A 144,179-nucleotide genomic window follows, 5' to 3' on the forward strand; every position below is an offset into this window, starting at 1 on the left:
TGGCTGGTGTTCTAGCTGCAGGTATCTGTCTGGTGCTATGGGTCTGGAGGGAGTGACCACAGCACTGAGGTCAGGACAAGCAGAATCTCTGCCTTCCTACCTTCACTAAGTCTTAAGTGCTGAGCTCAGGACTGGAGAGATGCAGCTATAGGTGCATGCGCTCATGCTGTCTGGAAGTGATAACCAATAAGATTTAAGGGTTGATCCATCCAGGAATCTAGGTCTTCTCCCAGACATTCAGGCAGAGGGTATTTTCCATGCACTTCACTGTCTGAGTGTGCTTGCTGGTTTGTCGGGGACTGGCCCTCCTTCCTCTCCTTCCTATAGTTATCTCCCCAGGTCATCTCGCACCCTGGAGCTACAGCAGGTTAAATCCTGTTTCCCTGGCTTGTGATTGTTCCTCATTTCTATGTTCCAGGGCAGATGACTTTTAATCATAGCTTTGGTCACAGGATGACACCTGACTAGTGTCTGCTGAGTGATATAGTGACAAAATGGGGTTCCTCTCCACAGCTGATCTTTGGTGACAGAATCACTATTTTCCAAAACCAGCAACTGGATTTGAGGCTCACAAGGACTCTGGTGGGTCCATCTAGAGGGATCCCTGATGCTATCTTCTCTAGGGCTGCCTGGCTTACCTCTTGAATGAGGCATCTATTCTCCTCCCTTGTCTTAGTCAGGGTTTCTATTCCTGCACAAAACATCATGACCAAGAAGCAAGTTGGGGAGGAAAGGGTTTGTTCAGTTTACACTTCCATATTGCTGTTCATCCCTAGAGGAAGTCAGAACTAGCACTCAAGCAGGTCAGGAAGTAGGAGCTGATGCAGAGGCCTTGGAGGGATGGTACCTACTGGCTTGCTTCCCCTGGCTTGCTCAGCCTGCTTTCTTATAGAACCCAAGTCTACCAGCTCAGGGATGGCACCATCCACAACAGGCTGCCCCCTCCCCCCATCACTAGTTGAGAAAAAGCCTTACAGATGGATCTCATGGAGGTATTTCCTCAAGGAAGGTTCCTTTCTCTGTGATAACTCCAGCTTGTGTCAAGTTGACACAAAACCAGCCAATACATCCCCTCACCAGAGGGCTTCAAGGCTGAAGCTGAGTTTTCCTTAGAGATTTTCCCCCTGTGTTCTGTCCATCTTTATCCCAGCAACTCCCACTGCTTGTGTTGTTACTTTTGTGAATTTTTAAAGTTCGCACTCACTCTGTCTTTGGCATAAACTATTCTTTCCCATGCAGACTCTTCTTACCTAGCTCATCCAGATGTGATTCCCAGGCTACTCTCTAGCCCAGAAACTGCCACCAAACATCCTTGTCAACTCCTGTCATTTGACTGGGTGTCATGGTAACAGTTGTAATGATAAGATACAGATATGAATTCAAACCTGATGCTTTCAACTTATTAAGCACTTGGACCTCCTCCAATTTTAGTTGCTTCATTTGCAAGCACGTGATCCTGTGTATTAACCTCTGGGGTGGTCCTGAGGAGAGAAACTAGGATGCTACTTCGATGCCAAATTGTCTCATGGAGACAGACTCATCAATAGTAAGCACCATCATGTGCAAGCACATGATGATTAGGAGAAAGATGTGGGGTAAGCAACATCTATGTGGTTTACCACACAGTTTCTCTGTGTTCCTCCCCTAATTCTGTGAAGTGGTTTTGTTTGTTTGTTGGTTGGTTGGTTGGTTGGTTTGTTTGGTTTTTTTTTTTTTCATAGAAGGTCTAGAAAGGCATGGTCCTTCGTCATCACTGTTGCCATGGGGAACACAGTGTCCTGTAAGGAGCTGCCTGGAAACATTCCTTCTGGTTAAACAGATTCCAGGAGCTGGCTTGGAAAGGTCTTCCAACATCTTTTTGTAATGTGATGTTCTCAGTTTCTTCATTCCTAGCCAGAGAAAGAAGTACCCATTCGTTCCCAGGGAGTATGAGAGATGGGGAGATATCAGTTTCCAGAGCCAATTCAGTATGGAAAGGGAGGAAATGAAGTAAGCTGGTCTGGACCAGCCCAGAAGCTGTAGGAGTTTCATAAAATCAGGGGGAAATGGATAAGCCAATTATTCATCTCCACTTTCAACATTCCCACTGGAATCTCTTCACATCTCATATCTGACTCTTGGGGAAATTGGAGAGGGAGGGACTCTGGCACTCTAGCTCTTACAGCAAAGGCTGTTTCTGCCCATGAAGCTTAACACCTGCTACTCTGAAGTTCCGCCATTCCCCATGGGGGACTTTGTATCAAATTTCTCTCAGAAGTTGGCTCGAATAACAGCCACACCTGTTTGTCAAGGACACAGCTCCTCATACCTAGGAATAGCTCCAGCTTCAGTAACATTCACAGCCAATGAGTCCCCAGAGAGGTGGAGTCAGTAATGTACTGGGGACTGAGAATCAGAAAGGTGCTCTTGGAACTCTGGGAAGACTTGACATCACCGAGGGCCTTGGCAAAGGTCCTGGAACAATCCTTGATCATTGTCACCCACATTACTTAATCAATACACCAGGTGGGGCTGGTCTAGGAAGAATGGAGGCTATGAAGAGAAGGCTCACACCACAATATCCATACAAAGCAAAGATAACTCCATTGGTTGTATAACTTCCATAGTTATGGAAGAATCCAGTCTCAAACCCTGGTCTACACAGTGTGCCTGGCTTCAAGGACATTGCTGTTCCCTGAGACTGTGCTAGAGAGATAGCTCCTAGGTGACTTGACTCAATGCCAGTGGTTTGTTGGAGACAGCTTGTATTGGCTAGTTAGAGCAAGTTACTCTACTGACCTGCTCGGCTGACTTTTGAGAATTATCTTTTGGTTACTGGAAATCAGAAATACTTGAAGTCTGCACAGAAATGGACATATGTTCTACATTAAAGCTTTTTATCTCTTAAGAGCTGGTTTGAACATTTATCAATTGTCTAATTATACTTGCTGCAGAAAATTTTGCACAGAGAAATGATGTGCTGTTTTAAGATACTGGGAGAAAAAATAGTTTTTAACTAAAAAATTACTCTGAATTCTTAATGGAACATTATGGGAAGCCAAAGATCTACTTATTTCTAAAATGACTCAAAGAGTTTGAAGTCAGGACCAATTATGGTCAAGTCTTTTCAGAGCAGGCTACTAATTTCCTAGAGGCTCATACTTGTCAAATTATTAATAGAATCATACAAATACCATATTTATGATGCTATATTGCAAAGAAAAAGAAGCTTATGAAGAAATTTTGTATCCCCCCAACTCCAAGAGCAGCACCGTCATCTGAGTTGCACTGAAGAAGCTCTTCATTTATGCTGAGAAGATGGCTGGCCTTTGTAGGCAGAACCCTAGTCCTTTCCTGGCCCCTGTGCCATTCATTCCCTGTGAGTGGAAAGGTACAGGGAGTTTGTCAGGCTGAGGTGAAAATGTAGCTGCAAAGCAGAGAGAATGGTGTGCACACACAATCCAGCCTGAATTCCATCTCCATTATTCGCTCATTATTTTGGTTTCCTGTTAAGCTCTATTGTGGAAGGTCAGTCATCAAAGTCCATCTTCCTAATGTCAGGTATGTGGAGACTGGGTGTGACTAGTAATTACAGCATAGCTTTGTGGCTAGGAAGAGTCAAGGCATTTCCTTTATGTCCTGTGTTTTTCTTGTGTAGGCCTTTAATGCTTCTTATCAGTCCAGAAGTAATAAACCAAAGGGGAATTTTCTTTCAGAAAGTCTGAGAACCAGTTATTGACAGTGTTAAAGTTCAGAAAGAATCATTAGCACTCAATGTGACTGAAACAGTTGTATTTATGGATAGACTCTGTTTGACATGCATTTCTCATTCATCCTTGCAGCAATCTTTTTAACTAAGGAATTCTTTGTTTAATTGTTTTTCATAAAATATATTTTGATCACATCCTCTCCCTTCCATATCCTCTCTACCTTCCTGCCCACACAACTTTATGTTCATTTCCTTTCTCAAAAATCCTCTCCTAAAATACAACAAAAAATGAAATAAAAGGCCCTAAAAACAAGAAACCCAACAAGACAAGACAAGACAAAACAAACAAAAAACCAAACCCCAAACTCAAAACAAAACAAAAACAAACAGACAAAAAAAAAAACAAAAAAAACAAAAAAAACAAAAACCCAAAATGAACTAGTGTACCACCTAAGTCATCCCGAAACTTTTTCTCAAGAATAGTCTCAAAATAAAACAAAAACTAAAAAACCATGGAGTCTATTTTTTATTGGCTCATTACTCCTGGACACAAGGCCTGGCCTAGACTGAGGTCAATTCACCAGAGATGCTCCATTGGAGAAAATAAATTTTTCCTTTTTTAGCAAGTGTCAATTGCAAATAGCTTTTTAGTTAGAGATGGGACTCCCATGTTTACTACTTGTCTTAGTCAGGGTGTCTATTCCTACACAAAACACCATGACCAAGAAGCAAGTTGGGGAGGAAAGGCTTTATTCAGCTTACACGTCCACATTGCTGTTCATCACCAAAGGAAGTCAGGTCTGGAACTCAAACAGGTCAGGAGAAGATGCAGAGGCCATGAAGGGATGTCACGAACTGGCTTGCTTTCTCATAGAACCCAAGACTATCATATCAGCCCAAGGATGATACCACCAAGGGGCCCACCCCCTTTTGATCACTTATTGAGAAAAAGTCTTACAGCTGAATCTCATGGAAGCATTTCCTCAACTGAGGCTCCTTTCTCTGTGATAACTCCAGCTTGTGTCAAGTTGACACAAAACCAGCCAGCACATGCCCCTTCTCAGTGCTGAGATTTTTGTCTGTTTTGAAACTATGCAGTTCTTGTGTGTGCTGTCTCTGTCACAGTCCCTTGAGGTGAGGGGTCTCTTAATAAAGGCACCCTATTTAGGGTGAGTGCCCCAAACTGAGGGTTATTACTCTATGCCTATTGTCCATGTTAGCTCCTACCCACAGCAAGAAAACTTCTTCTGTGAGGGTTAGATGATTGCTCTAATGTACATGTATAGTAATATGCCATTAGGAGTAATTTTATTGCTGTGTTCCTTTAGCAGAATAATAATATTAGTTTTCCCCCTAAGGCCCTATGACCTATCTAGTCTTAGGTTTTTGTGACTTGCTTTCATATATGAACTTCTAGATGTGTCTTTAATTTAGTTTTTAAGTATTTTTATCAAGAATTTTTAATCCATGTTCATAAGGGAAATAGTTTTGCAATTCTCTTTTTTAGTTGAATCTTTATGTGGTTTGAGTATTAGAGTAACTGTGGCCTCATAAAGGAATTGGGCAATATTTCTTCTGTTTCTATTTTTTTTCTTTGACTAATTGAAGAGTATCGGCATTAACTTTTTTGAAAGTCTGGTAGAATTCCATGCTAAAATCATCTAGCCCTGGGCTTTTTTTTTTTTTTTTTTTTTTTTTTTTTTTTTTTTTTGTGTGTGAAAATTCTAATGCTTTCATCTATTTCTTTTTAGGGATTATATATCTATTTAAATTGCTTATCTGACCTTGTTTTACCATTGGTAAATGGTATCTAATAAGAAAATTACCCATTTCTTTTAGACTTTTCCAATTTTGGGGAATATAAGTTTTTTTTTCTTACAACTTTATTTAGAGAGAGAGAGAGAGAGAGAGAGAGAGAGAGAGAGAGAGAGAGAGAGAGAGAGAGAGAGATGGAGAGAGAGAGATTTTTTAAAGTATTTTAGCATGAAACTATATGAATATATTTTTGTCAGTATTTGATTTTTTTAAAGGTTTGATAGTATGCTTGGAATCTTACTAGTTACCATAAGCATACATATAAAACAAAATGTAACATGGTAATAGTCAAAGTTTTCTTGGTGTGTATAGATTAAACATAATAATTTTTAAATACCAAAAATTGCCACAAGGCTATATTCTTATCTCTTTAGTTATTAATGATTTAAGGTCTAGGTGTACCCCACTCTGAGTGGGTGCTATACACTTGTTGTTGTTTTTCTACAAAGGATTGAGGCTTCTACTTTTTGGCCTTTCTTTTCTTGAACTTCATATAGTCTGTAAGTTGTTTCTTGGGTATTCAGAGCTTTTTGGGGCTAGTATACAATTATCAGTGACTGCATATTATATCTGTTCTTTTATGATTGGGTTACCTCACTCAGGATAATATTCTCTAGATGCATCCATTTTCCTAGGAATTTCATAAAGTCGTTGTTTTTGATAGCTGAGTAGTACTCCATTGTGTAAATATACCACAATTTTTGTATCCATTCATCTACTGAAGGACATCTGGATTCTTTTAAACTTCTGGCTATTATAAATAAGGCAGCTATGAACATGGTGGAACATGTGTCTTTATTGTATGTTGGAGCATCTTTCGGGTATATGCCCAGAAGTGGAATAACTGGGTCATCAGGTAGTACTATGTCCAATTTTCTGAGGAATCGCCAGACTGATTTCCAGAGTGGTTGTATCAGCTTAAAACCCCACCAACAGTAGAGGAGTGTCCCTCTTTCTCCATATCCTTGCAGCATCTATTGTCATCTGAATTTTTGATTTTAGCTATTCTGACTGGTGTGAGGTTGAATCTCAGCGTTGTTCTGATTTGCATTTCCCTGATGACTAGGGATGTCGAGCACTTCCTTAGATGCTTCTCAGTCATTCGATATTCCTCAATTGAGAATTCTTTGTTTAGCTCTGTGCCCCATTTTTTTAATTGGATTGTTTGATTCTCTAGAGTCTAACTTCTTGAGTTCTTTGTATATATTGAATGTTAGACCTCTATCAGATGTGATATTGGTGAAGATCTTTTCCCAATCTGTTGGCTGCTGTTTTGTATTCTTAACAGTGACCTTAGCCTTACAGAAACTTTGCAATCTCATTAAGTTCCATTTCTTGATCCGAGGTCTTAGAGCACAAGCCGTTGGTGTTCTGTTTAGGAAAATTTCCCCTGTGCTTATGTGTTCTAAGGTTTTCCCCACTTTCTCTTCTAATAGTTTCAGTGTACCTGATTTAATGTGTAGATCTTTGATCCACTTGCACTTGATCTTTGTACAAGAAGATAACAAAGGGTCTATTTTCATTCTTCTGCATGACAACTGCCAGTTGAGCCAACACCATTTGTTGAAGAGGCTGTCTTTTTTTCATTGAATGTTTTCAGCTTCTTTGTCAAAAATCAAGTGATCATAATTGCAAGAGTTCATTTCTGGATCTTCTATTATGTTCCATTGATCTACCTGCCTATTTCTGTACCAGTACCATGTGTTTTTTAAACACAATTGCCTTGTAATATAACTTGAGGTTAGAGACGGTGATTCTTGCAGATGTTTTCTTGTTGTTGAGAATAGATTTCGATATTCTAGAATTGTTATTCCAGATGTATTTACAAATTGCTCTTTCCAACTTTATGTTGGAAATTTTGTGTTGGAATTTTGATGGGGAATGCATGGAATCTGAAACCAAGTCCCTACGACAGAGTTCCTGCTCCCCTGAACCAATTGGGGGGCCATGCTTTCCATGTGCCAGGCCTAGCCCTTTCTGCGCCCCAGCTACTCGCAGCACAGTCTCACCAGGCCTGCGTCCCTGGATCTCTGCTGTTCCCTGTTGCAAATGGCCTGAGCATTTGGTCTGCACACAAGGGCCTTCTGGGTGGAAACCAAGTCCTTATGGCAGAGTTCCTGCTCCCCTGAACCAATGGGGGGGCACACTTTCCAAAGACCTGGTGAGACTGTGCTTCTTAAGATCTATACACCAAACAAAAGGAAGCTTGACTTCATAAAAAAAACAATACCACAGCTTATATCACATATAACCTTTGTACACTGATCATGTAAGACTTCAGTATCCCACTGTTGCCAATAGATGAGTCATCCAGACAAAAGCCAAACAGAGAAATACTGGAGCTAACTAACATTATAAACCAAATGGACCTAACAGATACTTAAAGAATATTTCACCTAAACACAAAAGAATATACCTTCTTCTCAACATGTCAAGGAACTTCAGCTAAAAAAATGATCATATGTTCAGCCACAAAGCAAGTCTCAGCAGATACCAAAAAATTGAAATAACATTATACATTCTATCTGACTGGATATCAAAAACAGAAACAGGAGAAAGCTTACAAATGTATTAAGACTGAACAACTTACTACTCAACAAAAACAAAAACAAAGAGACAAACAACAAAAAGAAAAACAGGTCAATTGGGGTCCAGAAATTGTCTCACAAATCACACGAACACTGATCTCAGTTTGACAGGGTTAGCTGAGCATATGCCCCAGGACTGTTTGATCACAGCCATGGTACAGATTCAGGAATTAAAACATGACCCACATTAAGATCTTACAATGGTTTTAAGCCCCAAATCTACAAACATCTATGCCAAGTTATTTTACAAGCCAGCATTTGGGTACAGGGGATTTTCTTAGTCACATGTCTTTGTTGTACATTTATCCTTGAATGAATAAAACATTTTCATTGGTTGGGGTATGCAGCTGTGGCCTTTGTCTAACCTTCATGTCCTAACGTGTCTACCAGAATGGAACTTTTCTGACAATCATGTCCTAACTTGCCAACCAGGATATCAGTTACACACATAAATGTTTCTTTCTGCTAAGTAAGACATCAGTTCCCAGGGAGATCTTTGGAACTTAAGCTTTACTTGACTATTACTCAAAATGGAAGTCTTGTTCCAAATAGTTTCGTATATTGGTGCTGATGTCTCTCTTATGTTGAGTCCATTCCAGGGACAGTATAACCATAAAAGCTTATACACAGGTGCAAGGAATGCTGCTGGGTGGTTGGTTTGGGTCCAAGTTTAGTGTGGGTAACTATACAAAACAGTTCTATCATGATCGGTTTCCAAGGGCACAGAACATAAGAGAATACGTAATCAATATTGGCATTAGAAAGTTTGTTAGAACCAGCAGAGACATGAGAAAGTTTCTTTACAATGGTAGGCTAGCCAGGCAACTGTTACCTAGGCCTTAACATTTTACCTAGGCCTTGATATTTTACCTAAGTTCCAACAGGTCAAGATGAAATTAAGAAAAAAATCAATGTCTTTTTAGAATTGAATGACAATAAAAATACAACATACCCAAAATTACAGGACACAGTGCGGGTGGTTCTAAGAGGCAAGTTCATCACTTTTAGTGCCTATATTAAACAAACAAGAGATCTCATACTAGTAACAGAATACCTGAAAGTTCTAGAACAAAAAGGGGGGAAAATCATACCCAAAAAAGAAAGGCTGCAAGAAATAAAAAACTCAAGACTGAAATTAAGAAAATAGAAATAAAACAAAAAAATCAATAAGAAGAATCAATAAAACAAAGAGTTGGTTCTTTGAGAGAAAATCAGTAAGATTGACAAACCTTTAGCAAACCAACTAAAAGGTGGAGAAAGAATATCCAACTGTGATGGTTGGCATATGCTTGGCCCAGGGAGTGGCACTATTGGGATGTGTGGCCTTTTTGGAATAGGTGTGTCACTGTGGAAGTAAGTTTAAGACCCTCATCCTAGCTGCCTGGAAGTCAGTCTTCTATCAGCAACCTTGTGATGAAACCAGAGTCTGCCCAGGAAAGTCAGTGCTTGAAGATCTGCTCCACAGATCCAGAGAGGAACCTGGCACATAGGCCCAGGGAGAGCACACCTGGAGTTCTCAGAGAGCAGAGAGTACTGCGCTATCTGGAAAAGAGTCTGTTTTGGCCTAGAGAAAGAGCCAGGTCCCTGCCAGTAGTACTCAGGACTGGTGGGCAGAGGGCTGAGCTCCCAGAACAGCCTCACAAAAGCTCCCACACCTGAGCCCACAAAGACAGAGCTGAGTCACTGCTGCCAGAACTCACTGCTTGCCCACTAAAAGCTGAACACTCAGCAGCAATTTTCTTCCGAAGCCCATGGGCCCTAAGATCCACAGAAAAGACGGGTGCTAGTCACTGACAACAAGACCATGTATAATCATAGATAACAAGATGGCAAGAGGAAAACGAAAGAACTTAAGCAATGGAAACCAAGACAACCTGGCAACATCAGAACCCAGCTCTCCCAGCACAGCAAGCAGTGGATCACCAAACACTCCAGAAAAAGAAGACTCAGACTTGAAATCATACCTCAAGATGATGATGGAGATCTTCAAGAAGTACCTGAATAATTCCCTTAAACAAGCACAGGAGGACACACATAAACAAATAGAAACTTTTAAAGAGAAAACACAAAAATCACTCAAAGAACTACAGGAAAACACAACCAAAGAGATGAAGGAATTGAAAATGGAAATAGAAACAATAAAGGAAACACAAAAATAGACAACCCTGGAGATGAAAAACCTAAAAAAGAAATCAGGAGTCACAGATGCAAGCATCACCAACAGACTACAAGAGATGGAAGAGAGAATCTCAGGGGCCGAAGACAAAATGGAAAACATAGAAAAACAGTCAGAGAAGATGCAAAAACCAAAATGCTTCTAACCCAAAATGTCCAGGAGATCCAGGACACAATGAAAAGACCAAACCTAAGGATAATAGGAATATAAGAGGACAAAGAATATCAACTAAGAGGTACAGTAAATATCGTCAACAAAATTGTAGAAGAAAACTTCCCTATCCTTAAGAATGAGATGACCACGAGTACAAAAGAAGCCTACAGAAATAGATTGGACCAAAAAAGAAACTCTTCCTAACACATAATAATCAAAACAACAAGTGTTCAAAACAAAGAAAGAATACTAAAAGCAGTAAGGGAAAAAGGACATGTAACTTATAAAGGCAGACTAATCAGAATTACACTGACTATTCAACAGAGACCATGAAAGATAGAAGATCCTGGACAGACATCATATAGACACTAAGAGAAGAGAAATGTCAGCCCAGGTTACTATATCCAGCAAAACTCTTTTTTTCTCCCCCTAAATATTCTCTATTGAATTTTTTATTGAAAAGCTTTATTTTAAGAAACAAAGATTAATGTACATTTTTGCATAGAAGTATACGAATATATTTTAAGGTTGTAATTAACTATTTGTGGGTACATACACATACACATATGTATATATGTAACAATAATATAGGAAAAGAGGGTATTAGTTTCCAGCAAAACTCTTAATCACCATAGATGGAGAGACCAAGATATTCCAGGACAAAACTAAATTTACACAATATCTGAACACAAATCCAGCCCTACAAAGAATAATTGATGGAAAACCCAATACAAGGAGGGAAACTACATCCTGAAAAAAGCAAGAAAATAACTAAGCAAGAAAACCAAAAGAAGGAAGACACACAGATATAATTCTTCCTCTAAAAGCAAAAATAGCAGGAAACAGCAATCACTATTCCTTAACCTCTGTTAACATAAATGGACTCAATTCCCCAATAAAGAGACATAGACTATCAGACTGGATATATAAACAGAATCCAGCATTTTGCTTCATACAGGAAACTCATCTCAGAGACAAAGACTGACACTATCTCAGAGTAAAAGGCTGGGAAAAAACCTTCCAAGCAAACGGCCCCAAGAAGCAAGCTGGAGTGGCTATTCTAATATCGAATACAGTAGATTTTCAAACAAAAGTTATCAAAAAAGATAAAGAAGGATACTTTTTACTAATTACAGGGAAAATTTATCAGGATTAATTCTCAATCTTTAACATATATGCTCCAAATACAAGAGCACCCATATTCATAAAAGAAACACTACTAGAGCTCAAAACATACATTGCTCCACACACAATAATAGTGGAAGGCTTCAACACCCTACTCTCATCAATAGACAAATCATGGAAGCAAAAACTGAACAAGGACACAGTGAAACTAGCAGAGGTTATCAACAATTGGAATTAACAGACATCTACAGAACATTTCATCCTAAAACAAAAGAATACACCTTATTCTCAGCACCTCACAGCACCTTTTCCAAAATTGACAACACAGTCAGTCACAAAAAAAAAAAAAAAAAAAAAAAAAAAACCTTAATAGATTTAAGAAGATAGAGATACTCCCATGCATCCTACTAGATCACCATAGACTAAAGCTGGTCTTTAATAACAACAAAAACAACAAAAAGCCCACATACACATGGAAGCTGAACAATGTTCTACTCAACTATAGCATAGTCAAAGAAGAAATAAAGAAAGAAATTAAGGATTTTCTAGAATTCAATGAAAATAAAAACACAACATACCCAAATCAATCAGATGCAATGAAAGCAGTACTAAGAGGAAAACCCATAGTTCTCAGTGCTTCCAAAAAGAAACTGGAGAGAGCATACACTAACAACTTGAAAGCATAGTTGAAAGCTCTAGAACAAAAAGAAGCAGATACAACTAAGAATAGACGGCAAGAAATAATCAAACTCAGAGCTGAAATTAACCAAATAGAAACAAAAAGAACCGTTCAAAGAATCAACGAAACAAAGAAATGGTTATTTGAGAAAATTAAGAAGATTGATAAACCCTTAGTCAGACTAAATAGAGGGCAAAGAGAGAGAATCCAAATTAACAACATCAGAAAGGAAAGTGAAGACATAACAACTGAAACTGAGGAAATTCAAGAAATCATCAGATCCTACTACAAAAGCCTATACTCAACAAAGCTGGAAAATCTGGAGGAAATGGATGAATTCCTAGACAGATGTCAGATACTAAAGTTAAACCAGGACCAGGTAAACCAGCTAAATAACCCCATAACACCTAAAGAAATAGAAGCAGTCATCAAAAGCCTCCCAACCAAAAAAAGCCCAGGTCCAGATGGGTTCAGTGCAGAATTTTATCAGACATTTATTGTGGACATAACACTAATACTCTCCAAACTATTCCACAAAATAGAGTCAGATGGAGCACTACCAAACTTATTTTTCGAGGCCACAATAACCCTTATTTCTAAACCACACAAGGACCTTACAAGGAAAGAGACCAATCTCACTTATGAACATTGATGCAAAAATATTCAACAATATCCTTGCAAACCAAAAACACATCAAAATGATCATTCACCATGATTAAGTAGGCTTCATCCCTATGATGCAAGGATGGTTTAATATAAGGAAATCCATCAACGTAATCCACCATATAAACAAACTGAAAGAAAAAAACCACGTGGTCATCTCAGTAGATGCTAAGAAAGCATTTGACAAAATTCAACACCCCTTCATGTTAAAAGTCTTAGAAAGAACAGGAATCCAAGGCCCACACCTAAACATAAAGAAAACCAATATACAGCAAACCTTTAGCAAACATCAAACTTAACGATGAGAAACTTGAAGCAATCCCACTAAAATCAGGGACTCGACAAGGCTGCCCACTCTCCCCCTACCTATTCAACATAGTACTGGAAGTCCTGGCTGGAGCAATTAGACAGCAAAAGGAAATCAAAGGGATACAAATTGGAAAGGAAGAAGTAAAAACATCCCTCTTTGAAGATGACATGATAGTGTACTTAAGTGACCCCAAAAATTGCACCAGAGAACTTCTACAGCTGATAAACAAGTTCAGCAAAGTGGCTGGATATAAAATTATCAGTAAATCAATAAAATTAGCAAATCAATAAAAAAATCAGTAAGCTTCCTCTACTCAAAGGACAACATTCCGAGAAAGAAATTAGGGAAAAGATTCCTTTCACAATAGTCACAAACAATATGAAATACCTTGGCGTGACTCTAACTAAACAAGTGAAGTACCTGTATGACAAGAACTTCAAACCTCTGAAGAAGGAAATCGAGAAAGATCTCAGAAAATCGAAAGATTTCCCATGCTCATGGATTTGAAGGATCAACATTGTAAAAATGGCCATCCTACCAAAAGCAATATACAGATTCAATGCAATACCCATCAAAATTCCAACCCAATTCTTCATAGAGTTGGAAAGAGCAATGTGCAATTTCATCTGGAATAACAAAAGACCTAGAATAGCAAAATCCATCCTCAACAACAAGAAAACATCTGTGGGAATCACTATCCCTGACCTCAAGCTATATTACAAGGCAATTGTGTTAAAAACTACATGGTACTGGTACAGAGATTGGCACATGGATCAATGGAATAGAATAGAAGATCCAGAAATGAGCCCTCACATAAATGGTCACTTGATTTTTGACAAAGAAGCTGTAAATATTCAATGGAAAAAGGACAGCCTCTTCAACAAATGGTGTTGGTCTAACTGGCACTCAGCATGCAGAAGAATGAAAATAGACCCTTTCTTATCTTCTTGTAGAAAGCTCAAGTGCAAGTGAATCAAAGATCTCCACAATAAACCAGGTACACTGAAATGATTAAAAGAGAAATTCAGGAAAACCTTAGAACACATAGGCACAGGAGAAAATTTCCTGAACAGAACAGCAATAACTCGTGCTCTAAGGTCAAATATTGACAAATGGGACTTAATGAGATTGCAAAGTTTTGTAAGGCTAAGGACACTGTCAAGAAAACAAAACAGCAGCCAACAGATTGGGAAAAGATCTTTTCCAACCCCATATCTGATAGAGGCCTAATATCCAAGGTATACAAAAAACTCAAGAAGTTAGACACCAGAGAATCAATCAACCTTATTTAAAAAGCTAAACAAAAAGTTCTCAGTTGAGGAATATCGAATGGCTGAGAAGCATCTTTAGTCATGAGGAAAATGCAAATCAAAACAACTGAAAGATTCCACCTCACACCAATCAGAATGACTAAGATCAAAAATTCAGATGACAGCAGATGCTAGCAAGGATATGGAGAAAGAGGAACACTTCTCTACTGTTGGTGGGGTTGTGAGCTGGTACAACTACTCTGGAAATAGTCTGGCAGTTCCTCAGAAAATTGGACATAGTCCTATCTGAAAACCCAGTTATTCCACTTCTGGGCATATACCCCAGAGACGCTCCAACATACAACAAAGACACATGCACCGGAATGTTCATAGCAGCCCTATTTATAATAGCCAGGAGTTGGAAAGAACCCAGATATCCTTCGGTAGATGAATGAATACAAAAATTTTGGTATATTTACACAATGGAGTACTACTCAACTTCTAGAAACAATGACTTTATGAAATTCTTAAGAAAATGGATGCATCTAGGGAATATCATCCTGAGTGAGATAACCCAGTCACAAAAGAACAGACATGATATGCAGTCACTGATAATTGGATACTAACCCCAGAAAGCTCTGAACACCCCAGAAATAACTCACAGACTATATGAAGTTCAAGAAAAACAAAGGCCAGAAAAAAAATCATTATGCTTAATCTTTACACACCAAGAAAACCTTGAGTATTTCCAGGTTACATCTTGTTTGACATGTACTTTATGCTCATTGTAACTAGTAAGATTTTAATGCATACTGTCAAACCTTTATAAAGATCAGTACTGACAAAAATGTATTCATATACTTTTATGCAAAAATGCTTAAAATCTGTACATTTATCTTTGTTTTTTAAAATAAAGTTGTTCAATTTTTAAAAAAGAAAAAATAATGTATTGACAAAGTGTATTCATATACTTTTATTAAAAATGCTTTTAAAATCTGTACATTTATCTCTGTTTTTTAAAATAAAGTTCTTCAATTAAATAAAAAAGAATTGCAATTTCCTCTTGATGAATTGGTTTTTCTTTGATGAGAATGTAGTGTCTTTCCTTTTCTCTTCTGATTAATTTTGGTTTGAATTCTATTTTGTTTTCTTCGGTCTATTTGCTTGGGATATCTTTTTCCATCCTTTTACTTGACACAATATCTATCTGACATAAAATTGTGTTTTTGGATGCAGAAAGAGGATTCCTGCTTTAGCATCCATTCTTTTAGTCTGTGTCTTTGATTAGGGAATTTAGGTGATTGGTGTTGACAGATATCAAAGAGAAGTGTTTGTTTCATTTTGTTTTAATTTTTGTTTTTGAGACAGAGTTTCTCTGTACAGACAGGGTTGTCCTGGAACTCTGTAGATCAGGCTGGCCTCAAACTCAGAGATTCACCTGTTTCTGCCTCTTAAGAGCTTGTATTAAAGGGGTTTAAAGGCGTACTTCACCACCCAGTGTTTGTTGATTCCTGTTATGTTGTTATTTTTGTTGCTTTTGTTATTGGTGGTATGTGTATGTCTTCCCTCTTTAGATTTGCTGGTCTGGAGTTGTTTTTTCCTTGTGTTTTCTTGGGTGTGGTCAACCTCTTTAGGTTGGAATTTTATTTCTGGCACCTTCTGTAAGAATGAATTTGTAGATAAATATGGCCTAAGTTTGGTTTTATTGTGGAACTTTTTATTTTCTCCATCTATTGTAATTGAAATTTTGCTGAAAACAGTAGTATGGACTGGCATCTGTGGTTTCTTTGAGTCTGTAGAACATCTATCCAGGCTCTTGTGGCTTCTAGAGTCTCTACTAAAAAGTGTTTGATTAGGTCTACCTTTGTATGTTATTTGGTCTTTTTCTCTTGCAGTTTTTAATAGTCATCTATGTTCAGTATATTTGGCATTTTGTTTATTTTATACTGAGAAGAATTTCTGTTCTGGTACAATCTATTTGATGTTCTGCATGTTTCTTGCACCTTGATAGACATCTCCTTCTTTAGGTTAGTGTCATTTTCTTTTATGATTTAGTTGAGAATATTTTCGTTGACTTTGAACCAAATTTCTTCACCTTACTCTAATCGTAGTATTCTTAAATTTGTGTGGTCTGAGTCTGATCTGCTGCTGGGCATGGCCTCTTGGAGAAGCGGAATGATGGGAGTTTGCTTATCCCACTCTGCCAGGCTGTAGGGAAATGCTGAGACAATGTTCCTGGGGTAGGGAAGTGCAGTGTGCGATGTGGAAAGAACCAGAGCTGGTTTGGTGGTTCCCTGTCCTGCAATGAGGTCAGAGCCAAGGCTTCTCAAAATCTTGGAATTTAGGTGCCCCGGGGAGCTAAGAACAGAGTCAGAGCTGGGGGCCTGCGGGCTGCCCACAGCATTTAGCCTGGGGTTCAGGAAAGGGTATGTCTGGCTTTTCCCAGTGGTAAGTTGATTTTTTTTTTTTTAGCTTGGCAGAGGCATGCTTGATGGTGGCTGTGGCTGGGAGTGCAGAGAGACCCTTTATAGGAGAATTACGCTGTGGTTCTGTAATCGAACGCCTTCTCTATGGCTCCCCATGGCAGATCTTGGTGAAAGAATCAGTCCATGGTTCTAAACAGTTTATTGGTTGTTCATGGTGGAAAAATGGAGGCATAATGTATCATACCCAATTTTCAGGGTAGACCTGTGATTAAATACCTTTTGCAGGGAGGAATGTCCGGGAAGGGAAGCTTATTGGCTAAGCTCTCTGGGCTTCCGGATACCCAATTAGCACGGAGAACTTGATCTTGAGCCTACATAATCATAGGACACATTTTTTTTTTTTTTTTTTATGTGAGAAGCTTGACACATGTTCCAAGCCAGGAGTCTGGCAGGGAGCTGAGAGTCACCTAAGTCTCAGGTGTGTGCTCACCAAGTCTATGGGTCTCAGCCTGCTCTACCTTAGCAAACTTCCTGGCATGGCTTTACTGTCCAACAGATTTAGTCTTTTCATAGTGTCTGAGATTTCCTGGATGTTTTGTGCCAGGCGTTTTTTAGAACTAACATTTTCTTTCACTAAGGTACCCATTTCTTCCACTGTGACTTCTATGCCCATACTTCTTGTGACTTCTTCTATCTCTTGTGACTACAAGATAAGGATGTTGATGACGTTTGCTGATGAGTTTCCTGTTGGGGTTTCTAAAGTTTTCATTTCCACTTTTACCTCACTTTGTGTTTTCCTTGTTGAATCTATTTTCACTTTCAGGTCTTGAACTGTTTTACTCATTTCCTTCCACTGTTGGTTCGTGTCTTCATTGATTTCTTTAAGGGATTTATTAATTTTCTCTTAAAGATTTTTATCATGTTCATAAAGGCTGTTTTACAGTCTTTGTCTTGTGCTTCAGCTATGTTGCAATACTCAGGGGCTACTGTGGTAGAGTTATGAGGGTCAAGAGAAAACATATCACCCTGGCTATTAATGATTGTATTTTATTATGGTTTCTAGGTATCTGCATTGGGGATGACTGCAATTCTAGATGCTAATATCTGGTCTTGTCTTTGTTAGGTTTGTACATGTTTTGTTCCTTAGATTCTGTTGCCCTCTCTGGTTCCTATAAAGGTGTAGTGACTGTGTATTATCTGGTAGAGAATTCGTCTGGGAACCCACTGGGTGTGGCCACTGGGGGTTCTGGGTAAAATGCTTTTCTAGCTATTGGCAGCTGGTACTTAAGAATGGGGATATGCTAGGGTGGGAATGAAGAGATCCAGAGGCAGGAGGGAAGCAGGGTGTTCTACAGGGATCTGATTAGTCCTCTGTAAATAGGGTCAGAGAGTAAGAATGACCCCAACAAGTAGTCTGCTATAGAGCTGGGGAAGAAATTGAAGGATTGGATGCGGATGAGAAGAGAAAGATCAGAAGCTTGATTTTTCAGCTTCACTTAGATGGCATACTAGTTTCTCTGGCAGGCTTGCCTGGTAGGTTCTCAGGGAATGCTTGCTGGGGTTGAAGGCTGGGATAACAGGAAGGTTGGCAAAGCAGATCTGCATAATCCATTGGTGATGGGGGGCAGAGAGGAGAGCAGGCCACAGCAGACAGCTCTGTAGTCTGCTCCAGAAATAGAAGAGAGACTGCAGAGTCGGATTTAAAGGAGATGAGGATGTGGTGAGATTTGCCATTTGGATACTTGTTTCCACGGCCAGTGTGGCCTGTGGTTTCCTAGAGAATGTGTGCTGGAATTGGGGGGCTGAGATAAAGCAATGGGTTGTAGCTTGGAGGGAAAGATCTGTATGAATCACTGCAGGGTTGGAAAGGAGGCCACATCAGGTGATGATCTGTCACAGGACTGGGAATGAGAGTGGGGCAGTGGATTTGGAGAGGAGGAGGTGATGAAGATTTATAGTTAGCCTACCTGTCTCCCTAGCGGGAGTGGCATCCAAGAGTCTTAGATGTAGTATCACAACGGGTCAGTGGGGAAAGAGTGGGCGGGCGTATAGTCACAAGGCTGGCACCCATATCTAAGTCTGCATCCTGTCTTAACTCACACCCAGGGTGTGAGTGTGACAGCATTAGATATGAACATAGCCTTTTACACACTGAAAGAGATTGAGAACTGGAGTTCTCAGTTTAGACAAATCACAGCATTACAGATTTCAGTGTGCTTAACAGGGTTTTGTTCTGTTTTGATTTCTGCACACTGCCTGATGCTTACCCTTATATTTCTTCCTGGAGAAGTAATTTTTTGTCCTTCAAAGTCCAGTTGAAATTTTACTTCTTTCATAATGCCTTCCCTGAGAGTTTTTAGACTAGATATGAGCCTAGGTAATATTATGTTTTGGTTGTGATCTTAACCTTTGTGGGCTGAGCCATCTCTCTAGCCTAATAGTATGTTTAACAAGCATGAGACCTATTGTGCAGCTGCTTTTCTGCAGGAAGAAAGCTCTTTAGGTCTCCCTGGGTTTCACACACAGTTGGTCTCTTGTGTCTGCTCTCAGATCACAGTTCTGTGTCCTCCCTTGAAACCTTTGACTTCTTTGTTGCTGTCACAGTACACAATTTGTATTGCCTGGAAATTCATCCTCTCTCTCTCTCTCTCTCTCTCTCTCTCTCTCTCTCTCTCTCTCTCTCTCTCTCTCTCACACACACACACACATCTTCGGGGCTTTCCACATACCACATCCTCTATTAGTTAAAAGAGTGTTACCAAAATGGCTACAGTTCTTGGCCTCACCCAGAAACTACACCTTCTGCACGATCACTCCCATCTGGAACATTGTTCTTCCCCTTGAGTCTGAAATGGCCCTAACACTGGTTTTAGCCAAGAGGCTGCAGGCAAAGTTATGCTGGGCCATCAATTCTAAGCCTCAGCACTGGACAGGCTTGCCAGTTTCCAGCCATCCTTTGAAGCTTGCCCAGATGCCAACAGTGCAAACATCCGCCAGGCCACAGAAAAACGAAACAAAACAAACAACTGTAACAACAACAAAAACTCAGCTCTAGCTGATGGAGCCCTTCCTAAGATGAGTGATTCCCATCCAACCCCCATCCGACCTCGCATCTCTGTGAATATGATAGCTAAGTCCCAGATGACAGCTGCTCAGCTGGCCCAGAATTGCAAGCTCAGGAAATTATTACTTTTAGTTAGCAAATGATGGGGTTGTTTGTTAAGCAGCCACAAATATTGATAGACTGGGTTTCAACTTATACGTCATCTCTTGAGCAAAGCCCTTTCTGGCACCCTTTTTATAGGCTTACATCAGATATCCCAGAGGTACTGATAGTTCAGGATTAGAGTTACCAGCATGTATCATCTCTGTTTCACACTAGATTTAATTCTTTCCATTTATTATTGCTATTTAAAAAAAAAAGAACCCACCCAATGTTGTCCTGGACCTAACTCTGTACACCAGGCTGGCCTCAAACTCAGAGATCTGCCTACCTCTCCTTAAAGAAGTGTGCCACCACCTCCTGAATATCAGGACCCTGTTTAGTTGCACGTTCCATAGATTCTCAGACAATGTTGTTGAAGGGAGGGAGGGATGAGGGATGCAGAAGTTGCTGCTTGTAGACTGTGTGCTCACTTTCCTTCTGCTGAACTGACTTGAGGAGTGATGTACTTCCTCTTCTATTTCCTCTCTCAACTCTTTGCTACACTGAAAAGTCAGGAGATTGGACGCTGACTGCACTGTTACTTGTATTTCCTTAACAGTACTGGGTATGGGCGTCCTCGCGTGCTGATGAGTGCTGACTGCACCCTTTGCATGGGGCAACCCTTTCTAGCTCTAACAGTTACTCCTTCCCCTGGTACCCTCAGTGTTCCTTGTCATTTAGTGTTGTTCTCTTACAGACTGAATCTATAGTTTACCTCACCCACTTACCAGCTTCAGAGACTGTAACTCAGGAGAGCGGCTGATAAATATGCCTGCCTATCTACCTCTGCCTTCAGTAATTGAGTTTATTAAGGCAGCTCTTACCCCCTTAAGCATCTCTAATGCCCCCATCCCCATCCCATCCCCTATAAACTGGTTGTTTTCTTTCTCCATTTCTAAGGATTTTCTGGAATAATTCAGTTCTTCACCTAACTAAACTGAAGCAAGATTCTGACAGATAGCTAAGCCTGCTCTTTGATTATCAAAGTGAATTAAGGATGTAGAACTTTGATCCATTAGCTCTGACTCAATTTACTTCCCAAAGCCCCACACTCTTAACCGCTGAGTAAAGATCTCAACCATGACGTAATCTGAGATGAGTCTACTCTTAAGGATTCTGAGGAGAGAAACAGCTGATCCTATCAGAACTAGGTTGGCTGTATATACACTGTGATGCATTGGATGGTGGCCTTATGCCGTTTTATCAGCCTCCCTGAGAAATGCCTGAATTCATCCATGAAAACTTTACCTTTGTATCACAGAAGTAGAATATGATAATTACAAGAAAAAAAATTTAATATGATGAAATGAATGAAAGAATGAAAAGGAAGGAAGGAAGGAAGAAAAAGCTGCTCTCTAAATCTCTCCCTAACAAACATTTTGAGTATTTTGAAATATATTGGGGTAAGTTGTCTCTGCCTCTGTCTTCCTCTTTATATTTTAATTAGTTTTAAAATGCCTACTTCTTTGTTTTAAAGCCATAAGGTAGGATGAAGCTCAGGGTGGGAGCATATATCTTAAAGCAATGTATAGATACAGGGTGGGTATCTTAGAGGTTGTTAAAAAGACATGAATTAGCACACACCGTTAATCCCAGCACTCAGGAGACAAAGGCAGGCAAATCCGAGTTTGAGGTCAGAGTGGGTTTCAGGGCTGCACAGAGAAACCCTGTCTTGAAAAACAGAAACAAACCAATGCAAACCACGATTTGTCACTCCAACCACGAATTATAATTCCAGGCTGAGTCATTCGGAGTCTCTTTCAGCTGTGTCTCTTTAGCCATGGAGACCAACTTTTCTAAATACCGATTGAACTAATTGTCTATGGTTATAAAATTATATTATTTATCTTATGATTATAAAATTATTTAATTTATGATTATACAATTATATAATTGTCTATGATTATAAAAATACTTGGCTAGATATAAGTGAATCAAAAGTCACATGGTCTGAATAAGTCCCAGAGACTTTCTTAGGCAATAAAATCATGACTTTTTTTTTTCCCCCGAATGGATTTTTGTGAGCTACAGGTCTTTTATCTTACTGTTTTTAACTATGTCTTAAAGTTGAGGGTTCATAAAATTTGACATTGCATTAGAGAGATTTTTGATAGCCTTTGAAATGAAGGAATAACTATTAGATTAGAGGCGTTTGGTGAATGGGATGATGTTTACAAATGTGTAACTGAGCTATGCCGAGGAATTGTTGTCATCAGTTGGCAGTGTCTTTGCATTTGGATGGACAAGAGGGTTTACTGTAGTCGCAGATGCATGCCCTTAAACCATAGAGCTTAACTTATAAATGGTTAGTCTTCCTATGAAAAGTGTATACCTAGTCTGGTGAGTCTCTGAGGCTTGTTTCTTTTATCTGAGACCTGGCATCTAGTATGTATGGCAGTTAAGTTTACGGTGGTGTAGAAAGAGAGCAGGTGGAGTCACACCTCCCCTCAAATGCCTCAGTGTCATTGACTCCAGAAGTGACTCATGCAACTGACACCCACACCACACTGACTTGCACCTACTAGAGGGAAAAGCATAACTTTGTTATATGACCGTGAAGAAGTAAAGAACCAGATATAAACGAGTTCATCAAGTTTTCACAGTGACCACAGGCAACTGGGCACATAACTTCTGTTTGCCTCTTGGCTAAGTGAGATGTCCTTAGATCCCTTCTTAGAGCCTCAGAGTCTAAATGTTTGACTTCTTCTTTTACCTTTTAAATTTTATTTATTTTTATTTCTTAAGTCGATTGGTGTTTTGACCACATGTATGTCTGTATGAGGTGTTGGATCCCCCAGAACTGGAGTTACAGACAGTTGTGAGCTGCCATGTGGGTGCTGAGCATTGTACTTTAGTCCTCTGGAAAGGCAGCCAGTGCTCTTTTTTTCTTTAATTGAACAACTTTATTTTATAAAAACAAAGATAAATGTACAGATTTTAAGCATTTTTGCATAAAAGTATATGAATACATTTTTGTCAGTACTTGGTTTTTATAAAGGTTTGATAGTGTGCATTAAGATCTTACTAGTTACAATGAGCATAAAGTACATGTAAAACAAGATGTAACCTGGAAATACTCAAAGTTTTCTTGGTGTGTAAAGATTAAGCATAATGATTTTTCTTTTTTTTTTCCTGGCTTTTGTTTTTCTTGAACTTCATATAGCCTGTGAGTTGTTTCTGGGGTGTTCAGAGCTTTCTGGGGTTAGTACCCAATTATCAGTGACTGCATATCATGTCTGTTCTTTTGTGACTAGGTTATCTCACTCAGGATATTCTCTAGATGCATCCATTTTCTTAAGAATTTCATAAAGTCGTTGTTTCTGATAGCTGAGTAGTACTCCATTGTGTAAATATACCACAAATTTGTATCCATTCATCTACTGAAGGACATCTGGGTTCTTTCCAGCTTCTGGCTATTATAAATAGGGTTGCTATGAACATTGTGGTGTATGTGTCTTTGTTGTATGTTGGAGCTTCTCTGGGGTATATGCCCAGAAGTGGAATAACTGGGTCTTCAGGTAGTACTATGTCCAATTTTCTGAGGAATCACCAGACTGATTTCCAGAGTGGTTGTACCAGTTTACAACCCCACCAAAAGTGGAGAAGTGTTCCTCTTTCTCTGCATCCTCGCCAGCATCTGCTGTCATCTGAATTTTTGATCTTAGCCATTCTGACTGGTGTGAGGTGGAATCTCAGGGTTGTTTTGATTTGCATTTCCCTGATGCCTAATGATGTTGAGCACTTCCTTAGATGCTTCTCAGCCATTTGATATTCCTCAAATGAGAACTTTTTGTTTAGCTCTGTACCCCATATTTTTAATAGAATTGTTTGATTCTCTGCTGTCTAGCTTCTTGAGCTCTTTGTATACCTTGGATATTAGGCCTCCATCTGATATGGGGTTGATAAAGATCTTTTCCCAATCTGTTGGCTGCTGGTTTGTTTTCTTGGCAGTGTCCTTAGCCTTACAGAAACTTTGCAATCTCATTAAGTCCCATTTGTCAATATTTGACCTTAGAGCACGAGTTATTGGTGTTCTGTTCAGGAAATTTTCTCCTGTGCCTATGTGTTCTAAGGTTTTCCCTACTTTCTCATCTAATAATTTCAGTGTACCTGGTTTAATGTGGAGATCTTTGATCCACTTGCACTTGAGCTTTGTACAAGGAGATAAGAAAGGGTCTGTTTTCATTCTTCTGCATGCTGAGTGCCAGTTGGACCAACACCATTTGTTGAAGAGGCTGTTCTTTTTCCATTGAATGTTTACAGCTCCTTTGACAGCAGCCAGTGCTCTTAACCAGTGTGCCATCTCTCCATCTACTTTCCCAATCCCAATTTCTTCTGATAGTGACCTTGGGGGTTAGATTACATTGTATGCATTAGCTCATTGTTATTTGGGATTCTCATATCTATTAATAGCAAAAGGCACATGTTCATTTTGCATAGTGAAATTGAGATCTCACAAGAGAACCAAAAGCACACACACACACACACACACACACACACACACACACACAGAGAGAGAGAGAGAGAGAGAGAGAGAGAGAGAGAGACAGAGACAGAGACAGAGAGAGAGAGAGTGAGAGAGAGAGGGAGGGAGGGAGGGAGAGAGAGAGAGAAGGAGGTAGGGAGGGAGGGAGAGAGAGAGAGGGAGGGAAGGAGGTAGGTAGGTAGGGAGGGAGGGAGGGAGAGAGGGAGGGAGGGAGAGAGGGAGAGAGAGAGAGAGAGAGAGAGAGAGAGAGAGAGAGAGAGAGAGAGAGAGAGAGAGAGAGATGCACACTGGGTGAAGGAGAAAAGGGCTGCACCAACCTTTAGTTTTGCTTTTAGCTTTTGATAGCTTTTTAGACAAAAAGGTATCTATGTAAGAAAAAAATCTCACAGTTAAAATGTTACACAAATGTGGAGTTACAGAAGAATGTCAATACAAAGTAGGGTTTCATTCTATAAGCTCATTATACATTAAAAAAAATCAGTTTCACATGGCCTTGCTTTATCATAGTACTTATCTGTGGTTTGTTCCTTAGACCTGACCTAGAATGAATGCTTTTCCTTCATCACAAATCTGCCCCAAGCTGTTTCTCTTCAAGTGTAATCTATGAACGCTCATTGTACTCCTTAATATGCAGCCTTAACTTTCTATTCTATGAGGAGGGGGCACATTCTATTTTTGGTTCTAATTTTATTATATCTTTCAGGCAAAAGAAGTAAAACATCTCCTTAAGCTTTCTTCCTAAAATTATTTCACTCAAATGAGGAATTCTATAAAGTTATTAATTCATATAAACAACATTAATTCATGAAAATTTGTCTTCATGTTGATCTGCAGAGTATCTGCCTACTATGGTGGGCTATCACCAGGTAGAGAAGGACTCCTGGTGTCCACTCACAGTGAGCCAAATCAATGAGGAGTACAGTAATGACTAACACATCAGCAGCAAGAAGTAATCCTGGGGCAACATCTCTGGGGTCATGCCTCACCAGAGTACACCCATCACAGGCACGAAAGATGGTGGGCCATCTCTAGGGAGCTCACTTGCCCACTGTAGCTCTTCCAGATAAAAAAAAGTAGATAAACTCTACTTTCAAGGGCATTGTTGCTTTAGATGTTATCTCTCCTTTATCACTACCTAAATCCACAACAGATCTGCAGTGACAAAGTCCTTTTGATGAAAGTTCTTTCTAAGAGGTACATATGCACAAGAATATTTCCCTCCATTGCTCCAGATCTTACAGGACCTCTCCTTGGAATGTAAAGGAACAATCACAGCAGGAGAGAATATAAGAAATGGTATGTGGCTCCCAAATAGGAACTGTGATGACTAACTGTGATTGTCGCCTTAATTAGATGAAGAAATTCCTAGAGCATTAGTGAGGATACTTTGGGCATGTCTACAAGAAACTTTCTAAAGAAGATTAACTTAGGAGGGAAGACCCACCCTGCGTAGGTAGCATCATGCCATGGACTGGAGTCCAGACTGAACAAAGGAGAAACAGGAACTGGCTGAACGAGTGCTGGCTTCCACCTCTCTCTCTGCTGCTGCTTTCAGTGGTCCCTCCCACCATGACTTCCCCAGTAAGATCCTGTACTCTCAGACCTGGAGAAATCCCTCAAGCTGCTACTTGTTGGGTGGTCACAGTATCATGAAAGTAGCAAATGCAGACACCGTGAGGCTCCCATTTCCTTCTTGGTGAATCTAATGGGGGACTTTGTGCATGGATGTAGATGGATATGCTCTAAGCAGGGAAGTGAGTGATTCTCACCAGGTGAATTTCATCCTCAGACCTTTTATTGATCAGCACATGGAAGACAATACATTATCTATCAACTTCCATTCAACCTCTCCTTTATTCATTGTGTCTCTTGAAAAAAGTGTTGCTTAAGTCTTGTTGGGGTAGATATTAAAAAGTGGAAACCTTTTATGCCGCGATAGTGCCAGCACCCAGGGGTCCTTCTGGCATTGCAGGGATCTTGGTGCTGCATGACGCCTGTAAGAACTCAGGCATGGTTCACTCCACCGCCCCTGTTGCATCTGTCCCATGTGGATACGACCGTCCCAGCGTGTTGTTTTCACTCACTCTCCTCCACATCTATTAACTTATCAAACAGGTTTATATGTTAAATTCTCAATCCACAAACCCTCTATGCAATATGCTTACAACCAATCGACAAAGATATAAACTGCCCATCTATATGATATGAATTAGACCCATAGAAACCCTTAGAAATAATCATGAAAACCTCATTAAGCTAGAGATGCACTGAGAGAAACATACATGTCGGCTTTCATCTTCTTTCTCTGTGAATCTCCTCCTCCTTTTCTCCTCTTCTGATCCTCCAGCCTCTTTCTCCACCTACCTCTCCACTGTCCAATCACGAGTCACCCACAAAGTCTGGCCTTTTTTTGAGTCTTCCTATCTCTAACTTTATCAAAAGATAAGTTGGTGCTTTTCCCATAAGCCCACAGTCTAAGCAGAAGACGCCAGGTTTCTGAGATTTATGTGGTGGCCAAGAGTTATGTGAAAAGATATTGTTACCCTGTCACTGAAATGATGACAAATGCAGCTGTTGCCTGTTTTTTTTTTTTTTTTTTTTTTCCAATCTGCCTTTATAATCTTGTATGGTAAATATACCACGTTTGTCACTGACAAAATAAAATAAATTCTTATCTGTTGTTTTGGAAAAAGGATAAATCACCAGACAATAATTTCCAAATGCTCTGGAAAGAGTTATATAGATCCCCAGTGCTAACCACAAGAACAGAAATGGTGAGGTTTTACAGTTCCAATTTTACCTCTTCTTACTGGGCAGCTTATCAATGCAAGATAAGGAGATCTTTGGAACTTGGCATAAGACATGGGCTAAGAAAAAACTGTGTTATAGGAGTTTGAATGTACAAAAATCCACCCCTCCTAGACATTTATATAATGTAACAACTGACATCTGGTTATAAAATTAGCAAAGAGCTTTTTGAAAAATGTATTATCTCCATGATGTTTTAACAAGATACATTCCTGTGAGGTCGTTTTCTAGAGAAACCAGTAGTAACCTCCAGGTTCAAGTCCCAGCCTTTCCCACACCCTCAGTGGTTCCACTTGTGATTTTCCTTTGCCTCCCCAACAAGACTGGTTTTTCCATTCTTTGGGCAAAGTTAAAGGCTGCTTAAAGACTACTGGTGTCTTTTGAGGGATACATGGACTTGGTGAATTTTCTAGGGCTTCTCCCATGTCCTAATGCCTTTGGCTTATTGGCACTGTGGTGATCTTTGCTCAGAGACTGGGGCTTTCCAGTGCATGGTAGAGCGCCCCTAGCTGTGACCCCCCCAGACTCGCTGGAAGATGAATATGAGCATATAGCCTTAAAGGAGACACCCAAATTCCCGACTGCAATATCTTCAAGTGTCAGCCCATCTGCTCTGCGTATTTAGAACTAATTTCTTTTATGAAAACTCATGTCAAGCTGCTCAAGACTTTACATTTTAAAGATCATCCTAGAGTACCGGGGTGAAGTGGCTTGGTTGGTAAAACGTCTGCTATGTAAGCACGAGGGTCCACATGGAGTCCCAGCACCTACTTAAAAATTGAGGCATGGGGCTATTTACTTGTGATCCCACATTAGGGTTGCTGAGACAGGTAGTTCCCTGGGACTTGCTAGGCAACCAAGTTAGCCTGATCAGTGAGCTTCATGCCTCAACCCAGTAAGAATCTATGTCTCCAAACTATACCAAGTGGGAAATTTCTGAAGAATAACTTACAAGGCTGATCTCTGCCTCTGCTTGCACACACACACACACACACACACACACACACACACACACACACATGCATACACACTCATTCACACATCTCCCAGTGCACACAGACATACCCACAGCAAACACACACGTACATACAACTTGCTCCAAATGTTCACAGAGACCGTTTGGCATGTAAGCATTTACTGCTGAGATTGCTGACCATTTTCAAAGTGCAGAAGGCCCAGTGCTTGGTTTTATGATGCTGAGCTTGGGCAGAACCTTAGCCTATGATATCAGAGACATCTCCAGGGAGCCTAGGAAGTAAAGCATCTCTCAGGGCTGAGATAACTTTTGGAATCACTGCATTGCTAAAGGTGGAGAGCTGAGGCTGAGCTACAGAACCTTTAACTTAGGGCCAGAGCTGTGGAATGAGGGAACAGCCAAGAAGCTGCTGCCAGATCTGTGTTGGCATGAGACAGACCCGTGAGAGATGTGCCTCAGGCCCTGTGTCTCTCCAGTAGCTCCATCCTGATTCAGAATCTAATGTCAGTACCCTGACAGGCAGGTCCTAAAGCATTTTGGCAGGCTGGGCAAGTGGGGCTCCAGCATCTGCAATTGCAATGGGAATTGAGTGAGGTCCTCTATTTCGTCTGCCAACTATCAGCATATCAAAGAACAAAGCTTGTGTCTTCTCTCTCTGTCCCATCCAGACACCCACCCATCTACTTACCCACCTATCCACCCGTCCACCAGTCCACTCATCTACCCAAACTATGTTATTTTTTGTTTGGCTTCTTCTATTATCTTAAAAAAAATTCTGTTTTAGAATGTATTTCAGCAACAGACAACAACAATATACTAAAATTGGAATGATACAGAGAAGGATGACACACAAAGTCGTGAAGTATTCCGTTCCCCCTCCCCCACCAAGATTTATTTATTATGTGTACAGCATTCTGCCTGCAGGCCAGAAGAGGGCACCAGATCCCATTATAGATGGCTGTGAGCCACCATGTAGTTCCTGGGAATTGAACTCAGGACCTCTGAAGAATAGACAGTGCTCTTAAACTCTGAGCCATTAATTCATCTCAGTGGCAGTTGCCCTCTTGTTAGTATCTCCCTGGGCTGCCTCTCTGCTAGCGGGGAAAGCCGGGAACTCCGCTCACATTCTCGGATGCCACCCCCTGGACACAGCGGTGGCTACTCTCTCACAATTCCCTTGGCATTGAGTCACCACATAAAGGAAAACACCACACAATAAATTCCGATCCAACTGGTATGATCGAATTTGCCCACCTAGATAAGTCAGATCATCCTGTACAATTCCATCCTTTATAAAATAAATATTCATAACAACCTGTATCTACACAGAGATATGCAGAGAGAAACATCTACCCGGGCCTCCAGGTTGCTTCCTCCGCTTCCTCCTCCTCCCTCCTTCCTAGACTTTTCCCCACCTACCCTTTCTTCTCATCCAATGATAGGCTGGACCCGCCTAGCTGCGTAATGACATCACCTTACACGCCTCTGCTCCTGTTCTTTCTCCATTCTCTCTCCTCTTCTACATTTATATGAATCAACTCATTGGCTTTCAGTTTCTGGCAGCCTGGAGTTTTCTTGCTGACTCAGCTTGTTGGTTCTGGTACAGTCACTTTGTGTGTGTGTGTGTTTGTGTGTGTGTGTGTGTGTGTGTGTGTGTATGGTTTGTACAGAACAGGCAGTCAGTATTAGAGGATCTTCTGATTTAAGTTTAACTTCATGGTGAAAATCCCTGCCAAATCTCTTTGCTGAGACCTTTCCAGGTTCTCCTCATTCCTTAGACGTCGAGAAAACTCTTTCATCAATTATTTGACTTCCAGAGTCGATTTATACAGGAAAATAAAACAAACAAACAAACAAAAAGAAAACAGAGTTGATTTCGTTTTCTGAGCCCACCCCCTTTCAATTTTTGCTATCAGCTATTAGAAAGAATTGGTTCCTTATGGTGTTTTCAAAGATAGGGGTTTTATAGGACTGATAGGTTTCTGTAGCTATAGCATAGTGAGGAAAAGCTATGGATTATAATAATTTATTATGTATGACTTATCAGAGGGCTCTGAACAGACTAAGGACAAAGAAGCAGAAATGCTACCCTGACTTGATTAGTACAATTATTATGTTAATTATGAAATGAAAACACTAGCTGCCTTTATGAAATTATAAATTTAGATTTATTTCTTTCATCCCACTGAGCAGTTATTTTTAAAACTAATTACTTAATTATTAATCTTTGATTAATAGGAACTTTTAAAGTTCTTTTGACACACTTCTAATAACCTTAATGACTTTTTTGAATTCTTATATAATAAAATATTATATATTTTGTTCATGCAATTCCTGTTCCTGATCCCAGAGAACAACTATCTCTCCAAGAATATTTGGTTTCTTGAGCAAGAAGTGATGTAAAAGATAATGTGGATATCACCCGAGACAGGTGTTTTCTTAAAGCAATCTAATTTTTAATTATCATATGGGTTAAAGAATAAAAAGCTATGACTGTTAATACAGAGTACATGAACTCAGCACCATGCTTTTTAAGGTTCAGAAGTGATAAACACGAATAATATATTAAGAAAATTTGGAACCTAGACAGATGGCTCAGTTGTTAATACCACTTGCTGCTCTTGTAAAGGGTATTACGACCCTATTAGAAGAACAACGTAGGCTGGCCTGACCACACAGTTCTCCCGAGTCTAGACCACCAACCAAGGAGTGTACCTGCAGGGATCCACGGCTCTAGATACATATGTAGCAGAGAATGGCCTTGCCTGACAGCAATGTAAGGTATACACACACACACACACACACACACACACACACACACACACACACACTAAGGCTTCTTTGACCTCTAGATTTAGTTTGCCCTGATGACCGTCAGAGAACTTTATATCAGGGGGTCTCAAATACTTCTAACAATATGACCCATGCTGTGTCAGGTACATGCCATCTTTCAGGTCTTAAAGACCAAAGAAGACACACAGATCTCTTGTTTGCTACCATGACTTAAGCTGTTTAAGACTTTTAGCCAACAGACACACACACACACACACACACACACACACACACACACACACATTCCTCTTGTTTGCTACCATGACTTAAGCTATTTCCCTCTGCAGTAACAGAACAGCATTAAGATAGTCACCAAATAATCTGCCTGAGGGCATTTACTTGGAACTCTACAGACCGCTGTCCTTTGTAACTCTGCAAAAGGTTAGGTGGCCTTCAATCTGATCCCTGGACCTCAAATTTACTAAGAGAAAAGTCAGGAGGGAAGCCCATTTCTGCTTTACAGTTGCTTAAAGCACAGTCTACAAGAAAAGAGGAAAAATATCTTTTCTTCCCCACAAAAGGGATAAAAGGGTTGTCATAGAAACCACAAAGAGACAGGGGGAAAAAGAAAGAAAGGAAGGACAGAAGAAAGGAAGGAAGGAAGGAAGGAAGGACAGGAAAGAAAAAAAGAAACCAAAAGCCACTCTTAATCACCAGATAATGACTTTTAACTGTTTTGCTGGGCATCCTTGTGTGGGGTCAGTGTCATGTGCTACTGAAAACTTGAGACAACTTACTTCACAGTGATGCTTTCAGTGTCATTGACCCCTCTCAGCACAGTTGTTCTATAATACTCTTTTAAGAGAGTCTCTTGCAACATAGCTCAGACTGGTCTCTAAAGCTTCATGTACACAGTTGGGTCTTACCTCCAATATAAATTTAAGTGTCATATTATTTATGAATCACATTCTTACTTAATTCGGACTGTTCACATTTTACTGCAAGAGCCTGAAAACTATACAGCTAAAATCCCTGCTTTATTCTGAAACAGGAATATGAATAATTCAATGGTTCCCATAGCCCACACCCATGTCCAACAACATTAATTATCTTCCAGATCACAGGATGAATAAATATAGCAGATGAATATTTTTTAGTAATCTGGATTGCAGATCTGCAACAGAACTTGTCACACTGGAAGGGTTGCGTTGAGATTGAAATGACCTTCAGTCTCCAATAGCAGACAGGCTCAGGAGAATGCATGTAAGCTTTCTCTAATCAATGTACTTTAGTCATATCCTGCTGTGGCTGCGGGTATGCTAATGAGAACTTTAATGCTCCCGGACTTGACTATGGAATCTTTCCTCAGCAGATTTGGAAACTACTGAGAAAAACTATTGAGAAATCAGCCCTGGCAGCCTGCAAGGCACAAGGCACAGGGTTCTGTATGGCCATTTGCTCTCCGGGGAGGTGAGGACTTGCTTTGAGTCAGGTAAGAATTACTTTTTTTTTGTTAATGAAAAGACATGGAAAAAGAACCATAGCTCATCTTATTGTCTAAGACTTGGATACAGTCTGAAAGTTGACTCTTTCATAGTTTTGGAAGCCCATTTGTGTCAAATTGTTTATTTGATTCATTGTGGTCTCCTTGAAAACTAGATCTTTTGTGTTGCAAAGATGTGCCAAATAGCTAAGCTTTCTGGAGTCTGACTGACTGAGTGAGCGAAATCACCTAAGTCATTTAAGATATGGTGAAAGACACAGTGCCTCGTGTTATGTTTGCATCCTGAGGATGAACAAGGTGTCTGCCTTCACGTTTGATTTGCAATTTTATTCATCAATGCTAGGAATAAACAGTGGCAGTCAAAAGTCTGATTTCCTGAAAAGGACTGTAAGGTCAGATAAAGTGGTTTAAAAAGAATGGTGATGTATCAGAAGCAATTCCAGAAGATAAAGAGAGTGGGGAAGCATATGAGTAGGGTATTCAAGTACGAGTAAGAGGTTAAATCAAGTGAGTTATTGGTTTGTATAGAGGGTTAGTACTGTAAAACCAACACACATATCACACGCACGCGCGCACACACACACACACACGCACACACACATACATATACTACCCACAATCTCTAGTTCAAAGACAAGCTGTGATCACATCTATATATACAGTCTACATTCTGATGATTTAGGGTTGAGATGGCCAGTTGTTCCTCATCTTGGCTCAGAAGAAGCACCTAGGAATAAAAGCTTTAAGCTGGTCTTGTGTATCATGGACTGAAAGTCCACTGCAGGAAACAGCAGCTAGTGACAGGTGAGTGTCCTTCAGTACCAGAGATTCAGAGGCATGTTTTAGATGTGTTTTCTCATTAGGAGACTGGTGAAGGGAATTGGGGCTGAAGCATAGACCTAATTAGCCTTGCTCTGAGATCTGAGGTTGCCCTACCATTGGTGCTGAGGGTGATGATGGTCACAATAAAGAAGAGGAGGTCATCCCAGTAAAAAGAAAATGTGTTCCCATCTTGATCCAACTCAGAAGTTTCTGCCATTGTTGATTTTTCACCTCTAGTCCAAAGATTGCAAAATCCAGTGCTTACAGGAACCAGGAAGTAATTTAGATGGATTAGGCCCATGACCAGGGATTAGAAGCTAGAGAGTTCCTGGCACACCCAACAGATAGCTGTGCTGCCATAGTTTAGGCACTCCATTTGAGTCAACTTTCTGATTTTATAATTGTAAATTCTACCCTAACCAAGAATCTGATGATGATGTTGTTAATTTTGTCATCTTGGTTAATTCAAAACAGAACTTTGTCTGGACCTTACATATGTATCTGATATCTATTGCCACTTTGAAACTCTTAGGTGAACAGCATCTTAACCTGAAAGGACTTACTTTGAGGCCAAGTCCTGTGATTTCATTTCCGTATGCCTGTGTGAGTTTTCTAAAGCACAGGTTAAGAAAATAGGCTGGGGCTCAGCTGTGAAGAGTTCTTGTTCTTCTGGGTTTAGTTTCTAGCACTGGCAAGGTGGCTCACAGCCATTTTAAATTTCCTTTCTGGGGAATTTGACTTCTGACCTTTTAAAGAAGCAGGCACACATGAGTTACACATACAAACATGAAAGCAAAATACTTACACATATAAAATAAATACATCAGGTCTAAGAATTTTTAATGAGAAATTGACCTGAAAAAAATTCCACCTGGGTTTAATAATTTAACATTGAACCCTGGAGAGGTGTGCAGTTTTGCTGACTTGAAATGTAATGATAAAGACTGTTCTTTGAGCACTTACTTACATCTCAGGGGTCCAAAGAAGTAATAGAGAAGTTAAATGCACAGCATAACATTTTATGGAATTCTATAACGTTGATACTAAAATGATCACTGTATACCTAAGGTAGAGTACCTAAAATTTTGTTATAAGTTCCCAGTAAGGAGAAGGTAAAAGACTTTATAGTTAGCCTTTGAAATTTACTTTTAAAACACCAGGTGATAATTCTTCTTATACTATAGAACAGTGGTTTCAACTTTTCATATAGGTTATAATTAATTTATCACAGGTTTTTAATCCTTGAATACAGTTCCTCATGTTGTAGCAAACCCCCAACCAGAAAAATATTTTTATTGGTACTTTATAACTGTAATTTGATACTGTTATGAATTTTAATATAAATATCTTTGTTTTCCAATGGTCTTAGGAGACCCATGTGAGAGGGTTAGTCCTTTGACCTCAAAGGGCTTAACATCCAAAGGTTGAGAACCACTGTTGTACTGGAATTTTAACTCCTGAAGTCACATTGAGGGGTGATAAATTAGTCTAAAACATTTTGAAGAAAATGATAAATAAGTACTTTTGTGGAACATAGGAGTTGTAAGTTATGTGCCATTTTTCTGATCACCAAAAGAAAGATTTTCACAAATTGCTGGCTTGAGCTACCAATGTCCTCTCCTGTACCAGGTGGTCAGTGAAGGGTCCAACAGAGTTTGAACAGCAATGCAGTGAGTTTCACCTTCATTTGGACAAGAAAAACATTAAAACATTATCATCATCATTATTATTGTCATTTTAAATAAACTTAGCTGGGCCTGGTGGTACACTCCTCTAATTCTGGCATTTAGGAGACAGAGGCAAGCAGATCTCTGTAAGCTTAAGGCCAGCCTGGTCTACATAAAGAGACCCTGTTTCCATTAAGTAAATGAATAGTTTAAGTTATTTTATTTTATGTGTATGAATGCTTTGCATTCATGTATGCCTGTGCACCACTCACTTGCCTAGTGCTCATAAGAATCAGAAGAAGGCATCAGATTCCCTGGGACTGGAGTTATAGATGGTAGTGAGTCTCTCCACTTGGATGCTGATAATCTTGGGTCTTCTGGAAGAGCATTCAATACCCTTTACCATCTTTCCAGACCCTGGACAAGATAATTCTACTCAGTTCATAAGCAAAGAGTAAAACTCTGAACCAGTTAGTTAGTCACTGCAAAGGACAATCAGTGTGTGGTGTATCAGTCACCCTATGGAAGCATCCTCAGTCCAGACCTGTGTATAGATCCATAAATAGTACTATTGCCAAAAACAGAAGCTGTATGGGATAGCCAAGGAATGCCAATAGATTTTACTTCATGTGCGAGTGTTGACTCATAGGAACAGTTGACAAGAGGACCATTGTGCCACAAAAGATTCGGAAACCATACCTAGGCTTTTCAAAACGAATACTTTAATTTATTGGTCTTTTTTCCCTAAGAACTTGGGATATGGAGCCAGACGTAAGTGCCCTGTGTTTGCCATCTGTAGCATAGTCTACTGAAATGGACGAGCTATGGCTGCTTAGTAGTCTTGGGCAGCTTGAAGTGCATTCCTGTTAATCTGTTATTTCTTTTTCTCCTGTGTTTCTCCTTCCATCTCTGTCTTAGGAGAAATGGCAAAGCGAACCTTCTCGTCCTTAGAGGCGTTCCTCATTTTCCTTCTGGTAATAATGACAGTCATCACGGTGGCCCTTCTCACCCTCTTGTTCGTCACCAGTGGGACCATCGAAAACCACAAAGGCAAGCATTTTGGGCTCTTCTGAATGTCACTCCTGCGCCATAGAATGTTTCTAGATTGTAGGGCAGTACCAAGATGAGCAGTGGTGTCTTTCTGATTCAGCTGCCTGCAGACAGCCTGAGATAGCTGACTCCCACTGCACTATGTGTGTTCTCTGCATTGATAGCAGCTTTTATCACAGCCACCTTTGCTCACAAATAGCCAGATAACAGACAGTTTCACATATAGGCTCAGTTTTCTGTTGATGCACTCATAGTTCAAGGTTCTTTCAAGTCTGGAAAGTTTAACTTTCCATACTAAGTCTCCAGTCTTTATCTGCCTGTTGGTTGGCCTGTTCTTCTACTGGGAGCAAAGTTAAAACCAAACCAAATCAGCCGAACAAACCACCCAAAAACAGTAATGCCAAGTTTTCAGACCCAGTCCCTTCAAGGGCCAGCCAATTTCTGTAAGCAAGGTATACCTTATCAGGATATCATATATAAAATCTTATGAAGGTTTCTGAGAGGAGATAGAAACTGTGTCATTTAGATATTGATTTCCTTGTTGCAATGCTAGAGGCAAGTTTAGTTTCTGAATGTGGCCTACAGTGCATTTCTAGTTACTGTTATCATTGGGTTATGGACGGAGCTTCTGCTCCAGAGCAGAGATACATGGCTGTTAAGTGAAAAGAGAAGATAGATAGACAGACAGACAGACAGACAGACAGACAGATAGATAGATAGATAGAGAACACTAGCCTTAGATAAAGTAGCAAATGAGATGGAACTTTCTCCATTTGTAGCCCCTTCATTTTTGCAGTGTGTTCCTTGCCATGTCTTGGTACTGTGAATTCTCTGTAAGTACAGGGGAAGAAGGGTTGTCTGTTTCGGTGGTGGGCAAAGCAGACTCTTGGACTATTATGAATGAGATCATCCTTAGGATGTAGGTTGTCCATTCAACATGGCTCCTCAAATTAGAGAATAAGATGGAGACTCAGGAGATGATCAGAAGCCACTGCATATTCTCATAGCAGCACTACTGCATTTCTGGAGGGTGGGGGATGTAGTGAGGGTTGTGTAATTCAATAAGAATTCTATGCTATTTTCTCATCTAACTTTCACAATTTTTTAAGGAAGTTCTAGTATTGATGCCATTTTACACATTGTAAAACCCAGGGTTACAAAGACTTGTACTCTCTATAAAGCTTGGTCTTAGTCTGTATCACATTTGGCACATGTACCGTGATGTTGGCAGCAATGTAGAAAAAGCAAAAGTCTGCCTTTCTCCCTGTGATATATGATGCTGTGCAGGAGACATCTGTGGGCCCAACTCCTCCTGAGATGCAGCTGCAGGAATATCTGGTTCTGATTCATCACATGTGCTCTGTGAAGTCTTAGTTAAATCACTCTTCGAGTTCAGGTTTTAGGGTTCTTATTTGTAAACATAAGAACTTATATTAGAAGAATTGTGAGGGTCCAAGGCTGGGCCCTAGACACAGTATCAAGCTATGTTTGTCCTCAATGGACCAAAGACATAGTGAAAAGAGACAAAGTCATAGTGGAAAGCAAAAAGATTTACATTCAATACATCCACAGTGCACAGAGGAACAAAGAGGGCCAGTGATCCCCCCATCCCTAACCCAAGTCTACCTGACAGGAGGTTTAGTTTTAAATAGAGGGCAAGCAGTATATGTAGCTGCTTGGTCATACATCTTGCCTGGCCAAATTGAGACCCGTTTACCATCCTGGTCTTAGTTCCAGTCTCCTGTGCTTAGACAAGTGATCAGAACTAGGTGAAATCTCCTCTAGGAGATAAACTCTCATCCCAGCCCTGGCTGGAACCACATTCCCACCCATTTCCTGTTTAAAGCAAGAAATTTCTGGGGGAAATTCCATTTGTTTTAGCAGCTAATAGCCACAGGGTTGGGCACTTAAGGATACCTTCATTATTAAGTGTCTCTTAATAATATATTTATTGCTGCCCAGCTGGTTTATAGTTGGGGTTGTTGATCTCTGTCATTTTAATTCCTAAACTCTGGAATCTCACAAGAGATCACACGTCAATCCCCTTCTCTAAGTACTTCTGACTGCCAAGGCCTGTGGTGCTGTCATCGGGTGCTTTGACTACTCCTGGCTACTACAGGCAAGCAAATGTATACATAAAATATCCAGCTCTAAACAAAGTCCTCTACAGAGGACCTGCTCCAACTCTTTAATGTATACTCAAAAGTTACCACTCAAAACAGTACTGAGAAACATGTTAATCTCTTCTTACTCTAGAAGAGGAAGTCAGAGAGAAGTAGGTTACATAATCTTTTCAACTAATAATTGGTAGAATTAGATTTCAAACCAAGAAGTTTGTGTCTGGTACTTACCCTTTACTTTCTATATAATTTTTCATCTGTTGCTTTCCATATGTGGTTGTATGTTATAAATAAGTATGTGTGTAGATATACACAGTTGGTATGAAATATATGTATATAAACACACACACATATTAGAATAATCAAATCGAGGTAGAATTACATCACTAAGTGTACAGTTATCGAAGCTGCATTAACAACAGGCCTTAACGTGTTGAGGACCAGAGTGGGGAGTGATGGAGATGGACCTCCTGTGGGAGTGATGGAGATGGACCAGCCCTGAAAGGAGTGAACAGAAGACAAGTCCAAGTCAGGGGCTGGGCATGGGAGCTGAGTGGAAGTACCTTGTACGTGCTTTGCTTGGCTAGGATAAAAAAGCAGGGAAGGGGAGGTGGATGAGCCACCAGAGAAATGCTGGTGAGAAGTCGAAGGTGAAAAGTAGTTTTGCAAAGACCTTGCTTATTATTCTAAAACATCACTAGTCCAAGAGCAAGACTGTGTTTTCATTTATGATTTCAAACAGGCTCCCATTTCTCACTTTCTGGTTTATATATAATCCAGTGCATGACACTGGGGGTGGTGGAATGCACCTACAGCCCCAGCATACACAAGACAAAGGCAAGGAGATCTTTGACTTCCAGGGCTGTTTGAACTACATGAGACTCTGTCTTAAGAAATAACGATGGGGGGGGGGAGGCGACCAGGATTGGGGGAGACCAGGAGGGGGATGAAGACTGGACTGTAAAAATTGATTAAAGAATAATAGTAAAAGAAATAAACGAACCAATCCAAACTAAGTAAAAAATGAGAGACAATATGAAAAGTTTTCTTAGGAACTTGAAACCATGTCTTCTACCTGCTATCAGGGAGTGGGTGGGGATAAGGCATTGCTTTTCAAATATCCTGTTCTGTGTTTAGATTCAGGAAATCACTGGTCTTCAACCACCCAGGGCTCCACTACCACTCAGTCCTCTCCAATTACAAAAACTTCAGACTTCCCTCCATTTCAGAACTTCAGTGGCTACTACATTGGTGTTGGGCGAGCTGATTGCACAGGACAAGTGTCAGATATCAATTTGGTAGGTAAATGGCTCAGTTCCTTAAAGAAGACATGAAACAAATTCCTGTTTTATTTGGTATTCTTTATTCCTGATTATTATACAGTTATTGTTTCTTTTTTTTGTTTTGTTGACATTTTTTATGCCCAGTACTAAGACTATTATCCTATTAGGACAACTCATTTTAAAAATTTAATTACAATCAATTTTGACCTTCCCTATTTTATAGACTTGTGGTGAAAAAACAATCTCTGAAGATTTGATACTGTAAATCTCCTGTTTGAAAAATGCAGACAAGTATAGATTATTTTGCTTGTTTATTTTTATTTTTACTTTTTAATATATATATTTTTATACAAAGTTCTGTGATATAAACATTGGCTGACCTGAAACTCAGTATGTAGAAAATGCTGGCCTTGAACTCAAACAGACCTGCCCGTGGTTGCCTCCCTTGGCATTAAAGGCATGTACCATAATGCCAACACAGACAAAGACAGTTAAAGCTGTAAATCTAATGTGGGTCAGCATTATAGACTTCTATGAGTCAGGGGCACCCTACTGACACCATCATGTTGTTAGTGGAAATTCTCACTTACCCCACTGCTTGCCTTGGAATTAAGAGCAAGAAGTTGTTTGGTGGAATTTGTTCCTTTTAAGCAAATACTCGTTATTATACCCAGCTGTTTGTTCTGAAAAGTAAGCCTGAACTATGAATGCTAAATGAACAATCAAGAATGGAAAGACCTGGTTGTAGTTTTAATAGGTGGTGTTTTTTCTTTGTTTTGGATATGGTGAAAGAAGGGTTGTGGAACAGGAGTGCATGATCTTACCTGGCATAGCTATAGAAAGATGAACTGGTAAAAACCCAAGTGACGATAGAGAAAGGAGACACCTTATATAAAACCTTCCTTATATAAAACCTTAGGTGAAAATCATTCCATTACAGATTTTGGAAGTCTCTCAAGGGTGCAACCACCTGCTCTCTCCTCACAGAGAAGGATTGCCAGTTTTATCAGTACTTTTTCTTTCTCTCTTTTTGTGTAAACACCAAATACCAAAGGCTCTATGAAGATTTTGGTTCCTTTACATTTTTGGAAACACAATCTCTCTCTCTCTCTCTCTCTCTCTCTCTCTCTCACACACACACACACAATTTCATTGAGTTGCAGTGTCATGCTAATTTTTAATTTGTGTCCCTGAGCTGTCACTTCTGGTAGGATGGTGCCTGGCTCCTGAAGTTCAGTGTCTTTCTCTCTTTTTAGATGGGCTATGGTAAAACTGGCCAGAATGCCCGGGGTCTCCTCACCAGGTTGTTCAGTCGTGCTTTTATCTTTGCGGATCCAGATGGTTCAAATCGAATGGCATTTGTGAGCGTGGAATTATGCATGATTTCCCAGCGACTCAGGCTGGAGGTGAGTGATACAAGGAGGGGCTGAAAAGAACTCTGGATGCCCTTGACAGGAACTCTGCACCCTTGATTTCTCATCTAATGAGTATCTCCTACCTTCAAAGCAAGGTGTTTTTCAAAGGCACACAATTATGCAGGCAGATGCCCTTGCTACTTTGGTCTTATGTGTTCCTTTTCAAAGCATGTTTTCAGTTATGCTGACAGCTTGTCATTGTTATGAGTGCAAATGCTCTCTGAAGGCTTGCTATGCTTCACTTGTGTTCTCACGTATCCTCACGTAGTCATTCTCGTCAGCTTGCCAGACGTCTCAGAGCGCCAACTGGTCTTCCTCAAGTTCTCACACAGTTGAGATTGCCTGCAAGGAACCAGTTGAGGAGTGAAATCCAGCAGCGAGGTGTAACACCAAGAGCAGCAGTCAGGTGTCAGTTATGCTGGCTTGTGTTCTGTCAGTCTCTCTCTCATTGAATGGTTTGCCACTGTGCTGTGTGGAGCCAGCAGAGGTGACAAAGCCTGAAGACACTGCCTGATGCTGCCACTATTGGAACAGTAGTGGAACTCTCTCCCCTGTGCAGACAGGAAGAGGAAGGAATTAATTATTTTCATCTGTCCTATGCCAGCAGTGAACCCCTTCCCTGGCTCTGCTGTTTTCCCCAGATAAAATAACCAAATCCTAGATCTTCCTTCCAAAATTAAGGCAGCTACGAGTAGAGCTGGGTTGTGAAAAAAACTGCTTTCTTAAAAGAGATTTTTTTTTTAAGCCCCATCCTGTTTACTTGAGACAACGTCTCAGTCTCAAGTAGCCCATGCTGGTCACAAACTCACTGGCATATGCTAGAATAACTTTGAACTTAGAGTCTTTCTACCTCTACATCACGAGTACCAGGCTTACTTGTGACTTATGTAATGCTGAGGGTTGAATGCAGGGGTTTCTGTATTCTGTACAAGTACTCTACTAACTGAGGTACATCCAACTAAGAAAGACTCCATTTTTTATTTTAAGATGGAACATCTCCTCTATTGCTTCCTTTATGGTATCTTGCTAGTGTTTGCAGAGGACACAATTAAAGTCACAGTCCACGTCCTCTGTACAACCACAGTGGAGTCAAGTCTTAGTGGAAAAGACTAGCAGAAGTGTACAGGTTGCCATGAATCACTGGAGTACAGTTCTATACTACTTATCTATTTCCATATAGCATTTTATCCATAATACAGTAACCTAAAACAACAACATTTAGTATCTTACTTGCTCTGTGGAACTGGAATTCAGGACTAGCTTAGCTACATGGTTCTGGTTTGGGTTCTCTTGCAGTTAGGAGGATGGCAGAGAACAGACATGAAGGCTTAACTCAGGCTGCAAGATCCGCGTGCAACATGGTTCACTAATGTGCTTGTTGGCAGGAAGTTTCAGGTCTCCACTCGATTGTCTCCAATTCCTGCAGGGTGGAAGACAGTGGTTTCCTGACTCATTTCTCACAGTTGTACACAATTACCCTGTTCTGTTCATTAAGCAAGTCTATACATACTCCAAATTAGGAAAGTTAAGCTTTAGAATTATGTTTTGTTTTGAGACCAAGTTTTACTATGAAGCTTAAGGCCATTTACTCAGGTAGGATGGGCATCTGTAGTCTTTTAAGACTATCACAGGAAGACAAAGAAATGTAGAAAATGAAAATCAGGAAAGCATTTTCATTGTAGAAATCATACTTCACTGTGTAGAATTCCAAATGGTCAAAGTGGAGAGGGGGGGTGTTTTGGTTAGGTTTTGTCAGTTTGTCACAAGCTTGGGTCATCTAGAAAGAGGGGACCTCAGTTGTGAAAGTGTCTTTATCTGAGTGGTCTGTAAGGCTCTGGGAGAATTTTCTAGACTAATGATTAATGTTGGGGGAGCAGTCTACTATGGGCAGCACCCCTGGGGTACATGGTTCTGGATTATGTAAGAAATCAGGTCAAGCAAGCCATGGGTTGGGGGAAGCAAGTCAGTAATCCGTGCTCCTCTATGGCCTCTGACTCTGTTCTTGCCCTCAGATTCCTGCCTTGAGTCCTTCCTCTAACTTCCCTTCATAATTTAGTACAACTTGAAGCTAAAGTAAACCCTTTCCTCCACAAGTTGCTTTTTGTCATGGTGTTTTATCCCAGCAATAGAAGACCAAAGTAAGGGGCAGAATAAACACAGAGATCTGGAAATGAGGATTATAGACTGCTTTTGGAGGGAATAGAGCAAAGCCAGCAGAACATATGGAGTCATGTATACAGAGATGGGCCTAGATGCTACAATGGTTACAACCACAGAGAACCTAGATGCTAAGTTGATTTCAGTTATGTGGGAAATATGGAATCTTGGACAGTGTTTGAGTGGAGTAGCATAAACACAGTTTTATGGAGGATGTTTAATCAGACCATGATGTTTCATTCAGATTGGAATTATGTACAACTTGGGGGCAAATCACAGATTAATAGATTCATGGTGACTCAATTGGTAAGATTCTGGGTAAGAGGACAGTAGTCACACTAGGTATGTCACACAGAAAACACGTAACATGAAGCTGCAGGTGTTAGAAGCCTAAAAGGGAAGTTTGGGTTTGGGGAGGGGCTGCCAACCTCTTCTTGGCAATTTCCTGTGTGTCACCCGAGTCTGGTCTGAATCCAACGGGGTGACATTGAGACCACAAGATAGTAAGATATGAAGATGATTCAGGAATAAATGGAATAAACACTAGCATTCACAGGAAGCCAGGTACTGCTCAGAGTAACCCATAGGCATTAACAAGCCCTTGAATTCTGTGTCGGAGATGTTTTTATAATGGGACTAGAAAGACAGAGTCCAAGTTACAGAGAATAAAGTAACAGCCAAAGTTGTGTGGTTAGGAATTGTCCAAACTCATCCTGGTGCCATAGGCTTTGCTCCTTACCACTGCACCACACTGCTTTTCTGAGCAATCAAAAATGCTTGGCAGTGGCAGACTCATGTGCAAAGCGGCAGACACTGGAAATGGAGACAGAAGTAAGAAGAAGGTGATGAGTCAGAATCTAGATGCCCTTAGGTCAATAGTGGCCTTAACCAAACCACCTTTTTTTCTGTTTTTACTGCCCCTTCACAAGTCAGTCCAAGGAAAGGGAGAGGAAAAGTGAACACAGCTAAGCACATGCACTATGAAATGGTTTTAGGTCAGATCTCCATCTCTGCTCTAAGACTGATGACACTCCCAACAGGGAAGGAAGATAGGAATAATTGTAAGCTGTAGGGTGGGTCAGAAAAATGCACTGCCTTTTCTTGATCTTTGATCCTGTTCCCAAGAGTGTTGTCAACAGAATGGAGCCGAAAGGGAAGACAAGTGAGCAATAGACAAGAACTGTGGCCACTTTGCTCTGGGTGGACACAAACTTTCTTTCTTGAAAATGGAATACGGTTTTCTATAACAGTCTTTGCAGGCTTGGATATTGAGTTAGTATTTAACTTCCTTTTCTTTAAATCTCTATCAAAGGCTGTGGGTTAAGATACGTGTGAGCTGTTTATTGTTCTAAAATCCAAGGTTCATAGTACTTTTTTAAAGAACTTGCCTAAAGAAAAAGAAAAGATTCAGCATATAGAAATGTACCAAAGTCTAAAATTCTAAGTTACCATTTATTAGGAATGAAATGAATGGGGTTTGGAACATTGAATTTGACCTATTCTTCTCCCACCTCTCTGTCCTAGTGAAGAGCTCTTGAGAACAGTGGCCTTTGACTTTAATTCAGCTTCATGGTACACAGTCATTGATCATCTCTCTTTTTGATGATTTTTCTTCTCAGTAAGAGCTAGGGGAAGGACCAGGAACAGTGGGGACCCAGAGACACAGGCCTGGAGAGAAAGGGTTTTGACTAGCCAGGGGACAAAGAGATCTCTGTCGAGCTGGCGCAGAAAGTGCACCCCTGCCCTGCCTGATCCAGGGACCAGGAACCCAGCATCGGGCCCTCAGCTGGCAGCTTTTGGGTGCAGAACAGGCTCTAGGACCATCCACCACCAGGAACAGCAGAGATCCCGGGACACAGACCGGAAATCACCATAGATGGAGAGATGAAGATATTCCAAGACAAAACTAAATGTACACAATATATGAATACAAGGGAAAGGCGAGAACCAATCACTGACCACAAGATGGCAAGAGGAAAGCAAAAGAAGGTACCCCAGGGAAACCAAGACAACCTGGCAACAGTAGAACCCAGCTCTCCCATTACAACAAACAACGGAATGCCAAACACTCCAGAAAAAGAAGACTCAGACCCTAAATCCTACCTCAAGATGATGATAGAGATCCTTAAACAAGAACGGGAGGAAAAGAATAAAGAATTAGAAGCTTTTAAAGAAGAAACATGAAAAACACTCAAAGAACTCAAAGAACTAGAAGAAAACAGAACCAAAGAGATGAAGGAATGGAAGAAGGAATTTAAAACAGAAATGGACACAATAAAAAAAAAAAAACACCAAAAGAGACAACCATAGAGGTAGAAATCCTAGAAAAGAAATCAGGAGTCACAGATGCAAGCATTTCCAACAGACGACAAGAAATGGAAGAGAGAATCTCAGGGGCCAAAGACAACATTGAAAACATAGACAAAACAGTCAGAGAAGATGCAAAAACCAAAAAGCTCCTAACCCAAAATGTCCAGAAGATCCAGGACACAATGAGAAGACCAAACCTAAGGATAATAGGAATAGAAGAGGGCAAAGAATATCAACTAAGAGGCACAGTGAATATCTTCAACAAAATTGTAGAAGAAAACTTCGCTACCCTTAAGAATGAGATGACCATGAGCATAAAAGAAGCCCACAGAACTCCAAATAGGTTGGACAAGAAAAAAATTCCTCCCAACACATAATAGTCAAAACACCAAGTGACGAAAGCAAAGAAAGAATACTAAAAGCAGTAAGGGAAAAAGGTCAGGTAACATATAAAAGCAGACCAATCAGAATCACACCTGATTTCTCAACGGAGACTATGAAAGCTAGAAGAACCTGGACAGACATCATGCAGACACTAAAAGAGCACAAGTGCCAGTCCAAGCTGCTATACCCAGCAAAACTATCAATCACCATAGATGGAGAGATGAAGATATTCCAAGACAAAACTAAATGTACACAATATATGAACACAAACCCAGCACTACAATGAATTATAGGTGAAAAACCCAAAACAGTGAGGGGAACTACATCCTAGAAAAAACAAAAAAACTCCTAAGCAAAAAAACCAAAAGGAGAAAGACACACAGGAACAATTCAACCTACAAAAGCAATAATAGCAGGAAACAGCAACCACTATTCCTTGATATCTATTAACATAAATGGACTCAACTCCCCACTAACAAGATATAGGCTATCAGACTGGATACATAAACAAAACCCAGCATTTTGCTGCATACAGGAAACTCATCTCAGAGACAAAGACAGATACTATCTCAGAGTAAAAGGTTGGGAAAAAACTTCCAAGCAAATGGCCCCAAGAAGCAAGCTGGAGTGGTTATTCTAATATTGAATAAAGTAAATTTCCAACCAAAAGTTAACAAAAAAGATAAGGAAGGACACTTTTTACACATTACAGGGAAAATCTGTCAGGAGGAACTCTCAATCCTTAACATATATGCTCCAAATACAAAAGCACCCATATTCATAAAAGAAACCCTACTAAAGCTCAAAAATACATTTCACCACACACAATAATAGTAGGAGACTTTAAAACCCCACTCTCACCAATGGACAGATCATGGAAACATAATCTGAACAAGAACACTGTAAAACAAGCAGAGACTATGAACCAACTGGAATTAATAGATATCTACAGAACATATCATCCTAAAACAAAAGAATACACCTTCTTCTCAGCACCTCACGGAATCTTCTCGAAAATTGACCACATAATTGAACACAGAATGAGTCTCAATAGATATAAGAAGATTGAAATACCCCCATGCATCCTTTCAGATCACCATGGTCTAAGGCTGGTCTTTAATAACAACAAAGACAACAAAAAGGCCATATACACATGAAAACTAAATAATGCTCTATTAAAAGATAGCAGGGTCAAAGAAGAAATAAAGAAAGAAATTAAGAATTTTCTAGAATTCAATGAAAATGAAAACACGACATACCCTAAACTGTGGGATGCAATAAAAGTAGTACTGAGAGGAAAACTCATAGCTTGAGTGCTTCCAAAAAGAAACTGGAGAGAGCATACACTAGCAACCTGAAGCACAGTTGAAAGCTCTAGAACTAAAGGAAGCAGATACACCCAAGAGGAGTAGACAGCCAGAAATAATCAAAATTAGGGCAGAAATAGACCAAATAGAAACAAAAAGAACCATTAAAAGAATCAACAAAACCAAGAGCTGGTTCTTTGAGAAAATTAACAAGATTGATAAACCCTTAGGCAGACTAACTAAAGGGCAAAGAGGAAGTATCCAAATTAAAACAATTAGAAAAGAAATTGGAGAAATAACGACTGAAACTAAGGAAATTCAAGAAATCATCAGATCCTACTATAACATCCTATACTCAACAAAGCTGGAAAATCTGGAGAAAATGGATGAATTCCTAGACAGATAACAGATACTAAAGTTAAACCAGGACCAGGTAAACCATCTAAATAATCCCATAACACCTAAAGAAATAGAAGAAGTCATCAAAAGCCTCCCAACCAAAAAAAGCCCAGGTCCAGATGGGTTCAGTGCAGAATTTTATCAGACATTTATTGACGACATAATACCAATAGTCTTCAAATTATTCCACAAGATAGAATCAGATGGAAAACTACCCAACTCATTTTTTGAGGCTACAATAACCCTCTTTCCTAAACCACACAAAGACAAGGAAAGAGAACTTCAGACCAATCTCACTTATGAACATTGATGCAAAAATACTCAACAAAATCCTTGCAAACTGAATCCAAGAACACATCAAAACGATCATTCACCATGATCAAGTACGCTTCATCCCTATGATGCAGGGATGGTTTAATATATGGAAATCCATCAATGTAATCCACCATATAAACAAACTCAAAGAACAAAACCACATGGTCATCTCACTAGATGCTGAGAAAGCATTTGACAAAATTCAACACTCCTTCATGTTAGAAGTCTTAGAAAGAACAGGAATCCAAAGCCCATACGTAAACATAATAAAAGCAATATACAACAAACCAACAGCAAACATCAAACTTAACGGTGGGAAACTTGAAGCAATCCCACTAAAATCAGGAACTCGACAAGGCTGCTCTCTCTCCCCCTACCTATTCAACATTGTACTGGAATTTCTGGCTGGAGCAATTACACAACAAAAGCAAATCAAAGGGATACAAATTGGAAAGGAAGAAGTAAAAACATCCCTCTTTGCAGATGCCATGATAGTGTACTTAAGCAACCCCACAAATTCCACCAGAGAACTCCTACAGCTGGTAAATAAGTTCAGTAAAGTGGCTAGATATAAAATTAACTCAAACAAATCAGTAGCCTTCCTATATTCAAAGGACAAATATGTGGAGAAAGAAATTAGGGAAAAGATACCCTTCACAATAGTCACAAAAACTATGAAATACCTTGGTGTGACTCTAACTAAGCAAGTGAAGGATCTGTATGACAAGAACTTTAAACCTCTAAGAAAGGAAATCGAGGAAAATTTCAGAAAATAGAAAGATCTCCCATGCTCATGGATTGGAAGGATCAACATTTTAAAAATGGCCATCTTACCAAAAACAATCTACAGACTCAATGCAATCCCCATCAAAATTCCAACCCAAATCTTCATTGAGTTGGAAAGAGCAATGTTTAATTTCATCTGGAATAACAAAAGACCTAGAATAGTGAAATCCATCCTCAACAACAAGAAAACATCTGCAGGAATCACTATCCCTGACCTCAAGCTATATTACAAGGCAATTGTGCTGAAAACTGCATGGTACTGGTACAGAAATAGGCACGTGGATCAATGGAATAAAATAAAAGATCCAGAAATGAGCCCTCACATATATGGTCACCTGATTTTTGACAAAGGAGCTATGGACATTCAGTGGAAAAAGGACAGCCTATTCAACAAATGGTGTTGGTCCAACTGGCACTCAGAATGTAGAAGAATGAAAATAGACCCGTTCTTATCTCCTTGTACAATGCTCAAGTGGAAGTGAATCAAAGATCTGCACATTAAACCTGGCACACTGGAACTATTAGAAGAGAATGTAGGGAAAACCTTAAAACACATAGGTACAGGAGAAAATTTCCCGAACAAAACTCCAGTGGCCTGTGCTCTAAGGTCAAAGATTAACAAATGGGACTTAATGAGATTGCAAAGTTTTTGTAAGGCTAAGGACACTGTCAAGAAAACAAAACAGCAGCCAGTAGAGTGGGAAATGATCTTTACCATCTCCACATCAGATAGAGGCCTAATATCCAAGGTATACAAAGAACTCAAAAAACTAGACACCAGAGAATCAAACAACCCTATTAAAAAATGGGGTACAGAGCTAAACAAAAAGTTCTCAATTGAAGAATATCGAATGGCTGAGAATCATCTAAGGAAGTGCTGGACATCCTTAGCCATCACGGAAATGCAAATCAAAACAACCCTGAGATTCCACCCACACCAGTCAGATTGGCCAAGATCCAAAACTCAGATAACAGCAGATGCTGGTGAGGATGTGGAGAAAGGGGAACACTTCTCCACTGTTGGTGGGCTTGTAAACTGATACAGCTACTCTGGAAATCAGTCTGGCGGTTTCTCAGAAAATTGGACATAATACTTACTACCTGAAGTTCCAGCTATTCCACTTCTGGGCATATACCAAGATATAACCAAGAGACTCTCCAAGATATAACAAAGATGCATGCACCACAATGTTCATAGCAGCTCTATTTATAATAGCCAGAAGCTGGAAAGAACCCAGATGTCCTTCAGTAGATGAATGGATACAAATATTGTGGTACATTTACACAATGGAATACTACTCAGCTATCAGAAACAATGACTTAACAATATTCTAAAGAAAATGGTTGCATCTAGAGAATATTATCCTGAGTGAGATAACCCAGTCACAAAAGAACAGACATAATATGCAGTCACTGATAATGGGATACTAATCCCAGAAAGCTCTGAACACCCCAGAAACAACTCACAGACTGTGTGAAGCTCAAGAAAAAAAAAAAAAAAAAAACAAAACAAGAAAAGAAAAAACCATTATGCTCAATCCTTACACACCAAGAAAACTTTGACTAATTCTGGGTTCCATCCTGTTTTACATGTACTTTATTGTCATTGTAACTAGTAAGACCTTAATGCACACTATCAAACCTTTGGGGAAAAAACCAAATACCATGCACTGACAAAAATGTATTCTTATACTTTTATGCAAAAATGCTTAAAATTTGTTCATTTATCATTGTTTTTTAAGTAAAGTTGTTCAAAAAAAAAAAAGCACTATGGGAAGGATGAGGACTTGGGACTAGAATTAAATACAACAAAAGAGACACAGGGTCTTTCTGGGATGGAATTGGGAGCTGATTGGTCAGAGAGATGCTAGTTATAAATTGTCATTGTTTTCCCACAGCATCACTTATGTGAATATGACATACTAGTTAGGCTTCTATAGAGGAACAGATAAGATAAAGAAGAGAAAAACATGTATGTTATTAAATCATCTTCCGTTGAAATAGCATCCTACAGTTTGTCTCACAGCCAAGATACTGAGAACCTGGTGATCGCTTTGTCCTTTAGCCTGGGGACCTCAGCATCGGGAGTGGTCAGACCCACAGTAGCTATCTCAAGCTAGAGAGACAAAGAACTTGGTAGTTTCTCTGTGTCTAAGCAGTCCCTATCTGTCACTGAGGTCCTGTTGTGTTCTGGAAGTGCCGCTAGTCCTTAGTCAGTCATGGAAGCTTGGAGACCCTGGTTGTGGCAGCAACAGAGGAATCTGCAGCGGCTGCAGCAGGATAAGTTAATGCAGCGGTGAGAGTAAAAGGTGAAAATACTTCCTTGTCTGGCTGCTATTGAAAGGTTCTTCTCACATTTGTTGTGGGTCTTCCCACTGCATAAATTAAGGCAGTTAAGACAATTCCTCAGTTAAGGCTCCCTCCTCCCCCTTTAATTTATTCTATTATTTTATTTTATGTGAATGAGTGTTTGCCTACGGTTTTGTATATGTACCATTTTTGCACCACAATACCTGCAGAGGTCCAAGAAAGCATAAGCTCTCCTTGAACTGGAGTTATACATAGGTTTGAGCAGCCATGTGGGTGCTGGGAACTGAACCAGGGTCCTCTGCAAGAGCAGTCGGTGCTCTTAGCCACTGAGCCATCTAATTACTACCAGGTAATTCTAATTTGTAACAAAGTGACATTAAAAATAGCCATCACAGGTGGCGACCCCAGGGGCATAGATAGGGTTAGTAAGGTGAAATACTTTATACAGTCTTCTGCTTTGCTTTACTGACCACAAAATTGGAGCAAGGCTGATAGAGTTCATCAGTTAAAGAAGAGAGCGAATTGATATCGCTTCATGTTAAATACATATCACAGTAGCCGTTATACCGCTGGTGGGCTGAAGCTGGGCTGCACCATTTCATGAGAGGTACTGCTAGTCATTGCTTTGTGATGGACACTTTTGGGAATAATTTTAATGATATGCCACATAGAAGCAACAGTAGCAGCAAATGAATCTTAACTAGCTACTCAGTATTTTCTTGATGTGTTATGTGTATATGTGTATATTTACACATACATATGTGTGTTCATTGATTCCCTGATGTAGTGAATATTTACTAAAGTTTCTTTATCTTTTGCTGAACAATGAAGTGAAAAATCTTAGCTGCTCAAAGCAGTACTGATCTGGTAGATTAAGGTAGTTTTTGTCTTGTTTTGTTTTTTGTTTTTTTAAGTCCTGAATGGCATGTCTCCCTACTCATATGCCTAGCATATTAGGGCTGACGGGATTTTTTTTTTTTCCTATAAAAGTCCTCTGCTGGATTCCTGGGGTGGCCTCACACACAGTAGGTGGTTTATTACAGACCAACAAAAGACACAGTATGTATCAGAGAACAGAAGAGTCTTTATCTGGCAAAGCAAGGCTTTGCTGTTTGTTCACCATGTCTGGGATGCTCTTCCACAGACATTAGGAGCAGCTTCTCCATTTTCATATAAACATCTCCAAACACAGCCCCTCTTCAGGAAGACCTCTTTTCACTATGTCCACCATCATTTCCTACACCCTGCCATGTTTTCCTGCGTAGAATTTCACTGCTAAGTTATATAACAGTACATAATTATTTTTGTCTTTCTCTTTCATTATAATCAAAACACCGTGGAGGGTCAGACCTACCAGATTTCTATCTGTACAAAAAGAGGAGATTTCAAAAGAAGAATTCATAGAGTTCTGGTTGGAGAGACTTGGGCCTAGAGTTTGACCTCTACTGGTCTTTAGTGGAAAAAAAAAATCAAGTCTTGTGTGTGAGTGTTATCAGTTGAAAAATGGGGTTAATAGTAGCTACTCTGGGGGTTATGAATATTTTAAATACCACAAGTACACAGAATACCTAGCCATTGCTGTGCTAGCACATAGCAAGGCCCTACAGGATGATGGCGCCCGCGTCCTTATTATTCCATTTGTTACCACGAGCAGCTTGGAAGGAGGGGCCGCTGACTGGGAAATAGGTGGGTGGCACCGACCAGTGCCTTGAGTTCTTCAGTAGCCCCCTTCTTGTGGAGATGCGGTAGGATCCTTTTTGGTTCTATGTTTTGTTTTCTTCTAAGGTCCTGAAGAGACTACAGAGTAAATATGGCTCTCTGTATCGAAGGGACAACGTTATCTTGAGTGCCATTCACACACACTCTGGCCCAGCAGGATTTTTACAGTACACACTCTTTGTGCTTGCCAGCGAGGGCTTCAGCAACCGGACCTTTCAGTACATAGTCTCTGGGATCGTGAAGGTAGGTGAAGGTAGCAGCTGTGGTTTACTGTTCTTCTGGATGCTTCGGTTTCACCCGCCCACCCTTCTTCCTCTTTCCCAATGTCACCAGAGGCCCGTCTGTCTCTTTTCAGCTCAGACACAAGTCGCCAGGAAATGCTGGTGGGTGCGAAGGTTTGGGATGCTACAATGTCCTCTCTCAGAAGGGACTCAGCTGTGGCAGGGCTTTTATAGGGAGGGAAAGGAGGTGCTGTTGGGGCAAGGAGCAGTATGCAAGAAGGTCATGTGCTAAGCTAGGGCTTTGTCAACCGGACTGTGAACCTCTAGTTTTTTTCCTTGTGGCTAGAGGACCTGCATCAGATTTGTCACCTCCAGTAGTTAGTTACAAATACACGACTTTTCTGCAAGTTAAACAGCATAGTAATTTTTGTGATTTGGGTTAGTACACATGTGACAAAGGCTGCCCTTTCTTTCTAACATGTGTATACTGTGCTTAGCAATGTGTTAAAGGTTTCTGAAATAAATGCTATAGGTTATAAGGAATATTAATTATAAAGGAACTCAGTAGGTCAGGAAATATACACTGCTCACATAAGTAAGAGTCTAGTGTACTATCTTAAAAACTTTTGTTGTAGAATGTGTAAGTTAATATGTACTAAGCTGTGATAATAATGTCCCCTTCCCTGTGCCTCTCAGTTAAAAATGTTTGAAAACAAAGAGGATGATGGGGTTGATGGGAAGGTTGGCTACTTGCATGGCATTTGAAAATAAATTTTATCCCACAGTGGTAGGAATCAAGTGTCCTATTTGGGCCACCTAAAATGTCAAATTGTTCTTGACCCAGCAGTCCACAGAGCTGAAGACACGGGACTCTTTCAAGTGTGGTTAATAAGCATGAAACATCCTTAACCAAAGCACTTCAACTATGAAGGCCATTTCCATTTACCTCCGGAATGAGGCTGGTCCTGTGATTCTCCAGCTGTTATCAGTCAGGGCACATTAGAAACAATGTAGACAGGGGCCTCTTCAGTTTCAGTTTGTGTTGCTCACAGTCTCCACAAAGATGCATAAGCTTACAACTCTTTTTATTTTCATTTTTTACCTTCAGAGCATTGATATAGCACACACAAATCTTAAGCCTGGCAAAATCCTTATCAACAAAGGAAATGTTGCTAACGTGCAGATCAACCGAAGCCCCTCCTCTTACCTTCAGAACCCGCAGTCAGAGAGAGCAAGGTAAGCGGGTCCTGAAGACAGCGCCACTGTATCTTTATGCACCAGTCGCAGAAGTCTAAGGTCAGACTTGGTAAGTTGTTGGGTGTAATGGAGTCCCTTGCCAGAAAGCCACTAAAGGAAACAACCTTAACATGTTTATCTCAGGCAGGAAGACACCAGAAATGAATGTAGACACAGAAATCAATTCTTTTTACCGTCTCTGCACACTGTTGTCTGTGGGAAACCATGTGGAGGCCGAACGACTGTAGGTGCTGCTGAGATCTTCTGTTTTCTACTGTGTAGCTTTTCAGGATTTCTCATCTCAGTATGCTGGCTCTCAGTTTCTCTCTCTATGAAGTGGAGATGTTAACAGCGAAGCAGCCCTCGGATGAGCAGTGCTTACTTCATCTCCTTATCTGTCGTCTGGAATCATTTACCTGAGTTGAGCAAGGGAAGATGAGAGAGATTCTGGGAGAAAGAGCCAGATATAACAACAATCATAATTAAACAAAACAGCCAGTGGGCACAAGAGCTTTGTATTTAAAGCAATGAGCCAGGCTTGCGAATGATAAGAGCACATACGTGGGTTTTGTGGCAGCCAACAGGAAACTTAGAGTTTACTGCCTGACAGCTTACATTTGCATAGTTTTCAAAGCTACTTAGTTTTGGGAGTCAGTATCTGATTTCCCTTGAAAAGCAGAGTTCTGACGCCTCAGTCTTGACCAACTGTGGATTACATTCTCCGAGTCCTTCTGAAGAGATTCTATTGAAAGCTCAGATGAGTGGACATTTCAAATGCAAATGCTGTTTGTAAGAGACCCATCCATGTTCTACAGTGACACACACACACACACACACACACACACACACACACGCACACACACACACGCACACACACACACGCACACACACACACATGCATTTTAGCATCAGTTAGTTGATCTAGTGCCCTGGTCGCTGAGCATAATTGTAGCCTTAGGACTGTGGAATTGGCTGCAGTGTAGGGTTTCTTTTCACTACAGTGTTCACTAAGAGGCATCAACATTTGTTTAGTTTTAGTGTGTGTGGTTGTGTGTGTGTGCACATGTGTGCATGTATGTTTGAGAGCACTCATGTCCTAGCACATATGAGGCAGTCAGAGGGCAACTTCTGGGAGCTGGCTCTCACCTTTCACTTCATGTGAGTTCTGGAGATGAAATTCAGGTCGTGGAGCTTTGCCTAGCTAGTGCCATTGTCCTCTGAGCCATCTCACCCACCCCTGGTATATTAGATATTGTTTGTAGTAGATTCGGGTCAGTCTCTAATACAAGCTGACTGAGTTTCTTCATTTTGCTGACAGGTATTCTTCAAACACAGACAAGGAGATGGTGGTCTTGAAACTGGTGGATTTGAATGGAGAAGACTTGGGCCTTATCAGGTATTTCATTCCTTTTCTTTTCTACTGTCCCTCCTTCCCTCCCTCCCTCCCTCCCTTCCTTCCTTCCCCTATATTAGTGTCTTTTCATAATTCTAGGAAGAGCAAAAAGAGACTAGATGAGTAACATCAAGTGTGGAGAATTAGTTGTATGGTTAGACGTCTAGCCGTGGCATCAGACACAGCTGGATCCCACCCCAAGACATTGGACAAGGATCTTAGCCTCTAAGGGTTGAGCAGTTCACATGTAAATGAATACAAGGAGTGCTCAGTGGAGGGATTTTAGAGGTAATCTCAGGCAATGTACATCTGTCACATAATTTAAAGACCCTGTAAAGTTTGGTTTCATGGTGCTAGAGACAGAGCCCAGAGTCTTATGCATGCTAGACAGCGCCCTGCCCCTAAGTTGCATCACCAGCCTTTAAGGTTTGAGACAGGATCTTATTATATAGTTCAGGCTGGCTTGAACTTTCTGTGTAGCCCAGATTGACCATGAATTAGCTATGGTCTTGTTTCTCTTCCTCCCTGGTGCTTCTGTGTGTTACCAGAGCTAGCAAGACAGTAAATGTTATTGCTTGTCACTTTATCAAGATTTAGTATGTGAACTTCTCCAATGTGTTTCCTAAGGATAATATTTAATGCAGAAAAATGCCTCACCCAAGGATGGAGAAAAGGCAAAACTGCACCTTTGTACAGACTTTGACACAAGTATCTGATAGGGACATCTCAGAGGAAGGTACAAAGCTGGTTTTCTTCAAAGAGAAGGCATTTGTCTTTATATGCCATTTTGCTCACTGCAATTGAACTAACCTAGGAACCGTGTGGGTGGCTAACATTGGTCTAGACACCTTAACCTTTGGCCTTAAAAGTGATGCAAAATACCCTCAGAAGGTTTCTGGGAATGTTTGGTGCTACATTCAAATGTCCTGGGTTCTCTCTGGGCTTTCATCTTTTCAACTATGTGACTGTAGGGGTCAATTATGGGACTGTTTTATCCTATGCATTCTATGGGATGAAGTGAGTCCTTCAGTAGGCACAGTGGTAGACAAACTAGACAAATAACCATAAAACAAATGAGATGATCAACAGAACTGTTATGTTCATTAAGAAATGATGAATGAATTCATGAATTGTGCTAATACTGTAAGGCATTAGGAAATATAAGTACCAACTTATTTCAAGGCCATTGAGGTGGACTTGGAAGAAGTCAGGCTTTCTCAAGGGGGCTAGAGCACAACAGTATAAACTATTATTAGGAGAGGATGAACACAAGAACATACACCTTTGATTAGTTTTACAGAGTAACCCACAGTTGGTGGGCAAGGGAGCTTGCCCTTACTCTTTCTCTAGCAGAAGGCTGAATGATTGAAGCCATTTGCACTCATTTTGAGTCATTTGACAATGGCATCAGGTAATTAAAACACTCAGACTTGGGGCCAAGATGTTCTGTGCTACTTGCCTATCTCTGTATTGCAGATCTGGAAGTCTCAGGGTCAACTGTCAAGATTATTAGCAGAGCTTCTCCATGTGCTATGCCTGATACCCTGCAGTAACTCGTCATTGTGTTGGTCACTCCTAACATGCTCTCCTTGAGGCAACTGTCCCGGCCTCTTGCCACATATAATAATTGCTTTTTTTTGAATACATTAAAATGATCCAAAAGATGAAGTAAGCCTGAGACATGAAACTGGAGAGATGTTTCAGACATCAGGAACCCTTGCTGTTCTTCCAGAGGTCCTAAATTCTGTTCCCAGCACACATGTCAGGTGGCTTGTCACCCTGTGTACTGCATGCAGCTTCAACTATTGGGAATCTGGTACCTTCTTCTCCCTCTTCTGGCTTATGCAGAACCTCACCTGTACCTGGCATATGCACACATAAACATACATAGACACATTAAAAACAAAACATCTGGGCTGCTAAGTAACTTAGCCGTCACCTGCTGGTCTCTGATATCATGCAGAATCCCAAAGTGGGAGAAGTTTGGAAAAAAGAAAAAAGAAAAATTGACTAGTGTGGTCTTCAGCAGGGGAACAGGTATGGAGTGATTTACTCTGCCCAAACATTCCTTCCTAGCTTTTTCAGTCAGTGAGTTTGTACTAGACAGCTATAATGAGAAAGGAATGGGTTAGCCTTTTGCCTTAAAAACAGGAACCAGATATTTTAGAACTTAATGCCTATGTTTGGATTCTTTGAGTAAGTCCCTTGGTGTCACTCTTGGAAACCCAGTCCCCAATTGTGGACATCCTGACTTCTCTCTGCACAGTGAGGATTCTTACTCCTTTACCATGTCTGTGGATTATATACATTGTGGACGGTGGTGCCCATGCATAAAGCCAAAATAGCCATAGTTGCTCTTCTCATAGGACCTGTGGCCCACTGATGGGAGCAGAAGGAATTTAATTAGCACAAGATGTACATAAAATAATTGGACTAAATGCTAGAAATCACATAGTTAAAGTATATGTGGGTTATGTGTTTAGAAGGGAATGGGCACATGGCTATCTTAAAGGAATTTGTAGGAAAGATCAGAAAATACGTCCATGAGGGAAAGAATGGAGGTAAAAGCTGAAGACTATTAACTGGTGAAACGGGGGATGAGAGGAACATTCAGTGTAAGCGGAGAAACACATGATGTTCCAATTGAACGACTGATAGGATATCAGAGTCTAGAGAGCAGAGGACAAAGGGGCAGGCTGTAGGAGACGCCCACAGATTAGATACAAAGTAATGATTTTTATCCTGTCCAGGGTGGTGGCAAATTCCTCCCATCCAGCACTCAGGAAGCAGTCCAGAGGTTTCATCCAAAGTGGTCTACATATTGAAACTTTGTTTCTAAAGCCCAACTAGGAACAAAACAGAAACAAATTAGCAAAACCAGGAGAAATTTTGGGTTGGACCAGGAGAATAGAAAACCCTCAAAGTATTTTAATCTGAGGTGAGGAGTGGAGACTGTTGAAGAGTTAGGAAGAGTGGGGACTTGAACCGCAGAACAAAGTTGTGCGAGTCAGATTGGTCCACAAGCCACACAAACGTCTGTACCTGTCCTTCTCCATTTCTCTGGCTGATTCATGTAGGTAATGTTTCTATCTTTCTGCACCCCTCACCCACCCTCCATGCCACCACGCAAAAGCACTATGTGATTTTTGCTCCAGACTTAGAGAGCATGTTCTGGGGCGTTCTGAATCATGACTTGAAACACAAGCTGTGCAGCTTACGTAAGATCACCTTGGCAGGCTCCTGAAGTCACATCTTTCTGTCATTCAGCACAAGAAACATGACTGATATCAGGGCATGTGGGCAAAGGAAGAAAACCCACATTCTTTTTTTCCAAACAAAGTGAAACGACTTTTCAAGGGCAGATAGCCTGAGTGCCAGTTCGGCAGAGTGAGAGCCAAGAAAGGGCATGGCAGCTGGGAAACCTGGGGCTTCTTGCCTCAGGCATACACAGCTGTTCAGGCTTGGTCTTGCCTTCCCTCCCTTTGCAGCAGCAGAGTGAACTTCCCCCTCCCCATGACCGTCCCCCAATCCCCATTCCACCCATTCCATGTCACCTTTCCCTCCTCCCCTCTCCTCTTTCCTAGTCCTCACCTTCTTCTCTAGCCCCTCCCCTTTGCTAGCTCCATTTTTTTTCCCTATTCCCCCACTCCTTCCCCTTTCCCTCCCCGTGAGTTGTTGTTCCCTTGCCTTCTAGCTTATACTTTGAAAACCCTTTAATTCTTATAAAAGGGGCCCTGTAAGGTGCCCTTTGAAGGAACATTTTAAAAAATAACAAGAGTACTGATGTGTGGCAACTTTTAAAATAATTTGGAAACCTCCCAAAGTCCAATGTGTGAAAACGCACAAATGATGTAGTCTTATAAGTACACACACACACACACACACACACACACACACACACACACACACACAGACGGGGGTGTGTGTGGGAATCTTGTGAAAGTCACAGTGCCTGGTTATTCTCAGTGGCTCTATCTTTTCTACCCTGTCCACTTTCCCCTCAGTTCACTTGACATTACTCAAATAGCAAATTAAAACATCAGTGGCAGCTTTTCAAGAAACCATTTTTTTAACATATTAAAACAGGGTCCCATGTGTAGCCCAGTCTTCAAAGGTATGATCTTTTTGGCTCAGGCTTCTCAGTGCTAGGATTGCAGCCAACTGCCACACTTAGTCTAGTCTACGAACGGGGCTTCATTTTGTCCCCCATCCCCCATTTTACTCCATCCTGTCTTCTCTACCAGCACTGGCCCTGCTTTGGGAAGCTCTGATCTCTGTCCCTGTGGGTCGTTCCTGTCCTGCTCCTCTCTGAGCAGCTCTGAGACAGGGCACTGGCTCTGTTCCCTGTTCTTCCTTCTGTGCTGTGTTCTTCTCCAGTGAAGTCAAGGTGACTGTGCCTGCAGCCAGGTCTGCTACATCTTCTTGGAATGGGAAGGTGCTTGATAAGGACTTTCAGGTGCCAGAGTAATGACCCTTGACTGATAACAGAATGTGTCCCAGCTTCAGAAATCAAAACCATAATAACCAGATGACAGAAGACCTTGGACTTGTCTAATTATTGAGGGCCTGGAAAGTTCCTAACCAGAAGAAGTCTGTGGGGTTGGCTTTTTTCCCACACACAAATTTTGTTTTTCAGTATGTAAATAAAATATTTTCACCATAAGAAACAGGAAGAATTTAGAAGAGTAGGCAGGAGAAATTAAAAGAAATAATCACATAATTATCTTACTATAAGCCCACCATGGTTGAGTTAATTTTCCCATGCAAAAATAATTGTAAAAAAAAAAAGTGTGAATTAAGAGACGTGGTAAGAGTGGGTGCTTACCTGGTTTCACTCAGCAAGCACTAAGATTTTCAAAAAGCATGAAAAACAGAGACAATGCCCATTCTCACACTGAGACGGTTGAACAGAGCTTGGTGCTTGCTCTATTTTGCCGCAATCCTCTTTGTCTCTTGTAGTCTTCTTCTCAAAGTCTTTTCCAGTTTTATCAAATTGAATTAATTCAGTTGGGCAGAGATCTCAATGTGTTTTTGAAAGATTTTTTTTTTCGTCTTTCCTCTGCTCTTTTGCTTGAGGTGCCGCTTCTAAACGGTTTCCATCTTTGTCGCAGACTTGACTACACCAGCATCCCTAAGATGGGGTTGGACTCCTCTCAGGAACCGATCATTCTGGACAGACTCTCGTGTGATTCGCTTCTTGTCTTCAATGTTTTACTTCTGTCTCATCTCTCACTTTTGAACTGGGAAGATTTAAAAGCTGCCTTCAGATGGCAGATTGTAGTTCTCAGTGATGCCACTCAGTGTGACAGTCTCTCTTGTCTCACAAAACCTTGCCAGCCCCCTCATCCCCCCCACAACAACAACTAGGAAGTGCTTCTCTTGCCCTGGTCCTGTGATTTTAGCAGTGACATTGTCCCAGAGCTAGCCACTGTTTCTTGTTCTTTAAAGAACTTTCTGAATGTAGTATCCAAATTCTGAACCTTAAAAGAAAAAAAATTAAATAAAAACCATCTGTTCATCTTGAGGATTGGAGATAGCTTTTATGAATATTTTGTGGCATAGTCATTTAAACGTTTGCTAATTAATTAATTTATAAAATGTGATTTTTATATTTCTTATTTTTATTAAGCAAAATGTGATTTTTATATTACTTATTTTTATTAAGCAATAACTTATGAATATGTTTTAGCATTCATGTTTTTATATTACCAGTTAAATTTTTTCATATTATATATAATGTTTATAAGAATGTATTCCATCATATCTTGCAATTCTTTTTTTAATTGGATATTTTATTTATTTACATTTTAAATGTTATCCCCTTTCCTGTTTTCCCCCTATCTTACTCTCCCTCCCCCTGCTTGTATGAGGGTGCTCCCCCACCCACCCACCCACTCCTGCCTTCCTGCCCAGGCCTTTCCCTACACTGGGGTATTGAGCCTTCTTAGGACAAGGGCCTCTCCTCTCATTAATGTCAAACAAGTCCATTCTCTGCTATATTTGTAGCTAGAGCCATGGCTTCCTGCATACTTCGGTTGATGGTTTAGTCTCTGGGAGCTCCGGGAGTCTGGTTCGTTGATATTGTTGTTCTTCGTATGGGTTTCAAACTCCTTCAGCTCCTTCAGTCCTTTTTCTAACTCCTTCACTGGGGACCCTCTGCTCAGTCTAATGGCTGGCTGTGAGCACTCGCTTCTAGATTTGTCAGACTCTGGAAGAGCCTCTCAGTAGACAGCTATGTCAGGCTCCTGTCAGCAAGCACTTCTTGGCATTTGCAATAGTGTCTGGGTTTGATGTTTGTATATGGGATGGAACCCCAGGTGGGGCAGACTTTGGATGGCCTTTCCTTCCAGGCTCTGCTCCACACTTTGTCTCCATATCTCCTTCCTTTGAGAAATTTGTTTCCCCTTCTAAGAAGGACTGAAGCATCCACACTTTGGTCTTCCTTCTTCCTGAGCATCATGTGGACTGTGAATTGTATCTTAGGTATTCTGAGCTTTTGGGGTAATATCCACTTATCACTGAGCGCATGCCATGTAGGTTCTTTTATTACTGGGTTACCTTACTCAGGATGATATTTTTTAATTCTGTACATTTGCTTAAGAATTTCATAAAGTCATTGTTTTTAATAGTTGAGTAGTATTCCACTGTGCAAATGTACCTCACATTTTCTATATGCATTCCTCTGCTGGAGGACATCTGAGTCCTTTCCAGTGCCTGGCTATTATAAATAAGACTGCTATGAACATAGTGGAGCATGTGTCCTTGTTTTATGTTAGAGCACCTTTTAAGTATATGCCCAGGAATGGTATCGCTGAGTTCTTATCTAGTACTATATCCAATTTCTGTGGAACCGGCCAGACTTATTTCCAGAGTATTTGTACCAGCTTGCAATTCCACCAACAGTGGAGGAGTGTTCTTTATATATTCTCACCAGCATCTGCTGTCATCTGAGTTTTTGATTCTAGCCATTCTGACTTGTATGAAGTGGAATCTTGGGGTTGTTTTGATTTGTGTTTACCTGATGACTAGGGGTGTTGAGCATTTCTTTAGATGCTTCTCAGTCATTTGGTATTCCTCAGTTGAGAATTCTTTGTTTAGCTCTGTACCCCATTTCTAAATAGAATTATTTGATTCTCTAGAGCCTAACTACTTGAGTTCTTTATATATATTGGACATTAGCTTTTTTTTTAGATATATGACTGGTAAAGTTTCTTTCCCAATCAGTCTGGAGGTTCCTCAGAAAATTGAATAGTGCTACCTGAGAACCCAGCTATACCACTCCTGGCCATATATCCAAAAGTAGCTCTAACTAACTTTTAGTAACATCTAAAAAGGACACATGTTCAACAATGTTCAGAGCAGCCGTATTTATAATAGCCAGAAGCTGGAAAGAACCCAGATGCCCCTCAACAGAGAAATGAATACAGAAATTGTGGTACATATACATAATGGAGCAATACTCAGCTATTAAAAATGAGTTCATGAAATTCCTAGGCAAATGGATAGAACTTGAAGCTATCATCTTGAGTGAGGTAACCCAGTCACAAAAAAAAAAAAAAAAATTCATTGTATGTACTCACTTATAAGTGGATACTAAGAGGACACTGGCAAGATGGTGGCGGTGGCTGGTCTGGTGCGGGGACCCTTGCGGCAGGCTTCCGGGCTGCTGAAGAGGCATTTTCACGGCTCGGCACCCGCGGCGGTGCAGTTGACTGTTCGTGAAGCTATTAATCAAGGTATGGATGAAGAACTAGAAAGAGATGAAAAAGTTTTTCTGCTTGGGGAAGAAGTTGCCCAATATGATGGTGCATACAAGGTTAGCAGAGGCCTGTGGAAGAAATATGGTGACAAGAGGATCATAGATACTCCCATATCAGAGATGGGCTTTGCTGGAATTGCTGTTGGTGCAGCTATGGCTGGGTTGCGGCCCATCTGTGAATTTATGACCTTCAATTTCTCTATGCAAACTATTGACCAGGTTATAAACTCAGCTGCCAAGACTTACTACATGTCTGCTGGCCTTCAGCCTGTGCCCATAGTATTCAGGGGGCCCAATGGCGCCTCGGCAGGTGTAGCTGCTCAGCACTCAGAGTGTTTTGCTGCATGGTATGGGCACTGCCCAGGCTTAAAAGTGGTCAGCCCCTGGAATTCCGAGGATGCAAAAGGACTTATTAAATCAGCCATTTATGATAATAACCCAGTGGTGATGCTAGAGAATGAACTGATGTATGGAGTTGCATTTGAACTTCCTGCAAAAGCTCAGTCAAAAGATTTCCTGATTCCTATTGGAAAAGCCAAAATTAAAAGGCAAGGGACCCACATCACTGTAGTTGCCCATTCAAGACCAGTGGGCCACTGCCTAGAAGCTGCAGCTGTATTGTCTAAGGAGGGAATTGAATGTGAGGTAATAAATCTGCGTACCATCAGACCAATGGACATTGAAGCTATAGAAGCCAGTGTCATGAAGACAAACCATCTCGTAACTGTAGAAGGAGGCTGGCCACAATTTGGAGTAGGAGCTGAGATTTGTGCCAGAATTATGGAAGGCCCTGCATTCAACTTCCTTGATGCCCCTGCTGTTTGTGTCACTGGTGCTGATGTCCCTATGCCTTATGCAAAGATCCTAGAAGACAACTCCATACCTCAAGTCAAAGACATCATATTTGCAATAAAGAAGACTTTGAATGTCTAGTTGGACTTTGAATGTCAAGTCATTGAAATTTATTTAAAATACTTGTTGGAACTTCATCTGATGTGTACTTCGAAACTTACTCGTTACAGTTAATGCTGAAGCCACAGCAGGTGTCTCTGTACTGGTAAGAAGTTTGATTGTGCTTGTAAGTGGAATGTTTTCCACTCCCTACCCTAGATGCTCTGCTTTCTTTGTTACAGTTAGTCTAGTCTTTGAATAAGATTAATATAAAAATCTGCCCTCTTTCACTAGAAGGGGCAAGATAAGAATGCCCTCACAGAAAGTAACTTATATGTCTAAAAAGTGTATTATCTACATTTGCTGTTAAATTGTTTTGATAAGGAATAAAGGGGATTCCTACCTAAAAAAAAAAAAAAAAGTGGATACTAGCCCCCCCACACCAAAAAAAGCTCGGAATACCCAACAAACCATCCACGGAACTTATGAAGCTCAAAAAGAAGGAAGACCAAAAGGTGGATGCCTCAGTCCTTCTTTGAAGGGAGAACAAAACAGAGGAGGAAATACAAGGTCAAACAGAGGAGCAGGGATTGAAGAAAAGATCTGCAGAGATTGCCTCACCTGAAGAACCACCCCATATACTGCCACCAAACCCAAGCACTTGACAGTGTCCTTGGCCTTACAGAAGCTTTGCAATTTCATGAGGTCCCAATTGTCAACTCTTGATTTTAGAGCATAAGCCATTGATGTTTTGTTCAGGGAAATTTCTCTTGTGCCTGTGTGTTCTAAGCGCTTCCCCACTTTCTGTTCTATTAGTTTCAGTGTACCTAGTTTTATGTGGAGGTCTTTGATCCACTTGCACTTGAGCTTTGCACACAGAGATAGGAAAGGCTTGATTTGCATTCTTCTGCATGCTGATTTCCAGTTAAACCAGCACCATTTATTGATGAGGGTGTCCATTTTTCATTGAATGCTTTTAGTTTCTTTGTCAAAGATCAAGAGACCATAGGTATGTGGGTTTATTTCTGTGTCTTCAATTCAGTTCCATTGATCTACCTGCCTGTCTCTGTACCAATTCCATGCGGTTTTTATCAAGATCGATCTGTAATACACCTTGAGGTTAGGAAGGGTGATTCCCCCTAAAGTTCTTTTTATTGTTGGGAATAGTTTTTGCTATCCTGGGTTTTTGTTATTCCAAATGAATTTGTAAATTGCTCTTTCTAACTCTATGAAGAATTGAGTTGTAATTTTGATCGAGATTGCATTGAATCTGTAGATTGCTTTCTAAAAGATGACCATTTTTACTATCTGTTCCTTCCAATTCATGAGCATGGGAGGTCATTTTATCTTCTGAGATCTTTTTCTACTTCCTTCCTCAGAGATTTAAGTTTTTGTCATACAGATTTTTCGCTTCCTTAGTTAAGGTCACACCAAGGTGTTTTATATTGTTTGTGACTATTGTGAAGGGTGTTGTTTCCCTAATTTCTTTTTCAGCCTGTTTATCCTTTGAGTAGAGGAAGGCTACTGATTTGTTTGAATTAAGTTTATATCCAGCCACTTTGCTGAAGTTGTTTACCAGCTGTAGGAATTCTCTAGTGGAATTTTTGGGGTCTCTTAAGAATACTATCATATCATCTGCAAATAGTGATATTTTGACCTCTTCCTTTCTGATTTGTATTTCTTCGACTTCTTTTTGCAGTCTAATTGCTCTGGTCTGGACTTCCAGTACTATATAGACTACATAGGGGAGAATGGGCCACCTTGTCTAGTCCCTGATTTTAGTGGGATTGCTTCAAATTTTTCTCCATTTAGTTTGATGTTGGCTACTGGATTGCTGTATATTGCTTTTTATTATGTTTAGGTATGGGTCTTGAATTCCTGGTCTTTCCAAGACTTGTAACATGAAAGGGTATTGAATTTTGTCACATGCTTTCTTAGCATCTAATGAGATGATCATATGCTTTTTTTCTTTGAGTGTGTTTATATAGTGGATTAAGATGATGGATTTCCAAATAATGAACTATCCCTGTATCCCTGGGATGAAGCCTACTTGATCATGGTTAATGATCGATTTAATATGTTCTTGGATTCGGTTTGCAAGAATTTTATTGAGTATTTTTGTATCGATGTTTACAAGGGAAATTGGTCTGAAGTTTTCTTTCTTTGTAGTGTCTTTGTGTGGTTATATATTAGTGTAATTGTGGCTTCAAAGAATGAGTTGGGTAGTGTTCCATCTGACTCTATTTTGTGGAATAGTTTTAAGAGCATTGGTATTAGGTCTTCTTTGAAGGTCTGATAAAATTCTGCACTAAACTTATCTGGTTCTAGGTTTATTTTGGTTGTGAGACTTTTTATGACTGCTTCTATTTCTTTAGGTCTTATGGGACTGTTTACATGGTTTATCTGATCCTGATTTAACTGTGGTACCTCATATCTGTCTAGAAAACATTCCATTTTATCCGTATTTTCCAGTTTTGTTGAGTAGAGGCTTTTGTAGTAGGATCTGCTGATTTCTTGAATTTCCTCAGTTTCTGTTGTTATGTCTCGTCTTTCATTTCTGATTTTGTTAATTTGGATACTCTCTCTTTGCCCTCTAGTTAGTCTGGCTAAGTGTTTATCAATCTTGTTGTTTTTCTCAAAGAAACCAGCTCCTGGTTTTGTTGAATCTTTGTATAGTTATTTTTATTTATACTTGCCTCATCTCAGCTCTGAGTTTGATTATTTTCTGCTGTCTCCTCCTTTTGGGTGTATCTGCTTCTTTTTGTTCTAAAGCTTTCAGGTGGACTGTTAAGTTGCTAATAAGGTCTTCTCTCTTCAGTTTCTTTTTGGAGGCACTCAGAGCTATTTCATTTCATCTCATAGGTATGTTGTGCCTTAATTTTCATTAAATTCTAAAATATTCTTAATTTTTTTCCTTATTTCTTCCTTGACCAAGTTATTGAGTAGAACATTGTTCAGCTTCCATGAATATGTGAGCTTTTTGTTGTTTTTGTTATAGAAGGCAAGCCTTAATCTATAGTGATCTGATAAAATGCATGTGATTATGTAGATCTTCTTGAATCTGTTGAAGCCTGTTTTGTGACCGATTATATGGTCAGTTTTGGAGAATGTACCATGAGGTGATGAGAAGAAAGTATATTCTTTTGTTTTAGGATGAAATGTTCTTAGATGTTTGTTAAATCTATTTGGTTCATAACTTCTGTTAGTTTCACTTTGTCTCTCTTCAGTTTCTGTTTCCATGATCTGTCCATTGCTAAAATTGGGGTGTTTAAGTCTCCCACTATTACTTTGTGTGATGCAATATATACTTTGAGCTTTAGTAGAGTTTCTTTTATGAATGTGGGTCCCCTTGTACTTGGAGCATGTATGTTCACAATTGAGAGCTCATTTTGATAGATTTTTTTCCAGCGATGAGTAAAATGTGTCCTTCCTCACCTTTTTGATAACTTCTGTTGAAAATCTATTTTATTTGATATTTAAATGGCTACTCCAGTTTGTTTCTTGGGACCAGTTTCTTGGAAAGTTTTTTCGTAGCCTTTTACTCTGAGATAGTGCCTATTCTTTGTTGTTGAGATGAGTCTCCTGTATGTTGCAAAAAGCTGGATCCTGTTTAGGTACCCAGTCTGATAGTCTATGTCTTTTTATTCGGAAATTGAGTCCATTGATGTTAAGGGACACTAAGGAATAGTGATTGTTGTTTCCTGTTATTATTATTATTTTTTTGGTTAGAGGTAGAATTATGTTTGTGTGGTTTTCTTCTTTTGGGTTTGTTGCAAGACGATTATTTTTCTCCTTTTGCTATGGTGTAATTTCCTTCCTTGTTTTGGAGTTTTCTATCTATTATACTTTGTAGGGCTGGGTTTATGGACAGATATTGTATAAATTTGTTTTTGTCCTGGAATATATTTTCCATTTATGGTAATCGAGAATTTTGATGGATATAGTAACCTGGGCTGGCATTTTTGTTCTCTTAGGATCTGTATGATGTCTGTCTAGGATATTCTAGCTTTCATAGTCTCTGTTGAGAAGTCTGGTGTAATTCTGATTGGTTTGCTTTTATATGTTACATGTCCTTTTTCCCTTTCTGCTTTTATTTATTTATTTTTTTGTTTTTTTTTTTCTTTGTTTTATTTTTTATTTTCAACATTTGGTGTTTTGCCCATCATATGTCAGGAAATTTTTTTTTTCTGGTCCAATATATTTGGAGTTCTATATACTTCTTTTATGTTCATGGTCATCTCTTTCTTTAAGTTAGTTAAGTTTTCTTCTATGATTTTGTTGAAGATATTTAGTGGGCCTTTTAGTTGGGAGCCTTTGCTCTCTTCTATACCTATTATCCTTAGGTTTGGTTTTCTCATTGTATCCTGGATTTTCTGGATGTTTTAGGTTAGGATCCTTTTGATTTTTGCATTTTCTCTGATTGATGTGTTAATGTTTTCTATGGTATCTTCTGCCCCTGAGATTCTCTCTTCCGTCTCTTGAATTCTTTTGTTGGTGATGCTTGCATCTATGACTCCTGATCTCTTTCCTAGGTTTTCTATCTCCATTGTTGTCTTCTTTTATGATTTTTTTATTGTTTCTATTTCTGTTTTTAATCACTCACCTGTTTGGTTGTGTTTTCCTGTAGCTCTTAAAGTGATTTTTGTGTTTCCTCTTTAAGGGCTTCTACTTAAGTTTAAGTGTAATTGTGTTCTCCTGTGATTCTTTAAGGGACTTGTTCATGCAATTCTCGAGGACCTCCATTATCATCATAAAGTATGATTTTAAGTCCAAATCTTGTTTTTCTGGTGTGTTGGGATATTCACTACTTGTTGTGGGAGAAATGGTTTCTGATGTTGCCAGGTTGTCTTGGTTTCCTTTGCTTAGGTTCTTGAGCTTACCTCTTGCCATCTTGTTATCTGTGATGCTAGATGATCTTGTTGTCTCTGGCTGGAGTTTGTCTCTCCTGTGGGTCTGTGAGCCCGTGGGCACAGGAGGGATATTGCTCCTGGGTGCTCAGCAATCTTCAGACAGGCCATCGGTCCCGATGGTGGTGAGCTGACTCTGGCTCTGGCCTGGAACAGTCCTTTCCCAGGCAGCACAGCACTACCTGCAGCCCGAGAGTTTCCGGCGGTCTCTCCATGGATAGTCAGTGGAGACGAAGTGGGGACTCAGTAGTGGACTCAAGACAGAGAGCCTCCTGAGGCTATTCTGGGTGCTCAACAGTCTGTGGGCAGACCATGAGTCCTGGTAATGGCGGCCCAGCTCTCCTGTGTTTCCTCTTTAAGGGCTTTACCTGTTTTCCTTTATTTTTTTTTTTTTGTATTTATTTAAGGGAGTTATTTATATCCATCCTAAAGTCCTCTATTATCATCATGAGATGTGATTTTTAAATCTGGATCTTGCTTTTTCGGTGTGTTGGGGTATCCAGGGCTTGTTATATTATGAGAACTGGGTACTGATGATGCCAAGCAATCTTGGTTTCTGTTGCTTAGGTTCCTGTGCTTGCCTCTGGTCATCTGGTTATCTGGTTATCTTGTGTTAGTTGGTCTTGCTGTCTCTGACTGGTTTCTGTTCCTTCTGTGAGGCTGAGACTGTGAGCCTGTACACCTTTGATCTAGGTATGTCAGCACTGCTGGGAGACCAACTCTTTCTGGGACTTGGGTCCTGAGAGCTGTACCAAAGGGTTAACTCTTCAGCTCAGATGGAGACCGGAAGGGTCCTGTCCCTGGGTGCTCTGCAGTTCCTGAGCCTTGCAGTCCCCTGGCAGGTCCCACTTTGGCCAATCATTGGAGCAAAAATGCTAATTGCACTGGTGGGCTTAGGAGTGACAGCACTCCTGGGAGAACAGCTCTCAGGTTTGCCTCAGGGTTCACTAGGGGGTGCAGATGGAGACTGGAAGGATCCTGTTCCTCATATCTTGTGATTCCAACGTAAGCATCACAATTTGTGGGAATATACTTGTCTAGTTATTGTGATGACAATTCTTCAACAAATCTGCATTTGCCAAAGATTTCCTTCAGCTATTTCCTTGAAGTTGGAACCCCAGGGAAGACTTGAAGTTGGAATTCCAAGAGAACACTTAATTTTAAAGCTCTAACCTTACATTGCTGAAGAGCACTCCGTACAGGTTCCCCTCCTCTGTTCCTACTGTAAATGCAGCAGAGTTTTGCCTCTCCAACTCTTGCTAGTCCTGTAACATCATTCATCACACTTCCTGCCAAGAAATTGACTCAGGAAAGTGGAAACGCTGTTGTTTTTCCTCCAAATTTCTTCAATTCCCCGTTGAGCTGAATTTCCAAAGAACTCTGTTGTTGACAGCTTCCTCGTTTTCTTTTGTTGATTTCTTGGTCATACCAAAAGGACAGAATCCAACAGTGAAACATCTTCCTAATATCACTGTAAAGGCATTTCTTGGGCAGGATTTTTGAGGACAAAGAAGAGGGATAGTTAAGAATGTTCATCTTTGCTCAAATGCAAGGATGATGAAACTACTCTGAGGATGCTGTGTAGCTGTAAACCCAGAAAGCCTTCTTTAAACACAGTTCATTTTCTTTTCTCCTGTCTGAGCATTTTAGAAAGAGTTGGGTTCCATTTGGGTCCAATTATGGTCCAAATAATGCTTCCAGTATACTTCACTGAGACATCTTTTCTTCTCCTTTTCCCAAATTTTTCAATGGTTTGAGGTAAGATTTGTAAGGGAGGTGACACAGGAACCTTCATTAAAATAATTCATGTCAAATACCACAACAGGCAGAGCATGAAACTCCAGTAGTTTAACACAGTGAAGGTTTATGGGAATCTAATGAGTATTGGTTGGTCCTTCTCCAAGCATATCATTAGTCAGAAAAGTTCACATGACCCACCCTTCAAGTAGGCTTGGGAAATGAATGTGCTTGTGGGTATTTAATAAGCATCCAATCTCTGCCACTAGAGGGCAGAGTTTCCTCATGGAATCATTTCATGCCCCCTCTGTTGTTAAACATACATGGGTGGCACATGTGTGATCCATTCGCCTTTTATTTTAACATTGTCTTAATACTATCGATTCTAGAAATACATATGCTCACAGACGACCAGATATCACCAGAATATCAGTAATAGTACCATCAGGGGTAGATATTATCTCAGGCACTTAGGATTTTTATTACAGATATTAAATGCTGTTGTTCAAATTAGTGAAAGCCACTTGTGTCTCATTCCAGACTTGGTATCTTAGCCACTAAAATATATCCATTCTGTGCACTCTCTTGGAGGCTAATCGTGGATGGAGGGGCTCCAAATATCATGTTTGTTCTCTAATATACCAATAGACCTGAAGTCCAAAACCAAGGCATTGATGGGGTTAGTTTCTTCCTTTGAGGGCAAATCTGCACCAGGCTGTTCTTAGCTTTTACGGTGGCCATCAATCCGTTGACTTCCTCTCCTTGTGGATACAGCACTCTGGGCTGCTCTTCATCCTCACATCACATTTCACTTGGGCTTTGGGCATTGCTTTATGCAGTTTGTTCTGTTATTTTCTCCTCTTGTTTAAGTATGTCAGCCATCAGATTTAGGGCCCATGCTAAACAATTGTGGTCTTATTCAAGCTTTACTTTGATTATGAACCCACAATAGCTTTTTTTATTCTTCCAAGAGTTCCCATGAAACTTCACGAACACAGCCGTTGAATGTAATTTCCTTGTCTGTGGACATTTAGTCTGGATAGGTCTATAGCTGACACAGAGGCTCTTGCAAGACGTCTTACCAAGCCTTTCTTTTCTTATCGTACTGACTAAGGCTCCTGGCTCAGTGAGCTAAGCAGGGACTGGAATTATGATTCCAGTGGCTCCATGTCTTTACCTCCTACACAGGGTACAGTTTATATAAAGTTTATTTATTAGGCCCAAAGCTGTGAGTGAAACTTTTGCTAGACTTGTTATTGTTTTAGAATATTTAAGAGCTTTTCAAATTAGGAAACACATTTCATATTCAGTGCTTAGCTCCAGGGATCTTCCTTCTCCAATGTATTATACAGGAGAAAAACTTAATTATACTCTCTTATTGTGACTCTTCATTATTTATAAATCCAGTGGAAATTTATTGTTTTTCAGTCTCTGGAATTTTTATAGTAAGCTTTGTAGTGAAGTGGTTTGTAGTGGAAGTGCTCTCAGGGATTTGCTCCCTCTCTTGATTGTGTTACACTTTAGTGTTCTGTGTCCTTTCTTACAGCTGGGCATGATGTCACTCTTATTTTTAAGGTATTTCTCATCAGGAACATACTCATCCTTTTGTGTCTCATTTGAACTCCTGAGAAACTAAATTTTTCCTCTCCTTTGAAACTTTGCTTCAAAAAACATTCTTTTGATCAGATAAAATGAATTGCAATCATATGACCCTCTAAAGTTAATGTGACCCTGTCTCTGGATGTATTTATCAATATTCACTATTATCATAGTCATTTAGATGTTGTGAGGCACTGACATTTTGATAGCATACATTTCAAAGGGAAGAGAAAAAAGTATATGTCTTCTTTATCTACAATTCAGATGACAGTTTGAATACTTATTGTAAGTGGGCCATTTTCCTAAGCCTGGAAGCAGATGAAATAAATAAATTAAATCTGCATTCTAATCAAGAGAAATTCTCAGCAGTTGATCTCTCCACAAGCATCAGTGTGGGCACTTGTGACTTCTTTGGTTGTCTGCATTGTCCGACAACTGCTCACCTCTGCCCAGGTCTTCTACTTGGCTCCTGTCCCATCTACCCGTTCTCTGAACACACATTTTCACATCTGTGGCCTTTACATGTACCACATCTTCATCTTCTCTCACAAGTCCATTACCACACATTCTGAAGCTTTTCTCAAGCAAGATTATGCCCCATTTGGCATCAGATGAGCAAGTGAGTGATCACAGGGCAGAATGAACGGTGAAAGCTTTGTGTCTAGCACACTTGGGTTTTTACAGTTCTGCTTCTTGGTGGGTGACTGTGAACCTGGTTGGGTTGCCTTACCACTCAGAGAGCTAGTTTGCTGATTTTTAAAACAAGGATGGTAGCTGTTTCTGACTAAAAGATGTATTTGAATTCCTTTCCCAGACCATTGGGAATAACAGTCACTGTTGAGAGAACTGTTCTGTGTATTTTCCTCGGCTGTAATGTGGTTGAATCTGGCTCATGTCATTGTAAATAGATAAAGTGTTACTATGTTGGATGATAAACCATATGCCTGCTGTGACCATCACCAAAATTGTCTTCCAAAGCCAATAAATAAAATATTAAAACTACAAAATTCACCTAATGGGAAAATGGTTGATTTGGGCTTGTGTTTTAAGAGAAAGATGAAAACTGAGGGACAGACTAAGGGAGAAACAGGGAAAGGAGGGGAGTGGGAGGAGAGGAGAAAGGTAGCAAGGGAGAGACCAGGACAGGGTTTTCTCTAGCTGAGAATCTTGCCAGTGACTTCTAGGGGTGGATGTAGGTTGTTTACAGTGTCCATACTTTTGTGCAGTGTTTAGTAGACATCTTGGACACAGACTTATACTTTCAGACTGATGATTTATCTAGAAACTTACTGTATTTAGAATTTCTTTTTGGAATTACTTGGGAGTCAGAGGCAAGAGGATCTCAAATTATTTTTATTTTTAGAGAGTACCAACACAAAAAGGAAAATGAACTTCATTGAGAAAGTTTAAATATCCATTCATTTTTCAACTTAGAGTTAATTTAGAGCTACTAGTATGACAATCTCCATGTAGATTTAATATAATTTAGTATAACATAATTTCCATATAATCAACTTTGACATAATGCCAATTATATTATTATTCTGCCATTGTGTTTCATTCCTTCATTCTCATTTTTCTTTGTTTTACTAGAATATCATACAGACAAGAGCAGATAGTTTATATTCCATTTATAAATATGTCAGTGTACACATCGGTTCTACAAAGGCATCCTTTTTTTTCTTTTTAGAAAATATGTAACTATAACTCAATGTGTTTATGTTTTGGATGTAGCAAGTGGTTCAACAGGCATGGAGTCAGATTACTAGGGAGCAAGGACTTTATTAGAAGGGTCGCCAGTGCCACGGGGAGGCAGAAGTGTAACAACATGATGAGGACTCCAAGGAGTGGTCAGGACCCAGGACCAGTGGCAGACAGCATGCTCTCATCTCTGCAGAGAACCAGCACCCATGTATCACCACAGGAGAGAGCCTCTTCCTTCCTGCAGCTCTTCCGGTTCACAGGCAGATCTACACCCACTTCGCCTCTCAGATTCCTGGTCAGGAGGTGGGGAAGGGGTGGGGAACCGAGTGTAGTCACCTCTTGATGTAACATCGCTTCCCCTATGAGGTGTCCAGCTCAGGCTCACAGACAATGTCCCAGTAGGATATATGTATCTAATTGCAAAGGAGAGAACTGTACAAAATAGCAGCTCTATTCGAACACTACATTCTTACAATTATATTAAAAATAATTTCTTGAAAGGGTTAAATACCTAGTCTACGTCTGATAAAATTTAACAACTTTTGCATTTGTTTAATTAATTTATTTATGTGTGTGTGTGTGTGTGTGTGTGTTTGTTTGTTTGTTTGTAGTTTAGGGCCTTGCACATGCTATGTAAATGCATATGTGCTTAGGAAGGCATTATTCTTAACATACAAAAATGGAATAACCCAAACACCCATCAATTAAGCATTTGGCAAATAACATCTGGTATATTGATACCATGAATCAATTCAACCATAAAAGGGAATGGGGCGCTTCCACGTTCTATACCTCCATGTACCTTCCATGACATATGGGCCATCATTTTTATTCTCTGTGCCACCTCTTCGGATGGAGGCAAACAGCCAACCAGCACTGCAAAATAAAGTAACAGTTGTGTGATTTGTTTGCAAATTGTATGGCTCTATACTTAAACAATGTATTACTATACATAGGGACAGGCTGAATTATGCATAACCAGCCTCTCTTAAGCCTTCATGTACTTACTCTGCTGTTCCTATCTCTGGAATGCCCTTTAAATTAATCACTTGTCATTGCTGGTCTGAAAAGCCTTTATGCACACTCCTTGATACCATTTGTCAGACAATATTATGGCCACTTCTTTTTTCACATCTCTGTCTTCTGTGAGATTCCAAGAGAAACCTCCGTTGATTCCATGCTTGGCATACAGCTGATGCTCAGTACGTGTCTATGGAGTTGGATTGGGTTGATTTGAATAATATTATCTTTGTGTGAGTCTTGAAGGACAATGTCCATGTCTATCCTATTATTTAGGATTATCGTCTGGTAACTGACCACCCTTGGAACTTGTATACCCTTTCATGAAAATTGTGGTGATGCAATATCCATGAAAATAGAAGTCTGCGTTTTTGAAGGAAATGGTCAGGATTCCTGGGTATATTATTTGCAATTTTATCTGATCAACAGTGAAAGAATGTGAATGTAGGATACTTAGAATTTAAGGCACATTTATACTTTTATGTGCCTTATTAGTGCAGTAGGTAAGGGGTCAGTCTCACAGAATACTTTTATTTGCTGGAGAAGACTTCAACCTCTGAGGGAAGGCTTCACCTTTGGCCCACTCCCCAGGCCCTCTTGACTGACTTGGGACTTTCTTCTCTTTAACAGCTGGTTTGCCATCCACCCCGTGAGCATGAACAATAGCAACCACCTTGTAAATAGTGACAATATGGGCTATGCGGCTTACCTTTTTGAACAAGAAAAGAACAGAGGCTACCTACCTGGCCAGGTGAGAATAAACATCACTGAAATCTTCATGTGGATTCAGCAAATAGAGTGAACAGTACATTCAGATTTTAAGAGTAAAGTGTTCTTATGGACCCCATGAAATACACTTTCGTGGAGAGAATTCACTGGTTGGGAGAGGTGGCTCCAGTGGTTAAGAGTGGTTAAATCCAGCTCTGGAGGACAAGACTTGGTTCTCAGCACCTACATCAGGAGCCTCACAACCACCTAGAACTTCAGGTCAAGAGGATCTGACCCCCTCTTCTGGCCTTTACGGGAAATTCTTTCTAATAGGTCTAAACACACACACACACACACACACACACACACACACACACACACACACACACACACACACAGACACTTATCTATCTATCTATGTATCTATGTATCTATGTATCTATCTATCTATCTATCTATCATCTATCTATCTGTCATCTATCTATCTATGTATGTATGTATCTATCTATCTATGTATCTATGTATCTATGTATCTATGTATCTATCTATCTATCTATCTATCTATCTATCTATCTATCTATCTATCTACCTACCTACCTACCTACCTACCTATCTATCTATTATATATTTATCCTCTATCTATCTACCCATCTACTTACCTATATCCATTATGGAAATAAATGTTTCAAATGATAAAGGTACAATTTGCTCTGCACAGCAGATGTTTCTTATATTGAAGGCTTCAAAATTTACAACCAATTACATAAGAAAGATTAGCTTTATATTTTTGGTAGCATGTAATAGTTTTGATCAAGCTGGTGATATGATACACTGCATTGACATTAACTTTAATTGTTAGTACTATAAAAGTATTACATACCTTCTTAGTGGTGTAAAACTATGAATGGAGACAAACCATGAGACCTTTTTAATTGATTCAGAATTTCCTAATGGAACATTCTTTCCAAGGACCTCAATCTGGTATTTTTCCTATAAATCCTAAAGAGCTGGAAAGATAGCTCAGCAGTTTTGAGCCTTGTTTGCTCTTTTAGACTACTCAGGCTCAATTCACAGAACCCAGATGGCAGCTTATAGCTGTCTGTAACTCCAGTCCCAGGGACTCCAATGTATTTTTCTGGCTTCCACAGGTAACAAACATGCAGGCAAAACACTCACATACATTAAAAAAAGGCTAAGCCAGCAGCAACCCTAGTCCATGACACCTGTGACTTTGAACTTACCTAGTAATGAGCCCAGATATCAGGAGGTCAATTGTCCTACTACAAGAACCTTTCAAACTATGGACAACTAGTGACTGCAGATAGACAAAAGAGACAAGACACTCTTCTGCTTGGCCACTGGTTGCAAGCATCAAACACAGGAGAAAATAAAGATGAGAAGAATCTATAGCCCTAGTGGAGAATGAAGACCCAATTAAATGGATGGTGACCTCATTTAAAAATTTTGCTTGTTTAGCTCCCTTCTAGACAAAACCCTATTTCTCTTTCTTGTCTGTTAGCTTGAATTTAATTTTAGCATTTTTTCTTATTTCCCCACCTCTCCCAGTCCCTTTTCTCTCCCTCCCACTCTTCCTTTCTCAGATTCCTTCCTACCTCTTTCTATTATCTTTTTGATAAGGCCTTGCTATGTTGCCTAGGCTGACCTTGAATTTATAATCCTACATCTTTGGCCTCTCAACTTGCAGGATCTCAAGTGTGTGTACCATTATGTAATTTGAGGAAAGAGGTTCTCGTTTATACTTTAATAAAGATCATTGACCCATGTCTTTCTCTAAAAAAGTGGAGATGCTTATTGAGAAACAAGATGGATGCCTGGTCTGTCTTTAATCTGGTTTAGGAAAGAGAAGCTCACAGGGAGCCAGCCAGGGCAGTGAATTTCAAGGGCAAGTGTATTTCTGGGCTTCAGGTAAAGCATTTAGACACAAAATGGATGGCTCTATGTTTTATAACTTAATGATTCTGTATTTCACATCAATTTGTTTGCATTAGAGGAAAAGTTTGCTTTTGAAAGAATCTATTGAAAAGTTTTGTCAAATTATTTTCAGTAATAGTAATACCGATGGCAATATGAGAATTTTCAGAAGTAGAAAATTTTCTCAGAATATTGCATATTCTTTTATTGTCATATATGATTTTTCCTGAGGGATAAGAAATAGTTCAGTTAGTAAAATGTCTCTTGTACATGAGTTGAATCCCCAGTAATCAAGCCAAATTTTGGGCATACTTGTAATCTCAGTACTGGGAAGTCGATGGCAGATAGATCCCTGGGGTTCACTGGTTGGTCACCATAGCCTAACCAAAAATGACAAGTTTGTGAAAGATTGTGTCTCAAAGCCAACCAAACAAAATTGAACGAGGAGGATGTCTTCTGAGGAATGATACCTGTGTTTGATCTCTGTACTAATCTACACATGTGTGTTCATACAAAAGTTTTATGAGTGCATTGAATGTTTGTGCTTCTAATGGAAGTCACTATTAAAGAAAAAAATGGATTTATTTTGGCAGGGACCATTCGTAGCAGGCTTTGCTTCATCAAATCTTGGAGACGTGTCACCTAACATTCTTGGCCCGCATTGCATCAACACAGGAGAGTCTTGTGACAACGACAAAAGCACCTGTCCCAATGGTGGTGTAAGTAGTAAGAGTATACTTACCTAATGTTTGAATATTCACAAATATCATGCAAATGTATTGTTTCTAAATATACTATGTCCTATTGGTCTCTGGTCTCTACTCTTTTCAGAAGCACCTATATAGCTTCTCTAAATTTCAAGTCACAGTTTTGCCTTGTGATGTCAAATGTAGAGGTTGTGTGTAATTCCCCGAATCTGGGCAGCTTAAAATATTTCTACCTTGGAACATTTGTGTTTCTATTTTGTACCCAAATCTGCCTGCTATGACATTTCTCACAGATTGTAAACGTATAATTATTTTTCTTTAAAGATTTTTCCTTTTCTTTCCTCTTAAAATTAAAAACTGGTCTTTATGTAGAACATCAAATAATAAGGATGCACAAAATAGTAAAAATGTAAAGTTCTTAAGTATGGTAGTTTAATGTAAATGTCCTCAGAGGCTCATATGTTTGGATATTTGGTGCCCAGTTGGTGGAACTATGTGGGAAGGATCAGGAGGTGTGGCCTTGTTGGAAGAGGTGTGTCACTGAGGGATAGACTTTGAATTTTTAAAAGAGTTATGTCATTTTCTGACTTTTTCTCTGCCTCCTGCTTGTGCATTAAGATGTGAGCTCTCAACTGCTGTTCCAGGCATCTACCTTTGTGCCCTTAGTCCACCATCATGAACTCTGACATAAACTGTAAACCCAATTAAAGTCTTTTATAAATTGTCTTGGCTGTGGTGTTTTACACAGCAATAGGAAAGTAACTAAGACATCAAGTACCATTTGTCTCCTTAGTCCTTAGTGATTGTTATTGGCACCCTACTTCCTGTGTTTGTCTATGCATTCATAAAACAATTTTAAGACTTATTTATGGAAACTAGGACTTGAATTTTCCATATAATTACTTTTGGAAATTGTTCTGTAGCTATATCTATGTGGCAGTTTTGGTGGTTAGCTATTGAGGTTGTACTCTCATTTATTTATTTACCTGCTTTCTCAGAATTCATGTAAGCCTGTTTGAGCTTTCACACAGCAGCAGAAGCTGACTTTCTGGTTCAGCTTCATAGTGAAACACTTCCATTCTGTTGCCAATTTTGTGACATTGTTTCTACCCTCCAACCCTACCCAATGAGCAGCAGGGGTTAACAGTCATATTGTATGGATGTTATTAATTTTAGCTAGGAAATTTCTTTTTTCTTCATTTATACATTTCATAAATTTATTGCAATTAAATTAATTTGTAACACATTTTAAGAGTACTTACTAACTCCATCATTCATCATGAAATGGTGAATATACTCACTTGTAATAGAAATAATATGCAATAGTTTATCAAATGTTGGAATATTGGATGATGTGAGGGACAGCTTATACAATGTGGAGTAATAAATTTGCATTCAACATTGCATACTCAGGATAATGGCAATTTTCTAAAATGAATGTTATAGTCAAAGAAACAGTGACACAACTTTAATTGTTGACAACTCTTCTCTTGACACTATTATGATTAGCTCTCACTTTCCTGCACATGATTTTCATATTTTTCCACAATGGGCACAGTACCTTTATAATCACACGAAGACTGTTACTACTCCTTAACTCTATTGCCTTCCAATAATGTTTTGATTATCTTCTCTTGCCCCAGGAAAGATCTTGTAGCCAACATTTGCTCTATATATCACATATATTGGCAGAATAGTATATATGTGGGGTTGTACTTCTCTACTCTTTGGTGGTGGAGGTCTGTTTAATTTTTTTCAACAAAGACATTCTAAGTCATAAATAAAGTACCTTTATTATGCTCAATTTTAAGTGCCACTATTTAGTTAACCATGCTTTACTTTCATATTTCTCTTTCTCTTTATCCCCATAAGCATGTTTAATCACTTACCTCACACCCATCTGCACAGTCACAGGAGTCCAACTCAGGACACATTTTACATTTTCCTTTTAAAGAGAAAGCACACCTAATGTCTGTTACACATGGCCTGTCTACCTTCTCAGTGGTCTTTTCCACTCACCCACGTGTGAGCGACTACAGTTTCAACCTTCATTTAAGCCAAGTTCTCTTGGCTCCTTGATGGTGTAATATGCAAAGAGAAAGCTCGACTTTAAATTTCCATTTCGTTAGCCGTGAAGTTGAACATGTCCTAATACTGAATGAGAATTCACACATGGGGAGAGAAAGAGAGAAAGAGAGAGTGGGAGGGGAAAGGGCAGACAGTCAGAGACAGAGAGTCAGAATATGAATTATCTGTTCTATCTGTAGTCCATGGTACATCATGGTGCTTTTTATTGCAAATAAGAGAAACTCCAACTCAGCATGGATAAATGAAAGTGTATTAATAAGGATTTCCTTTTCCTTTTATTTTTCAAATTTAGATGCAGTACTTAGTTTATGTTACAGTAACCTGCTGTATCTGTGTCTGCCTATGTTTTCATATGTTGAAAAATTTGCACTTTCCTCCTTAGTTTAAATATAGCATCCATTATTGGGGCTGGAGAGATGGCTCACTGATTAAGAGCACTGACTGCTCTCCTAGAGGTCCTGAGTTCGATTCCCAGCAACCACATGGTGGCTCACAACCATCTGTAATGGGATCTGGTGCCCTCTTCTGGTGTGTCTGAAAGCAGTTACAGTGTATTCACATACATGAAATAAAAAAATAAATCTTAAAAAACAAAACAAGCAAAAACAAAACAAAACAAAAAAAGCATATATTATTGTCGACAGTTGTTGCCCTACTGTGCTACAGAAAGCAGAATGAATCCATCCTAGCACTGTTTTGGTGCCTTTATCTAATTTCTCTCTGCCTTGTTCCTCTCTACCCTTCCCTGTCTTTTTTGACCGCTATCCCATCCCATTCTTGCATGAGATTAGCTTTCTAGCCTTTACAAGTAAGTGAGACAGTGTGATGCTTGCTTTTGTGTGTCTGGGTTGTTTGACTTAACAGACCTCCAATTCCATCCGTACTGCTGCAAATGAAGGGGTTCCACCACTTTTTACAGCTGAACAATGTTCTAGTGTGTATGCATACCACCCATCTGTCGATGCACACTGTGGTCGGTGGTAGCCATTATGGAGAGTGTTGAGTCAACGGCTGATTGGTTAAAGAAGAGTGGAATAAGTTCCTCTCCTTTTCATAGAGAAAGGCAGTATGTTCTTCCCTCCAGAAAAAATCTTGACACTCCTAATGTGTTATATCTGTCATAAGCATTACAAAATTTCCCCAGTCTATGAAATTTTCTATCTTCTTTATTTATGCTGTCTCTCCTATATGAATATTTAAAATGTTAGGGTGTCAAATTTATGAAACCTGTTCTCTTTATAATGTTTTAGTCTTTTTAATTTCCCAGATGGTAACATTTATTTACCTATATCTTCTTTCTGTACGTTCTCTGTAATATTTATTATATTGAAGTATTTGATCAATACCGAGCTCTTCTGATCTATGAAATAGGATATAAAGCTAGAGTTGCTAATTTCCTTCCCAAGAGTCCCAGGCAAGCGTAAGCACAGGCAGTGATAGAGTGTAAGGCCGGGCTTTTAGTCCCGACTCAGAGTTATGTCCTGTGCAGTGTACATCAAATCTGTCAACCAAGCTGAAACTTTGTTCCCTAATTTTCAAAAGAAGTTACTGGAATATATGTGTTCTGAAAACATTCCTTGCTCTGAATGCATGCATGATTATGTTTGCCTTGGCTGTAAATTAAGAAAATGCCTGAAGACATATGCTAGAATTGGCTTATCACACGTTTTTCCTTGGGTTCATATGTAATTTTCTATTTCTTAAAGTCGTCACTCACCACACTAAGGATCATACTATCTCACTTTGCTCCAGCCTAGCGTGTGCATGGCCAGCGGACCCGGACAAGACATGTTTGAGAGTACACACATAATAGGACGGATCATCTATCAGAAAGCCAAGGTAGGCAAGAGCCCAGTGTTCTACATTTTTTTTTTTTTGTGTGTGTTATTCTCTAAAACCCACAGAGGTCATTTAGTAGGAAGTCCATAATTGTAAGGGAGGCCACAAGTGCTCAGCTGTCCAGGAAGTCTGAAAGACTCTGGTTTGTGAGGTTGCCCTTGGGAGCCACACAGGACTCTGATCTATCTTGTCAGATTTCCTAGTGTATTTCAAACCAAGCAGGCAGGAAATGCTCTATTTTAGAATGTGGAAACCTGGAGTGCACAGCATAGGATGAAGACAGACAGACAGACAGACTCTAAATGTTCGGTTAACGTGGACACACTCTGAACTTGTCTCATCTAGATTCTTGGAAATCTCTCCAGTCATTGCCTGGCTAAAGTCACCTGGTCACTTCTGAACTTGGCCTGCAGTGACAAAGCTGAGCTGAACATCTTAGTCATGCTGAGATCCCATTAGTTTGTATGCTTATTCAAAAGGGCAAAGGTTACACTACTTTTCTTCCAAACCAAACCAAACCAAACCAAACCAAACCAAACCAAACCAAACCAAACCAAACCAAACCAAACAATTGTTCTGAAGGAAGTATCTAGTTTGCAATGAACTTCCTATGGATTTCACTCTGCTTTCATCTTGCTCCTAACTTTTGGTTTCATGTGTGTGGTGTATGTATGTATAGGTGTGTGTTTTGGGGTGTGAGGGTGCATGTCCATGTGTGTATGTGTACACATGCATGTGGGGGCTGAGGCTGAGGTTGGGTGTCTTGATTAATTGCCCTCCACCTTGTTATTTGAGAGGGGGTACCTCTTACTGAACTTGGAACTTTACTGATTGCCTACACTGACAAGGGTCCTTCAGCAACAAGCCCCAGGGATCCTTCAGTATTTGTCTCCCATGCACTAGAGTTATAGAAGTGTGCCTCTCTACATGGCTTTTGCATGGTTCTAGGAAAGGAACTGAGATCCCCTGTTTGTGTGATAGACACATTGTTATCTACCCAGTGATGTGCTAAATTTTGTCTTTCATGCTCTCCTCATTTTTGTGTTGCTTCTACGGAGATATTTCTGAGGGGCAGATGATAATAAGAAATGGTTTCTAATCACCACATGATAACATTAAATCCCCCTGTTTTCATGGCTTGTGCGCATGCGCGCGCGCACACACACACACACACACACACACACACACACACACATACTTGCCTGCTTGTGTCTAAACAGATAATTCTGTCTGAGCTCTAAAATGTTTCAGAAACAATTAAGAAGAAGTGTCTTTCAAAACAATGAGGCATAAGAGCTATAACCACTGGCTGACTAACTGCTGTAGGCTCTGCTCTCTTCATTCACTGTGGCGTTATCAGTGGATTCTTCTAAGTTTACAGATTCTTTTGGGCATATGCCTGTGACACACTGTGTTGTCAGAAATTCTGTTTCTGTCCCCAGCCAGGGGCAGAGCAGCTCCAGATTCTCTTCTCAACAAGGCACACCTTCCTTGGCTACCAGGATGGCAGGCTGCAGCTGGGGCTCCAGCTGCTTGTCTTAAAGTCCACACTCAGCTGTTGGAGAAGGGGGTTAGGTGTCAGGCCACTGTACTTGTGCCGAAATAGAATTTCCCTGTATTGTATGTCACAGATGAATAAGCTGGAATATTCTTAAAAGTATTAAACTTACATTTTTTCCCCACATGCTTGGAAAATTGTCACTTGACATGATACAGAACAAGAATGTCAAAGATTAACTGATGTGTGGGTTGAGACGCTGCCTGACTCCTGTCCTTGGAGAACTCAGGGGTCTTAAGAGGGCCATTTTATACCAGTTCCAGCGCTGACGGCCCCACAGTCCAGCAAGTGTGAGGTTGGGGCTTTTATGTCATGATCTGATTCATGCTAAGTTCTTTTTTGGGGGGATGAATAGACACAGGTCAACATTTCCGGAGGTTTCAGGTTTGAGGAAACACTGGGGTTGATGGAGGGAACCTGGGGTGGCATTGGGTTGTTCCCAATGAGTAAAAGAAAGGTGTCTAGGTGCAGAAGACACTAGGTGCCAGGGGGTATGTCTGCTTCTCTCCAGTTCTTTTCCTCAGGACAGTGTGCCTATGTGGCTTTTCTAGGAGCTGCATGCCTTTGCCACCCAGGAAGTGACCGGCCCAGTGCTTGCTGCCCACCAGTGGGTGAACATGACAGATGTGAGCGTCCAGCTAAATGCCACACACACAGTGAGTATGACAAGAAGATACCGACCTTGCTGCATGGGCCAAGTGCAGCTCACGGTTGCTAACAGCTGAACTTGTGTCTCTTTCTTTGTCTTTGATTGATGATCTTCCCTTCAGGTGAAGACGTGTAAACCTGCCCTGGGCTACAGTTTTGCTGCAGGCACAATTGATGGAGTTTCGGGCCTCAATATTACACAGGGTGAGAGCAAAGGGAATGGAATGTGTGCTTCCAGGTTTGGGGGCTTCAGGCTTCTGTTTCCTAAAGAAGCTGAACTGTGGCCCGTGTGTTTGATCCCCATCTCTAACTCAGTTGGCTCCAGGTCAGTGGAGTTTCTGTGTGACATCTCAGATCGCCCTGAGCTTTGTTAATTCAAATACAACCAGAAACAGGTTCTCTTAGCCTCTTAGTATACCGATGAACCTTGGTAATTCATTAGTGTGTGTAGATGTATGTGTGTGAGTGCGTGCGTACATGTGTGTAGGGATCAGAGATGCTGAAGCTAAGGTGCTTTCCACTCAATGTTGGAGAGTGGTACTGTCATTAGGTTGGAAATTGCCATGAAGGACAGCCTAGGTAGCCCTTCAGCTTCTTGGGATCTACCTGTTTCTATCTCTCATTTCACCCCTGCTGAGATGACCGGTGTGTACTAGCACACCTGCCTTTTTATGTGTTTTTTTTTTTTTGGGGGGGGGGGAATCTGAACTCAGGTTCTCAACTTTAGAGGCAAGTGCTTTTCTTCCTGCCCCCAGGGTGTCTTTTCCTTTAAGCAGCTATGCTTTCCTTGTAATGCGTACAGAGAGCATAAGGAAAGAAGTGAAAAGGAAAGCCCTGACAAGGAGAGACAGCATTTTCCAATAGTGTGTCTGATAAGGGAATTATTGCACATAAAATGTGCTTTAGACCGCCTCTCATAATTCAACATTAGCAGTTATTTATTGAGAAATAACTGACAAGCCATATAAGTCATCTACTTAAAGTCCATTTGGTGGTTTTTAATATTTTGACAGACATACAGCTTTCCCAAAGTCAGAGGTTCCATCATTCCAACAGAAACACTGCCCATGCTTAGCTGCCACATCACCTCTGCCTTGGTATAAGCAACCAGCAAACCTCCCATTGTTACATTTGCTACCGTAGACACTTCCAATGCTGGGAACACACATTATCTGGACTTCTGTTGCATCTTTTATGTAGCATTGTGCTTTAAGATACATGGAGGTATAGAATGTGGAAGTGCTCCATTCCCTTTTATGGCTGAATTGATTCATGGTATCAATATATGTGCCAACTGCTTAATTGATGGACATTTGGGTTATCCCATTTTTTGTATGTTAAGAATAATGTCTTCCTAAGTTCATATGTACAAGAGTTTGTGTGAGTCTGTGTTTTCAGTTTTTCTTTTAGGTGTACATGTAGAGGAGTGCTTGCGGATCACATGTTAACTGTGGTGTAACATCTGAGGCCCTATCACATGAGGTCCCAAATGGCTGCATTGCTTTACTTCTGTGTCAGTAATGTATCCATTAAAAATGTCCATACCTTGGTCAGTATATGTTATTTGGCATGCTGACTCTAGCCAACATTTGTGTGGAATGTTGTCTCCTTGTGGGTTTGATTTTCATCCCCTACATAATGTCAAATGTATTTTCATGTGACCATTAACCATCATCTATACTGGGGGAGGGAACTATTTATCCATATACTCTTCTTTAAGCTTGGGTTTTCGACTGTAATTATTAAGTTATGAGGCTTTCTAAAATGTATGTCTGTATACAAATTCCCCATCAGATAAATTATTTGAAAATCCTTCCCTTATTTGATAGGTTGTCATTGCAATTTATTGATCATATTCATTGAGACACAAATATCTAGATCAGTTTTCATTTTTTTACTTGCCATTACACTAAAGAGTCATTCATAATTATGAAGGAAGGCTTACCCTGTAGTTCTAAAAGAAAATAAGGTGATGCAGATCATGAACCTGTGGATTAAATTAACCTGTCTTTATTTCTGACATAAATGAGCAAAGTTAACATGAATATAACTTTAAGAGTACCAGAGAAAATGTATTGTTATTGTTTATTGAAATGACAGTCTAATTAAGGCTGTCATTTTATGACATACAGAAAACACTGCCCCTTCTGTTGCCCAAAGTGTTGAAGCCATTGAATGACAACCTTAATAACATGTCTGAAATGTCTAAAATGATTATGCCCTACTATTTAAATCAAGACATCCTCAGAGGACTAGTACAAGGTATCTTATTAATTATAACAATTCTAATAGGAACAACAGAAGGGAATCAATTTTGGGACACTCTTCGGGACCAGGTCTTCGGAAGACCATCTGAAGAAATCATAAAATGCCAGAAACCTAAACCAATCCTAATTCACACTGGAGAGGTAACACATTCGATTGTCATAAGAAACTCAGAATATTATACTTTGTAGTTTCTGAGATATCAGAAAATAGTCAATGTCTACCGACATGACAGATCTTATTTATTCTTACACAATTTGTTATTTATTATTATTACATATTTACTACCGCTATGATTATTACATATAAGTGTGTGGGGGCATGTTTGTAGAGGTCAGAGGACACTTTTGTGGAGTTGGCTCTCTTTTTGTACTTTTACTTGGGTTCTGGGGACTGAACTCAGCTTTGTGTGGTTGGCACATAACCTGAAGAGCCTTCTCAGTCAGTCACCTCCCATGAATGTTTGATATTAAAAACTTGGGTGCTAGAACTAACTTTAAGAATTACCACTGTAAAGTCTAACAAGTTATCTAATAATTAAGAAACATGGAAGGGATTGGAATATAGAAAAGGAAGACTAGAACATTCATGTTATTTGGGCTCCAGGAAGGTAGTCCGTGAAGGGTTCTTTGCAGAGGAAAATATGTAGGTCATATAGGAAAATTCTCATGTGTCAATTCTCTCATGTTAGACAACACCATTTATCTGTTTACTTAGTTATGTATATATGTATGTATTTATTTTTGTTAGTACACGTGGGTGTACAAGGACATGTGTGGTCAGGTGTATATGGAGACCAGATATGTTATTGGCTACCTCAGATGTATTCTCTGGACTACAGGCCTTATGTTTTGAGACACCTTCTCTCTCTGGGACCTGCAGCTCACCAATTAGGCTAGACTGGGTGACCATCAAGCTCCAGGGATCCTCTGTCTCTACTTCCCAATGCTAAGGTTGAGTGCATGCCACCATGCCTGACTTTACATAGGAGTGCTGCAGATCTAACTCTATTCCTTCTACTTGTGTGGCAGCATCATTAAGTAAAGCACTTTTTGTTCTGTTATGTTTTTCTCAAGACAGGGTTTCTTTGTGTAGCCCTGGCTGTACTGGAATTCACTCTGTAGATCAGGCTGGGCTCAAACTCAAAGGTCCACCTGCCTCTTTCTCCCGAGTTCTGGGATTTAAGGCATATATCCCATCCAAGCTGAAGAAAGTTTCTTTTAGCACTACTTTAGAACATAATTTTTTGTTTTTACATTTGCATGGCTAAGAAGTCATCCCACTATTAGTAGAAACATGATTGTTGAAGTGTAAGCATTTTAAAATAGCCCTTTCTGGTATCCTATTAAAATTCTCAGGGTAGGAGAAAAAAGGAGGACAGGATAAAGAGATATTTTCTACTAATAACAATATGGAAAAAATATATTTCCTTAAAGAAAGGTTGGAAGAGGAAGCCAGACTTGCACTACTGGGGTAACAACAGAAATGACTATTGAACAATTCTAAGTGGCATTCTATATTCATTGAGGAGATAGTCTCTTATACTACCCTGGAGGTACCCTTGGTGTACCATAACAATGAGTCTACCAAAGCTCACTTGGTAAGTTCAGGGTAATACAGCATTGGGATTCACGTTATGGACAGGATAGAAACACGCACGTTATGTGTTTAATGTCACAGCAGAGTTAGAAATGAATCCTATGGTGTGATAAAAACAAAACAAAAAACTAGCTTCAAACATTCAAAATGGTTTAAAGAAGGAACTTATGTGACTATTGACAATGGAAGGGGTAATTTATGCCGAATGCAAACTTTCTTGTTTTTGGTCTCAGCTGACAAAACCTCATCCTTGGCACCCAGATATTGTTGATGTTCAGATTGTTACTATTGGGTCACTGGCCATAGCTGCTACCCCTGGGGAATTTACGTAAGTTTTTCATAAAAAATCCTTAATACTAAAGAATATATTTCTGTTGGAATTGATTCTTTTAAAAATTGTTGATCTGTTTTTGTGTGTCTGTGGAGGGGCTTGTGGGCCATGACATACTTATTCAGGTCAGAGGATAAGTTGTCCAAGTCACTTCTCTTTATTGACCATGTGGGTCCTGGAGTCAAAACTCACGCAAGTGCCTTTACCTACCAGCATCTCGCTGGCCCTGGGATTAGTTCTTAGTGGAAGTTAGTTCTCTGCCGATCTCTTTGTAGTCTCCTGTAGTATGTTTGGCAACAGTGACAAATAATTTTTACTTATTTGGTGGAGCATCTGTAGAATAAATCTGCCTATGCTTGCGACCTGTGAAAAAGATGAAGGGAAACATGAAAAATGTACAAGCCTGGCATTTCAAAGGAGAAAGAGTACAGTGGATTATGGAAGTACGTAGACTTGAAATAATATTAAAACACTTGAATGCATCAATTTAGACACTAAAGATTGACAGAAGACTATTTGAAGCCTGTATCTTTTACGATCTTTCCAATCTCTATAAGGGGAAGTTTGTTGAAGTAGTCCTTAAATTTTTTTTCCTTTCAAGAATTCATCAAATTCTTACATTCTGCCCAACACTGTTTATCATTCCACATTCCTGCCATCATCCACAGATTATTTCACCAACATTCAATTTGGTTTCCTCCATTGGTCCTCTGTAGTTCTTTTCCAATACAACACCCAACTGCATTCTTTTAAAACAGTGGTTCTCAACCTTTCTAATGCCATGATCTCGTGTTGTGGTGATCCATGCCAGACAATTATTTTCTTTCCTACCTCATAACTGTTATTCTGTTACTTTTATAAATCATCATGTAAATATTTTTGGAGCTAGAGGGCTGCCAAAGGGGTTGTGACCCACAGGTTAAAAACCACTGCTTCAAAACATGAACTAAACATGCTACTTCTCTGTTCGAAACCACCCAGTCCTTTCCCACCTTATTCCAAGCAATCCCTCCCATCTTTCCAATTTCTTTACAGTTCCCATGCAGTCTGTTTCTCAGCACATTCCCCGGTGTGATTTCTTTTGGTTTTCCTTCTTTCTCATCCTGATTCAGTCAGCCTGCGTCATTGTCAAGGTTTTCTGTATAGAGAGAACTAGAAATGTGCCTGCCAGACCCACTAAGCATGTTCTGGGCTTGGAGATTCTGAACTTATGGTTCTTTCTGTATAAAGCACATTATCTCCAGGTGGTCTCAATGCCAAGTCTTTTATTATTTTTTAATCCTTTGCTGAACTATCTAATGGAGAGGCAGGTACTATTCATACCCCATACAAGCAACTTTACCAACAGTGACACAACTGCCACTGTCGCATCAGCACCACCACCAGTATCAGCACCACCACTAATGCCATCATGCCCTCCATGCCATTTCACCCTTACTCTGCTTTATTTTTCTGGTGGTGTTGTGTGTGTGTGTGTGTGTGGTGTTCATTTTTGTTTTTTCATCATCTCACTTTTTCATCTATTTAGTCACCTTCCAGCTTTGGAATTTTGAGGTTTTGTCTTGTACTGTGCATTGTAATGTTAAGTGCAGGACCCCTCCCCCCCCAAACCTGGAGTCTGCACATAGCTCCTGGAACCCTGACTTCAAGTTAATTCTGATTGGGGAATAAAGATCCCAATGGCCAATAGCTGGGGAGAAGAGACATAGGTGGAGTTTATGTTTCCTGGACTTGAGATCACTAGAAGAGGAGAGGAGAGAGAAACCACAATGGGATAGATGCAGGAGAGGAGAAAGAAGAGCCACCAGGCATTAGCTGAGCTATAAAAAAGTGGCCATGTGGGTTGGCCAATTGGCTAAGAACTAAGAGAAGCCCCAATGAACCACAGTTGAGTAGTAATTTGGGTTACTGTTAGGAAGGTGAATTCTAATGGCATAAAGGGTAAACAGTTTCCCAGCTACTGTGAAGCTTAAGGCATATGTAAAAATATACAGGCTTTGTGTGTTTTTTTTTTATCCAGGAACATAAATGGTCCAAGGTGGGTAAAAATTCCACACCAGGATTATTTAATATTTTTTACTACCAATTGTAATTTCCATTCCATTAAATCATTATCACATAAAAGTGGGCCTGGTAAGCAAGATATTCAAGATTTGATTGAAGGATTAAATATGAAAATGAAGTGGCAAGTTCACTATAGGTGGGGCCAAGTATCAAACCTTCCCTCTGTCTCCCCCATCCCTACACTCTCATTAATATTGGATGTAACTGTTCAACTATTTTGATCTCATGAAGAGAAAATGATGTTGTAATTTTTTGTGGTGCTCGGGTTGGAGTCCTGGGCCTTGCAACTGTCCAAAAAGTACTCCACCACTGAACTACATCTGAACCCTTGATGGACTTCTCTTGGTGATGCTCACTGATTTTATTTCCCTCTTTGGTCAAATTGTGTTCAGTTCAGGATTCGCTTTGAAGATAGGCTAGTCAAGGGGAAAAGCTAAGCTTCTTTTTAACACCATCAACTTTGACATATTTTACTGCTGTGTGTTGAGCTAGGCTAGGATTTTTGGCATGTACTAAAAGCCTTTCTGAATAGCTTACACACATACAAATAGGAAGATGTTAAAATAATTCTGTTTTCTTGAATCAGAACCATGTCAGGACGAAGACTTCGTGAAGCACTTAAAAAGGTAAGTTAAATATGCAATACAATGCCTTTATATTTATATTTGAGGATGAAAAAAAACTCCTATTAAATTATTCTTTCTCAAATGACTAAAGTTTATGTTCCTTGAAATTAGTGGATAGAGATAAATATGAAATGCCAATTATTTAAGAATAAGAAATAAAATATAAGGGAATTATAACCAGGTTAAAATATTTTATTTTCATTTATATTTAAATAATTTAAAGTGGATGATGCTTGTATAATATAAATAGTAAATTACATCTACAGAACCATCATATTTGGGGACCTTTTCCCCTGTAGTTTCTTCAGATTCAAGCCATATTGGAAACAGTTGTGAAATGATGTACTAATGGATGTCTTGTCTTGTTATTTGGGTCTATAAACATCTGTTTTAAATGTATAAGTTCAATATAGTTTTGAGGCAATTATTCTTTCACAATATGATTCTACATCTACTAATATAATTATTATAATTTTCATAGGTCCATTGATTTGTCCAACTATAATGTGGATTAGGTCTTTTTTCAAAGTATTCTTTTTTTATACTTTCACAATCCTTGGTGGTTTTGAGTCATTGGGATGATTTTTCTTAACAGGTGCCTCTTCTGTTAACAATTTATACCAAATGTGCACTTTAAATGAAACTCAGATATTAATAGCCTTAAGCATTAAAACTTTTTACTTTCCCTTCTAGGAATTTGCACTTTATGGGATGAAGGATATGACTGTTGTCATTTCAGGGCTAAGCAATGTTTATACACATTACATTACCACATATGAAGAATACCAGGTAAAGTAACAGATTCTTACGACTCTTTTATTACACAGTCTTTCTGGATCAGCCATGTTTCTGAGAGATGACTTTGTTTTAGGTGAAAATTCTAAGAGAATAAGCCAGGGATTATATTTGGTTTGGGGTTCATCACTTTCAGGCACATCTCAGCATCACCGATTCAGTCACTCACTACCATGTAATACTGACACTTGTTTTATGAAGGGCACTGGTAATAAACCTGGATTATGACATGCAAATAAATACCCAGAATACATTTGGCGTCTTCTGCTTCTGGAGGGCCTCCTGCCTGCTATTTATTGAATGCACCATTAATGAATTACTTCGCAACTGTAGCTATGCACAATCTGTGAAGTACATCTGGAAGTAGCATATTACTCTCTCTATATATGACTCAAAGCAAACAAACCAAAAGTCCTCTCAGAGTTAGCGATCTGATGTTCACAATTACTTCCTTGGGTGTAGAGTTCTTAAAGCAGCCCAGATCCCTTTCAAAAACAATAAGTAATTAAATATGACAATACTCTAGAGTCCCACAATTAATAATTATAAATAGATCTCCTGGCATATCATGGCAGTCCATACAAGAGCATTTGGCATTTAGCTAAAGGATCCTACCATCTAGAAAAATCTTAGTTGTAGCAGTCTGTTTCCCATCATTATAAGTATCTGAGACATCAAGTTATACAGAGAAAGGGCTAATGTTGCCTTATGGTTCCAGAGGCTTTGGTTCATAATATTATGCACCCATAGCTTTTGGGTGTCGCTAAGGATCCTGGGCAGACATGATAATTCATGCTATCATATGTAAAACTCTTTGCTTCACAGATAAGCAGCTTATTGGAATAAAAGAAAGAGCGTGGTGTTCAGAATCCCTCTCAGGGCATGCACCTGTGACCAGAAGTCCTTCTAGTTACACCTATTGCAGATGCCACCAGCTCCTTGTGGTACTTTCCATAGAACCAAGACTTTACCACCAGGAACTTGGGGTGTGCATTCCAGATCCATACGATAGCATCGTGGGGTAAAAGTTCTTACCTGGGGTTAGGAACAGTTGCACTTCACTCCGTGCCCTCTGCTGTTTAGAATGCCCTTCAACAAGTAGCAGTAATGGTAACAGTCCCCTTACCTTGTCACATGGTTCCCACAGACCTAGAAATACCTTTTATTCTTTTTCTTTTGTAAAAACCAGAGAAGTTACCAGGTCTACCTTCATCGAACTGTTTGATAGTGCAAAGAGAAGGCACACATTCTTTCACAAAATTCGTCACTGTGTGGTGATAAAGTCCAGTCTAATTTGTTTAGATTTTAAGTGTTTTGTTTTATGCACTTAGAACCATTATTCTGAAAGTCTACCGTACAAGCAAAGTTGGGAATTCCCTGCAAACTTGATTGCTTACTTAGGATGATGTCTCTGCAAAATTTACTCTTGATTCATTCATTGATGTGTACAATAGACCATTTGCTAGTCATTTTATGGAGACAGAGTAATGATAAAAAATACTGCTTCTTTCTCGGTGTTCCATCAGAGATAAAGGAGAAAGCAGATAAAAATGCAAAAGACTGGGGGCTGAAGAATTGGCTCAGTAGTAAGAGCACTTAAGGGTGGAAGACCAAGTTCAGCTCCTAGCACATACATGGATGCTCACAAGCAGGTGTAACTCCAGTTCTAGGGATAAAATGTCCTCTTTTTCTAAATTTCTAAGACTCTTACATTTATGTGGTGCACACACGCACACGAGCATGCAAGCACTAAATAAATAGATAAATAAATATTCAAACAGAAGACAAAGACTAGCAGGCATTTATCTGAGGCTTTGACAATGTTTTAGGTTCAGTCAAGCAAATTAAAAGTTAGGAATGTCTTCTGTACAGAGCAGGCATGTGCACAACAGTTCAGAGCACAGACAGAGCACGTTAATGGGCTCTAATTAACTTAGGACTCGTGACGGTGACAGTGAGGTAAGGGCCAGGGTGAGAGACAAGCTGAGTGAAGGGGAGAGTCCTTTGTACAGCACAGTGAAGTTCTGACCTTGCTGAGAAAGTTTTCATTCTGTGAAATGTCACTGGGAAGGTACTATAGGTGTGTGGAGACAGAATTTGATTACCACACTAAAGTAGTAATGGGCGAGGAATGCAGGTTTATACAGAGTTAGGGCCAAGAGGAAAGGGAAGCAGAAAACCTTGAGAATTTTTTAAAGGAGGCGTAATGACACTGTAAGGACTGGTAGGAAATTATCAGCCTTTTCTTTTCAACACAATCTGAAGACCTTTAAAATGTAGGGTGGGGAGAAGGAGGGGTCTAAGATAACTATCAACTTATTGCCATGGAGATTCTGGAATGGTGGCAAGTAGCACACCACAGGAAAGCTGGTGTTCTGGATGATGAGGACCTTTGTACACTGATAGCTTGGGGGTTCTTGTAGAGTCACCGAAGGCAGGGAACCCATGAGATGCACGTGTCTATTTCATAGCTGTGTAGTACGGCAGACATTCTTCCATTGTAGAAGGGACCATTAGCAGCCAACATATCTAGAAATCATTAAATAAGACCCATTTACCCTTATTTTATCTTCTGATGTTCAACCTGGGGGGAAATCACAAATAGTACAGAAGCTTACAACAGATGCAGGCACAAGAATTGGAAGTTTGTAACATCTTTCAGATGAAAAGAAATGGAGCCTAAAAGGAATAAGCGAAAGAATCCATCACTTTAACAAGGATCAGATTCCACCATTTACTTTGGCTAGTTAGTGGAAAATGCTCACATTCTGTTCTTACAAAAACCACTGAGTATCTGCTAGTATCGAATACTGTGAATGGTCCAGACACCACTTTGCCCCAAAATGCTATCCTTCCATACACTAACTGATGTATGCACAACTGTACCTCTTCTTGCTTTTCCTGTAGGCTCAAAGGTATGAGGCAGCCTCTACAATTTATGGACCACACTCCCTGTCTGCGTACATCCAGCTCTTCAGAGCCCTTGCTAAAGCAATTGCTACGGTAATGAAATGGTGTGTGTGTGTGTGTGTGTGTGTGTGTGTGTGTGTGTGTGTGTGTGTCTGTGTCTGTGTCTGTCTGTGTGTTTATGTTTGTCTTCAGGGGAAAAAGACACTGAATCAAGAACAACATTAGGTACACATGTTATTTGACTAATTTTAGATTATATGCGATTTACCTTTGGAAAGAAAACTGGAACAATAATATCACTAAGTAAATAACTCAAAGTTTATTGGTAGTAAAATTCACGTTTAATTAATTTCATCTAGTGGTGTCAGTCTGTTTCATATGTATATATGAAACTGTCATTTGAAGTAAGGAGGTATTATTTTTTTTCCATGTTTCTAGATCATCAAAAATATTTGCAGGTGGCAATCAGCCTTCTGTATTATGACCCTAGTCAGAGTCCACTTGCCAAATCCCTTCCCCCCACTCAGAGCTGAGCAGACCATGCAGTTGCAGCATACTTTGATGCTCATTCTCTTCATTAGAATATCTTTGAAATTGAGATGCATTTTCCAATCGGAGGAACCTCACCCTTACAACTAATAGCATTTTAAATTTCTCAATGGTTCAAAATAGTGGGAATTGTTGCAATGAATGGAGACTTGGGCTTGTTGAGCTTTAGTACTGCCTTGGCATGCACACACGCATACAGCTGATTTATTACAGTTCCTTAGCATTGAAAAGTCCGCCTTTAGGACATATTTATTTATGTAGCTGCAGCTGTGATACAGATAGTTAGTTGACAATCGGGACAAAGAGCTTAACATAATAAGCAAATCTGTATATAATACACGTAGAATTTATAATAGTAATATAATATTTATATTTATAATTTATTATAAATTATTATAATATATATTTATATTTATATATATAAATATATATTATATATTTATAATTTATAATATTGCTTGCCACATAATAGCTTTTATAATAATAAAAGCTGTGAAATGATGGCATAAACAAACCATTTAAAGAAACAGCGTGCCTACACTGGATTGAAGGATATGACACTTATGTGCTAGAGACTAACTCAGGCATTTCATATAATTCTAAAGCTGCCTATTGTATTTGAAATTTCAGTATAATATGGAGACTTGAACATACTTTGCTTACTCTTTTTTTAAAAACCACAGTTCTCTTAGCCCTGGTCCTTGTCTTATGAAAACTTGGTTCTTGGTCTATGTTATGTTCACTTATTTTAAGACTGACTATGTGGTCCTGAAAACTAATTGAGTATATTCAATTCCATCTGCTTATTTGCAGAGTAAGAATGACAATATATTTCTCATACCCTGTGCAGCTATAAAAACTAACAATCCAATGTGAACGTTGAAGAACATTAAATATACATCAAGGACAATTGAAACAGAGATTCTTATTTTGATGCCCCCCAATTAGAGTTAGTGAACCTTGTGAAAAAATTATATTTGATCAGAATACAGCTGACCTTAAATTTTTAATAAAAATATACTTATTATGTTACTCAATACAGATTTGGGACTAGAAGAGGACCTTGGTAATGACTTTGGGTAAAAGATTATCCACAATTTGAACTGAGCATGTTGCAAGTATATTGTTTAGTTTGACTCTCAGCACCTGAATGGAAAAGCTGGGCTATATATTTCCTGTATTCTTGTAATCCCAGTTCTGGGGAGACAGAGACAGGAGGTTCCCAGGACCTTGTTTAGAAGCTACTTAGTTGAATCAGTGAGAGACACCTGTCACAGTAACCAAGATATGTGGTACCTGAATAGGAATGATATTTAATATTAACTTCTAACACACATACACACCGGGACATGTATGTGGAAACATATGTAAGATACAACATTAAAAATATAAGCACAATGGCAGTATCATGTCATGGAGTTAAAACATGTGGTAGATTGCTACCTTGAACCACACAGGGAAAACAATGGCTGCCCAGAATCTAACTTGAGTAGTATGCCTCTACATCTGCTTTCTGATCTCTAGATTACACCAGCCAGGCTAGCAAAGAAACTACCTTCAACTACAACATTATTCTATCAAAAATTTTTAATTACAAACATTTAGACTGTCATTTTAGGAATGTGCCTCACATTTTGCTAAATGTTGTTAGCTTTCAGAGGGCTGGTGTGTAGATGTGTGTGTGCCTCCTCTAATGAGGGCATTTCTTGGGATATGAATGGGGTGGGACTGTGACTTCACCTCCATTGTGCATTTCTTTAACAAATGCTCTCTGTTTCAGGACACAGTAGCCAACATGAGCAGCGGTCCCGAGCCCCCATTCTTCACAAATCTGATAGCTTCGCTTATTCCTAATATTGCGGACAGAGCACCAATAGGCAAACATTTTGGGGATGTCCTGCAGCCAGCAAAACCTGAATACAGAGTGGTAAGACTCACAGGAAAGTCTACAAATGTTTTAAGATTTTGCTTCTGGAGACAAAAGGAAAGACATCATTGCCTGCTTCTAGTGGTTCCCTATCATTGCTTCAGCAATGGCGATGTTGACAATACCACAGGCTAGCTTCAGCAATGGTGATGTTGACAGTACCACAGGCTAGCTTCAGCAATGGCGATATTGACAGTACCACAGGCTAGCTTCAGCAATGGTGATGTTGACAGTACCACAGGCTAGCTTCAGCAATGGCAATGCTTACATCTATTTCCATCTTTGTAGCGGGGACTGTGAAACACTTCCCTCCCCCCCCCGTGGTTAGCTACATAAGATTGAATTTCCAAAATGCAAATTTATTTAGTAGATAGTCAAAGACCCATGCATAGGAGTTGGACCAAGCCATCTGCGATAGGAAAGCAACAAAAGTGAAGCAAGACCTGCACTGCTACATTTTAATGCTGATTTCCTGTTCTGCATTCTTGCTGAATGATGTATTCATTCCAGCAGGTTTTCTCCCCCCACCTTGGGGTTTTCTACATCTATTAGGTAATCAGCAAATGAAGTAACTTGATTTATTCATTTCTAGTTTTGTCTTTTTTTCTAATGAAGCATGACTAAGCTTCATCTGTTACTGAGTGATCTAGAATGTAGTGCCAGTTTCTCACTGCTGGGATAAGACAGCCAAGACAGCAACTGACAGCACATGGATCAGTTAATTCCTACACTGTGGTGGCTAGGTATCTGATGAGAACAGCCTGAGGATGGAAGAGTATGTTCTTGCCTCACACATGGAGGATACAGTCCATCATGATGGGGGAAGCATGACAGTGGGTGCGTGAGACAGCTGGTTACGCTGCCTCCCTAGTCAGAAAGAGAGAGACAAATGCTTGTCTAATCACCTTTTCCTTCACCTTCAGTCCAGTATTCTAGCTTATGAAGTAGTGCCACTCACACTAGGGTGAGATTTCCACCATCAACTAAGTCTCTGGAATATCTTCATAAAGACTCCAGACATGTGATTCTTGTCTCACCAAGTGGCGGGGAGAGTGAAGCATCACAGCTGTGGAGAGGATGTATTTTGGATCAATGTTTCAGAGCTTTCAAACCTTATCACTTGGCTCCACGGCCCTGGGATTATGCATATTGGGATAGAACATCATGAAGGAAGAGTGTGAGACAGGGAAATCGTCCCACTCCATGGTGGCTGGGAAGTTTAAAGAAACACAGGGATGGGCTAGGGACAAGATGTAGCCTTCAAAGGCACGCTCCTGGTGACCTACTTTCTCAACCAGATCTTATCCCCTAATGGACCATTCAGTAAAAGTTCATAGTAGATAAAATGGGCAAGCCTGTAGGTGAAGTTAGTGCCCCCATAATTCTGTCATCTCTGAATGGTTCTAAGCCCTAGAATCCCAGCCTTCACCTTCACTACAGTAACCAAGATGGGAGGGAGAACACATCATATTTAAACCAAAACAACTCTGGACTAGGATTTGTGAGACTTGGTAGTCTTGGCTTGTTTCTGATGTTAGGAGATTAGTATTCAGAATTTCCCTATCATCTATCTATCTATCTATCTATCTATCTATCTATCTATCTATCTATCTATCTATCCATCCATATATATGTATATATAATATGTGTGTATGTGTATCAGTGTGAATGTATGCTATATGTACCTGCACATGACAGAAGGGGGTGTCGGCTCCTTAGAGCTAGAGTTACAGGTAGCCATGAGCCATCAAATTCAAGTCCTCTGTAAGGGAAGGAATTTCTCTTAACTGAACACTCGATGTATACCCTTTGATATGACACATTTGTCAGAAGTTTAGTAGACAACAACTTGAGTCAAGTCAAGACAGTTTTATTCCATATTTAGCATACTGCTAGGCTTTCCTGGTAGTAGATGTGGGATTTTTGTGAGTGCTTTTCTGTGTCACTGACATGACCATGTAGATTTCTTCCATTCAGCCTATAACTATGGCATTCTGTGCTAACTGATTTTCAGATATTAAACTCTGTCTGCCGCTTCTGGTTGCTAATCTGTTCTACATGCTGTTGGCTTTGGTCACACACTGCTCTGGGGTTTTAGATCCTGCCAAGGAAGACAGTGTTTACCTGTCTCATGGTTTCTGGTGACAAAGCCACAAAGATTGATTAGGGAGGTGTTTCTTCTTGTGTTTTCTGGGAAACTATGCAAAGATTATGAATCAGTATCTTTGGCTGTTTTTTTACTCAGGTCTAGTTGCAAAAGCAAATAATTTTGGGCTTTACTTCATGGCCAACATTTTAATGAGAGCTTTCAGTTTGTATAATGTTTTAGTCAGAGTTTCTATTCCTGTACAAAACATGACCAAGAAGCAAGAAGCAAGTCGGGGAGCAAAGGGTTTATTCAGCTTACACTGCCATATCACTGTTCATCACCAAAGGAAGTCAGGACTGGAACTCAAGCAGGTCAGGAAGTAGGAGCTGATGCAGAGGCCATGGAGAGATGTTACTTACTGGCTTGCTTCCCCTGGCTTGCTCATCCTGCTTTCTTATAGAACCCAGGTCTACCAGCCCTGGGATGGCACCACCCACAATGGGCTGGGACCTCCCTCCTTCATTGGTAGTTGGGAAAATGCCTCACAGCTGGATCTTATCCATAGAGGCATTTCCCCAAGGGAGGCTCCTTTCTCAGTGATAACTCCAGCTTGTGTCAAGGTGACATAAAACTAGCCAGTACACATAAGGAATGAGTTTCATCACTTTTCATGCATGCTGTCTGAGATAGATGTTCAATTGCTGTGATAAAGCACCATGACCAAAAGCAACTTGGGGAAGAAAGGGTTTATATCATTTTAGGGCTTGAAGTCTATCATCCAGGGAAGGTAGCCCAGAAGCTTGAGGCATGAATTCATGAAGAGGGCATAAACGAGTGTTGCGAACTTATTTACTCTGTTTCTTTCCTGCCTTCCTTCCTTCCTTTTTTCCTTCTTTCCTTCCTTCCTTCCTTCCTTCCTTTCTGTTTATTTTCTTATGTACTCTGCCCCCCCCAAGACCACCTGACCTGGGGTGGCACAACAGATAGTGGGCTGGGCTCCCCCCTATCAACCATTAGTCAAGAACATGCCCTACAGACTTGTCTATAAGCCAATCCTAGGGAGGTAGTTTCTCGGTTGCTTCCTTTTTCCAGATGTTCCTAGCTTGTGTCAAATTGAGAAAAACTAGCCATTCTACATATATATAATTATTCCACTGCCTGTCTTCCCCCCCCCATGGTCCCCTTAGTCTCACAGAAAGTTCCCGGTCTGTTTTCACCTCATATGTTCAAGTCTAGAGAAAACAGATCATGCTTGTTTATCACCCCAATGTCCTCTCTTTACCTCTGTCTGCACTTTATGCGTATTCCTTACCCCAACCTTGTAATTGAAGGTCATACATATTATATATTTCATGCATATTCACCTTCTTTCCATTTTTCAATATTATGCTTTTGGTTAGCGTACAAAAATGGGTTTTCTTTCTATGTATTTACACACACACACACACACACACACACACACACGCATACACACACACAAAGTTATATTTTGTTCTTATTTGCTGCCTACTTCCCTCCCCTAGTCTCCTCAAATTTGCTTTTATTTCTGATGAAAACAGGATAAATCATGACCCTTGGCTTGTCTGTAGAGCTGGTACATTTCCTCCTTGTGCTAATGTATCTCTGCTAAGTGACTTGGGAAGCATATTCCAATGTCCAACCACAGTCTCAATCCCAACTGAGTTGATACAACAAAATATTCATGAGACAAAACATCCAAACTGGGGCTGGAGCAAAGAATAAAAGCTTCTGTGGCCTGTGATTAGATGGAATTTAGATAAAGCTGGAGTCTGGTGATGCTGATTTTTGTCTGTTTCTGTGCTGTATTAACTTGGTTTTTAAATAATGTTATTAGTATAAAATGAGATGAAGAGGTGTGAAGGTAGAAGGGGGTGAGAACAAAGGAGAATTATATGCATGCCATCAAGCAGAAAGAGGATTGCTTGGGAAAAAGATTACATGCCATTTAGCAGTAAGAGGATCTAGGGGATATGGATTATGGAGTGAACAGAGACAAACAATTATCATATCTATATCATCTATATCTATATCTATCTATGTCTATCTTCTATCCATTCATCCATCCATCCATCCATCCATCCATCCATCCATCCATCCATCCATCCATGTATTCACCCATCCATCCATCCACCCATCCATCCATCCACCCATCCATCCATCCATCCATCCATCCATCCATCCATCCATCCATCCGTCCATGTATTCACCCATCCATCCATCCATCCATCCATCCATCTATCCATCCATCCACCCATCCATCCATCCATCCATCCATCCATCCATCCATCCGTCCATGTATTCACCCATCCATCCATCCATCCATCCATCCATCCATCCATCCATCCATCCATCCATCCGTCCATGTATTCACCCATCCATCCATCCACCCATCCATCCATCCACCCATCCATCCATCCATCCATCCATCCATCCATCCATCCATCCATCCATCCATCCATTTATCCATCCATCCATCCATCCATCCATGTATTCACCCATCCATCCATCCACCCATCCATCCATCCATCCATCCATCCATCCATCCATCCATCCATCCATCCACCTACCTACCTATAACAGTGTCACAAAGAAACCTAGCTTATATCTATTTTAAACCCCATAGTTTTTTATTTTTACTTTCATGGCACAATATCATATATATATATATATATATTTACATGTGTTTAATCTATACCCACATGTGAGGCAAAGCACACCATGTTTGTCTTTCCAAGTCTTCCTTCTTTTGTTTAATTCAGTGATCACTACTTCTATTACATTCCCTGAAAATTTAATTCTCCTTCATAGCAGCATAAAATTTTATTGTGTTATATTTTATCTACTCATCTGTTAATGAACACGAAGGATGGTTTCCTATCTTAGCTCTTGTCTATAGTCCTGGAATAAGCATAGACACACACTATTTTTCTGGTATGCTGTGCTGGCTAGTTTTTGTCACACTGACACAAACTACAGTCACCTGGGAAAAGAGAACCTCAATCACAGAGTTTTCCTTTATCTCAGATTGGCCTGTGGGCGTGTCAGTGGGGCACTTTCTTTGTTAATGATTAATATGGAGAAATTCCACTGTGGGTGGTGTCATTCCTAAGCAAGTTGTCCTTTTTTTTTTTTGTATAAGAAAGCAGGCTGAGCAAGCCAGGGAGAGCAAGTATCACTCTTCCATGCTTTCTGCCTCAGATCTTGACTCCAAGTTGCTGCTTTGAGTTTCTGCTCTAAATTGCTCTAACAGTGGACTATGAAGCGAAATTTAAACCCCCCTTTCCAGAGGTGATTTTTGGTCAGTGGTTATCACAGCAATAGAGAAGCAAGTGGGACATTGCCGACTTGGGATCCTTCATAACATGGCCAGGAATGGCAAAGCTGGATCACCTCATAGTTCTAGCCTCAGTTTCTGAGCAGTGTCAGTGCTGAGTTACATATTTATGTATGTACTGCCCAAAGGTACATATCTAATGGCAGGCGAGATGGTTTTCTTTTCCCCTGGTCCTGGCCGGCAGAGGTTGTGGCTGGTTTAGTAGCCAATCTAACTGGTGTGAAATAAATAAAAAATCTCAATGTGGCTTTAAATTGCATCTCCCTGACAGCTAATGATGTTGAATATCTCTAGGACTGTTGTTCTTCTTCCTTTTGGAACATTCTATTCCACTCATTAGTTCACGTCTTGATTAGGTGATTTGTTTTTTGGTATTTAAGTTCTAGAATTCTTCTGTAGAGTTTAGATAGGAACACAAAATCAGATCTTTTGATGACTGATCATCAAACTTGAAAACATTTACAGCTACCTGGGAGATGGACCTCTTTGAATCCCTGTGGAAAATCATCTTGATCATGTTAATTGATGTTGTAAAACCAGCTTTTTTTCTCTGATTATAACTTTATTTGTTTGTTTGTTTGTTTATTTATTTATTTATTTATTGGAACTAAAGCATTTTAGGAGAGGCTTCTGTGGTATAATTCCCAGTAAAATTTACCTTTGTCACATATAGTTTTGCAAGCTTTTCTGATTTATATTTGTCATTTGTAATTTTACACCTGTAGAGAATGCATTGATTACTCACTCTCCACTGTCCCTTATCTCCTGCCCACTCATGCCCATGTCCCCGCTCCCCGCAGGTCCTTTCCCATGCTTGTGTGCTTGTGGTTGTTTGATGTCCCACTGAGTTTAATCAGCACCATCTGTGTGACCATGAATATAGAGTTAGATGACAGACCCTAGTGGTCCCATCAGTGGGTACACATCTGAAGATAATGACTGATCATCACCTAGAATCCATAAATAACCGCTGGCGTAGAAGGAATGGGTAGAGACCCACAATGACCCACCCATTTCTTGATTGACATTTGTCAGATTCAGTCTTGTGTAGGCCCCTTACAGCTCCCAAGTCCATAAGTGCAATGGCTGTGTCATGCCCTGAAAGTAACATTCCAAAGTCTCCCCTGTCTTCTGGCTCTTCCATTCTTTCTACCTCTTCCTCTGCAACATTCTATTAACCTTCCAGGGAATGGTATAAATGTCCTCTTTAGGACTGAGAACTCAGTTGGTTTTTGTTTGTTTGTTTTTGTCTCAGCACCTTGAGCAGCCAAGACTCTGTCATGTACATCTATGTTATTCATTGTATAGAGAGGCTTCTCTGATTAAAGCCAGAAGCATCTGTCTATGCTCACATGTGCACATCAGCGTCCTTGAAAGCACTTTGACACATTTTCAAGCTCAGCTGTAGGCAGGAGCATTTTGGGGAAAGGGGATTCAGGTGTGTATAAAATGGAGCAAGAGAGGGGTTGAAGTGAAAGCACAACAGTTAGGAGTGTGCACTTCTCTTCCAGGGGACGTGAGTTCGGTTCTCAGCACCCATAACCGGTGGCTCACAGCCACTTATAACTCCAGTTCCAGAGGGTTCAGAGGCATCAGGCTTCTGCAGGCACCCACTCACCTGCACACATCTACAAACAGACACACACATATGCACATGATTAAAATCGAAACAAACCTTTATGGAAAGTCAAGAGAACTCGCTCACTGCTGCCTTGACTTGCACCTTTGAGGTGTGAGCTAGAGTAGGCTCTTCCTCCCATAGGCTGTTTCTGTCCCATTGTTTTATCATGGGAATGGGAAAAGAAGTTAAGATGGGTATACAGTTGGCATCCCCTAAATGCCTCTTCACTCTGTGGATGCTCTCCTTTGCTGTACAGAAGAAACTTTCTAATCCCCTGCAACCCTGTTTGTTAGTTTAGGGATTATTCCCTGTGCTGTTGGAGGTCATTTTCGAGGCTGCCTTTTCTCCAGTGCATGTGCTGACACCTGAATGGCCATGGCTGTGTGGGCTCACTCCTGATCTCTCTGCGGTCTCTGGGGCTGTTTGAAGACAGTTTTCATATGTTAATAATAATATATAATCTGAAGCCATTTTTATTTATCACATTGAAAAGTTTAGGTCTGGATCTTCGTTTATCAGGATCAGCCAGGGTTAAATTCTTCGGATCTAATTCCTTACAAATTTAGAGGGAATCACTTAATGAATTAGTTTGCAATGTGTACATCATCCGGGGCATTAGAATGTAGAGGAGACAATTCTTCTAGCCTGATAAAGAGGCCTGTTTTAGATTTAATTCACCGCCATTTTTTTTCAGGGAGAAGTGGTTGAAGTTATATTTGTAGGCGCTAATCCAAAGAATTCAGCAGAAAACCAGGTGAGCATCACGGTCTTCCGAATTTTTTAAAATTCCAAACATTTAAAGTTCCCCTTCACTTTACAGGAGAATCTTGCATATGCAAAAATGTATCAGGCTTTCTTTCCTACCTTGTTTGTGGAGGTGGAAAAATGTCCAGTGGGTGCAGCCAGTGTGGAACAGGATGTGGAACACAGAACCCATGAAGATTTAACTAACTTCTTATGGTGCCAAGTGGAGAACAGCTCCTCCAGGATCACACTGCTTCCCCAGAAGATATGGATTCTGAGGCGTTCTCATTTACATATTTAAATGTAGAGCTTTACTAGGCTTGTTAACTTATTGAAAGGGCCCAAATGGACATGATTTCCTCCCTGTTGGGGACCTTTCTGACCCCTCCAGCACTGCTACTCTGGACCCAACTCTTCTGTGTTGAGTGATCACACATTGCTACCTGCCCTGGGATTCTGTCCCATGTGCTTTGTGTTATTTAACACTGTTCATTTTCCTGTTCTTTACTGTTGGCACAATAACACGTTTATTTATTAATCTTGAAGAAAATATATGCTCAATGTAAAAACAAATAGCATATTTATAAAATAGAACATGTAAGTACCTTTCTTTCCACAAATCCATTTTTAGAGTTATTACTGTTAATAATTTGTTACAAAACATGTCTTATTTTTTGCTTTTATGATATATTTATGTGGTAATACACACACACACATGCATATATATAGTGTCTAGAAATGAGATAATTTTAATCTATAATTTCCTTAGAATTGTCTTGTGTCCAAACAAGCAATAAATAATAGGACAGGTGTGTCTATAGAAATCTGAGCAAACAGATACAGTGCACAGATGTGTAATCCCAGAACGTGGGCAGCAGAAGTGAGATATCACTAGGTAGATGCCAGCCAGTGCTATTTATCAACCATGACTGAAAAACTAAGTAAATTAGATGGCAAAGTGACTCAGTGTGTAAGGATGCTTGTTACTAATTCTGAGGAAGCTGAGTCCAGTCCCAGAAATCCACACAGAGGAAGGAGAGACTCGACTCTCACAGGTGTCCTCTGACCTTGACATGCCTCTCACAGGTGTCCTCTGACCTTGACATGCCTCTCACAGGTGTCCTCTGACCTTGACATGCATTCTGTGGCATGCAGACAGCTCTCTCACCACGTGCTCAATAACATGAATAAAGCAAACACATACTTTAAAGGACTAAACAAATTAAAAGAAGATAATAAACCACTACCACAAACTACAAAAATTGAAGAAAAATTTTAGAGGAAAGTGGGCATATGAAAGTGATTTTTAACTCTCTTCCCTCCCCTGACTGAGGATGAAGTAATTATATTGGGAGCCATTCTTCTTGGGGTCCATAGTCACTTATAATCCGCATGCTCGTGACACTGCTTTCTGAAGAGATAGAAATACTGTATCAAGCCCAATATCCACAGGGTTTTTTTTTTTTTTTCATAATCACTGTTGTGAGAACAGGATGATAACAGCATTTTCATAAGAATAGATTGCATTTCTCAAAATATTCTGAGATGGTACAAAACAGTGTCTAGTACCCTTTGATCTTCTGCAAATACCAATTATCATTATCTCTAAACAGTTGCTGAGCAACTGTTATCTACAAGCATTAGGTTAGATACTTGTGTATATAGTGCTACATGCATCTAATTGAATTCTCACTGCTGTCCGGTAGCTTGTCTTGTCAGCAACAGAACATTCAATTTGTAGTAAATTGTACCTGCAAGAGGTTATGACAGGGAGGTAGGGACAAGGCAATCACAAGCTTTGTCCCTGATTGTTTAAAGGCCTAGGTATGTTTTCCATCCTGCATTTTAGACCTAGTTATTAGGGACCATCATACCTACTACTCCGTCTGATCCCTCTTCCCCATTGCCATTATGTCATGAAGATGCAGAAACAGATCTCTTGATTAGCCATCATGATTATTAGCACTTCTTTATTAAAGTATCATGTATCGATTGAATAATTGCAGAATTGTTTTAAGCAATGTCATGACCAAAATATAAGTAAGCAATCCATTTATCAAAGTTATCTGAAGACTTGTAAATGGCAGGTATAAAGGGCTGTGAGGAGTAACTCAGACAGAGCTCCTACATATGTGCGTGTGTGTGCATGTGTGCATGTAGATGTGTGCACACATGAGTGCACTGGGTGTACACACACGAAGGCCAAATACCAACATTGGCTCTCTCCCTCATTGGCTCTCTATTTAATTTTGAGACTGAGCCCCTCACTAAATTTCAAGCCTTAAGGTAGCTAGCAAGTGAACTTCAGGGGTCCACCTGGCTCCACCCTCCCAGCACTGGTATAGGCACCTCTGCCATATGCTTGTTTCTGAGCATCTAAACTCTGATCCTGGGGCAAGCACTGGCCCGTCTCCACTGCCCCAGAAGGCTTATCTTAAAGGGAGGCAGTATAAAAGTCTTGTGGTCATTTTATTTATTAGCTTTTGTATTATTTCAATCTTTGCTCTATTTGAAGCTGGACTCTTGGTCTGAAATGAATTGCTTTATTAGTTATCTTTGAGTATAGAAATGTACTCTGCTTATGTTATAGTTTCTAGGTATCTATTATTAGTAGAGGTGTCTTTAGAACCCCAGAACAGGGGCAATTTGTGCATTTTGACTTAGGAAGGCATGGTAGCAAATTCAGTTACCTAAAGACAGAGAGAGTTGGAGTCCTATTTCCTTGCTGATCAGAGAAAATGCACCACTCTTGATCTTAAGTCTTTTTAAAATCTCATTTCATGTTAATTTTTCTTCTCAGCTCTTAATTTTCTGTGAACACCATAATTCTTCCTCTTTAAAATTCCTAAACTTCCATTTTACTGGAGTGGGGTAAACTATTATTCTGAAGACACTGCACGAAGATGTTACCTAGTTATCTGGGTAAAATCCTAGTGTGTGTGCACTGCAGCAGGCTTGGGTGCACAGTGCAGACTGCATCTCTCTAAGTGCGCGTGCTAAGTGGTGTTAATTGTATTTCAGACCCATCAAACCTTCCTCACTGTGGAGAGATACGAGGACTCCATAGCTGACTGGCAAACAATGTATAATGATGCCTCCTGGGAGACAAGGTAAACACGTCTATTGATTGTTTGTCTCAGAAGCTTTGAAAACAGTTGCTTCACAATTTAGGAAGGACAAACTAAAAGACTTCTCAGTACATAATATTAATCATACCAAATTCCCAAGGCTGCTTCTGGCCACGTTTAACTGATTAATCAGGCTCCATTTTTATTTTTGTGGTGTCCTGGGCAAAATCTGGTACATAGTAAAAAGGCTCTGTATCTCTGAGATATGGCCCCAGGCAGCTTCCATGAGCTTTGTTTTTCCATGGTCACAGGGATTCCTGGAAAGAATAGCCAGGCTTTCTGTAAACGGGTTAAGAACTGTACTGGGTGAAAGAGTTGAGGTGATTCTGCACAGTTCATAGTAGTGGTCTTTAGCACCTTGCATAGGTTTATTCCTAGATGTTGTATTCCTTTTGACTCTCTCGTGTATGGTTCTATAAGGGAGTGTGTGTGTGATCTCTTTCTCAGCGTGTTTATTGGTGGTGTTTAGAGGAGCTATTGGTTTTTTGCAACTTGATTTTGCATACTGCCAAATGGGTGAAATTGTTGATTGTTTTGAGAAGGTATCTGGTGAAATTTTGGTGTCTCTAATGTATTATCTACAAAGAGCAGTAATTTGACTCCATTTTCCACCTATCTGTATCCATGTAATTTCTCTCTCTTGCCTCATTGCTTCAGCTAGTAGTTAGAGTACAATATTGAAAGTGTATGGGAAGAATGAACAGCCCTTTCTCACCCCTGGTGTCTGTGGGATTGTTTCAAGTTCTCTCCATTTAGGTTGATATCAACTGTGGATTTGTCATACCTAGCCTTTATTATGTTGATGTATGTTCCCCTGGTACTTCTCTCTCTAGGACTTTTATCATGAAGGTATGTTGATTTTTGTCAAAAGCATGTTCTGTATCTATTGAGATGATCATGTGACTTTTAAAGTTTATTTATGTGATTATATTTATTGACTTATGCAAGGTATGTTTAACCATCCCTGCATCTTGGAGGTAAATCCAACTTAATTGTGGTGGATAATCTTTTTGATATGTGTCTATATTTGGTTTGTAATGTCTTATTGAGCATTTAAAATATCTGCGTTCACCAGGGATATCAGCTTCTTGTTTTTATTTGGTTTTACTGTGTCTTTATCTGATTTTGGTATTTAGCATGTTGCTGACTTCTTAGCAGGAGCTTGGGAGGCTCTGTACTTTTCTTTTTTATTTGGAAGGCATATTATTCTTTTAATTGCTTTTTCTTTTTTTTTTTTTGCCTGTTTAAGTATTGAGCTCTTCTTAAGTTGGTTTAATTTTGGTGATTTTTACTAAATATAAAAACTAGTCTCCATTTTCTAACTCAGTAGAGTACAGATTTTCAAGTATTTCCTTAGAATATTCTGAATTCCTTTGGTGTCTATTGTAATATTTCCTTGTTTGTTTCTAATTATTAATTTTGGTCCTTCCTTCCTTCCTTCCTTCCTTCCTTCCTTCCTTCCTTTCTTTCTTTCTTTCTTTCTTTCTTTCTTTCTTTCTTTCTTTCTTTCTGTCTGTCTGTCTGTCTTTCCTTCCTTCCTTCCTTCTTTCTTTCTTCCTTCCTTCCTTCCTTCCTTCCTTTCTTCCTCCTTCCTTCCTTCCTCCTTCCTCCCTTCTTTTAGTTAGTTGATCGATGAGTCTGTTGATCTTGTTGATCTTCTCAAAGAATTAGCTTTTGGATTTGTTAACCTTTTTTATTTGTTTCTATTTAAATGGCTTCAGCCCTGTTGTCTATTATTTTTTGCCACCTAAGGGGGTTTGGGTTTGATACTGCTTTTCTAGACATTTGACATTCATCATTAAGTCATTTATCTGTACTCTTTCCGTTTTGTTGTTGTTTTGCTTTTCTGAGACAAGGTTTCTCTAAGTAGCTCTGGCCATCCTGGAACTTACTATGTGAATCAGGCCAGCCTCCAACTCAGATTCATAGGCCTCTGCCTCTCATGTGCTAGGATTAAAGGTATGCACCACCATACAGGACTCCTATTTTCTTTTAAGCATTTTGAAATTTATTTATAATTAAGTATAATTCAATTTATAATTAAAGCAAAAAGGCAAGAACTATTTAAGATATTTTAAAAATTATTATTATTTCTTTTTTTTTCTTTTTACACTCCAGATTTTATTTCTCTCCCAGTCCACCCTCAGACTGTTCCACATCCCATAACTCTTCCCATCTCCCTCCATCTCCACAAGAATGCCCCCACCCCACCCACCCCGCCAGACCTCTAAACTCCCTGGAGCCTCCCATTTCTTGGGTGTTAGGTGCATCTTCTCTCACTGAATCCAGACCCGAGAGTCCTCTGCTGTATATGTGTTGGGGGCCTCATATCAGCTGGTGTATGCTGCCTGGTTGGTGATCCAGTGTCTGAGATGTCTCAGGTTCAGGATAATGGAGACTGCTGGTCTTCCTACAGGGTTGCATCCTAGAGCTTTTGTTGTGTTTCATTTTCTATTAGTTCTAGGTATTTTACATTTTCTTTTATTTTATTTCTTCTTTGACACATTCATCAAGCAGAAACAAGTTGTTTAATCTCCATGAATTTGTGTGCTTACTGGAGACTTATTGGTATTGTTAACTTCTATTGCATTGTAGTTAGATAGAATATATAGAATTATTTATTTCAGTTTTAATGAATTTTGTTAAGATTTGTTTTTGCATCCCAACATCTGGTCTGTTGTAGAGAAACGTCCATGGGTACTGAGTAGAGTGTATAATCTATGGTGTATCTATAGAATATTCTGTAGATATTTATTAGGTTTATTCAATGAATGATGTCATTCTGAGATTTTTCTTTTCTCTCTCTCTCTCTCTTTCTTTCTTTCTTTCTTTCTTTCTTTCTTTCTTTCTTTTTTGTGCTACAGGTGGCTTGTCTACTCAGAACAGTGGTTTCTTAAAATTGTCACCTAGTATTGGGTTGTTGTTAATCTGTGTCTTTAATTCCTATTCTATGATCTTTTTAATTGAGTTGACTAGAATTTGGTGCATATAAATTTAGATTGTAATATCTCCTTGGTTAATCATTCCCTTGATTAGAATAAAGGGTTTCTATTTATTTCTCCTGGTTACTTTTGGTACAGAGCCTATTTTTTACAGACAATAGGATAGAAATCCTTGTTTGATTTTCATATCTCATTTGCTTGGGAATGTTTTGTTTTTATCCTTTAAAGATAAAATAAGTTTCTTATAGACAACAGAAAGATTAATTTTGTTTCTTTTTTTTCTTTTTGAATTTTGTTTCTTAATCTATTCAGCCAGGCTCTGTCTTCTGACTGGAGAGTTAAGCTACTAATATTTAAAGATACTGTTGAATGGTGTGTGCTGATTGTATAATATCATTTTGTTGTTTTCTGTTGGTTGTGCTATTAGATGTAAATTATATCAGTAATTATAGCTTTATTTCTTTGTACAGTCACTTGCCTATGGTTATTCTTCTCTTGAATCTGAAGTATTGCTCCTGGTATTCTGTTTAGGATTGCTTAGTGAACAAAAGCCCTTCTGTATTATGGAAAGTTTTTCTTTCTCCATTCTTCCATGGCAGATAGATTTTTCTGGGCATAGTAGTCTAGGTTGGTAGCTATAGCTGTTTAGAACTTGGAATGCATTGTTTGAAACTCTTCTGTTCTTTGAAGTTTGCATTAAGAAATCTGATGGTACAGGGATGGGGTTTCCTCTATACGTGACTAGTGTGTTTTTTCCCTTGAGTCATTTCTTACTCACCTTTTGTTTCTTATATGTGGTGTTTGAACAATGATAGGCCATAGTGAGTTTCTTTACTGGTCTTGTTTACTTGCCGCTCTGTGTGCTTCTTCTAGCAGTTTGTCTTTCCTTCATTTTCTGGTGTCCCATGGTTTTTGATTGATATTTTCTCTTTTTTATATACTTTGCTAATTAGTGTGGTCTAATACCTTTAACTTCAAGTCCTAATATTCTACATCATTCTTGATCTATTCATTCTATTCGTCTAGTTTTCCATTGTTATTCAGATTATTATCAGCTCCACCTCTATCTTTAGCTTGAGTTTTCTTCAATGTTTCTATTTATTGAATTCATCTTTTAAATCTTGATTGTCTTCATTACTTCATTCAGCTTTATGCTTGTTTCTGTATGTGTGTGTGGTATAAGTGTGTGATGTGTGTGTGTGTGTGTGTGTGTGTGTGTATGTGTGTATGGTATAACATATGTGAGTGTGTGTGTGGTGTGTGTGGTATGTTGTATGGTGTGTGTGGTGTGTGTATATGGTGTATAGTGTGTGTGTAGTGTGTGTGGTATGTGTGTATGGTGTATGGTGTGTGTGTAGTGTGTGTGGTATGTGTGTTGTGTGCATGTGTGGGGTGTGTGTGTAGTGTTGTGTGTGTGTGGTGTTTGTGGTGTGGTGTATGTGTGTATGTATGTAGGTGTGGTATGTACTGTAGGTAGTGTGGTGTGTGTGTGTGTGTGTGTGTGTGTGTGTGTGTGTGTGTGTGTGTGTTGGACATCACTCAGGCATCCATTCTCTTTAAGTTCATTCGTTCATTGGTTTGTTTCTTTGTGTCTTCTTAAATGTCTGAGTTCTTGGATGAAGTTAATGATTGTTCTTTAAATGTTGTATCCTGGGGTTTAGTCATGTAATTATCATTAGAGAACTTTTCTATAGGACTGCTAGGTTTCAAAGTAAGACAGACTCTCTTGTTCTTTCACATTGCTTGTATATTTGTGATGAGATATGGGCGTGTAGACTTCTTCAGTTGATTTTATGTCTAATGTGGACACAAGCAGACAGGGACAGAGCATAGGATATGCCTGAATCTGCAAGTGTTCCATAGTGTAGGTGTGGTAAAATCAAGTAGTAGGAGGGGACTTGTGCACATCTTTTCCAAAGCTTGGGGGTTATGGGCCAGATGGATGTGGTTGGCTAGACTAGGCTGGGACATTAGATGTGGGACTCAAGGTAGATATGGGGACTGAAGAAGATGGTAGAAGGGTGAATTTACCTAGCAAAGCCCAGGCATAAGATGGGCATTACAGGCTGAGCCTATAGGTTAAATGTTGCACGGGCAAGTTGAAGTTATCTGGTAGGAAAGAGGCCTGGGCTTGCATGCAGGATAAAAAAAATCACATATTTTAAAGAGTAATATTGTAATTTTTATTGTTTGTTTTTATTAACAGGTTTTATTGGCATAAGGGAATACTGGGTTTGAGCAATGCAACAATATATTGGCATATTCCAGACACTGCCCACCCTGGAATCTACAGAATCAGATATTTTGGACACAATCGAAAGCAGGAACTTCTGAAGCCTGCTGTCATATTAGCATTTGAAGGAATGTCTTCTCCTTTTGAAGTTGTCACTACTTAGTGAAAAGTTGACAGATTTTGAAGAGCAACTTTTCCTTGTGCACATTATAGAGTGATTTCACACAACTGTGAACTACCAGTTTAATTGTTGTAATTGTCTCTGTTTGGAGGACAGATTGTTTATTGCTAATGGACAGAGGTATGTGTTTGTGTTGTTGTGTATGTGTATGCATGGTAATGCAGAGAGAATGAGACAGAGAGAGAGAGAGAGAGAGAGAGAGGGAATTAGTGAGCAAAAGAATATGAGAGAAAGGCCACCGGCAACCATATACCTGTGGTCTTTATTCTAAAGCATGATTTTCTTTGAAGCTTGTGGTTGTTTGAGAAAATTCCCTCTAATATGAAATCCCTGAAATATAATGATAGTATTGAAGATATGTGAATGATGTTTATCCTATTTATTTATAGACTTATAAAATGAGAATGCTAGAGAACTTTCTAGAAGTCCTCTAGAATGATACTTGATTTTATAAAGAGGAAAAAGAAGGTTTAATTCTCTTTAGGTTAGAATAAGGTTATTATATATTTCCCTAGTTATATTTACAAAATACCATGTAACTTACTACAAATATTTGAGCCCAGCTAAAATATACACAGAAAATTAGCATGCCAGATTTTGTTTTGTTTTGTTTTTTGCATTTGAACAACTGTAGTCCTTCTGATCAGTCACTTTAGAAGGGCTCTGCCTGGCTCAGGGTTATTGTTTATGCTCAGATCATTTCTGGAGTTGCCTTCAGAGTCCAACTATGCGAATGTCCCTGCAGTGCTTTGATTATGCCTTTTATTCCTCAAAGTGTCCTTATCCTGCTAAGTCACTTCTCTTCTTCCCCACAGTTATGGCAAATGATTCTTAACTGTTTTTACCAGTCACATAGTTATCAAAGGAGATGTTTGAAATGTATCTCTCTTCTTTTACCAGTTACTCAATCCCTCATGGTTCTTTTGAATCATTGAATAGTTATTTAAAACCACATATCTGATACTGTACTTATTCCTGGGCCTTCACAATTATAGGCATCATATTGAGATGATTGGGTAGATGATTCCTTTGAAGGGTGAAATATTCAACCAGAAATGTAAATTCTGAAGAGACATTTGAAAACTAGAAATGTTCATGTCTCTATTTTGTGTCCTCTGGGCTGGGTATTCTGATTTGGTAGGAAAAAGTCTCTAAACAATTTTTAAGATATTAATCTGAAAGTGATGTTTTAGAAATTATGATCTAGACAGTCCAATGAATGAGACTGGATAATGTACCATCAATTGTCTGAAAGTGTTAGCTGCAGTTAAAATTACTTAGGTTAACACGTCCAATTTTTGAATGCCAATCATACTTTTGTAGGTATGTAAAAAGAGTAAGCATTTTAAGAGAAAACTGATTTTTATTTCAAAACTAAATTTGTTTTATAATCAATAGTGGTAAGGTAAACCTTCATTTATTTCCCTATGGCTTACTTATTTAAACATTGTAGATTGAATTAATCTGGAGCTTTTTTTTTTTTTTTTTTTTTTTTTTTTTTTTATTGATTCCATTTTCCACTTGGTATTTCTATGGATGTTGTCTGCTGAGGAATAAACTGATCAGGATTTTCAAGGGTTGTGAACATATCTCCTTATGGGAACACCCTATTATGTTTAGACGTTCAAAATAGTTGATCTCAAAACAACAACACTACACACACTCACTCACACACACACACACACACACACACACACACACACACACACACACACTCACGCACTCACGCACTCACACACATTCTCACTCCCATGGTATTATTTAACATTTATTTCTCATGACCCAGAACAACTCGAGGGCTTATTTCCCAGCACCATTCTCTCCAGTGAAGCTTTTCTCAATGTCTGTGTAGGAGTTCCTCCTTTCTCCCTGGTAACTATGCCACAGTGGCCGATACATCACTAGTAATCTGTGTGCCCAGCCCTGCATGGAGATAAATTACTGAAACATAATTTCCCAGTAGACTTAGTCTCTTCCAGTCTGTGTGCTTCTAGTTTTTGCAACTTGCAAAAAAACAACCAGGTCCCTGCATTATCCAACCATAGTGACTTTCCTGTGCATAAAGGAACCTCATTGGGTAACTGATCTGGTCAGTTCATGTAAAGTTACAGATCTTGTTTATGTCTCTGTCTAGAAATAGCTCCATGGAGCCAAATTACATGGAGGAACCCCAGAAAAGGGGCACTGAATGTGGAAAGTGGTTGGTTGGGTTGGTGAGAGCACTGTTTCTGAGAAGGGTTTGTTTATCACGTTCAACTGTCTGTGCTTTACTGTACTGTGCCTTGTTTGCTCTGATTTCAAGGATTCTGTGATTCCTTCAGAAAGCATAAAATAATTCATTTTCCAGGTCTATTTTTTTTGATGAACATTCTGTAAAAACTGTCAGCATTCGAGATTATATTTAATAATAAATTAAAATTTATACTTGGGCAAAATGTTTGGAGAAAGTGATTTGTACTGAGAGGTAATGCAGACTCTGAAGAGATGTAAGAATGCTGTGGTTCCATGTTATGTGAGGTGGGCCTGGGTATAAGAAATATCCTTATATAAGATAATATATATTATATATTATAATATATATTATAATCTTATAAATAATATAAGAAATAAGTGGGTATAAGACAACCACTTAATTTAAATGCATCCACTTTGTTCCCTCCCAACATCTGACAGTCTGATGCTGGCCAAGCATCAGCAGGCACTTCATGGACTTCTCAGGCAGCTGAGAAATTCCCTTGGCTGGTAGCTAGTTATAAAGTTATGAGCTGATTCCGAACAGCAAGACCAAGGAGAAATTCACTGATTGACATCCTTTTCCAGTCTGCCCTTTTATGTTTCTCTTCCTGCATAAGCTGCCCATTGCCTTTCCTTGCTATTAAAATGTGGGTTTTTATTCTTCAATAAAAATTACCATCATTTGATGACTTCTTTATAACGTTAGTGTTTCAGAATGATGTCCATGATTCCTAATCATTCACTCTTACTTGCTGATTTAAACTGACATTTGGAATCTTTAACTAATAAAATCCCAGAGAAGGAAACATATATTTCCCTATACAAAAGATAACATCCAGTTGTAAGCAGCAAGATATTCCAGATCAACAGTAGTTCAGACTGTAAACAGTCTCACATAGCAGAAACTCTGGAGGTACACATTTTATGTATCTTCTAGCTATGCACTTAAATCACTGATACTTTTCTGAGCATATTGATATTAATTCTCTGGCTTATCCTCTTAGTCTAAGGATTGATTGCTCTGTACAATTGCAGGCCAAGGTAAATGGGTGGATTATGTTTAGGATCTTTTTCTGGAAGATAAAAACCAGTAAGAACACAAGAATAATACCCCTTATATTTCCATTGTCAGGAACTGTACCATGTGATCATTCATAGCTGCAAGGGAGCCTTGGAAAGAGAATGTTTGTTGTTTTCTGCTTTGAGAGGCAAAGTCGAGTCCTGATAGTGAGGATGAAGAGATGGAGGGTGAACTTTTTAAAAGTATGTCAACCAACAAAGTATTTTGCAACTTTGGAGATTTCTTGATCCATGATATATGCAGGATACGTCTGTACATAGCTTCAATGATACTTTCATGATTGAATAAAGGGGACTTGTGACTTGGAGAGGAGGACATAGAAAAATCATGCTTCAGCTCTCAACAATACCCCATCACTTTTCAGATCTCATTTATGACAAAATACAAAACTTACTATACCTATACCCAACCTATTTTCTCTTTGTAATAATACCAGTGAGTTTTACCACAGGAGATATATCTTTAATAATACACCACAACCACAGTTCTCAAAAGGACCTGAAATTTCCACCAGAAAGTGTACTTCTTTAGTAAATTTGTGTTGAGTACCTGTGTACTTTGTGGCTGATTAAACCTTTAGGATGAGACATGTCAAGGCTCCATAGCTTTTTTTTAAATAAGTGACCTTGGAGTTTAAAGGATAAGACAGATATATACTTAATGCACATCATGTCTCTCACTGCTATCGTATTCATGATTTAGAGATGACAATTCAGTATAGTTTGGGAAGACATCCCAGTAGGTTTTATGAGAAATGACCTTAGTTAAGACCTAAAGTAGATGAAGACATTAGCCAAAAAAAGGGAATATTGAATTTGTGCTAGTGAACAGGCCAAATATTGTATAGGGCAATTTTCTTTCATTGAGAAGTGAATCATGACAGGGCTAGATGTTACTATGCTTCCCCAAATCTTTTCTCAGAATTATGCATTGAATCTCAATGATAGTCTGATTACAACGAGGAGAGAGGAGGGTCTGTTTTTATAGTTACCAAGGAGTGGTAGAGTGTACACTAAGAATCAGTTCACTGAAAACAAACAAATAAACAAAAAACAAAACAAAACAAGCAAACAAAAAAAAAAGAATCAGTTTATTGTGTTAAGCATACAGACATTATATATAGGTACCAGGTAGAGAGAATAGCAAGTACTTTATCAAGGCTATAATTAAAGGATAAGAAGGCATTGTTCAGGTCTATAACACTGAATTTGTCTTCATAAGTAACACATGGTTTCATTTTGCATTTTACCCTTCAAACTGTTCTTTTATGATGTAAATGTCATTGAATATATTTATTTGCCCTATGCTTCAATAATAAATTACATCTGTTATAATCAACAACACTAACTTTAGTTAACCATGATACTGGTGGCATTTCACCCTTCTGTCTTTATGGGTTATGACTTTGCCTCTCTGAACTAAATTTATTTAGATTTCTCCATTTTTTTCCATATACCTCATGTTACCAGACCTATGATGCCTCTCCCTCCCTCATTTAGGGACTTATAACAGCCCAAGTTAGAAAAAGGTAAATGTTGTAGATTGTCCTGTAGCTGTTTGTATTTTGATGTTAATTCCACTTTCCCAAGAAGGGCTGCCTAGTCAGGTACTCAGGTGACATCATTAGAAGCTTCTTCCCATTTTAATTAGTAAAATAAAGGTGAGAGCTGGTGATTGGTCAGGGGAAAAAAAGGTGGAGAGAGGGTCAGAGGGGAAGGAGAGAGAAGGGGGAGAGAGGATTAAGAGGGAGCTCGGGGAAAAATGAGTTGGATCCAGGTGGACTTAATTGGCATTAGGTAGCTATAAACATTTTAAGTATTTTGTAGGTCTTTTATTCTCATATGGAAGGACAGTTTGTATCTTTGTCTATTGGGTGTAATCTTATTGTATAGAGGGGGTTGTGGATTGAGAATTGAATATATAAACCTGGTTGAAAAGCTATTGGGCTTTAGAGTCATATGGTGACTGGCTGTGAAATAAAGAAACATGCCAGGGTGATAATTCCACCCAGGATGGAGGCAGTAGGGCAGGTGGAATGAACCACCAAAGAAGAGAACCATGCAGAGGGGCAGCTTGGACCACACTAGAAGCGGCACCCTTGGAGTGAGACTGCTGGTCTGACAAAGAGATAAGCAAACCGTTCTTTAAAAATATTCACTGCAGCAGGTAAAAGGGAGAAGATCCGGGACACTGACCTCAATCTGGTTTAGGAATCTAGCACAGACTGGAGACTATAGAGTGGGAAAATTGGAGAGAAATCAAGACAAATAATGAGAGATCACAGAAGGAGAAAAGGAGGGTGATGGCTTTGCTAAAAGAAGAGAATAGTAGGAATGAAACAAAAGATTCAGATGATAGATATTAGGGAAACAGTCACATTCAAGAAAAAGTGTGAAAGTTTGAGAAGTTATCCCAGATAATACTATTATTAAGAAGAAGAAATGGATGTTGAACATGTCTTTAGGTACTTTTCGGCTATTCAATATTCCTTAGCTGAGAATTCTGTGTTTAGCTCTGTACCCCATTTTTAGTAGAATTATTTGGTTCTGGAGTCTAACTTTGAATTTTTTGTATATATTAGATATCATCTCTCTATCAGATGTAGGATTGGTAAAGATCTTTTTCCAATCTCTTGGTTGCCTTTCTCTGGGTTCCTGTCTTGTTTGAGTTTCTTTCCTGATGTTCTTCAATAATGGGCTACAATATAGAAGTATAATCCAAATAAACCCTTCCCTCCCCAAGTTGCTTTTACTATTGGTGTTTCATCATAGCAATAGTAATTCTCACTAAGGCAGAATTGGTATCAGGAGTAGCGTATTGCTGTGACTGACCTTACCACACTGTTTTTGGGAGGACTGTGGAAGAACTTCGGAATTTTGAGCTACAAAGTCATTGAATGTTGAGAGCTCAGTGGGCTATTCTGTAGGAGCTGGAATGTTGAGATCATTGTAGATAATGGAAGCATGGCTTGTGAAGTTTCAGAGGGAAGCAAAGAAAGCCTCCTATGAGTACCACTCATGAGATTACAGATGGGTACCATGACAGTACACTTGGTTTAAATATTCACCGTAGCTGCATTTTAATTCAATTCAGGTTAATGTCATTCCTTTTTGTCAACAAGGCTTTCTTGAGAAGTGTTGTCATTTTTCTTTTTCTATTTCACAAAGCCATAGCTATAGCCTCATGGTACCTGTTTTTTCAATACAACTATGATTGAAACTATATTCACTAGCTGTCAGTCTGATCCATGCCTTTAAAAGAGAGTCAGACATTTCTCCAAAAAAGGTTTCTTTTGTCTCCTGGGAAAACATAGAAACGACTGTTGATGGAATATTCACCGAAAAGACTATGGAAACATGGGGTTAAGTCAGCAGAAAGTCTTTATTAGCCAGCTGGTGACTAAGTGGGTCTTCATGACCCCAGTGTAGCACCAAGTCTCTCTCAGGGTAAACTTTTATGTACAAAGTCCTAGAGAAAAAGATACCCATCCAGGTATAAAAGTGCGATGGAACTCCAAATTAGCAGCAGTAGAAAATAAAAGCCTCACAATCTGTTATAATTAAGATACTATAGGTAAAATATTTAGAATACAGAGTAAAGAATGGGTATTAAAAGCAGCAAGAAAGGTTAAGTTACTTATAAGGACAGGTCCACCTTCTACCATGCCTGGTGGTGAGAGCATCCAGACTGATGGTCTGAGTGGATGGAGGTAGACTTCTTCTCACCTCCCCATCAGAGAGCCTGGGTCAGAACAATCGATTCTGTTCTATGGGCTTGTGCCCACGCTGATTTGGTTATAGTCACCCCTTCAGCTCCCATGTACCCGTTTTCATCTTTTATCTCGTGACAATCACTGATGAGCACTTGTGGGTCTTTGCCAGGCAAGAGGATAGCAGGTCTCATTGATGGTGGTGGATTTCTCAGACTGGACTCAAGGGTGGGGCAGGAGTAGGGCTTGGATCTGGGTCACAGCCATTAGACAGCCAGTGTTCTGGTGTTCCTCAGAGGAGGGCCTCCACCGTATGGAATGCTGTGGGCATAAAATCTTGACCCAGATTAAACTTGTTTGCTTTTCTCCCCATTAATCTGTCAGTAGCCACCACAGCTCTTAGGTACAGCTGTTGTTTCAAAGTTTGGGATAACCCCCCTTTGTTTTTTGTTTAGTCTGAGTGCAGGTTAGGGGCTCAATGCCAGCTTTGTGCTGGTCTGTAGAGGCCTGGCTGCGTCCACAGCACTGGCCTCCAAAGGCAGCAATATATTGCTGTATCTGTCTCTCAGATCTCAAACTCTCAGGCTCGTCTCTTGGGCTTCGGAGCTGGAACTAGAAACATGGTAGCAATCCTCCTCTGAGACAGGCCCCCTTTGCCTCTCTCTTCCACCGGCAGCCAAGAGAGGTAGGTAGCTTCTGATGCACAAAGCTCAGCTTTCTTAACTGATCTTTTGTAGTCCGTTCTGCAACAGCAGCAGCAGTCTCTCAGAACTAATTCCCCAGGAAACTTCTGATGGAAGGGCAGGAAGTCTGCATTTAGTGTCATTAAGTCCTGGGACCATCCGTTTCAGGGATATTTCTTGCTGTAACCTCCCATTTGGGTCTGTCCATTTTAAAGGAAACCTGGGTTGATTCACCTCTGCCAATGGGAGGCTGCATGTTTCAGGTCCAAGACGATCAACACTGCTTCTCCGTAAGAATCAGACTCATGGGAGTCAAGGTCCCACTTCACAGACAGGAGAGGCACATTCCAGGGTGACTGGTGGGACACCAGGATGCCCATCTCGTCAAGCCGGGCAATGTGGATGGTAATTTCCCCTTTTGCTTCCAGGGTCATTGGGTGCTGTGTAATCTGGATTGCTTAGATGAATCAGGGAGCTGAACTGCTTAGATGAACAGTTATAGAAGCTCAGTGTTGGGCCAGTCCTAGGGGGTTTGTTTCTTCTGACACAGGGGGACACTAAGCTTGCTGGATATCTGTCAGTCTGAGTCTCATCTTTAAAGAAGGTAACTGTTTTTTTTTTTTTTTTTTTTTTTTTTTATTTTGTTTGTTTGTTTGTTTTTTGTTTATGAAAAGGGTCTAGACCTGGTTAGTTCTCTGCTATTAAGCACACTTTTCGCTGTATCCAGCAACTGGGACCTATGTATATCTTTAACTTCTATAACTCTCAGATTGTTTTTGTAACATCTGGGGCTGACTAAGTGACAAAGGATGTCTTTGTTTAGTAGCTGTCTGTAATCCTTTAAAAGGAGCCTAGTGAAAGCTGTTTTCTTGGTCAGTGTTGGACGGAAGGCTGTTCTGTCCAGACTGTTATTTTTCAGACCCCTTTGAAGCATTAGGCAGCAATTGCTCAAAGGGAGTCCCAGGGACCTAGAACAACTCAGGTCACATCCACCCCAGAAGTCCCTTGACCCTCACACTCTTCCTTGCTCCAATGGCTTCTGAGAACCCTGGCATCTTGAGGTCTATTCTTTGGAATCTCAATGCGACCCCCAGCAATTTCCTTTTCTCATTGTGAGCCTTTAAGCACAAAACCCATGCTCTGCGATGACAGAACTGTAGAAGCTAAAGAGCAAGGTCAGTACATTTAGAGATTTCCCCAGAACCGTGAACTTACGAGGATGGTTTTATGTGTTACCTTTGGCATGTGGTACTGTCTATGTGCTGAGTTTACAGCCTGAGGTAGGTACTTCCATCATGGAGCCAGCTGTGCTAAGGTCTGGGGCCCTGTTACATTTGGAGATAGGATGCCTAGTGCTCCATATTGCTCCCATGGTCTTGTCATTGGAGAGAAATTGGACATGTGCCTCTTTCACAAAGAAAATAGTGAGAACAGTATGATGTTTCAACGGCAGCTAAAATGACAGGGGATGATTTAATTTCTTTGACTTTTATTAATGTTATACTGGAAAATCATGGTTCCTTAAAACATTAACTTTTTTTTTTTTTTTTTTTTTTTTTGCTCATGCTCAAAATTTAAAATTTTTATTAACCTATGCTGGTTAGCTTTTGTCAACTAGATACAAACTGCAGTCACCTGGGAAGAGGGAACCTCAGTTGAGGACTTGCCTCCATTGGCCTGTTCTGTAATTTGGCCCGTCCTGTGGGCGTGTCTGCAGGCATTTTCTTGATTTATGATTGATAGAGGAGGGTCCAGCCCACTCTTGGTGGTAGCATCTTGGTGAACAGGCAGAGAAAGGAAGCCAGGAAGTAAGGTCTCCTCTCTGCTTCCTTCCTCCAGCAGCTTTGTGTTCAAATGTGAGCCAGATTAACCCTTTCTTCTCTCAAGTCGGTTTTAGTGAGTATTTTATCACCACAGAGAAGCTCACTAGACAATTACTTTCTAGTTCATTATACTCAGGTCTTGAATAAAAGGAAAAAAATTATCTGCTTTTATGCTCTAAAAAATTTTTTAAAAAAATCTTCTTTCCCTAAAACTTATAGGGGTTCATTGTTTGTTTTCAGAAATACAGTGACGTATGGTAGCCTGGGATTGTTCGCTAAACTAAACACCTCCTTCTGGATGGTGCTTTTTGGTCAGGAAATTTTATCACAGTAATGGAAATGAACCTAGAACAATGAAATTGTTCTGTTTTTTGATGTGTGTGCATCTTCGGACATGTGTGCATCGGTGTAAATTTGTTAATCATTGGTAACAACATTACACTCCTTTTAATGGCAGCATTTTTTTTTTTTTTTTTTTTTTTTTTTTTTTTTTGTAGCCCTGCTTCTTTTCTCTGTCCTTTCTTAGATCTCATGTGTGGGCAGGATTGCCTGAACTTGCTTCCTGAAGTTCTGTTCTGAAACCATCTGGGTATGGTGACTTTCATTTATTGTATTTCATTTTTCATTTCTGAGAAAGCATTTTTTTTTTGTGATTCTTCTCCATTTACCTATAGATACCTAGTATATACAGTATTCAGTTTGGCTGTTTCTACTAATTTGTGAAGAATTTATTTTTTCCAGGTCATCTTATTTAAATTGTGATTTTTGTATCATAGGCTGTATACAGAATAGGATACTGTATATTTTAGGTATTTTTTATTTTCTGTAGTTTGTCATACCCTCTGGGTGGCCTGCTCTTTTCACCAACCCCTTACCATTTAGCCGAGTGTCCCCTGCTCAGAGAACCTCCCCACTGCTCAGTCTACAGTAGCTTCCTTTCCTCTTTTTCTCTTTTCTGTGCCAACTCTCTTCCTGGCATCTCTCTCTCTCTCTCTCTCTCTCTCTCTCTCTCTCTCTCTCTCTCTCCCTCCCTCCCTTTCTTTTTCCCTCTGTCTGTCTCATAATGTTGATCTATGGAGTCCTCCCATATTTTGATTGTAAGCCCAACCTTTAATGCCTGAGACATCTCTCCAGCCCGAGTCATTTATTGTGTCTGCCATTCTGGCCCCAGGGCCAACACATGATCTGATTGGTAGCTATTTCCCTGTAATAACCATTAAAATGAATAAAAAGGGGAGTCCTGTTGCAATTTCTGTTCCATCTTTTGTGCTTCTTTGTAGGAAGACTCTAAGTACAAGTTATATGGCTTCTTCATAGTTTGTCACAGTAAAGGCAGGCAAACCTTGTGCCTAAGCCTTGTGTTTCCACGAGGTTGAATTTGGCTTTCTAAACACAAAGGTGTTCATTACAATGTCATGGTGGGCTAGATCTGCAAACAGGTGAGGGAGCACATCTCTAGAGATACAAAAATGTGTGAGAATAAATTGGGGTGCTCAGCCATGTGTGTTAAAAGTAGACAGATGGCCCAGGGCAAACCCAGTGAAGACTGGTCCCTTGGACCCTAAACCCCAGCTTCTGTGGCTAGTTCCCAAGTGAACTGCAGGAAGTCTAGCATTGCTCTGAACTAAGGTTAGTCTGGTCTTTCTTAACCCTGAATGCTGACTGCCACAAAAATTAAATGGAGAAGAAACAGTCCTTACAAGTCCTATATTTCCCGGTACATTCTCTCCATGAGGTGTTATGAATTATATGGAAAGAAATTAGGCAAAATTGGTTTTATTTAATAATCTTATGAAAGTATAAATAACTCTTAAAATATTAATACACCGTGTGAAACCACAAGCCAGAAAGAATCAAATAATAATTATTTAAAGAGATGTATGAGTCTGTATCGCTGAAATTAAATTACCGTTCCTAATTTGACTTTGGTTCTGGTTGCTCTTGTATATTTGGAGTCTGCTCCTCTGTGCTAGAGTGGGCTGTGATGACTCACTTCCAAAGATTTCTCTTTCGTTTGCTCTATTGTGAAGCTTGCATTTGAGCCAACCCCGTGGTACCTGTTACTCTTTACATGCCTCAGAACATCAATTGCACAAAAGCCCATCCTTGACGATGCTCTGTGGTGCAGGAGCATATGATGGTCCCTACCACGGCAATAGAAGTCATGATGAAGACAGAAACCTCCCGCTAAGCTTTGGATGCTTGTTAACTATTCCGAGTCTTGTCTAGAACCTGGCCTTGCAAGTCAGTGAACTCTATGGCAGGTATAACAGTTTTGTTGACTGACATAAAGCAGCTGCTTGCAGAAGGGAATTAAAGGGTTTAAGAGATGGTGCTCGGGTCTTTGGGGAGCATGGCTGTGATTGGAGAACGTTTCTCATGGACAGGGTCTGAGTGAGAGACTAAACCATAGACTGTGTTCATCTTTCTGCAGCCATGCCATTGTGACAGTAACCCTCCTTTTTCAGATGCAGGTTTAATGGAACATGTATAAGATTCACGTTTCTAATACTAAAAACATTTTAAAAATAAAATTTCATTTTTGGCAAATTCTTTTTCCTGTTGTTGATCACTTTACAGTCGAAACAAACATACGTACGAAAGACATTATCTAAGTTGTAAATGCTGGATTTCACATGGGTCAGATGTACATACAAATATACAAACAGAATTTCCAATGGGACAGAAAACTATTCCTTAGGCTACTTGACTCCACATCCTACTCCGACAAAATAAACAGCATCTCTCTCAGTGGGCAGACACCTCTGCTCAGAGAAAGGGCAGAGAAAAGATTCACATTCACTCTAGGGTGCATGCACAAAGGCAAGCTAGCTTTCTCTTTGTTGGATCTGCAGCGCCATCTACTGAGACAGAAAGAAAGTGTACAAAGGCTCTGCCATGCCCATGGGCCCTGGAAGAAATCTTTGCTTTTTACTGAAAAGCACATATTTCCATCTCATAATTTAGTTTACTTGCAAGGCAGTGTTTTGGTTGAACCCTTCTCCGAAGGTCTCACTGCTATTTTTAACTTAGTATAGTCATGTATGCTGCCAATGTACATACACCATTTTGTTTCTTAGAATTAGTAGTTTAAAGAAAAGGCAAAACCTCACTTCTGATTTATCTTTCAAATCACAGAACTAAAGCCCATCATTTGAATGCCCTTTGAGAGATGATAAAGTCTGTGTGGGAGGAGGGCAGACAGCATCACTTGTTGAGTTTTATTTCAGGTTGGCATGCCCTGCCAGTGTTGATGTTGATGTCATGAAGGAAAAAACAAACAAACAAACAACAAAAACAACCCAACAATGATCCAAGAACTCTAGGAATTAGATTCTACTCTCTCTCCCCTTCCCCCCTCCCCCCCACATCACACACAGAATGGCACAGCATACTAAGATCACACTGGTTTGAGGAACTGAGAGTAACACACCTAAGTCATTTTCTCTAATTCAGTGTCTCTTAACTGTAGCTGGATTGAAACCGTTTGTTTTAAAAGCATTTCTAACCCTTGTCTCTCTTGCCAGGTAGGGGGTTGTGTGCTCTGCCTGTGTTCCCTGGTCTTTACCCCATGGCTACTTCCTGATCTTATCTCCTCTTCACAACAGATGGGACTGGCGGGGGGGGGGGGGGGGGGAAATGTCAGGATGTCTGGTTTGTAAGAGCAGTTTGCCCCTGTCATGCCTGACAGCTGCTCAGCAGGTATTTCAGTCATATGCGAGTCATATGGGACCCATGTTCTGCTGGCCTTTTTCTGGAGGACAACTCAAACGCTTATGCTGCAGAAACAAGCAACTTCATCTTGGATGTTGGAAACTGTAATGGTTGGCGTAATTGTGTTTCATTCCTCAGCGCAGTCTGTCTAGGTACTTTTTCTCTCCCTCTCCCTCTCCCTCTCCCTCTCCCTCTCCCTCTCCCTCTCCCTCTCCCTCTCCCTCTCCCTCCCCCTCCCCCTCTCTCTCTTCCTCCTTCCCTCCCTCCTTTTTTCCCAGCTCTCTTCCTCTCTGTCTTTATCTCTGTCTGTCTCTCCATTCCTTCCTCCCTCCCTCTCTCTTTATTTCTTCCTTCTTTCTCTCCCTCTCTTTCTCACTCTTTCCCCATTCTCCCTCTCTCTCTCCATCACTTTCTCTCTATACATCTCTTTTTTTGTCTTCTCTCATTTTCTTTCTCAGAAAAACATTTCAGCAGTAAGGATGAACCCAGTGGTTTTTGGTGGGCAATCATTCTACCCATGGTCTGCTTCTCTAAGCTTTCTGGGAAATTCTGAGTAATATGTAAAACACTTTTCCTTTGGCCCCTTCCCATGTCTATATAAGGCTCTGGGCTTCTTAGCCATAAAAGTGAGATTTAATTCAGTTTAATTCCCTGTGATTGCATTTTCCAACTTACTCTCCTAAAGAGACCACATCTTAGGAGTTTTATCAGTAAGAAGTGGATTATAAAAGAACAGATAATCCCAGAAGGAATGGCTGGATGCCTGACCTATGATGTAAAATATATTTCAGGGACGCCTCAGCTCTGTCTGCTTTTCTACAGCCAGATATAAGCTGCCTATCCCAGAGTATCTATGGTAACTCAACTTCTCCTGCAGCTCTGCATCAGCCACCCTTACATCATTCCCCTTTGAGCATCAATACAACTCAATAACTGCTTCGCAAAGATGCTGTCTTTGTAGAAAATGTCCCCAGATGTCTTCAAATACATGGGATATTGAACTGTTGCCTCCTTCAGGGCATCTTTCCAGGCTGGTAGCAGCGGACTCTTTGGTAGCAAGGTTGCCACCTGTGCAAGAGACAGCTGTACTCCCTATTCCGTGTGGGATGGGGTTCCCTACCAGATGGGTAGTGGGGGCCCAGACCTGAGTTATTATGTTGTCCATTTTCTCTGATCACTTATGCTTTTACCTGTGGTTTTCAAGAACTGGTTGGCAAGATGGGTGTAGACACAATAAATGAAATGCCTCTGGAGACAAAACCTGTGGGGAGGAAGAAGACCAGGCTGGGGACCTTTAAGACTGAAGCACAGGTAAGGTAGTTGTGAAACCAGAGGTGAGGGAGGAATAACTGATAAAAATATCACTAGGCTCCAGGGTCTTGAGAAAGTCTTTGATGAATTCCAGAGGGGATCCTTAAGAAACTTCCTGGATGAAGGAGACTGGGTTGGTCAAGAGCAACCTGGTCCCCAATGTTTCTGCTTCGTTAGCTCCTGGACTAGGCATCCTAGGGTCAGAGTGAGCTGCTCCTGATAGATGGGTAAGATACTCTTGGTACTCTTGGTAGCAGTTCCTCTTAAGGGAGGTGTGGGGGGGGGCTCTCCTCTGTAGACGCTCAAGTAGTTATTAACCTCAGCTCTCTTAGCTCTGGAGTCTGCATTACTGGGATCAAAGCCTGTTTGTGCTACTTGTCTATGTGATCCTTGGTAAGGTACTTCATTTCTCTAAGCTGTTACTGTTTCCTCTCTTCTGCTCTCCCCCCTCCCCTCTCCTCCTCATTCTCCTCCCGTCCCTTTCCCTCTCCCACTATTCTTTCCCCTTTCCCTTCTCTCTACACCCCCTTTCACCCCCTTTCTTGGGATTTACCATGTAGCTCAGGTTGACCTTTAATTCACTATGTAGCTTAGGCTAGTCTCAAACTCATTATTTTCCTTTCTTAGCCATCCTGAATACTCTAATACTAGTGTGAGGTTACACGTGTTCACCACCACATAGATAAGAGAAGATTCTTTTCTTGTGTGAGTTCTCTTGTTTGTTTGGGGGGAAGAATTGAATTCTTTGTAAGTCACTTCTTGAGTGTGATCCTGCTTTGATATTAAATAGAACAAGACTGTTTTCTCAGGGAAAATTAAGCAGTTTGCATCAAAGATAATTTTCTTGGTCCAGAATTGTGTCTTAAACCCACAAATAATGGCAGAGTTGGCCAGACAGAGGAAGGATTTTGACTGGATTATTGATTATGTTCAAGAATTTAGATGTGGCAAACCCAAGCCAGGCTTCAAGACAAGCTATTTAATTATACTGAGATATTCTCTCTCATTATCTTCCATTTTAAACCATCCTAAATTACATTAAGTATTTCTTTATCTAATTAGACACAGGATTTTAAGAATAATGTAATCTTCCTTAATGACCACAGGGTTATCACTGTGGCCATTGATTATTATCCCAGGATATATAGGGAGAAACCTTTGGAATTTAAAAGCTTTCAGATGTCCTGTCTCTTTGACAATTGGAAGTACACAGTTCTCTCTCCCCCCCCCCTCCATCTTTCTTCTCCTCTCCCCCTCCCTCTCTCCCACCTTAAACATTAGGGGGTCTGAATTTTTGTTCTTTTCTTGCCTGTTCTTGAAGCAATGTGCCCATTTCTACTTTCCCAGTTCCAAGAACAGAGGCCTAGTAGTAACTGTATGTTGTATATGAATTAAGGCAAAGAATGCTTTGTGGCCACAGTTGAAGTCACAGAGGTCCTGTCCAGAATTGACGAGTGTTTTTAGGGGAACCTCTGCTTGTTGACTCAAGCCTCAAGTAGGTTTTTTCTTTTACTTTTTGGCATTATTTTATCTTCTTAGGACTCATTTCTAAATTGATAAAACAGAAACTTGGAACAGAGTGGAGCATGTTGCATGGTGTTGGTAGTTGGACTTGGTTGAAAAAAATTAGTTTTCAGGGCAGGCCTAGTAGATGAGCAAGCCAGTGAACTTCTACACCACTTCCTGTCTTTTTGTATTAGTACACGATGCTGTTGGTTTGCAGCACAGTGACTTGTGGCTAAAACTAATAAGGAAAGTTCCTCTTGCCTTGTCTGTTATCCAGTAGATAGACATTTGTTGGTGTTGGTTGCTTTTCTCCAATGGATTGAAATCTTACCAGCAAGATTAAAAGACAAAAGACCTCAGAATTCCCCCAACTACTTAAAAGCATCTAAGTGTCATTAACTAAATAGGCCACTGGATGTCATACTTGATCTAAGTTCTATAGATAAATTCTATACACCATGTCAGCCTGACAGTTCCAGGCCTTTAGATTTGAACCATCAAGGATCTTCTAGAACCGAGTTAGAAAAGTTGCAAGCTGTCGGAGGTTTTTATTTTGCATCTGTTTTATTTCCCTTTGTTTCAATTAAACGTAAGTGTGCTTAGACAAAATACGTATTCTTCAACCTGTTCAAGAGTTGACCCAGTTGGATCCCATGCTAGATTGATTCCCGCCGGGATGCTCATTCACTTGAGTCGCCCACCTTAAGGCTCCAGTGTGGGAAACCTTGATCCCATTTTACAAAGAAAGAATCTGATTACCTGGCATCTTTTACACTCTGATGAGACTAGGAATGACGCTGAGACTAGAACTTAGTTTACTTGACCTTTCAGGCATGGAGTAAAGCATTCTGGAGAAGCAGTGGTAGTGTGCACTGTTAAGAACTTTCTAGCAGGAGCTAGAGAAATGGCTTGGTGTTTAAAAGTTTATACGGCTTTTCCAGACAGACCTGAGTTTGTTTTCCGGAACCCATATCAAGCAGCTCACAATCACCTAGAACTACAGATGCAGGACACAGAGGCCAACATTTTGGGCTTTTATGGACACCAGCAATCACATGTACATAGCTTTCCCCCATGTAATTAAAAATTGACTAAATCTTAAATAAGTTTCTAAGATTTAGAAACACAATGAAGAATGTGAAGCTGCCTGTGTGTGCTTTGGTGAGAAAGACGTGTCTAGACATGGAGACACAAATGCTCTCCCAAAGAAAAAGAAACATCAGAAGGACACAAGAGAGATGGGACAGTGGGGAGTGAGCATAAACAGACAGCAAACGGTGCAGAGAAGAACGGTAAGGCGAACACAGCACAAGCCAAGGGACTCTGTGGGAGATGGGGGTGGTTATCCCAAAGTAATATTTTGACTTTGTCCCCTTGATTTCTCTTGTATATCTTTATTATTTCATTTTATTCTTCTTCTTGCATTTACTTATATTTGGTTATGAGTTTTTTGACTACTGACTATTGACTATTTGACTATTTGACTATTGACTATTTGCTTTTCTTTCTGTTCTTACTCTACACTCTGACCTTTTCTAACATTTTTTCATTCTTCAACCTATTTCATTTAACCCTTCTTCTCTCCCAGTTTTTACCTTTCTCAGCTACCTTCCTTTATACCATGTATTATTTCTATTGTTACTCCAATAATAAACTTCATAGTACATACTACACTGTTTCACCATTTTCTGTTTATGTCCATTTGGTGGCTTACTTGTAGTTTCAAGACTATTTCTATGTTCTGTATGGTTTCATTTTGCTTTTACGAGTGATACTAGTGATTCGATCTCTAGTCATTCCAAAGATATTCGTGTTAACATGGATGGGATACTCCCAAACCAATGGAGGTACAAATTGCAACATGAAACCCCAAGAAACACAAAAAGAGCAACCCCACATGGGATAGAAAAGGAAGCCGATATAGATATTACAATATCTGGTGAAATAGGCTTCAGAACAAATGTAGAAGCGAAGAAAGACACTGTAAACTAATAAAAAGAACATTTCATCAAGATATAACAAATGTGTGGAGAACATAATGACATAAATATAAAGGCAGAAATCAAGTGGTCATTTCAGTTGATGTACAAAAGGGCATTTGACAAAGTTCAGCGTTCCTTCAGAACAAAAATCCTGAAGGAAATAGGAGTACAAAGAACATAATCTCAACATTAAAGGGTATGTATGACACATTGATAGCCAATATTCTATTAAATGGGGAAGAACTGAATGTAGTTCCTCAGCAGAGACAAGGTACCCACTCCATCTGCTGTTGTTTAAAGTGGGGTTTTAAGCTGTATCTGGATGAATACAACAAGAGGAATAGACAAAAGGAATACAAATAGAAAAGGAAGGAATCGAATTATCTGTTTACAATGGACACAAAAGCCCAGAGGCCATCTGCAAATACTCAGATTTGATAAACCCATTCAGCAAAAGTGACAGGATACAGAATACAACACACACACACACACACACACACACACACACACACACACACACACACATACACAGCCTTTTTAATATACCAATAATGAGCCTGCCAAGAAAGAAATGAAAGCCATTAAATCCTCAAAAGCCTAAAACAACAACAAAACACACAACAATGACAAATCCCCAAAACCAACAAATGAAAAAATCAAACAAAACCCACCTAGAAATAAACCTAACCAAAAGGAGTGAGAGGCTTCTACAGAGAACACTTAAAAATACTGACAGGACTAGAAGACAGAAAGGCCTGCCATACTCACGGATCTGTAGACTTAATACCACCCATTTAATGCATTGTGCATCAAAATTCTAACAGTATTCCCTACAGAAATAGAAAGAAAAAAATAACCTCAAAGTTCACATGCAAGTACAAAAGGCTCAGAATGCTAAAGCAGTCCTAAGCAGAGAAAACAAGCATAGAGAGAGAATAATGAGACCTGATCTCAAATTATCCCAGAGAAGCATAGAAACAAAACTATCACAATATGGAAATGAAATCAGATACATGGCCCAATGCAGTAAATAGAGGACCCAGAGGTATAGCAGACTCACTCAGCTATAATAACCCAATGTTTGTCAAAGGTGTCAAAGTCACACACCAGAAAAAAGATGTCCTCTTTCACAGCTGGTGCTGAAGAAACTGGATATCCTCATAGAGTAGAATAAAATGAACACATGTCTCTTATCCAGCACAGAGATCAGTTCTAAATGAACCAAAGAGCTGAAAGACACAAATCCTTCGAGATCAGGGATAGGCAGAGATGTTCTGAGAAGGTCTTTAATAGCACAAGAAGTAATCCCAAGGAGTAACAAATAAGAACTTGAGACATTAAAAGAGTTCTGCATGGCAAAGGAAGCCCCAGACTGAGGAAAGAGACAAATAAATTCTTTGTCAAGAATTAATTTGATAGGGGGGTTATTAAAGAATTACTGATAACTAGACTGGACTTCTGAGATCTCCTAGACATTGAGCCACCAACCAAGTCACATGTGAGGCCTCAGACATACACACAGCAGAAGACTGACTGGTCTGGCTCAGTGAGAGAAGGTGCACCTAACCTTTGAGAGACTTGAAGCCCCAGGGAGATGGGAGGTCTGGTGGAGTAGGGGTGGGGACATCCTCTTGGAGATGAGGAAAAGAAATGGAATGAGGAAGAGTCAGAAGGTGAACTTGGAGGGGGATAATGACTGGACTGTAAAAAACGATGAAAGAATAATACAATTACTGATATTAAATATCAACTCCATTCTGAGTTAATGACTGAGCTGATGCAATTTATAGACAGTTCTCAAAAGGAGGGATATAAATGTTGATTAACATTTGGAAAAGTGTTCTAAATTCTTAGCCATCGGGGAAATGCAGATGGGAACTGCCTTGTGATCCCATCTCACTCAGAATATCTTTCGCTAGGAAAGCCAAATAAATGGAAGCCAAAAAGGTATGATAGAAGACACATCCTTATCCACTGCTTGTGGGAGTGTGAACACTGTGGGAACCAGGGTGCAGGAGATTCCTCAAAAAACCAAAAGTAAAATCACCATACTCTCTGTGTATACTGCTCAGAGGTGGATTCCTAAAAGATACGTCATTAACAGCCGCAGGGAGCCTTGCACATCCATGGGTACTGCTGCACTGCTTACAGCAGTCATGGTACGAAGCCTGCCTGTTGCCCAGCAACAAACAGCAGAATGGATGAAGGTGATACATGTACAGGTGTAAAGAAGAATCAAATCATGACACTTTCAGGAAGATGGATGGATTTGGAATCATTATGCTAAGCAAAATAAGCCATGCTGATGATGACAACTATGACTTGCTCTCTCTTATATGATGTATCTATATTTAAATGTATACCTGTGTGCGTGTGTGGGCAGGAGTGTGTTTGCGTGTATATGTGTGTGTGCACTCGTGTGTGTGGACTGTGTTTAGGTCATATTTTAGGAAGGCCACTCTGAGGAGAGAAAAAGAGATTTAAAGGGAGAATTAAACCGAGAATAGTGGAGTATGTGTGCTATGAAGGTAGAAGGGAGGCCTATTTGGGTAGATGTGGAGGATTAGCAATAGGGAGAAGGGAAGGTTATGGGAAATGAGTGAAAACAATGGTAATTATGTCTAAAAATGTCACAATACGACATGATGAAGAATTATCACCCGACTTGGCCTTTGTCTTAAACTCCGTCTAATCACAGGCCACAGAAGCTTTTTCTTTGCTCCAGCCCCAGTTAGGTTGTCTCATCTCATGAATAATTTGTTGCATCAACTTGGTTGGGATCGAGGCTGTGGTTGGATGTTGGAATATGATCTCCAAGGCTCTTAGCAGAGACACATCAGCCTAAGGAGGAAGTCTACAAGCCTTAACAGGAAATCAGTAAGACAAGCCAAAGGTCACGAATCATCCCAGCTCTTATCAGAAAAAGGAAGCCAAGAGTTTCCTCTGAGACTTAGTAAGTTGTAATATGAGCACACATATCTGTGTACATGCTCACCCACACACACAGACACACACAATTTAAATCATTATGGCTGCTGAACACATGGTATATTATTAACACATTGTCCACACCATAGTGCTATGTTAGAAAGACAGAGCTGGAGGCCATAGTTATTTCTACAATTTAGTTTCCCCTTGTTGTGATGCCATTAGAACAGCGGCGGGCGCAGGCGAGACAGCTACATGGGCAAGAATGACTTGGGGGCTAACTGCTGTTAGCATGTTCGGAGGGCCACACACGTGTGCAGGAGGAAGGCTCTTCCCTGGAGACCAGGAAGTGCTGCAGGTGAGCTGTATTGGTCTTTCAGTCAGCAGAAAATTTGAAATTTCCTGAGGAACTTCACTGGTAGTTGTTAGAAGTGTTAGAGCATGACGCCTGAGCACGTCATACCATAGTATCAGAAAATGGGTCCAGGCATGGAGGAAGACTGGTGGATGGCTACAGAGCAATTCAGCTAAGTTGGCCATTATTGAAACCAGAGCACATGACTCATTCTTTGTTTTTTTTTTTTTTTTTTTTTTTTTTTCTGATCACTCTGCTACTTTTCCTATTTCATACCCAGTTTTGATAGTTGAATAGAGGAATTATTGATACCCATTAAGGTAGACATAATATTCTACAACTTGATACATTCTGACAGATGTTCATTGGCACAACATCATCACCATGGTAAGGTGATGTACTGATCTCACCACACATAAATGTTTCTCAGAGCAGCTGTGTGTGGAAGTGCATATGTAATTCCAGTGCTCAGAAGACCAAGGCTGAAGGGGTTTTGCAAGCTTGAGGTTTGGTTGCCTTATGTAATGAGTTCAAGGACAACCTGGGTTATATAATAAAACCTTGAATCAATTTTTTTTAAGTGGGGAAAGGAAAGGAAGGAGCAAGGGAGGGGAGGAGGGAAACAGAGAGGGATGGAGAGAAGAAAGGAAGACACATTGGCGCCTATGATCTCTCCTCACACCTCTCTACCCCAGGCAATCACTGAACTGCTTGCCTTCTCTTTAGGCAAGTTTGTTCACTGAAGGAGTGAACTTCTTTATACACGTAAAGTCATACAGCATAGACACACAGACCTACTTCACTCTGAGGAGTCTTTGCTGTAGAACACATCACTACTTCATACTGCTCATGGTTGAGAAGCCCTCTAGTGTTTGAAGGCATCAAAATGGACTCAACCTGTTCACTCACCTGCTGATGGATGTTTGAGCTTATTTTGGTTATTGGTCATTAAAAATGCATCTGCTGTGAGCATTTGTACATGTGTCTCTGTGGAGACATGTGCTTTTGCTTCTCTCAAAACAGAAAGTTTCAAGAGTCAGTACCAAAAAATGGAACGTCTACACCATATGATACAGATGTATTTAGTTTAAGAGGTATTGAAGTATATTTGAGGCAAATACATACATTACACATTTAAATTACATAAACTAATTTGTTTTGACAAATTTTCTATGGAAATGTCACCCAATCAAGCAAGGAGCATGGGTCTGGAGAGATGACTCAGTGGTTAAGAGCACTTGCTGCTCTTGCACAAGACTAACAGGTGAGAAGACAGAAGTAGGGATTATGAGAACAAATTCAATTCTGATTGATCTCAGATCTGTGATTGTGCCAGTCAATGGTGCAGCCTGAAGCAAAAGACCCCTTGTACCTCTGTTGAGTTGGGTGTTGGAGTGGCAGGTTTCAGTATGCAAACAGAAAAGAAAAAAAATCACATAACTCTTCTATGGTTATTTTTTGATTGATCTCCCACCTGTGAGGATGAATGAAAATAAAAATCACCAGGAGTCACCCTGTCATCCTAGAGAGGTTAAAATTCAAAAGGTGGTCTTTCTAACTTCTGAGATGACCAAATCTCTGCCCCATCACTGCTTTTAGTCTCCATGAGAAGTCTCTATCATGTTTGGGGTGTGGACGTATGCTTGGGCTGTTCCAACTCACTTTGCAGCAATCTGGCCGCCTTCTTGTTGCTTTGCTTGGAAGCAGGATCTCAACTCCCTGTGTTCTTGGTTCCTTACATTCATATTTCTTTCTTTCCCCAGCTCCATCTTGCTTTAGCTCCAGGACTACACGTTTCTCTTATTGCTTCTTTATGATGCTTTCTCTTCATTATGAGTTACTTTCTGTTTTTACACCTCCTACCAGACATGGACACTGTGGGCATGCTGTTGTTGTCTATAACCAACCCACTGGAGAACCACATAATTGAGTCTCTCTCTCTTTCACACACAAACACACACACACACACACACACACACACACACACACACAAAGAGAGAGAGACAGAGAGAGACAGAGACAGAGAGACAGAGAGAGACGGAGAGAGAACAACAGCAACAACAAATCATAGTGCTCTAAGTTATTAATATTTTGTATTGGGCTTTATTCTTACCCATCCTGAATGTCGTCTGTGAGCCTCATGTGGGACACACCTGTCAGGACATTGTAAATTATTTTAGCTACTAAAACTTTTGGTAGAACACAGTCAAAACGCTTCATATTTGGCAGACACTTATACAGAAGCAAAGACAGACAGATGAACTTGCTGAGGAAATACGGTGAGAACAGAATCAAAATATTTGGCTACAAGTGAAGACATCTGTATTTAGTTTAGGAACCAGCACTTAGATTGTTGGCTGTGGAGAAGTGTTACTTTTTAAAATCAGCTGTCTGCAAGTAGTTTTATTAATGATGACTTTAGTTTTCTGGGAGTACAGTAAAGGGAAAAACTTTGTGTATATGTGTGTCAGTGTTTGCCAAAGGGTGGGGAAGGGGCTTAGCTACCAGTGTGCTCCCTATTGCTAGGCCTGCAGTGTTATCTTTTTGTTGCTTGTTAGGGACATTCAAAGGAAATGGAAAGTTAGCATATCAAAGAAGCAGGCATTGCAACCACAATATGTTCATTTCGGGAGCTTTAAAAAACATTGTCCCAGCTGGGTAGTGGTGCACACCTTTAATCCCAGCACTCTGGAGGCAGAGGCAGGTGGCTCTCTGAGTTTAAGGCTAGCCTGGTTTAGAGTGAGTTCCAGGACAGCTGGAGCTACACAGAGAAACCCTGTCTCAAACAAACAAGTAAACAGCAAAACCCAATATTGACCTAACCACCATTGTCATCATATGGTTTGGTCTGTATTTTCTGCCATAGTTTCTGAAATCCCAGTCAGGTCAAAGATACCACTAGGGCAGAAATTCTGAACTCTTGGCTCAGCATAACCATTCTTCACAGAGACTTGAGTATCCTTCTACGGTTTCTTATGGGAGGGTTATTTACTTTTTGGTCAAACTTCCTGGATCTAAAGTGGTTCCTCCTGTGAAGTGCTCAGAAAGCGGAAATTAGATTGTTTTCCCTGGAGTTCCCAATTGCCCTTGTGGCAGGGAGTAACCACAAGCTAAAGTTCAACCTAGACCTCAGTGCTGTGTAGCAGCTTCCCATAACTCTCTCTAGGAAAAGAGGTGGCTTTTCTCTTCTTTACACCTTCTTCATCCTTCTATTTGAAATATACATTCTCGATGTCGAAACAATTTAAATTAATTGACAAGAGGGATCTGTGTTTAAATGCCACGAATGTGTGCTGAGTGTCATTTTGCCTCCTGTTTTTCTGCAGCTTACTTAAATGAGTGCTGTTGGGCATACAGGTATAGGCAGGCTTGGGAGGTCACTGAGGATGGGCCTCTTCCTAGTCAGCAGCTTGGAAAAGCAAGAATGAAATTATAGGATTGTAATTACTGTTGAAAAGAATGGACTGCAATAGGCTGGAGAGATGGCTGGCTCAGCCATTTAGAACATGTAGACCTCTTACTGAGAACCTGGGTCAAATTTAATTCCCACCACTCACATGGAACAGTTTTCATGACACATATAACCCAGTTTTCTGGTATCTAAGGTCGCTCATGTTCATCCCCCCCCATATATACATAATTAAAAGTAAAAAATAAATAAATAAAAATAATGGAACATGAGTGTTTTCTCTGCGAGCCAGCTCCAGCATTCAGGTACCGAGGTGGGACACAGCATTGGATGAAGGCTGAGGACCTCTGGCCTTGTAACTCTCTTTTACTGTTCTGGCAATTTAACTCTTACTAGTCAGGGGCTACACACACACACACACACACACACACACACACACACACACAGACTGGGTCTGATTACCTGTTTTATCAATTTTATAAGTGCACATACATATTTACATACATATACATATACCTACAAACATGTTTATGCACATACATGTAAACAGACATATAGAGATCGACAGACAGACACACACACACCACACATTATTTCTTCTCTCTGGTGATTTATATATTCTTAGACAAAAGTTATTTATGAAATTACCACATAGATAAAATGTTACACAAAAAGTTACAGAAGGATGCCCATAGTAAGTTCAAAGCAGTATTTCATTCTATAGGCTCATTATAAGTTCAGAGCAACAATTCTGCATGGTCTTGCTTTATCATAGTGCACACCTGTGGCTTCATCCTTGGACCTGACCTAGAATGAATATTTTTCCTTGATCACAAATCTATCCTAAGCCAACTTTTTCTTCGTGTAATTTATAAAAACTCATTGTATTCCTCATTATGCAGCCTTTATTTACTATTTTATAAGGAAGGGGTACATTTCTTTCTTGATTCTAATTTTATTACATCTTTGTAGCATAACAACTAAAACTATCTTCTTAAATTTTCTTCTTGAAATTAACCGATTCAAACACAGAAGTCATTAATTTATCTAAAAAGCATTAATTCACGAAGGTTTGTGTTCATGTTGATCTGCAGAAAATTTGCTCATTTTTTAAAATATCCTCTACACTTTTTTTGTTTTTGTTTTTAATTTACTATTTTTATTAATCATTCAATTTGTTTACATCTCAAATGATATCCCACCAGCTCCCCACCCCACAACTGCCCTTCCCCTTCCCTTTGCATATGTGAGGGTGCTCCCTGAATCCACCTACACTCTCCTGCCCCACCGTTTCAATATCTCCCTATGCTGGGCCATCAAACCTCCTTGGGACCAAGGGCCTTCCTTCCGATTGTGTCAGCCATCCTGTGCAACATATGTATCTGGAGCCATGAATCTAGAGCCATCCCTTTAGGTACACTCCTTGGTTGGTGGCTAATAGCCTCTGGGAGAAATGAGTGGTCAGGCTAGCCTATGTTGTTCTTCCAAGGGAGTTGCAATCCCCTATGCTCCTCCAGTCCTTCTGCCAGCTCCCCTACCAGGTTCCCTGAGCTCAGTCTGATGGTTGGTTCCAAACATCCACATCCGCATTGGTCAGTTGCTTGTTGGACCTCCCAAGGAACCATCACAACAGGTTCCTGTCAGCAAGAGTCTCTCGACCACATCAACAGTGTTGGGTTTGGTGTTTGTAGACATGATGGATCTCCAGGTGGGGCAGTTCCTAGTTGGCCCTTCCTCCAGTTTCTGTTCTTCCATAACATGAGCATTTCGGGGTTAAAAACTTTGAGTTGAGTGGGTGTACCCATCCCTGGACAGGGGCTATGTCTACCTGCTGGAGGTGGTCTCTACAGGATCTAATTCCCCCTTCTCTATGCATTTTGGCTAAAGTCGTCCCTGATTGGTCTTGAATGCCTCATGTTTCCCTGGTGTCTGGGACATCCCAGTGGCTATCCCCAGTTCCCCATGCCTCCTGCTACATATTTTTGTTCGATTTCCTCACCCTCTGCACCTCTCACATCTCTCACATCCTTCAGTCCTGATACTGCTGCTCTTGTTTGCTCCTTTCCCCCACCTCACAGGTCCCCTTCTCCCTTCACCTCCCAGGTCCCCTTCTCCCTTCACCTCCCACGATCATACTGTTTCCCTCCCTCAATGCAGGAATGGTGCATTCATACCCTGGTCTTATTTTCTTCTAAGCTCCACACAGTCTGTGGATTGTATGATGGTCATTGTGAGTTTTTGGGCTAATATTCACGCATCAGTGAGTATATACCATGTGTGTTCTTTTGTGATTGGGTAACCTCACTCAGGATGATATTTTCTAGTTTCATCCACTTGCTTAAGAATTACATGAAGTCATTGTTTTTAATAGCTGAGTAGTACTCCATTATGTAAATGTACCACATTTTCTGTATCCATTCTTCTGTTGAGGGACATCTGGGTTGTTTTCATCTTCTGGCTATTATAAATAAGGCTGCTATGAACATGGTGGAGCATGTGTCCTTGTTATATGTTGGAGCACCGTTGGGGTATATGCACAGGAGTGGAATAGCTGGGTCTTCAGGTAGTACTATGTCCAATTTTCTGAGGAACTGCCAGACTGGTTTTCAGAGTGCTTGTACCAGCCTGCAATCCCACAAACAATGGTGGAGTGTTCCTCTTTCTCCACATTCTTGCTAGCATCTGCAAGATCTTAGCCACTCTGACTAGTGTAAGGTGAAATATCAGGGATTTTTTTTATTTGTATTTCCCTGATGACTAGGGATGTTGAACATTTCCTTAGGTGCTTCTCGGCCATTTGGTATTTCTTAGTTGAGAATTTTTTGTTTGGCTTTGTACCCCAGATCTTCTGTGTACTAACCCAAAGTACATGACTTTCTCTTCCCTTTCTCCCTTTTTTGCTCCTGGCAACTGATATGATTTAGAGTTTGCCTGAGTTATTATTTATCTTGAACTCTAACATGATTCTCACTGAGCCCCCTCTTATTGTGGTGATTAAAAACCCCAAAAGAGGACTCCAATTTTCCTAATACCAAAAGGAAAAACTTTAGGCTTTGCTATCCAGGTAGAATTGTATTGCCACAAATTCTTGCTTTTTCATAATTTTTCCTAAACAGCTTTAAAAAAATCTGTTATAAAACAAACAACCAAACAACAACAAAACATTCTTCATCAAGCTCTTTCAGAAACAGGAACAGTTTTTAGCCCAGGGTTCAACAAACAGGATTTAATCCCAGGGGACCATTTACTCATGAATTTTCATTTTCACTAAGGATTAATAGGTGCTCCCAGGTAAATCTGGACTTCACAGTAACCTATCTTAAGTCATTTTGTCTTTATTTTTAGTTGCTGGGTTTCTTTCGCTTTCTTGTTGACTGGAAAAGGCCATGTACTCCCAGAGGATATGCTATGAGGAAATGACACAAACACAGAGTTCTGGGAACTAACCAAGTGCACATTGGAGCTATGTACCATTTATGTGCAGATGGTTACTGAAAAAAAAAAAAAAAACCACGGTTTTATTCTCCAGGAAAGAAAAATTAGCAATCCATGTTGATAATTTCTAAAATTTTATTATGGAACTTGAAAACATAATTAAAACCATATCACCATCCCGAAATCTCACAACGTTGTGTTGTTTCTCATTTCATTTGATTTATGAGTCTAATGTGACTAGTATATTTGTATTTTCCAGAGCAATCATAATTTTCTCAATAACAGAATGATATAATTTTGTGTAATATAGTTGGATCATATAGCTTTATAAAACATTGTACGCTTAGTACAAAAATAATGCTTTATGCGTATTCTTTAATACTGTTCTTTCAATATAACTTTCTTTTGGTACTCTAGATAAATCCATATAAATAACAATAAAAAGAAAAGAACCAAGAGTGTCAACCCCGGGAACTGGAAATACAGTTTGTTTAAAGCTTTGTTTTCAATGAAAGATAAAAGATAAAAGAAAGCAATATCTGACTGTATAGCAATAACAACAATTTGTTGAAAAAAGATTTCTATGAGAAAACAGTATTAAAAACACCAGTGATTAAAGAGTTAAAGCAAGATAATGATGTGATAATCATTATTAAATAGAAATATTTGAAGTTTGAACTCCAAAATACCTCCTAGGAATTATATTACAAAATAACAAGTTTGAAAATAAAATTATATATTTGTAAAAGATACAAAGACTACACTGTAAATCAGTTACAGTCAAAACATGGAGATACGGCTAAGGCTTGTTAAATAGAGTTTTGTATTTTATAAACACAAGCACATTTAGCAAACAGAAATACATAATGACTAAAAAGTTTTCAAGTAAATAAGTCTAGTGTGGGCTCATCCCCATCTTAAATCAGGTACCCATTCCTTACATCCATAAGTTTAAAGCTTCTAAGTGACGAAACCCTTGCTTCCTATTTTTGCATAGTCCTTTTTTTTTTTTTTTTTTTTTTTTTTCTGGGAGAAATACTTAAAAATTCATTTGACTTTAAGATCAATCATTGTTCTTAAGTGTTAGGTAATAGTGCTGGGAATGCAAGGGTTAGGATGGAATTAGCTTATTCTGGGGATTTTGACCACGTGACAAAGTTACCAGATAATTTAGTTATATTCAGTTTGGAAAAATGTAGGATGTGCTCCTTGGGTTGTGTGGCCATTACAGAGAAGAACAGAAATATGCATGTTTGTATTTCCCATGTCTGGAGTAACAATGGGCATATAGTAAACAAAGAACACAGTAGACAAAGACACACACTCCTGCCATGAATGAACAGGTGGGTCCATCAGTATGGCTTGTAAATTCTCAACATTAATTAGTAAAGGCAACAAATGACAGGCAAGAAGTTTGTGAAAAGGAGCCTAAGCCATTGATGCCTCTTGACTACTAGGAAGCTACAAAAGCCTGGATTAGGAGAATGTGAAGTATTTGGGTGAGGAAGCTGAAGAGCAACAGGAACAGTGAAGTTAAAAGCGGAGAAAATTACATTTGCAAACATCTGTAAAACAGAACAGAAAGGGAAAAAAAAACATTTACACAGAAGTTCTTTTCAGCTTGAGGCATTACCAGCTTAGCTGAAGGAAGGAGAGAACCAGCAAAAACTAGGAGACTCTCCTAGTCCTCTGTGACTATTGGTAGGGTAAGCAAGCATCCCCAAGAGCCATCTTTTATATTGTTTCCTGTCCAGTCTGGTCTAGATTGTACTGATTCTGCCAAATAAAGGTGGAAGCCAGGTCTGAAGTCCCGGGAGACTGAGAGGAAAAAGAGGAACAGACACAAAATAGTGAGAGGGACACCTAGAGAGAGGGTGGCAGAGTTGACTTGGCCAATAGCGGATGCATTCCTTCTGATCAGTGAGCTCCTGCACCAATCTGCAGCCGAGCCAGTTAGTTCAAGCTGCAGCTGCCTCTCAGAAAAGCATATGCTGCAGTTGCAAGACTGAAAACCAAACCAGCATAGGAGTAGCA

At 39.8% G+C, this 144,179-nt stretch overlaps 2 protein-coding genes across 2 annotated transcripts; both read left to right on the plus strand.

Annotated features, from left to right (window-relative positions):
* Positions 1-36,033: 36,033 nt before the first annotated feature.
* ASAH2 (N-acylsphingosine amidohydrolase 2) lies at positions 36,034-113,956 on the plus strand (the record flags this gene model as incomplete). The annotated part of the gene is made up of 20 exons (XM_080911592.1): positions 36,034-36,163; positions 39,421-39,581; positions 40,823-40,972; positions 52,735-52,911; positions 53,998-54,125; positions 55,444-55,521; positions 75,766-75,886; positions 78,369-78,494; positions 82,323-82,409; positions 84,519-84,623; positions 84,738-84,819; positions 86,908-87,023; positions 88,713-88,807; positions 91,461-91,500; positions 92,194-92,289; positions 95,203-95,298; positions 97,535-97,681; positions 105,441-105,500; positions 108,512-108,600; positions 113,767-113,956. Exons 1-20 carry the CDS (start codon positions 36,037-36,039, stop codon positions 113,954-113,956), a joined length of 2,271 nt encoding a protein of 756 aa, XP_080767718.1. The 5' UTR covers positions 36,034-36,036.
* LOC308416558 (pyruvate dehydrogenase E1 component subunit beta, mitochondrial-like) lies at positions 63,121-64,291 on the plus strand. Its single transcript, XM_080911596.1, has one exon. It carries the CDS (start codon positions 63,131-63,133, stop codon positions 64,208-64,210), a length of 1,080 nt encoding a protein of 359 aa, XP_080767722.1. The 5' UTR covers positions 63,121-63,130; the 3' UTR covers positions 64,211-64,291.
* Positions 113,957-144,179: the final 30,223 nt, after the last annotated feature.

This window comes from Micromys minutus (assembly GCF_963924665.1).
Source record: "Micromys minutus genome assembly, chromosome: 2".
NCBI classification, from domain to species: Eukaryota; Metazoa; Chordata; class Mammalia; order Rodentia; family Muridae; genus Micromys; species Micromys minutus.

What these genes read in the sequence shown, in the direction of transcription:
- LOC308416558 (XM_080911596.1), top strand. Translation starts at nt 63,131, where the DNA reads ATGGTGGCGGTGGCTGGTCTGGTGCGGGGACCCTTGCGGCAGGCTTCC.